Source organism: Acomys minous, assembly GCF_964271855.1.
Source record: "Acomys minous genome assembly, chromosome: 2".
In the NCBI taxonomy this organism is placed as follows: domain Eukaryota; kingdom Metazoa; phylum Chordata; class Mammalia; order Rodentia; family Muridae; genus Acomys; species Acomys minous.
The window spans coordinates 78,126,361-78,267,554 of record NC_140484.1 but is presented as its reverse complement, the minus strand read 5'-3'; the positions used below and the strand labels follow the sequence as shown (position 1 = coordinate 78,267,554).

At 48.3% G+C, this 141,194-nt stretch overlaps 3 protein-coding genes and 1 pseudogene across 10 annotated transcripts in view; all 4 read left to right on the top strand.

The window, feature by feature from the left end:
* The window catches only part of VWA3A (von Willebrand factor A domain containing 3A), a 67,133-nt gene extending 22,808 nt beyond the window's left edge, over positions 1–44,325 (top strand). For 2 of the 3 annotated variants that reach the window (XM_084773195.1, XM_084773196.1), the window contains exons 6-34: positions 1,590–1,644; positions 7,512–7,610; positions 8,458–8,564; positions 10,371–10,496; positions 11,126–11,234; positions 11,407–11,472; positions 13,877–14,002; positions 14,502–14,637; positions 14,764–14,867; positions 17,055–17,135; positions 17,516–17,610; positions 18,783–18,902; positions 22,191–22,265; positions 22,449–22,593; positions 23,833–24,028; positions 26,803–26,873; positions 30,167–30,316; positions 31,760–31,850; positions 32,469–32,579; positions 33,638–33,735; positions 34,289–34,426; positions 35,777–35,885; positions 38,451–38,595; positions 38,855–39,003; positions 39,632–39,779; positions 41,265–41,388; positions 42,833–42,930; positions 43,191–43,257; positions 43,583–44,325. In XM_084773195.1, the coding sequence (XP_084629321.1) occupies positions 1,590–1,644; positions 7,512–7,610; positions 8,458–8,564; positions 10,371–10,496; positions 11,126–11,234; positions 11,407–11,472; positions 13,877–14,002; positions 14,502–14,637; positions 14,764–14,867; positions 17,055–17,135; positions 17,516–17,610; positions 18,783–18,902; positions 22,191–22,265; positions 22,449–22,593; positions 23,833–24,028; positions 26,803–26,873; positions 30,167–30,316; positions 31,760–31,850; positions 32,469–32,579; positions 33,638–33,735; positions 34,289–34,426; positions 35,777–35,885; positions 38,451–38,595; positions 38,855–39,003; positions 39,632–39,779; positions 41,265–41,388; positions 42,833–42,930; positions 43,191–43,215 (3,097 nt within the window). In that variant the 3' untranslated portion in view covers positions 43,216–43,257; positions 43,583–44,325. Of the gene's footprint in view, positions 1–1,589; positions 1,645–7,511; positions 7,611–8,457; positions 8,565–10,370; positions 10,497–11,125; positions 11,235–11,406; positions 11,473–13,876; positions 14,003–14,501; positions 14,638–14,763; positions 14,868–17,054; positions 17,136–17,515; positions 17,611–18,782; positions 18,903–22,190; positions 22,266–22,448; positions 22,594–23,832; positions 24,029–26,802; positions 26,874–30,166; positions 30,317–31,759; positions 31,851–32,468; positions 32,580–33,637; positions 33,736–34,288; positions 34,427–35,776; positions 35,886–38,450; positions 38,596–38,854; positions 39,004–39,631; positions 39,780–40,274; positions 40,590–41,264; positions 41,389–42,832; positions 42,931–43,190; positions 43,258–43,582 lie in introns of those variants that run through there. The other variant, XM_084773197.1, reaches the window with a different exon arrangement.
* Positions 44,326–48,251: 3,926 nt separating this feature from the next.
* On the top strand, positions 48,252–49,108 carry LOC311609711 (translin-associated protein X-like; annotated as a pseudogene). Its single transcript has one exon. The product of its transcript is annotated as a translin-associated protein X-like (transcript).
* A 4,650-nt stretch (positions 49,109–53,758) lies between these two features.
* On the top strand, positions 53,759–72,229 carry SDR42E2 (short chain dehydrogenase/reductase family 42E, member 2; the record flags this gene model as incomplete). 2 transcript variants are annotated; one of them, XM_084773215.1, is made up of 12 exons in its annotated part: positions 53,759–53,813; positions 54,324–54,508; positions 55,654–55,749; positions 58,093–58,150; positions 58,802–58,920; positions 59,448–59,523; positions 61,855–61,937; positions 63,521–63,658; positions 64,497–64,562; positions 67,135–67,198; positions 68,610–68,683; positions 71,893–72,229. In XM_084773215.1, the coding sequence occupies 12 exons, from the start codon at positions 53,759–53,761 to the stop codon at positions 72,136–72,138; spliced, it is 1,260 nt and encodes a 419-aa protein (XP_084629341.1). In that variant the 3' UTR covers positions 72,139–72,229. The 2 variants fall into 2 exon arrangements, with proteins under 2 accessions (XP_084629341.1, XP_084629340.1); XM_084773214.1 differs by having other exon boundaries at positions 53,759–54,508.
* An 8,420-nt stretch (positions 72,230–80,649) lies between these two features.
* Positions 80,650–133,928, top strand: EEF2K (eukaryotic elongation factor 2 kinase). Of its 4 annotated transcripts, none has more exons than XM_084773211.1 (18): positions 80,650–80,722; positions 96,996–97,314; positions 110,848–110,948; positions 113,793–113,853; positions 117,056–117,093; positions 117,606–117,777; positions 119,294–119,443; positions 120,193–120,325; positions 120,602–120,729; positions 121,247–121,448; positions 123,050–123,117; positions 124,246–124,320; positions 125,222–125,284; positions 127,173–127,307; positions 127,449–127,637; positions 128,834–128,958; positions 130,811–130,989; positions 133,695–133,928. In XM_084773211.1, the coding sequence occupies exons 2-18, from the start codon at positions 97,072–97,074 to the stop codon at positions 133,802–133,804; spliced, it is 2,172 nt and encodes a 723-aa protein (XP_084629337.1). In that variant the 5' UTR covers positions 80,650–80,722; positions 96,996–97,071; the 3' UTR covers positions 133,805–133,928. The 4 variants fall into 4 exon arrangements, 3 of the variants coding, with proteins under 3 accessions (XP_084629337.1, XP_084629339.1, XP_084629338.1); XM_084773212.1 differs by lacking the exon at positions 80,650–80,722 and adding an exon at positions 82,991–83,282; XR_014777458.1 differs by lacking the exons at positions 80,650–80,722; positions 128,834–128,958 and adding an exon at positions 82,990–83,282.
* Positions 133,929–141,194: the final 7,266 nt, after the last annotated feature.

Genomic DNA, 141,194 nt, shown 5'->3' with positions numbered 1-141,194 from the left:
AGAGCGCCGTGCTGATCTTTCCATGGAAGATGATGAAGTTCAGGCTCACACAGAAATTCCAAGGGTCACGCGGTCCATGAATGGCAAAGCAAGATGCCAAACACAAGCCTGTCTCAGTGCGAGGCTCAGTGTCTTAGCCCTGTGTTCAAACTCATGCCTGCACCACTGCTGTCCCCTTGTGGGCTTCATTCCCACTGGCCTCCTGGCCTTCCATGTTCGTTTCTCCCAGCTGCTCTCAGTCAGGCCACTCAGTAAGATTCAAGTGACTGAGGCTTCCCATGAGCGCCTGTCACCCGCTGGTGTCCACCCCACCACGGGAGAGTTTGCTTTGTTCCAGGCACAGTGGTCAATATATTCCCTTGGCTACTTTTCAGAAACTTGTTTTTGTTAGTCTACCCAGGAAGCGGCTGCTGACCTACTGATCTACTGCTGTCACAGCTTTGTGCTCAGTCTCTGGGAGACTTTGGACAGTTTCTTCTGTAAAGATTCATCTGATCTGAGAGCATGGAGAGATGGCTCGATAGCTAAGAGCACTGTTAACCTTACAGAGGACCTGAGTTTGACTCCCAGGAATCTCATGAATAACCCTATCCCTAACCGCAGATCCCGGAAATCCAATAGCACCTTCTACTTCCCACTTGCCCGGGCACCAGGAGTGCACATGGAGTGGATACATCCAGGCAAAACACTCAAACACACTAAATAAATAGAGTCTGTTTTTAAAAACAGACTCAGATCTGAGAGAAAGGGTGTCCCCCACCTTCTTCACGAGAACACTGTCCCCATCCTCCCAGCAGCTCACCTATGGTCATCAGCATCTTGGAGAACTGCTGCAGCCAAGCCTTGGTCCCCACACCCCCCACTTCTTGGCCTGCTTCCCTGGAAAAAATATACCTTAGCTCCTCTTTTTTTACATTTGCCTTATATGCTCCACATGGCCATAAAAATTAAAAATTCAGCCAACCAGGTAGCTCATGCCTCTAATTGCAGTATGGGGAAACGAAGGCTAAAAGATTAGGATATAAGGCGGGGTTGGTGAGAGGGTTCCAGGAGATGGTGGGAAGCTGCCTCCTCCTCCTAACGTGATTGTGCCTGAACACAGACATGCACATGTACATACACATATCCACACAGAAACACACACGCACGCACACACACATGCACACACGAACACACGTGCTCTCTCTTTCTTCCTCCTCCTTCATTCTCCTCTCCCCTCCCCCAACACTCATATAGACAAACACAAAGCAATTATTATTTTTTAATTAGAAAACAATAAAAGAGAGAGTCTGAGATAAATCTAGGTTACAGAGTGACACTTTCCCTCAAAAATGTAGAAAAGGCCGCACCTTTAACCCAGCACTGGGGCAGAACTCTGTGAGGTTGAGGCTAACCTGATCTACATACAAGTCAAGCCAGGGCTATATAGTAAAACTGTCTCAAAAAAATAAAAGTAAAAGAGAGAGTTTGAAATTAAAAATTTAGACAACTGAAACTTGTAAAATCATGGCCACCTTCTTCCGTGTGTGACAATGTTCAGTGATGATGATGCTGTCTGTTGGTGACCAGTTTCTCTGGTGTCTCAACAGCACTATTGGACTCTACCAGCAGAGGATTCAGTGGCTCACAGAGAACAGCAAGAAGGTAATGACACGTGTGTGGCTCTCCCCGCTCCCTCAGCCTGGCTGCTTGGTCAGAGCCATCCACTGCAGATGATGGCGCCAAAGGGACCTCACACCATAGTCCCTATGCACATTCCCAAGTTCTAGGGTTGGCTCTCGCTAGACTGCTGTAGCACAGTCATCATATTCAAAGGGTGAAGTATGCCAGTTGACGTGGCCTGAGGCCAGTGCTCACGCCTGGGGAGACACAGAGGTTAGAGGGCAGGGTCAACATGGAGGGCTGGGAGCAGAGCCAGGTCATGGGCTGAGGAGACAGATGGTGACACATGGAAAGGCAGAGTGCTGCTCCCAGAAGGGGAGCCGTGTAGCTGTGTCTGCGGAGAGGCTAAAACAGGATCTCAGGCTGTGCAGGCCACATCAGGTGTGAGACAGGGCTTATTTTGATTCCAGAATTTCAACTAGTTTTCACCTTCATTGTCCAGATTTCATATTTAACTTTTATGCTTGTTCTCTGACTTCTCTTGAAAAGGGAGACTGTCTGGTTTCACTGGGCTCCACTTCCGCCTGGTGCACTTAACAGTTATTTTTATGGGGTAAATCCTACAGTTTTGGTGGTATATTTTCAAACTCTAATGGTAGCTTTTATACATTTAAAAGACTTATTTCTCTGTGTGTGCACATGCACGCACACACACATACACACACGTGCACAGAAGATGCCCCCATAGAACAGAGGGTATTGGATTCCCTGGAGCAGAGTATACAAGCATTGTGATCTGTCCCACCTGATGTGGGTTCTGGGAACTAAACATCAGTCCCCTGCAAGGGCAAAAAGCAGCCTTAGCAACTGAGCCATTTCCTCCAGCCTCTTTTTATACTTTATTTTGTACAGGTTTTAAAAAAATATATTATTTTTATTTTCTGTATATGGACACTTTGTCTGTAAGCATATCTATGTACCACATGTGTGCCTGGTACCCATGGATGCCAGAAGAGGGCATCAGATCCCCTGGAACTGGAAATACAAGCTACCATGTGGGTGCTGGAAATGAAACCCAGATCCTACGGAAGAGCAGCCAGTGCTCTCAGCAACAGAGCCATCTCCCCAGCCCCCCTACCCGCTCCCTTTACATTCTAAAGGGAAGAGAAGGAGCTCTAATTTTTAACCTTGAGGGTTGGCAATGTCCTAGGGAGACTCAACCTTCATTTGGGTCATAAACACAATGAATATTTATGGGATAAATATCAGGTACTGTTCTAGAATAAAGGAAATAAACATGAGGCCTGGCCCTTCTTGAGCTCCTCCATGAAGGAGGAAGACGAAGAAATAAGATGACAACCCGTACTCAAGGCCAGCTAACAGGGAAACAAAGCAAGCGGGAGCAGCAAGTGTGTTAGGAAGAGGACTCTGCACAGGACACTCGGCGAACTACCCTGAGGGGCACTGGAACAGATAGATGACTAGTGAGGCAGCAATCCAGAAAGTTCTCAGTGTCCCAGGCAGAAAGATCAGCAAGCACAAAGGTTCTGAGACCTGTGGCATGTTCCAGAAGCAGCAAGCAGGGCGAGTGTCAGGACAGAAGAAGCAATGCAGAGAACAGACATGAGGTTAGTTGGAAAGGCTCAGATAAAGGAAGCCAAAGGGAGACTTTACACAGCACTGGTGCATAGAACATGCCTCAAAGGACCAGCCTGGCTGCCATCTAGATGGGTAGTTGAGTGCACAGGAGAAGCACAAGACAGGCCAGGTGAGGACTATGGTGACTTAGACTTGAGTACTGCTGTAGATATGATGAAACACATTCAGGAATAGTTGAGCAGGCGGGGTTTGTGGATGGCTTGGACAGGCCAGGCCCAGGGTGCCTAGGCCAGGGCTGAAAGCCATTTACTGAAATGTGAAAGGCTGAGGGAGGAACAGGTTTGTGGGAAAACCAGGAGGCCTTGTCTGGGACCTAAGAAATAGCCAGATGGAGGTGAAGAGCAGTGGTCAACAGCACCTGTCACAAGTCCCAAGAGAGATCTCTTTGGTGAGAGCCCTAGATAACTATGGAAATTCAGATGAGAAATATAATGACTCATGAGCTCAGGAGTTTGGGGATTTGGCTCAGTGGTAGAGTGCTTGCTCAGCAAGCACTACGTCCTGGGTTCAGTCCTCAGGTCTAAAATAAATAAATAAACAAACAAATAAATAAATAAATAGCAAATACCTTATGGAATGAGTGTAGAACAGTGGCTTTCACCTGATGACTTGCTGTCACAGGGGCCATTTGGCAAGACCTGTGGACATTCTTGGTTGTCACAGCTGGCAGATATGGAGTTATTATTGGCGTCTAGTTTAGAGACATCCAGAGGTGCTGTTAAGCACTGAAATGTTCAGATCAGCTTCCCACAGCAGAGAACCATCCAGCCTCAGACATCTACCATGCCAAAGCCCTAGGGCCCTGATACAGACCAAGTTGAAAGTGGATGGTAGCACTCTTACTAGACATTTGTGCATTGCTGTGACTAAAACCTTCCATATCACAGTGCATCAAGGAAGGACTTCAGGGCAGGAACTCAAGGCAGGAACTTGGAGGCAGGAATTGATGAAAAGACCATAGAGGAATGCTGCTTACTGGCTTGCTCCTCATGGTTTTCCATATTTTTATATATATGTATATATATATATATATATATATATATATATATATATATATATATATATACACACTCAAGACTTCTATCCGAGGATGGCAGTACTCATAGTGAACTGGGCCTGTCCACATCAATCACTAATTTTAAAAATGCCCTACAGGCTTGTCTACAGCCAGACCTTAAGGAGGTATTTTCTCAGTTGAGGTGCCCTTATCTCAGAAGACTCTAGCTTATGTCAGGCCGATATAAAAGCCAGCCAACACACCATCTTAAAAATCAGTGTTAGTGTTTTATAACTGTGACAAAAATACTTGGGGAAAAATAATGGAGAACAGATTGGCTTTGGCTTATGAGCTCGGAAGTCTCGGTCCATTGTTAGCTTTTCTTCAGTCCATTGATATTAAGCTGTGAAGGGGCAGATAGTGGGAAGCATGTGACAGAACAAAGGTCACCTTATGGCAGCTGAGGGGAGGGAAAAGAAGAGGAGGAAGGGGGGAAAGAAGACAAAGGAGAGATGATGGGCACAGGACAGAAATATAAACTCAAAAGGAATTCCTGGTAGCCATGTCCCTTTAAGTGGGTCTCCTCTTCAAAACTTTCTGCCACCTCCCAATAATAACCTGAAGTTACAGATCTATTGTAGATTAGGGCCCTGCACTTGTGGTGAATGGATCTGTCACCTGGGAACCAAGCTTAAACACATGAGCCTTTGGGGGGACAAATTTACAGGCAGCCTCTAGAGCAGGACCCAAGAGGTCCTTTTGAGGAAGACAGAGTCTGACTCTGAAGCCTATGCTGGCCTTGAACTCACACAAATCTTCTTGCCTCAGCCTCTCAAATACTGGGCTTATAAAATCGACCATGACTGGGTGAGAGTCTGCACCTCTAATGGGCCCTTAGAGCTGGTCAGGTAGCACGTTCCTGGGACACTACACTAGTTACCATATGAAACAAAGAAGAGAGTCTGCCTAACAAGGAACTAAATGCCATATGCTGACAGGCTTTGTCACTGCTGCCAAACCGCCATTGGCTACTCGGATTTCAAGGAAGTTGAGAATGTAGGTTTGACCTTGAGTTCCGTAAAGGTGGAGGTCACTAATCTCCTTCAGGGGTGCAGCTTCATATGAAGAGAAAGGTGAGAACTGAACTTGAGTCACAGAGGCATGGGAGGTAAGGACATGTAGCTAGCTCTAATTGGAAGCAGAGAAAACAGTACAGAAAGGAGAACTTATGCCTGTTGTAACACAGGCACTAATCTAGCCTGCTGTGTGGTAATGGAGATTACACAGGTGTACACAGGACTATTGAGCTAGGAGAAGGGCCACTGGCAGGGATAAAAGAGTCTATTTGGCCAGAGAAGATACAGTAACTTGAGTCACAAGGTTAGCTTAAAGCAGAAGCCTGTTCCAGAAACAGGTAGCATCTTGGTAGATCCCACATAGGAAGATTTTGTTTTTATCATATAGCCGTTCCACAAAATGGCAGGTCTCACTGTGACCTTTCCCCCCCCCCCCTTTTTGGTTTTTCAAGACAGAGTTTCTCTTGTAGTCCTGGCTGTCCTGGACTCGCTTTGTAGACCAGGCTGGCCTCGAACTCACAGAGACCTGCTTGCCTCTGCCTCCCGACACTATAACATTTTTATTCATATGTCTGTCATTTGCTGAGACTCATACTCCCGTGACCTTTATTACCTTTTATTTCCAGATCTAATTGTCATTTTGGAGACTCACTGCTGAATAGCTGGTCCCTTTCTAGTTCTCTCTGAACTCTGGCTGGCTGGTACAACTCAGCTATCTGGCTCAAACTTCTCTCTAAGTTGACTGGTTGAAACTGGCTTCTCTCAGCTTCTGACTGAATTGCTCTGCTTGGCCCCAAACTAACTCTAGCAATCTGTTCTAATCTTCTGGCTCCTTCTGTCCTCACCTGTGTCTAACTTGCTCTCTCTTCAACTTGTCTTCATAAAACTCTCCCAGTAAAACTGCCTCCTTTTTCTCTACTGTACCCCACCTTCAAACATGGGTGCTTCCTTCTACAAACTAACTTTACCTTTATTGTTTGGGATTAAAGGTGTGTACTAAGGGCATGTCTGCATTACATCCAGAGGGATTAGAGGTGTGTCATTCCAACAGGATCACACAGACCTGGAAGGTCTCTGGATGTGACCCCTTCCCAAAGCAGCCATGTTGGTAGATTAAAATTCCTGTACAACCCTGCCCCTCCCAGTGGTTCCTTTCTTCAGGATCATGTGTATAGTATGTACTCATGTGCATGTGTATGTACAGACATGTATGTACCCAAGCAAGCATGCAAGGAGTCCAAGTGGCTGACATCAGGAATCTTACTCTACCACTTTCCATCTTAGTTTCTGAGACAAGGTCTGTCACTAGGCCTGGAGCTCACCATTCAGGCTACACCAACTATCCAGTGGGCCCCAGGACCCTCCTGCCTCTGACCTACCAGCCTGCAGGGCTACAAGACACGGGCTTCTTGCTCAGCCTTTATGTGGGAGCTGGGGCTACAAACCCAAGTAGATCCTCACACTTGTGCGGTAAGCACGCCAACCCCAGGAAGTTGTTGTTTGTTGTTTATTAGTAAAAGTGGAGGGAGGAAAAAAAATACTCGCTAAGGAAGCTCAGGAAAGGGATGTTGGAGGAATGAGAGAAAATGTCAGATCTTCATTCTTGTCAGAACAGTGACCTTAACAGGGAATGAGGCCTCTACTAAGTCCCTCTACCCCTATAGGGATTATGAGTTCATGTGAGTAAGAGCTGTAGTTCCCACCGATGCTCTCACTGTGGGATAAGCACACATGTGGAATCTGACAGTATTGGCGTGGGGGTAGTAATCACTGTTAGATACTTAACTACAAACTCATAGAAGTACCATGGCCATTCCTGAGTGTCACATACCTGCCTTTCACTGAGAAAACAAAGCAGAAAGAGGGATAGAAAGGCATTACCTGGTGCCATGAGACATCAGGCATCACTTCCACCAACGCACGCTTTCCTATGACCTCTCTGTAACAGTGTGGGTTATTGTATGATGCTGGTCAGTAGCTTCAGGAGGAGCCACCATCCAGGGAAGACAGTGCCAGGAGCCCAGACTGGCAGGATGTGAAGGCTTGTTTTTCTCTTGTAGAATAGGCCTCATGCCTGTCTCTTTCTGTGGCAATGAGAGCGCTAGTCACATCTCTGCCATCCCTTCCATCCTTGCAGGGCAGGGCTATGTCTTTGCACATTTCCTCTTTGATTTTAGGCATTTGGCCTCATCAAGGGCACAAGAGTGGGCCTCCTCATCGATGAATCCCAGAGCAGCAGTGGCCCTCAGAAAGAGGAATTCCAAAATGACCTCACAGTAAGTCTCTAGCATGACATGTACGCCCAGCCTCCTCTTCTCCACCATCCCGGGCCTGCAATACAAACTTGCTTTGTTTATAGCAAATGCAAAACAGGACCATTCACAAAGAACAGTTCTCACTCAATTAGCACCTTTAGGGGAAGAGATGTGTCAGATTCTGTAAAACCTCACCACAGACTCATTTTCACTTACAGTGTGAACTTCTAGTATTGTTCTCACAGCAGAACCTCCCAGCTAGACACCCCCACCCCTGCAAAAGCACAGATTCCCTCAAGACAGAATATGGACTGTAGTCTGTGGGGCTGACTGCAGCGTAGTACAGCTCAGCACTAGGCTCCTGGCCTTTTCCAGATGGTAAAGCTACTCTGGTTTCCTTGGCATTTCCAAAAGAGAAAAGTGGCATCACATCCTAGTTTCTTCTACCCTTTCCAGGCTATGGGCCCCTGGGACCTCCTCTGTAAAGCAAAGGGAGGACAATATGACCACCCCATACAGCTGTCAAACAAGAGGAGTTTATGCAAAGCTCCCTGGAGCTACATCTGGCACAGACAAACATGTGAGGAGATGTGAAAGGATGCCTCTCCATGGAAATGCTTATAGCCTGGCATAAGCACTAGCCTCTCCATGGAAATGCTCATAACCTGGCATAAGCACTAGGCCATGTTAGCAACAGCTTCTATGTCCTGAAGGCTGAACAGAGCTTTGAGTGGCTCCTCATGGGACAGCCATCCTCATTCAGCACTTGTGCCTGTTTAGTACAGCTAAACTCCCCACCCATGCGGGCAGCCTGTACCAGAGGTTGTAGCCAGGTTCCATAGAGCCATTTGTGTCCTTTTGTTCACAGAGTCTTGCTGATGAGCAGCTGAGCCTCAAGGAAAAGCTGTATGTCCTGTCCTTCGGTGCCACCACCAAAGCCCTCTGGCCCAGCCCTGTGGAAGTCAGCACCTCCACGTGAGTGGCTGCCAGGTCCCACCAGGATATTCACTTGTTCTGGTTCAACAGAAAGTGTGTGTGTGTGTGTGTGTGTGTGTGTGTGTGTGTGTGTGTGTGTGTGTTGCACACACACGTGTATTTGAATTAGGGCCTCGGGTAGCCCAAGCTATCCTCAAGTTTGCTATGCAGCTGAGGATGGCCTTAAACTTCTGATCTTCCTGCTTCTACCCCCGTGTGCTGGGGTCACAGGTATGCCTGGTTTATGACTTTGTACATGCCAGGCAAATGATACCCATTGACCTGTGTCCCTAACACTTTAATGAATGTTTAAGACACAAACCCCAAAACCACAGCAGATAGGGGAGCACATAGCAATGACTTACAACAGCAGAAACTTAGTCAGGGAACAGTTGGAAAGATGCCCACCCTCACCAGCTCTTACAAAATAAAGGATAAGACCACCACAAGACAGCTTTGCTTGCCTCTTATTTTTATTTTATCTATTTGCTATTTGTATTTTTGATAATCTGGGGATGAAAACTAGGACCTTGAACATGCTGGCCAAGTGTTTTACCACTGAGCTACATCCCCAACCCCAAACACCATTTTTATGAGCAAATTAGAAATGATAGCTTTATTACTATGAAAATAATATATGCATGTTTTAAATAACCCAAACAGTCTGAATGGATAAATAGCAGTGAATGAATCTCTGTTATAATCACACTTCTCCTCTTACCCCCCAGTAGTAACATTTTATAGCTGTCTCCACAGATGGGCTACACACGTGCATCCATGTTCCATCTGGTTTAGGCAGAAGCAAGATGGCTGGGCCTGATGGTGCATGCCTATAACTCTAGCTAATCAAGATGCTGAGGCAGAAGGATCATAAGTTTAAAGTCACCCTGAACTAGAGTTTCCAGCCTGGTCAACTCAGCTGGACCCCTGTCTCAAATAGAAATGGAGAGCAAAGGAGGACAAAGGGCCTATGTGGTGCTTTTAATCCCAGCATTTGAGATGCTGGAAGATTTCTGTGAGGTGGAGGCCAGCCTGGTCTACATAGAGAGTTCTAGGCCAACCAGGTAGAGAAGGAGTGGGGTGAGAAAGGAGGAGGAGGAGAAAAGAGAGGAGAGAGGAGATAGATGATAGATTGGATCGATGCCTAAAATAAAAATAAGAACATTGCCTACCTTGTCAGAGCTGCTGTGCTTCCAGACAGCCACATAGAAGCCACACAACACGGTTCTGGCACAGTGTGTAATGCTTGATAATGACAGTAAATAGCTGTCTTCTTAGTTGGGTTATCCCTCTGGTCCTAGCAATGGTACCCAGGGGCTCATGCATGCTAGGCTAAACCTCTCCTGACTCAGCTACATCCCCAGCCCCTAGCCTGTGTGTTTGATTAAGGTTTTAGAGAGCACCCTTTCTATTTATAAAAAGGCTTACTGTAAAACAGTGCATGGTGCTATGCTTCATCTTGTATTCACCTCATCTCCCGTATTCCTTTATTGTACCTCATGCTTGCTTCATTCTCCTTTCATTCCATGCATCACAACATGAAGCAATAGGCTGCCCCACATATATACCCCATACTGCCCAGGTATGTGGTAGGCTATACATTTAGGTTTATATAAGAACACTGAGTGATGTCACACAATGGCAGACTCACCCACAGACATTTCTTAGAACATGTCCTAGTCTATAGTTTGAGCATCCTGTCCAAGCATGAGGCCTCAAAGGCCATTGCCAAGTCCAAGGAAACCTTGGAGAACCAGATCATTAAGATGCACATGACTATAGTTAGGTTGCTGTGTCTTCTTCCAGCCTCCAGGAACTCAAGCTCTGGGTAAAGAAACTACAGCCTAAGGGAAGCAGCAATCTACTACAAGCCTTGAAGAAAGTCTTTGCTTACAAGGAATTGGATTCTCTGGTGATCATCCTGAGAAGCTGGTAGGTCTCCTTTCTTACTGAGAACATAATAGACTAAAGAAGGAGTTTGTTGACCCCTAAGCAGTGTCTGAGGAAAAACACATCACCAAGCATGATGTTTCACACACTTGAGAGAATAACTATGTTCATAGGCCACTACCCACACTTGGGCAGAGCAGCCAAGGCTGGCTAGGGCTGCTGAAAAACCCAGCCTGTTTGTCACCCACGTGACACAGGTGATCAGTTAAGAGTAAGTAAAGGGCATAGGAAGGTAACTCAGTAAAGTGCTCACAAGTATGATGACCTAAGTTCAGATCCCCAGCCCCCATGGAAAAAAGCCATTGCATGCCTGTAATCTTAGCGCCGGGGAGGCAGAGACAGGAGTACCTGGTGCTACTGGTCAGCAAGACTAACCAATAGTGAGAGATCCTATCTCAGACAACAATGCAGAGAGTGGTGACGGAATATGACATGGACTGCCGGCCTCTACATGCACACATACATGAATGTACACTCACACACATGAACACACGCACACATATATAAGCACACATGCAACTGGGATGCTCCTTGGAAACTACCATTTTGATCTGGGATGCTCACAGGATAGTTTCAGTAGGAGTAGCCACGCCTCCTCTTCTGCTCCACAGCCCAGATCAACCTTCTGAATTCTTGTCTGACTACATCCAGCAGTCCAGCCTGGGACGTGACCTGTTCATTCATGTCACCACCTACAAATGTGACGACTGTGTGCCCTCTGTGAGTATCTGAACTTGGGCCCACAAGCCATGGACTAGAACACACCTCCTGCACATGCTTCTCCCACTGGTAACCAGGAAAGGTGGAAGGGGCTGAAGGCTCAGCCAAGGGAAGGGTTGTTAGACTATATCGGTGTGGCCTTGCCGGGGCTGACTCTGCCACCATCCCCCAGGCTGTTCTGAAGAACCTCGCAGATGCACTTGGAGGTTACTACCACTGCTACAGCCCAGAATCCGAGGTAAGCCTTGCCGTGTGCTTGCTTTCCCCACTTCATCACGCTTGCCCTCCATGCCCAGCAACTTTGTAAATATAGGGAGAACAGGGATCAGCTGGAGCCATAAGCTCTGTGGGTAACTTGTGAATCTAGAGACAGTCTGAAGCCAGTTTCAGCAGACTCCTCCATCGCTTTTGATGAATATGAACACAGCCCCGCCCCTTGTTTCAACTCCCACCAGAGATCCACATGGAAACATTGACTCCAAATTTCTCCCCCAAATAAGTCCCCACTACTGGGAGAGCCACAGAAGGGCAGAAGACATGCTCCAGTCCATGACAGTCCATTTATTGGTATCCTTGTCCCTGTTAACAGATAAGTGCCACCTACACTGTGTTTTAGAGGAAGTGAGTTAATGCACGGCAGCTCCATCTGCCCGATGGAGGATTCAGTCTGGTGGGGCATGGAGGTTCTTGCCAGTCATGCTGTTGAAGTTGTAGAGAGTCAGGAATATCTCAAGTTCTAGGCCAACTACATAGGGAGACCTTGTCTCAAAACAAAACAAAACAAAAGGAATGTAGCCATCAATTAGCAGCCACACCTGCCAACAGCCGTCCAGGGCCCCGTGTGAAGGAGTGTTTGCCTCCACAAGTTGCCTCCCAGATCTTCCAGCCTCCTTTAGGTGTTACAAAGTCTAGCTTTTCACACTGAGAAATCGAGGACAGGCAACGGCCCATTTTGCTACTTCACTGTCCCAACTTTGACTATAGATGTCACAGAACAGATTATAAGGGCTAGAAAAAAAGAAATGGATGAAAACAGGTGATTGAGGAAAAATTTTATCTTGGCCAGCATGTATGTACCTTTAATCCCAGCACTCACTAGAAGCAAAGACAGGAAGATCTTTGTGAGTTCAAGGCCAGCCTGCTCCAGGACAGCTAGGCCTATATAGAAAGACCCTATCCCAAGAAAGAAAGACGAGAGGAAGGAGAGGGGAGGGAGTGGGGGGGGAGAGGGGAGAGAGAAGGAAGAAGAAGAAGGAGAAGAAGAAGAAGAAGAAGAAGAAGAAGAAGAAGAAGAAGAAGAAGAAGAAGAAGAAGAAGAAGAAAGAAGAAGAAAACTGGCACCTATAATCCCAGGACTCAATAGGTGAAGGCAAGAAGATCAGGAATTCAAGGTTACCCTTGGCTATATTGGGTGCTTGAGGACAGCGCAGGCTACATGAGACCTGGGTCATGGGGGGTGGGGGGAGAAAGAGAAAGGCAGGGAAGATAATTAACAAGGCACTTGCCACCAAGCCTGATGACCTGAATTCCGTCTCCCAGCACTTCTACATAGCGGAAGGAAAGAACTAACTAACTCCCACAGTTTTCCTATGACCTTCACACATGAGCTATCATACATGACAGAGAGAGAGAGAGAGGAGAGAGAGGGGGGAGGGGGAGAGAGAGAGGGAGAGGAGAGAGAGAGAGAGGAGAGAGAGAGAGGGTGGGGGAGGGAGAGAATAAATGTAGATGTAGTTAAAACAAAAACAGGAAGCCTGCATGCATGAGCACTCCCTAGTATCACTTCACCTGACCCCACTCTCTGGCAGCCATCAGTCTCCTTTCTGCCTCTGTGGATTTACGTGCTGTGAGCATTTCCCCTCAATAGAAGCACATGCCTCTCTCACTTAGCATGGCACATCGCAGCCACTGCAATACCTCACTTTTGCGGATGGGTGACATTCCGCTGTCTAGATGTCATTTTGTTTATCCATTCATCTATTGATGGACGTTGAGTTTTGTGCTTTTTGGCTACTGTGAACGTTGCTGCTGAGAAAAGAGTACAGGACACAAGTCCCTGTGTCCAGTTACCTAGTACAGAGCTAAGGGAGAGCTTCTCGGTCTCATGGTAATTCGATATTTGATTTTGTTGCTGACAATGTATTTTTGGGGGGTGTTGTTGTTGTTGTTGTTAGAGTTTTGGAAATAGGTTTATTTATTTACTTATTGGTTTTTGTTTGGTTGCTTTTTGTTTTTGTTTTTGTTTTGAGAACAGGGTCTCTCTGTGTAACAACAGCCTTGGCTGTCCTAGAACTCTCTTTGTTAGACCAGGGTGGCCTCAGACTCACCCTGCCTGCCTCTGCCTCTCAAGTGCTGGAATTAACAGTATGCACCAAACCTGGCTTAAAATGTTCCTTTTTAAAGTTTAAAAAAAAAAAAAACCTTCCAGTTGCTTAGAATCCTGCAGGTCAATACTGTACACATGGGATGAAATAAATTGGTAGGCCCCACATGGTATACAGACCTTGGTTTATTACTATCCCAGTTTTAAATAGACAGCCACTCAGCCTCGAGAATTGACTTGGCTGCTTGCCTTTTCCTACCTTGGCAACTACTGACATCCCGATGACTTCTAGATAGCTCATTGCTTCCATCACTCCCAGCTCTATACCAGCAAGGATGTGGATGAGCTCCTGGCAGAAACCCAAAAGGCTAGACGGCTCCTCAGCCAGGTGCAAGCCCTGTGCTACAGCAGCCCATCTGAAGAGCTGGCCTGCATGATCAAGGAAGTAGGTGGTACTCCATTGTTGATGGCTGGGACTGCCTTTCTGTTGCTGACACACTGTATGAATTAACCTCACAGGGCCTCAGTTTTTCACTTTAAAACCGTATAACAGGAGGCGGGGTAGGCCAAGGCTCCCTCAGTGACTTGGTGTACCGGTCACTAGAGTTTCCAGAAGCCTTGTGATCTAAGCCCATGCTAGATGACTTGTCATCTTGGATCCTGACTGCATGGTGAGTCAGGGTGTGGACAAATGGAAGAGGCTCAGGTTTCTGGAGACTTCTTCCTGTCCCCTGAAAATTCAAATTCAGAAAATCCTCAGAGATTGGAGTGAGGAGGATGTGAATGACACCAGAATTGCCTTCAACCCACTTGCTAATATTTTAAGAAGCTCCACACGGGGGGGGGGGGGGGGGGGAGGGGGCATGAGGGGGGGCAGAGATGGGGAAGAACCTTCCAGTTCTAAAATGTGATTGTGTAACAGGAGTTTTTCAAATTGGATATAGATCTCTACAAAGATTGCCAAAGGGCCGTTCACAAGTCTCTTGCCTAAACCCCCAAAACATGAAGCTCCTCTCACAATCAAGTTCCCAGACTTGGACAAGACTTCTGCAGAATGGCTGAAGGTCTATGGTCTAAAAGGTATTAAATCCCAGAGAGGCCAGGACCCAGGCAGCTGACCAGGCTTTGGCCCTTTGAGGCTTCTTAGGCAAAGCCTCAAAACTAACTTTTTTGTTTTGGGGTTTTGTTTTGTTTTGTTTGTTTCAGCCAAGAAGTTAAACCTTTATCAGATTCTGGCACCCAGTGCTTTCAATCCTGTGGAAGAATTTGTGCCTATTCTCCAGAAAACAGTATCAGCCACTGTCCATGAGGTAACTCAAAGTCAAGCTTCCATCCAGTCCTCTACAGGAGAGCTCCTTTATACTGCTTCCTATCGTGTGTTATATTCAGACAACGGAAGCCACCAAGCATAGCCAGACAAGCATGGCTTAGGGCCTGGGTGGCTTAGGGCCTGGGTGGGATTCAGGCTTTCCCTACAGGGCTCTAGAATGCTTATACAATGTAGTGTAATGAGACAGCAGATGCATCTCAGGGTAGAATATGTTCAACATGCATGAGGCCCTTGGCTCAGTACCCAGCACCAAGGTATAAATAAGCAAATCAACGAGTCTGCCATAACTGCAGGTTTTCAAAGATCTGAAAATGGGAGCTGGAAAAATAGCTCAGTCTATATAGTGTTTGCTTTGCAAGCACAGAAGACCTGAGTTTGATCTTCAGCCCCATGTGAAAATGCCAGAGATGGTAGTACATGCATGCTTTTAATCCCAGCATGGGGTGGAGACATGAGTCTCCCTGGGGCTCCCTGGCAAACCAATCTGTCCTACCTGGTGAGCTCCAGATCCAGGGAGAGACTCAAAAGAGGTGAGTGGGGTTCCTGAGGGAGGTACCAGAGGTTGTCCTTGACACCACGGCCATCTGCTCCATGAGTGTTGTCCTCCACCCCACCCAAACAGAACAGACCTGTTTTCTTGTTGCCTTCTACTGCCTTGTACACACTTGTACAGTGGCTACTATAACACATTCCTGCAGATGGAGTCCTACAACATATGAACCTTTAAACGACTCTCTTGTCTGAATCTATGTCCTCGAGACAGTCAATGAACATTCCCTGGATGCCTGAGTGATGAGCAAATGAAAGGAAAATTGGACCGGAGGAGGAGAATGATATGTATTTGGGTGGATGGAAATGTTGGTGAATACTCATAGAAAAGTGGATGGCTAGGTGGATGAATAGATAAAAGGCTAGATGGGCGGGTGGATAAATGGGTGGGCAAATTGGCAAATAGAAATATTGAATAAATTGAAATGTAGATGGGTGGTTGGATGAATGGATAGATGGATGGATAGCAGAATGAATAGATAAAATGGGTAGATAGATTGGTAGGTGGATGGCTGGATAGATGGATGGATGGATAGATGGATGGATGGGTGGATGGATGGATGGATGGATGGATGGATGGGTAGGTGGGTGGATGGATGGATGGATAGGTGAGTGGATGGATGGATGGATGGATGGATGGATGGATGGATGGATGGATGGGTGGATGGATGGATGTATGAATGCATGGATGGATGGATGGATGGATGGATGGATGGATGGATGGGTGGGTGGATAGGTGGGTGGATGGATGGAAATGTTGATGAATGACTTAATGGAGCATGATCAAATAGGATAACAAGTAGGTATTGAGTATCTATAAGGCCTCTCTAGATTCTCAAATGTAAGAAACCATAGCCTGTGTGTGTGTGTGTGTGTGTGTGTGTGTGTGTGTGTGTGTGTGTATGTGTGTATTGTTTGCTTAAGACAGGGTCTTAACTGTGTAGCCCCGCTAACCTGGAGATTGCTTTGTCTGCCTGCCTCTGCCTCCTGAGTGCTAGGATTAAGGCATGTGTCACCACACCTTGCTGCCATTATATTTTGGTTTTTGGGGTTTTTTTGTTTTGTTTTGTTTTTGGGTTTTTGTTTGTTTGGTTGGTTGGTTGGTTGGTTGCTTGGTTGGTTGGTTTTTTGAAACAGGGTTTCTCTGTGTAGCCTTGGCTTTCCTGGGCTCACTTTGTAGACCAGGCTGGCCTTAAACTCATAGCGATCCACCTGCCTCTGCCTTCCTAACTGCTGGAATTAGGGATGTATGCTGCAGCACCCTGCTTATTTTTCTTTGCTTTAGCATGTTTTAATATCTCTGGTTCTTCTCTGTATTCCACAACCCTCCAACCATGCTTTAATTGCTTTGATGTTCAGAGGAGTTACCCTATCCCCACCCCCACCCCCAAGAAGGTATCATTTGGCTTGCTGTCAGGCATGGCTCATTCAGGGGACCCTGTTCCCAAAGGCTTCAGACAAGGTCAAGTGGATAGGTAAGGAAATCTGACTCCAGATGTGCTGAGGACCCATTTCCTCATATATGTGGGCTGAAGATCCCAGTGCCCAACTTAAGTGTAATACTTCCCATTCATACTACTGCTTTTATGTTCTCTATTCTACCCATGCCTGAATGCAGAAAGCAATGGTACAGTTTGAATGGCATGATGGAACGATGAAGAATATCCATGTGGACCTACCCTTCCTCTATGACTACCAGGTGGGTGATACATCCAATCCATTAGAGTATGGGTTGCAGGATGGTGCTCTGGACTATATAGACAATACGTCATTGACTGAATTCCCTATGCATTCCTTCTATGGGTCCTCCATAGACAGGAAACAATGTCACAAACAAGAGTCTCTGCTCTCTTAGGGTGATATATGCCTTGTCCCACATGTGAAGGAAATACTTAGGCTCTTCTCTTCCTAGTCTTGTGATGTGCTAGCATGATGGACTTGCACCTGACTTAACAAAATGTGTCTACGGCCTGCATGCACCATTTCCAGGAGCTGTCTGGAGTGCTTCTCCTCCTCACAGCCCCAGGCTTTAATTGCCATCCTGGGCACACTCACTCACAGTGTCCCCTGCTTTTACAGAAGCAGCTCGGGAAAGCTGTGGAGATGTATGAGAGTCGGCTCCAGTGGCTCTCCCTAGCCAGCAGAAGAATCTGGGGCATTGTCCGTGAGAGGAGGTACTGATCCTGCAAAGTGCACTCTTGTTCCTTGCTCATCATTCTCCATGGTCAGCCTCAGAGCCATCATCGCCCACATCAGCTCTCATCCTCGTAGCTCGAGGTTCTTTCCGTTAGAAGCAACAGAGAGATGGGCCGGGGGGTGCACACCTCCTGTGATCCCAGCTCCTGGAAGGTTGAGGCAAGGGAGTTAAAAATCTGAGGCTAGCCTGAGTTACATGATTAAGACTCTGTCACACAGAAAAGGGGATAGCTGAAGCTCAGAATAAACAGAGAAGTCTGATGACCAGGCTTGTTAGTTGTGTAGCTGGGTCCTGAGGTTCAGTCTTGTCAAGAATCCCTCCCTCCCTCTCAGTGGGTTCTGTTTTCAAATCCAGTTTTTCCTGCAGGTGGCAATGTAGCCATGGAACCACTTCCTCCAGCTTTGCATTTCCAGGGCTTGAGCATTTGGGGGCCGTCAGGCTGGCCAGGGAGCTGTGAAGTTCTGAATGTGCAAGATCAAATGCCTGCTCCTGATTCGTGGTGGATGCCAGGTCCACAAAATTCACATGAGCCAGCCAGTGCTTTAATCCTAGCACTTGGGAGACAGAGGCAGGTAGAGCTCTGAGTTTGAGGCCAGACTGGTCTGCAGAGCAAGTTCCAGGACAGCCTGGGCTACATAGAGAAATCCTGTCTCAAAAAACAAACAAACAAACAAACAAACAAACAAACAAACAGACAGACACCTCATGTGAACTGATAGAGTGCTGTCTCCCAAGGAGAAATGAGGATGCTGTTGCCAAAAGAAATGGTAGATGCTACATAGGGGTGGGAGAAAGATATCCCAATATGCCTTACTTGATGCATTATAATTGACTATAAGGAATCTTTCTGTAAATACTCCGTCATGACACACAAAAGGAAGAGAGGTTTTGTGAGTTGAAAGTCAGCACATGCGGTCCTCAGTACTTAAATGCCCCCCCCCCACTACAGAAGAAAGACAGAAGGTCCCACAATACCCTTACACTTCTGTTACAAACCTGCTCCTGTCAAGTCTCAAACCACAGAGGTTCTTGGCCATGTATGAGCTTGGCGTGCAAGATCACCCTGGAAAAATCTTTAAATAGTAAAATGGAATGGAACAGACATCTGAGAGATTCGGGTTGCCTCTTGAAGCTTGTGTTTCCCCGTAGGGTGGTTATACTGCTGGACGTCTCGGTGACTAATTCCACGTACATTATTCATATCCAGCACTCCCTGCGACTGCTGCTGGAGGAGCAGATGTCCAACAAAGACCAATTCAACATCATCGCGTGAGTCCCAGAGTCCCCCTGGGGCTCCCGGGAGAGGCTGTGTGTGGATGCCACCACGGGGCTGAGGCTACCACAACCAATAATGTTAGGAGGGTCCAGCGTCCTAAGACTCGCATCAGTTTATCTGGTTCTGGTGATCCCGTTTTGGCTCTTGAATAATTGAGTGGCTGCAGGTCTGTCTCCCATTGGGGCAAAGGTGGTAAGTGGCCCCAGAACACACGCCGTGATCAGCCAGGGTAAGGTAACTCAGTTCATTGCCCCATTTGGCTTTCAAGCTAGTAAACAACAGCAGAGAGAAGGGAGGGACTCTGCCATGCCCTGGCTTTAACCTTAGCCTGGTTCTAGCAAGCATTGCAAGTGCTTGGTACTCCAATTCTAAATTAATTTTTAATTTTAATCTAAATAATAGGTCAGGCCTAATCTTTCCTTAATAAATTCTAATGAAAAATGCTTAGGGCAACATTTCCCTTTTTTATTAGCACCTACTAGTTACACAAAAATGATGGGTTTTGTTATGACATTGTCACGTATGTATATACTCCCCTATTGATGTCTCTTGTCCCTACCTCCCCCCCTCCCTCCTCCCTTCCTTGAAGAAACTTTGTTTTGTTTTGATTTGGTTTAGGTTTGGTTTTTCAAGAAAAAGGTTTCTCTGTGTAGCCTTGGCTGTCCTGGACTCGCTTTGTAGACTAGGCAGGCCTTGAACTCACAGAGACCTGCCTGCCTCTGTATCCCCAAGTGCTTGGATTACAGCACCACACCCAGCTGGAGAAATCTTTTATACAATGTTTTCATCTATTTTTCTACCTATCAACTCAACAGGGTTTCATTAAAAACCTGCTATGTGCAAGGCAGTGTCCTGGCACTGGGGTCCAGAAGCGAATGCACACAGGACCTGTCCTCAAGGAAATTATAGCCTAACATGGAAGGCATGCTAAGAAATAAGCACTGCTGGGTGTTTCCTGATGAATAGGAGGAAGGTTCCTTAGACCGTGAAGGGTGGAAGGCAGGCTTAGCCCGTTTTAGCTGGGTCTAGAAGGTTTATTAACCTTCCTGGAGGAAGGGACTCTTCAGCTGGGTCTTGATGGACAGGTGGGGTTGACCTGCATATAGGGATGGTGTGCAGTAGGGAAGGGCACCCCAGGGAGAAGGAGCATCGTGAGCAGAGGCGTGATGGAACTGTGGGGGGCTATGGAGCAGTCCCATGCAAATATACAGGCAAGAGGCTTAGCCAGATGATGGAGAATCTATGTAGGTCCATGCTCAGGAGTTTCTAAGGTGATAACATGATCAACTTTGCATCTTCAAATGTTGAGGGAGCAGTGCAAATGATAACTGAAGAGATATAGCATCAAAGGGAAAGAGACCTGTAGACTTTTGCTGTCGTCCTCATGTGGCACTTGGGCTAATAGAGAGTGGAAGGGAGTGAAGCAAGAGAGAGCTCTGGGGAGCTGTAAGCTGCAGAGTGAGTAGCAGTTTGGCTGCAGGGAATGCAGGAAGGGCGGTGAGCCAGTGGCCCAGCTACAGCAGAGATGGTTTCAGCCAGACATAGCAACACACCAGCAGTCTCAGTACTCAGGAGGCAAAGGCAAGAAAATCAGTTGGGACAGATAGGTTTTTTGTTTGTTGGTTGGTTAGTTTTTGGGGACAGGGTTTCTCTGTGTAGCCTTGGCTGTCCTGGACTTGCTTTGCAGACCAGGCTGGCCTCAAACTCACAGCGATCCACCTGCCTCTGCCTCCTGAGTGCTGGGATTAAAGGCATGTGCCACCATGCCCGGTGGGAGGGATAGTTTTAAACATGGCAAATTTGAGTGTCTCATGCGTTTGGGGATCTCAGAAGGTTAGCAGTCTCAAAAGATGTCCTGGCAGGGACTTCAGGAAGGAGTCCTAGAAGAGAGGCATGGGTTTGGAGCCACTGATGCCCAGCTAGCTATGTTGTTGAAACAGTCTTTGCCCTGTAGGGAGGAGGAAAGACAGAGCATGGAGGAAGTGCCAGCATTTGGCAAAGGAAGACAGGAAGGGAAGCCAGAGCATAGGATGAACACAGCAGAGAGTGGTGCTGGGAAGGCAAAGGAAGATGTGGTAGAGCGCTTGCTAGCACACTCATCACATGCTCATCACCCTGCCTGCACCACAGCTTATAAAGCATACATGTGGAATAACTCCATTTCTATAAATATATGTACCTAATGCATTTTTAGTGAAAAATAGAGAACCAAGAGTTAAAATTTTAGGAGAGGCAATGAAACATAAAACATTTTGCTTCTTTGTATATTATTGGATTTCTAGCCCAAGTGCCATAAAAGGGTTGTGAACTGACTCCTAGGGACATACCACCACAAGTGGCAGGAAGAAAGCAAGAGAGCCTTCCCTGACAGAAGCATCCAGGGTTGATGGGTTGAAGCAGGAAGGGCAGCTGGGGCAGCCGTGGTCCAGGCTTTTCCAGGGAGCTTGTCCATCATCTTAAAGGAAGAGAGAGAAGCCACTGGGAAATTGAGTAGCTTCCTGAAGCTCTTAAGAATGGAGGGCTCGGGTGATGGGAAAGAGGGGAAGTGTCCACTAAAGACTTTTATGGGATTCTCAGAAGAGTCCGGCACAGAGGAGGCCTGGGTTCAGGAAGAGCCATCCATCTTAACCCAAAGAAGTGTATCTTGTCATCCATAAAGGAGTAAACGCTCCTCTTGGAAATCTTTTTTTTTAATTTTATTAATTTATTCATATTACATCTCAATGGTTATCCCATCCCTTGTATCCTCCCATTCCTCCCTCCCTCCCATTTTCCCCTTACTCCCCTCCCCTATGACTGTGACTCAGGGGGACTTCCTCCCCCTGTATATGCTCATAGAGTATCAAGTCTTTTCTTGGTCCTCTTGGAAATCTTAAATTCTATCTTGTAAAGAAAACGAGATCATGTCTATTTATAGAATAGGACCATAGTTCAGCCTGAGAGGGCAAGTGTGCTGGGAGGGGCGTGAGCTCCAAGAGTCTTAAAGAAACAATGAATTGCTCCCAGCAGGGACAAAGAAGTTCCTGCAGAGATGGGAGAATTCAGATTATCAGGAGGGCAGTGGCCAAGGCTAGCCCTCACTCTGTCTCTGCTTCAGAGTCCTGCTTCCTTCAGTGTGTCAGGACAAACAAGAGAATCTTGTGACCACCCCAGTTCAGCAACATCCCAACATTTTGGGGGTTATTGTCAGAATTTTGTGTACCTTAAGGCCTGTGAAGCCCAAGAAGGGGGACACAGAATGAACATACGTCCTCAAAACAATCCACTTTGTTTCCTCGAAGGTTTGGAAGCACAATTGAGAGCTGGAAGCCCGAGATGGTTCCTGTGAGCCATGACAACTTACAGAGTGCCTGGCGGTAGGTGACGGAGGCAGGGCTTTTCTCTGCCGCTGTGCCTTACAGCTGCCACCCCCTTCATTGCCTTCATGTAGCCCTCTGCCGCCAAGGGCAGACATCAGAAAACAACTTTCTTCTCACTGTTCTTTGGAGCTCAGAGCCTGCTAAGTGGCTCCCCTCAGCCTTATGTCCCTGCCTCCTCAGGTGGGCCCTGGGCCTGCAGTGTCAAGGAAGCAGAAATGTCCTCAGTGCCCTGCGGAAGGCTATAGAAGTGGACTTAAAGGACAAAGTCAAATATGAGTCTCAGGGCATCTATCTCTTCACAGGGGGTGTCCCTGACCAAGACGTGGTGAGTAGCTGCCATCCCAGATTTCTATTGTTTCTTCCTTGTTGAGATAGGGTCTTACTGTGCAGTCATGGCTGACCTGGAACTTGCTTATGTCGACCAGGCTGGCCTCAAGTTTACAGAAGTCCACCTGCCTCCGCCTCCCAAGTGATGGGGTTAAAGGCATGAGCCACCATATCCATTCTTGTCTTTTATTTTCTGCAGTGTTGAGTATGGACTTCAGGACCTTACTTTTGCTAGGCAAGCATTCTGCCGCCTACTTCTCAGACACAAGTACCTAGGGATACTGTCACAACACAGCTCCTGACTCAGCAGGCCTTAGGAGGGGCCTCCCAGGATGTCCAAGCCCCTGCTTACAGACCACAGAAGGCATAACTAGGCTTTCAGGCCCAAATCCCTGCCATTCCCTGTTAAAGCATGGGAAGAATTTATGTCTCATGCTCATGTCTTTCTGTCTGTGTACACAGCACTGGACCAAACACACAGTAGGCCATCAAGAAAGATGATCAGAGGCTAGAGAGATGGCTTAGTGGTTAAAAGCATCTGTACTATTTTTGTAAAAGACCCAAGTGCAATTCCTAGCACCCATGTCAGGCTCACACACTGTCTGCAACTCCGGCTCCAGAAGATCTAATACCCTCTTCTGGCCTCTGTGGTAACCTGTACTCCAGTGCATATACCCACCTCCCCCCAACACACACACACACACACACACACACACACACACACACACACACACACACACAACCTGACACACACAATCAAAAATTTATTTTTTAATGGTTTTTATTTCTTTTTAAAGATTTATTTATTTTTATGTACATGTGTTTTGCTCACATGTACATCTATGAGGTGTCAGATCCACTGGAACTACATTTACAGCCAGGTGTGAGCTGCCATGTGGGTGCTGGGAATTAAACCCTAGTCCTCTAGAAGAGCATCCACTGCTTTTAACCACTGAGCCATCCCTCCAGACCCCTCAAAAGAAAAAATTTTTTAAAGAAAGATGATCAACTGGGTAGTGCTGGTATACACCTTTAATCCCAGCACTCAAGAGGCAGCGGCAGGAGGATCTCTAAGCTGGAGGCCAGCCTGGTCTACAGAGTAAGTTTCAGGAGAGCCAGGCCTAGGAAAAACAAAACATAAAAGAAAAAAGAAAGATGATTTGCTGAGCTGTTGGAAGTGCAGGCCCCGGGCCCTCAGGTGTGGACTTCCTGTCTTCTCTTCTTCTTTTCCCCATAGCACATACTCAGTGCCTATGTGACAGAGGCCTGTGCTGGTTGCGACCTCCAGCTGAGTGTCTGCCTCTTCTACGTGGGCGAACCACAGATGGACACCATGCCCCCTGTCTGCTATGCCAGCCGTGCTGACACTGCTGCTGCCTACAAAAAGATCACCCAGGCTGCCCGTGGTCGCTTCCTCTGGTTTGGAGAAACAGGTACGCTGCCGTTTTCTGATCCTTTGCCTCTTTCTTTCCAGACAGTGTCTCAGCACTGGCATGGTTCCCTTCTGACCTTAAAATAGTCCCAACAAGCAGCATGTAAAAGTCATATTTACTAAATTAGAAGTGCTGGAGAAATGACTCAGATGTTAAAAGCACGGATTGCTCTTCCAGAGGGTCCAGGTTCAGTTCCCAGCACCCACATGATGAGTCACAACCATCTGGAATTCCAGATCCCGGGGATCCAGTACTTTCTTCTGGCCTTTCAGGGCATCTGTCACTAATGTGGTGCACAGACATACATACAAGCAAAACACATATACATGTAAAATAATAAAATACTTTTAAAAATTAAATTTAGAAGGCCAGAGACACGGTTCAATGGGTAAAGGGGCTTGCTACTAAGTCGAAGTTCAACCCCTGGATTATACATGGTGGAAGAAGATGAGAACCAAATCCCACAAATAGTTCTCTGACACATATAGTATGGCATGAACGTGTGTGTGTGTGTGTGTGTGTGTGTGTGTGTGTGTGTGTGTGTGTGTGTGTGTGTGTACATACATATAAATAATGTAAATTAAAACTGGGATATTTAGCATTCATAGGCCCTGGGTTCCATCCTGAGCCCTCAAAAATAAAAATGAATAAAAAGATGTTAAAGTAATGTTCTGGAAGTGGCCCGTGGTGATGGGTTTATGATAGCATGTATGTACTTGGCGCTGCTGAACTATACAGCTAAAGTGACTATAAGCAGAGGGCGCACCTCAGTGGTGGGATTAGTCCTTCGTATGCCCAGGTTCAATACCCAGTCTCCGGAAAGTAAAATGGTCAAGTTTATGTTGGTATTTCTTACTGCAGTTTCTAACAGGTAAAACCTTGAAAGTACTGCAGAAATCGAAACTAAGGGTGACCTCAGTGATAGAATGCTCACCTAGCATGCATAAAACCTTGTGATATATGTGTATCACTAATATGTGTGTATATTACACACACACATACATACACATACACTTTCACTCTTGCTCCCACTCTGTGTGTACATAATTGTTAAAATAATCACATGCTTATTTTAACATTTTAGAAAATGTTTACCTAATTAACTGTAACAACATTTTTCTTTTTAAACGTATTCTTTTAAAAACACAAGAAGTAGCCAGGCAGTGGTGATGCACACCTTTAATCACAGCACTCAGGGAGACAGAGGCCAGCAGTTTGCTATGAGTCCAAGGCCAGCCTGATCTACAAAGTGAGTCTAGGACAGACAAGGCTACATGGAGAAACCCTGTCTCAAACACACACACACACACACACACACACACACACACACACACACACACAAACATACACACACACACACACAAAGTACTAGGTGGTGGTGGGACACACCTTTAATCCCAGCACTTGGGAGGTAGAGACAGGTTTGAGGCTAGCCTGTTCCACAGAGTGAGTTTCAGGACAGCCAGGGCTACACAGAGAAATCCTGTCTCAAAAAAAAAGTAAATAAAATATAAAAACATATGAAATAAGTGATGGCTTAGATGGTATGCATATACAAAAATCATCACAGTAACCTAGGAGGGATTGACCTGGGACACATAGCTTCTTCCAACCTCTGTGACATACAGATGAAGTGACTTCCAGAGGCAGGGGCATGCCTGCGGTCACCACATCAGTGGGGGTAGGAGCTTTTCAGATCTTCCTTGCTATGATTTTGTTGGATGTGCTGATGTCCCTGGCAATGATCACTAATGACAGCAAACACAGAACTGCTAGGAGACCCCAGATACAACTTAAGCATTTTACATATGCTACAACTTGAGCCTCACTGTAACACCGTGACTGTGAAGTAGGGGACTATCTGCCCTGTTCAGCACAGGAGTAGCAGAGGCACAGCCTAAAGGACAGACCTGGAACCCAGGCAGGACAGCATCAGTGGCCAGTGTCCTAGCCAAACACCAGATTCCCACTCAAATGACATTGATATGTTCACTGCAGATAATAGCCAATGTACTGAGATTTTTGGTCTCTTTTTAAAAAAACACAGAAACATTATAGGAATATATTTTCATTTTAATCCCGGGATGGGATATGGGGCTGCTTCACAGCAGGTGACTGTGACTTGCCTTGTGCTCTAGCAAGGATGTGATTATGCCAGCTGCAGATAGTTTTTGTGAGTGTGTAATGTTTGGAATTCTGGGGGCTGTTCAGAGAGTATATAAATGCTAGGGCTGCATTTGTTGCAATTTGTTAAGTAGTCATGTGCAAAGAAGAAATGAGAAGAAATTACCCATCCTGACAGCAAATATCAAACTTGTCCCAACAAGCTTGATGCCCCTAATAAGCAGGAAGTAGTCTAACAGTATTGTCACCCCCTTTCCTCTCTGTCCTTTTTTCTCTCCTATGTAGTGTTAGGGGGTTGGAAGAGAAGGAGAAAGCGGGTAGAAAAGGGTGGAAGAAAGAAGAACTCACAAAGTAGCAAGTGGTGGCTACAAAGGCGCTGTAAATAGTTACCATGTAGGTCTTCCATTCTATAGAATGGCAAGAACCTTTATGCCAAACTTGTCCTTCCAGTGAGTGCCAGGACACTGTCCTGTGGCCAGTTACACTCTTGGTGACAACATATCACTGTATGACATAGGGTTGGGGCTGGTCAGTTCAGCCCACTGCGGTCCCACTTGCCCCTCGGACTTGTCTCTTCCATACGGCCTTCATGCATAGAGATATTGACACTTGCCCATTCCTCTAATGATCAAGATGTGCCTTGTTTTCAGGTATCTACGAGAGTGATGACATCACTGCCATTGTATCTGAAATAGAAAAAGCCCTCAACTACTCCCAAAAGGTATGCCTAGGGCTCAAGTTTAATACATGTACAATTCCTGTGTTTAACTGTCATGGCTGCCGCAACAAAATGCTAGGGCTACACAGAAAAACCCTGTCTCAAAAAACAAAAACAAACAAACAAACAAAAACCCTACTTCCCCAAAGGAGATTTGAAAAGTCCAGGAGAAATTAGAAAGATGAGAAAGGGGGCTAGAGAGATGGCTCAGAGGTTAAGTGCACTGACTGTTCCTCCAGAGGTCCTGAGTTCAATTCCCAGGAACCACATGGCGGCTCACAACCATCTATAATGTGATCTGATGCCCTCTTCTGCCTGCAGGTGTACATGCAGACAGAGCACTGTATACATAATAATAAATAAATATTTTTTTAAAAAAAAAAAGATGAGAAAGGACCAGATCATGCCAGGAGCAATGAGAATGGGAAGAAGAGAGCAGACAGGAGAACATTTAAAGGTGAATTACAGATTTACACCTGATGTAACACACAAGGTGAGGGACAAGAAGCAACCTGAAGAAGTCCCCAAGGTGTTCTCTGGGGCAACTAGTAGACAATAGTGTCACTGACCAACTGAAGGAGCATCTAGGGACAGTCTGTGGTGGGTGCAGAGTCAGTGAGACTGAGAAGGAAGGTAAGCTTGCCTCTGAGATGACAATGAGGAGGCCTGAAGGCAGATGGAAAAAGAAAACGGGTAGAGATAGAGCAGGTCAAGCTTGGGGTGGACAGGAAGTTTGTAGGGCCCATGGTCAAGCCAAGGGAAGGATCTGTGAAGGTCTCACCCTGCATCAAATGTTAGTTCCTGCCACTTATAGAGTGACTCATCACCATACAAGACAGCAGAGCCATGACACATGCTCCTTTCCTCCATGGCTGCTGGGTCAGTGGACTGGTGGCTCCCAGACCTGCCTTAACTCTCTTCCTGAGAAGACTCAGCTGGAGTCTGTAAATTCCTGGTTCTTAGATGCAAACCATCCTACTCTCGCTGCTAACAAACTTACAAGTTATTAGTGGGCCATAATAGCCTCAGCCCTGCCTTCTTTTGGATGCTTGCTTATGTTCAAAAGGTGTTCTCTGCTGTGCTGAGTGTGAAATAGTGGGATAGCCTTCGGGAAGTTGAGAAACATTTAGACAGAAAGAATAATCATTCCACTCCATTTCTGTCATGGTTGGTCTTGGAATGTGGTCAGCTGACCATGTCTGCTCAAGGGTTTACATGCTGGCTTGCCTAGGCATCTGGAGTTGACATGAAGCTTCTCCATTAATGAGTAGTGTGGTATTGGACAGGAACCTTTAGCCAACAGAGCTTTTGTTTTCCCATCAGTAAAGTAGTATCTTGGCTTTTTCATTAGTGTGACAAATATATGAGAAAAACCAAGTAGGAGAGGAAGAATTATTTTTGGCCTCCCATTTCAGAGATTTCAGCCCACAGACAGTTTCTTGACTATTACCTGAGATAAGGCAGAGCATCATGTGGGGACATAGGTGAGGAAGAGCATCATGTGGGGACATAGGTGAGGAAGAGCATCATGTGGGGACATAGGTGAGGAAGAGCATCATGTGGGGACATAGGTGAGGAAGAGCATCATGTGGGGACATAGGTGAGGCTGAGCATCATGTGGGGACATAGGTAAGGAAGAGCATCATGTGGGGACATAGGTGAGGAAGAGCATCATGTGGGGACATAGGTGAGGAAGAGCATCATGTGGGGACATAGGTGAGGAAGAGCATCATGTGAGGACATAGGTAAGGAAGAGCATCATGTGGGGACATAGGTGAGGAAGAGCATCATGTGGGGACATAGGTGAGGCTGAGCATCATGTGGGGACATAGGTGAGGAAGAGCATCATGTGGGGACATAGGTGAGGAAGAGCATCATGTGGGGACATAGGTAAGGAAGAGCATCATGTGAGGACATAGGTGAGGAAGAGCATCATGTGGGGACATAGGTGAGGAAGAGCATCATGTGGGGACATAGGTAAGGAAGAGCATCATGTGGGGACATAGGTGAGGCTGAGCATCATGTGGGGACATAGGTGAGGAAGAGCATCATGTGAGGACATAGGTGAGGAAGAGCATCATGTGGGGACATAGGTGAGGAAGAGCATCATGTGGGGACATAGGTGAGGAAGAGCATCATGTGGGGACATAGGTGAGGCTGAGCATCATGTGGGGACATAGGTGAGGAAGAGCATCATGTGGGGACATAGGTGAGGAAGAGCATCATGTGGGGACATAGGTGAGGCTGAGCATCATGTGAGGACATAGGTGAGGCTGAGCATCATGTGGGGACATAGGTGAGGAAGAGCATCATGTGGGGACATAGGTGAGGCTGAGCATCATGTGAGGACATAGGTGAGGCTGAGCATCAAGTGGGGACATAGGTGAGGAAGAGCATCATGTGGGGACATAGGTGAGGAAGAGCATCATGTGGGGACATAGGTGAGGAAGAGCATCATGTGAGGACATAGGTGAGGCTGAGCATCATGTGGGGACATAGGTGAGGCTGAGCATCATGTGGGGACATAGGTGAGGCTGAGCATCATGTGGGGACATAGGTGAGGCTGAGCATCAAGTGGGGACATAGGTGAGGAAGAGCATCATGTGGGGACATAGGTGAGGAAGAGCATCATGTGGGGACATAGGTGAGGAAGAGCATCATGTGGGGACACAGGTGAGGCTGAGCATCATGTGGGGACATAGGTGAGGCTGAGCATCATGTGGGGACATAGGTGAGGAAGAGCATCATGTGGGGACATAGGTGAGGAAGAGCATCATGTGAGGACATAGGTGAGGCTGAGCATCATGTGGGGACATAGGTGAAGCTGAGCATCATGGTGGGGCATGTGTCTAGAACAGAGCCACTGCTTTCATGGCAGACAGAAAATAGATAGGGCAGAGAAAGTTCCAGTTTCCAAGGATCTGCTCTTGATGACTTCTTTCAGTGAAGTCCCTCTTCCTATAATTTCTAGAGCCTCTCAAAGTAGGTTAGAAGACTAAGCATTTAATACATGAGGCAGCAGGGGGCATTTCACATTCAAGCCGTAATAGCTGGGTATAAAGTGGTATCATTACCTTGTCTTGTTGGCCTGAGGGCTTGTGACCCCACACATTAATTTGCCCAGTGTCCAATATAATTAAGGGGTCCTTATTCTCCATAAGATTATGCCACAGAATGTTCATCCCCAAACTGCACTCTCTGGGACTAAAGCATCAACAGGGTTCCGTCCTGCTGCGCATGCGTGTCTGTCTACTCACAGTAGCCAGTGTGCTCTAACCACCTGGTCACCATTGCAGTGTGCCTTCCTCGTGGCCTCTCTGAAGAACCATTCAGGAAAAGAACAGCAAAGTGCAGCCCTCCAGAAAGACAAGCCAAGGATGCTCAAGCAAAGCCAGCCCAAGAAATTCTGTCCTCCCAAGCCCACAGCCCCTTCAGTGGCCAGAATGGTTTGACTCCCTTCCTTAATAACACACAGAGGATTTGTTTCCAGTTTGTCTCCTTGTTTTTTCTAGATCTCAAAAGAACTGGACCAGGCCCAAGGGCTAGGACTAGCGGGGCCAGGATCTCAGGGAGGGATGTCCCATGGGGGCCACGGGGAGGAGGACCTGCCTCTTAGTTTTGAGTAGACACCTACGGCTCTCCTACTGCCCTGTACTTTTGGTTATGCCTGTCTCAGCTTCATTCCCTAGCCTAGTTCTAGGATCTCCATGCAACTAACTTACCTCCTCTGCATGTGGAAGCTTAACCTGAAGGGTTTGTAACGGAAAAACAAGGTCACTAATAAGACCTTAGCAGGGGCATGATGGGACTCTCAGATCCAACCCAAGTCTGCTGGGGACTGCCTTTGTTCCAGACCATCTAACATGTTCTGCATAAACTGCTCACTCCTCACCTAAGTGGTCAGAGGGACCACTGAAAGCTCTTCTAGAGGGAAAACCATCACAGGCCAGTGCTGTGAACAGAAAAGCCACTGAAACCTGAGGCTGTTCAGCAGATGGCTGACCGAGTCACTAATGACTGCAGCATATTTCAGAATGCAGACGCCTTGTATAGCAGAGCCATGGGCTGCATTTCCAGTGCATTCCCAGGTTTCACTCAAAGAGGCCCAACAGCCTAGGCTCATCCCACCTCTCTCAATATCTCCACTCTAGAAAACCCCAGGATGTCAGGGCCTTCCTCTGGAACCTTCCGTGGTTCTTGAGCTGATCGGTATGAGGAGGTCTAACCTAGAATGATGCCATCCAGGCCCTTTTCACCACAGCTCGATAAGGTTCCTTTGCCAGCCTGTTGCCTCAGCTGAATTTATTAAACTATTTACTCCCTTCTATCTGTGTCCAGTAAGGAATAATTCCTTACTGAGGTGCCCAAGAGGACATAGAAAGGCCAGGCAAAGTGCCATGTGACTTTGATCCCAACACTTAGGTGGCCTAGGCATGTGGGTATCTATGAGTTCAAGGCCAGATTGGTCAATACGGTGAGCTCTAGGCCAGCCAAAGCTATGTAGTGAGACCCTGACTTAAAGCACAAAAATAGAGCATAGACGTTAGCTAAATGACTGTTTGCCATGCTGGAGGCCTAGAAGTTCTAGTCGGGTAGGAAGAAAAGCAGGAAACTAGTGAAAACATTCTGGCAAATGCCCAATGGTCCCTCCAATGCTCTTTCATAGTGCATGCATTAACGCACACATTCTTACATTTTTTTTTCACTCCCAACCCCAGAGTCCCCTATGAAATCTGCCGCAGAAAGTAAACCAAACATGCCTGAAGCTCTAGTTCCCTTAGATCCCTCCCTATAAATGTTCTTGATTGGCAGGTTGAGGTCAGGGTGACTGGGGAACTACCTATCACAGGCATCAGGCCCTCTGATAGGAAAGATGGCCTCTTTTCTAGAACATCAAAGATGACCTGGATAGAACAACAGCTCCCCAGCTGAAATCTCTGAAATGTCATCCGCTCAATGGTGAAGCAAGCATCTCCCCAGGTAACGCATCGCAGTGGGCAGGTGGAGGTGGAGGGTCAGCTCAGGCACCACTGAGGTGAGAATTAATAATGGAAGTGGCATGACGATGGTGATGCTGCCCTGGGTGCCAGCCCATCAGCCAGGATGCTTCTCACAAAGCCTGTGGCCATCAGCTTTCTGCCGTCAGTTCCCTATTGGCTGATTTTTACCAACAGAGGTCAGGCCCCGAGGGTTCATCCAGAGAAGCTACAGCTATTTTTATGAAACTGCTCACTTTCTAAACCTGAGATTATATATCTTCATTTTGAAGAAAAAGATTTATAGCAGGGTGGTTCAGGGTCACAAGGCCATTAGTCTTCACTCTGTCTCTCCTTAGCCTATCTGTAACCCCAGGGACCATGAGGAAACGGCACAAGGCACACTAAGCCCTTAACACTTTGTCCAGGACACATCAGGACCTGGTGACGCTGGCTCCAGCTTTTTCTAGTCCTGACAAGGGCAAGAATCCTGAGATGGGAGCTAGGAGCCTGAGAGTCCCATGTCCAGGGTGGATCTTAGCTAAATTAGGGCAGCCAAGCCACAGAACTTTATCAGTGGCACCTAAAGCATCATCCAACCAGCAACTCAAATGTCTCCCAGATGCATCCCGACCTGGAAAACAAGGGATGGTGGAATGGAGGAGGAAGGCCAAGCCCAGGGCAGAAGAGCCAGCATTCTTTCTGTTCTACACGGAGTCTGGGAATAGTGTGGGTAAGCTAAAGCCAACTTGTGTCTGAAGAGCTCAGGCCCTGGGCAACCCAACAGCCCTACCAACTACATCAGGCCTTAGCCTCTGGACCCAACCTATCCTTAAAGCATTCGCTTCTTCTAGCCAGAAAGATGGATTCTTGCCACTGGCACAAAATGAGAAAATCCAGTGTTGCAGGCGGCTTTCTCGGCCGTCTTAGGTACGCTGGTGCCTTCTGGGAGAGGCAGTTTCCCAAGCCCTCAGGACTATTAAGAGAGGAATAAAGGGGCTGGAGAGATGGCTCAGTGGTTAAGAGCACTGACTGTTCTTCCCTAGGTCCTGAGTTCAATTCCCAGCTACCACATGGTGGCTCACAACCATCTGTAATGTAATCTGATGCCCTCTTCTGGTACATGTAGACAGAACACTGTATATATAATAATAAATAAATCTTTAAAAAAAAAAGAGGTATAAAGATTTCCCTAGGCCTGCCACTGGATCTCTGTGAAATGGTACCTATATTAGCACTTTTCTTCTTTGTGCAACAAAATATAAACAAAAGCAATTAAAGGAAGACTTTATTTGGGCTCACAATTTGATGAGCCACAGTGCATCCTGGTGAGGAAGTTGTGGAGGGAGAAACTCTCAGCTGCAGCATCTGTGTCCACAATCAGGAAACAGAGAAAAAAGGACCCTGGCATTTCTCCCTTTTCCCTTTTATCCTGTCCAGACTCTCATCCAGAGCAATGGGGCTGCCGGCATTCAGAGCAGGGGTTCCTTCCTTAATTAAATCCCTCTGGGAATTCCCTCAAAGATACATGCAGAGGCATATCTTCTAGGTGGTTCTAAATCCAGCCAACTTGACAATGAAGATTAGCCACCACAGGACCCATCCTGGCTGGATTCCTTGCAAAATGGAGAAAGGGGGCCCTCAGCAACCCACCCCTAACCCTCCTCATTTACTTCCTACATTTTTCAGCAAATTATATCTAAATAAGTTGCAATGAATTTGACTTGCAGGGAATGAGAAAAGGAGGGAGGAAGATACATAACCATGGTAACACTGGTGTGCTTCTCCTAGGTTCTGTGTACAAGAGGTACCCTCAGGGAAAGTCTGTTAGAAGGACTAACTCCTTTATCGATCTACCCAGGAAGAACACTGTTTGCTCAAGTCGAGAGGTATTAAGTTGTGCATATCAGCACATGCCCCTTAGTGACCTCTTCTGCCAACCAGGAGGACGGGCATGCTTGGAAGGGAGGGCAACCATATTGAGAATGCCTGCCCTACTGTGGCACATGCAAAATTAGTAAGTTCAGAAACTGAGCCTGCTACCTCCTAACTGGGTGGCCTTGGGAAGTCACATAACTACACGTAGTCTCACTGTGTAAAGTGAAACAAAGCAGGCCTCATGGTGCACATTTTTAATCCCAGCAGAGGGAAGGCAATGGCAGGTGGATCTGTATGGGTTCAAGGCCAGCCTGGTTTACATAGCAAGTTCCATGATAACCAGGGCTACGTAGAGAGACCCTGATTGTCTAAAAAAACTAAACACACACACACACACACACACGAGACAGACAGACAGACAGACAGAGACAGAGAGAGAGAGATAGAGAGACAGAGAGAGAGAGGCACAGAGACAGAGACAGAGACAGAGGAGAGAGGAGAGAGAGGAAGATAAGTCACTCATTTTGGCCTGATAGTCACCTGGGTCACTTTTTTATTTGACAGTGGATAGCCACCTGTGGGCTGAAGAGACTGAAACTAGAACTCTCCAAATGCCTGGGTCCCAACTGTAGACATCAACGGTCAGGCCGGGGATTGGCATCAGCCAAACACTGCAGTCTCTTCCCCAGTGTAGAGATCAACGTAAGTCACAGTGTGGGTTTCCTCGTTCCCCCAGTTTCTTACCTTTTGTCAGCTGCTAGCGGCAGAGAGAAAGTCAGGGGACACTGGCATCTCTTCCTGCTTGTATGGCCTCACTCGCTAAAATAGGACTTCCTTCAGTTGATAGAAAATATAGAATTCTTATAGAAAAAAAATCCAATCCCCAAGGTCCAAGTTCACAGTGTGGAGTAGACAGTAAGACCTGGAAATGGTGTTGACAGTCAGGCAGTGGCTGAAGTAGCCACTCTAAGCACTTGGTACCTGTCGTACCTATTTTTCTGTCACTGTGATAAAAAACCATGAGCAAGGCAATGGTAGAGAAAAGAGTCTATTTAGGGGTCACAGTTTCAGAGGGTTAGCACCCATGACCACTGTGGTGGGAAGCATGGCAGCAGGCAGGCAGGCAGGCACTAGGGTAGTAGCTGAGAGCTCACATCTTGATCCACAGGCACGAGGCAGAGAGAGCACACTGGGAAGGGCGTGGGCTTTTGAAACCTTAAATCCCACCCTACTGACAAACCTTCGCCAACAAGGTCACACCTCCTAACCCTGACCAAACATTTCTCCCAACTGGGGGCCCAGTACACAAACATAAGAGCCTGGGTAGAAGTCATCCTCACTAAAGCCACCAGAGAACCCTGACACTGCCCGGGGTTCTGTTAGGGTGGCAGGAGGGAGCAGGCTCCTTCTTTGTTTTCTGTTCAGGAGGTGTTTTTCTCGGAATGAGGGTGCAGTAAGTGTATTCAGTATGAGATAAAATTTGGCTTATTTCCCTCTTTGCCCTTTGATACCATGTTATCAACATCAAGGGAAACTAAAAATAGCCAAAAAATTATCCACTGAAAGAACTTGGGGTCATTTTCGCTTGCTGACCCCTCTCTGTTTGCGGGCGTCTTTCCATTTGAAATGTGCCTTCTAGCCCTTCATTAAGGATTTTCTATTTTAAAACTTGGGGATGATGTGGTTTTTACTATCCCAGTGACTCCATTTGTCAGGGCACCCTTATCCTACTTCCCTCTCCTTCAAAGAACTATTGAACCTAGTAGTAAATTAAAAGAAAAATAACTTTTCAATTAACAAAACTGGCCCAAACATGGTAGCCTCTACCTGTATTCCCGGGACTCAGGAGGCACAAGGAAGAAGACAGTGAGTTCAAGGCCAACACGAACCACAAAGCAAGAGTCTGTTTCAAAGTTAAACATGCAAACAAACAAATGTATACAGAAAATATGTGTTGAGGGTCCGTAATTACAATGGTATAAACTATCTTAGGGGCTCTGAGACTATGAACCAACACTGATCAGAGATTTAGACCCTGTTTGCCTTCCCCAGGGAGTAGTGAGACACATCCAGTGGACGCTGTGGGAGATGGAGGCATACATCATATGCATGGAGAAGGTGATGAGGTGCTGTGTGCAGAGGCTGCAGTGGCTGCTGTCTGGTGAGTGTGACTACAGCACAGAAATACCCAGGAGGGTTCTGAGAGGGAATGGTAGGTCAATCAGAGACTCGAGGTCGATCTTTCAAGGCCAGCACCTCAAGAACTGTCTTGCCAATGGGTTTAGCCAACCAGTTCTCCTTGTACTGAATGAGCTCTGGGTCCAGAGGTCAGGGTGACAGAAGTGTGACACGGGAACCAGAGAGAGCTTCTGCCTGTCCAGGCTACCTACAAAGCTCTCTCCCTCCTTTGCCTCCCTGGGCCATGGCTTGAGGAGGTCTCAGCTCTGACCATGGCTGTTAGGGTGTAGGAAATAGGGGTTAGGAGAGAATCAAAGTTAATGGGGCCAACTTGAGCCCATTTGTAAAGGTAGAAATGGAAGGGGTTCCAACCCACAAGATATCTTCTCTACTTTTTTTTCCTGGGGTGCCAAGGTTCCTCCAAAAGAGGTGCATGGATAGGGTAGGCTGAGAAGGCCCAGGCTCATATTCCAGAGGAGGTGTGGCTACAACTACAGGTGTAGTGGTCCTTACCTGTAGAGGCCAGAAGGCCAAGAGTCTAGGACAAGCCTTTAGTTGAGACCAAGAGATCAAGACCAAGAGGCCAGGATGATATCTTGAAGTAGACAGGAAATAAAACAGGTAGGAAACAATTTAGCATTGGGGTCTGGAGAATTTCATGCACCAGGAAGAGAGAGCCTTCTGGGCCCTCCAGGCAGGCTGTGCTGCCATGTAGGGTCCTGTGTAAGTTCATTAGGTCTGTAGTATATAGCCACGGTGTAGCCATGACTGCTGCTTTCCAAAGCCTCTCTCCTAAGCTCCAAAGGTGATTGACAGGTCATAGGCTAGGAAAGGACAAAGGGCAAGTAGAGGGAGTGTATCTTTCCTGTTCTCAGCTCACACCAGCCACTTGGAAGAACTGATAACTGAGCGCCATCATTTGTAGCAAGGATCTCAGGTCTCACTCACACACAGGTCCACCCCACCCCCACCCCAAGCACCTGTACTTCAAGTCACCTGAGAACCAGGGATAATAGCTTAGTGGTAGTGTGCTTGCCTAGCATGTACAAAGCCACCCGTTCAGTCCTGAGGGCTCACACACACACAACTCGCCTGGGAGATACTTCATTCTTCTGTTCACCCACTCACTCATTCAGGGAAGAAATGTTGAACTCCCGACAGGTGTGTAGAAGAGGCAAGATGGCAAGTCCCAAGAGGGTCGCTGAGCTCATGGATCATGTAGTCCAGGAGAGAGGTGTTAGCTGGAGAGTCACAAGTCTGCTATGGCAACAGTGGCACATGCAGGGAAAGGAGGGGTGTGGTGCTGTGAGGGGCAGGTGGCTTGGGTGGGAAAGTGTCATCTCTGTGTCACCTCAGAGAAAGCCTCCCTGTATGGATGGGAACCAGACAGGGAAGAAAGACAGGCAGGAGCAGAGGCTTTGGGTGGAAGGGATGACTCTGAGTTCAAAGACTTAAAAAGAAGGTGACAGTGTGGTAAGTAGGAGCCAAGCACAGAGCATTCCAGAGAGACAGACAGACACGCAGCAGGGGCGCTTGTTACCAAAAGCAATGGGAAGCCATTAACAGATTTTTTTTCCCATAAGATAAGTTGGCTTTTGCAGTTGGTCCCTCTGGCTGCTTTGTGGGTGGTAAATTCCTGGGGGATAGAGTCAGACAGGGGTTGCTGAGTCTTACCCTTTTGGGAGATAAAGAGAGCTGGCCAACTAGAGGGGAGTGTGTAAAGATGAAGTAGGCAGAGCATGAGAGGTTTAGGAGGTGAGCACGGCCCATGCTACGTTCCCACCATTGGGTTCTGAATGGGGTGTTTGTGGTTGAGATCCTTGGAGGGCTGACTAGCCGGCTGGCTAGTCTCATAGAACACCCTGCCAGTTTCAGCCTGGCTTTCCTATTATTCTCCTTATGGCAGCTTTGCTTTGGGACACCCAGATGCATCCTGGGAGACCCTGGACAACAAGGCCCAGCAAACTTGGTCCACTTATTGTGGGGAGTGACTAGTTGACATTCCAGCCGCTTGTCCGTTTTCTTCCGCTGTCCCAGTGAGCACCAGAGTTCGTGACAGAGGTCACATCGAACACTTGCTGAGCTCCCCACTGTCATCTCTGTTCAGCCTTGTGTAATCAGAAGACCAAAGTTAGAGGATGCCTGATTAAGTGCGGATTAAGAGACTAAGACAGAACCTAGGCTCTAAGATGTGGGATTCTGGGCAAATTGCTAGCCCTCTGGAATTCCCCTTGAGCTGAGTCCCCGGGCCTTGAACAACTTTTTTTCAAAATCTCTCACCCAATTCTATGGGTATCTCTAGTCCCTCCCTGCCTTTCTCTCCGTGCCCTAGAGCTGAAATCTTGATCTCCCAAGCCTCATATGACTGGCTAGCTCTGCCTTTGGACAGCCACTGCCCCCAACACCACCACAAGGCCATCTCCCGGTGGAGAACTTGTGAGCAATTATCAGGGAGGCAGGAGGTGTTGGAAGAGTTTGTGTTTGTAGCTTCCACGAGGAAAACTAACGTCCCACCCCATCCCTGCCTTTGCCACCTATCTTGGAGTAGGGAGCCGCAGGCTGTTTGGCACCATCTTGGAAAGCAACGTGTGCATCCTGCTGGATATGTCGGGGTCCATGGGCCCCCACTTGCTGCAGATGAAGACAGAGCTTGTTTTGCTGATTTGGGAGCAGCTGAGGAAGCACTGTGACAGGTAGGGACAGGAAGATCAAAGGGCAAGTCCCTAGTTTCCCAGACTGAGCACACTTCTTCTTCACAGTTCCAGAAGCCAGAAATATTCTTTTGAGTAGTTTGTTGAGAAGGAAAGAACACTGTATTTTACTCCAGTGCAGCATTTAGTCTCCCCACATCTGCATCTAGCATTTTCAGGGATACCTTCCCTCCCCGGCACAAACTGGCCGGTTCTAACCAGTCCTTTCTCCTCTCTCTGCCCCTTCTTTCTTCCTCCCCAGTTTTAACCTGCTCAGCTTCGCAAAGGACCTGAAGCCCTGGCAGAACACTCTGGTGGAGAGCACAGACGCGTCATGTCATGAGGCTATGCAATGGGTGGCCCATCTGCAAGCCCAGGGCAGCACTTCAGTCTTAGAAGCTTTAACGGCAAGTGCTGTTGCTGACCTCTGTCATGTAGTGCCGCTCCAAGCCGATAGCCCGCGATGCTTTGGGACCCACAGCATGTCACTCCATTTCATCTTCCTAGCAGCCCAGGGACACAGAGCTCTCACTTTCAGACAAGGACACAGAGGGTTAGGGAAACTGAGTGGCCTGGCTGGGACTAACTAGACAGGAAGTGGGCCATGCTCTACCTGCTGGCCCTCAGCAGCTCCCTTGGTCTATCCTAGGCTGGAAGAGGAATCTCGGTCTTTTTAAAAATTTCTTTTCGTCGTGTGTGTGTGTGTGTGTGTGTGTGTGTGTGTGTGTGTGTGTGTGTGTGTGTGTTGGCGCATGGCACATGTGTGGAAGACAGACAACTTTGTGGGGTCAGTTCTCTCCTTCCAACTTTACATGGGTTCCAAGAATCACATTCAGGTCACCAGGCTTACACAGAAAGCAATTTACACATCGAGCCATCTTGGCAGCCCAGAGTCTCTATCCTAGAGGGCGATGTTGGAGAGCCCTTTCGGACACCTTTTCCTTGGTGACAGAGTGTCCTCTGTGGGGCCACAGTTCCTGCCCTTCCTAGTGAATCTCCCTCCCCGTGTCTGACGACCTCCCTATGCCTTCTCAGAAAGCCTTCAGCTTTCCAGCTGTGCAAGGTCTGTATCTCCTGACCGACGGGAAGCCAGACACAAGCTGCAGCCATATTCTCAACACTGTCCAAAGTTTCCAGAAGAAGAGAGATGTGAAGGTGCATACTATCTCCCTGACCAGCACAGACAGGTGAGCAGCAGCAGGAGTAAGCGAGCTGAGCTCGCTTTTCGCAGAGTGTGGCCCTCCACTGTCCCGGGGCCTCCCTTAGACACGGGAATGAGAAGATATGTTGCTTTTATTCATAGCCTCAACACCAGAAAGCAAAATCCCTCTCCCCATCTTAGACTCACCAAGCCACAAGCCACTTTTAATCTCATTCTGTACCCTTGAGTTAATGCACCCCAGTTCATGAGTCCTGCTATCTTCTCCCTTCTGGCCTCTTTTCTTGGAAAAGCACTTATAAATATTTGGAGGAGCTAGAGAAGAAAATATTGAATACTATTATACTGAATTTTATTTATTCTTTGAAAATTTCATCCACATATACATGGATGACTATACCTAACCCCGACTCCCATGTCCAACTTCTCTTAGCCCCCAATATCGCCCTCTCAGTTTCTTGTTTTTTTTTTAATTATTTTTATTTACTTATTTTATAAGTATGAATATTTTGCCTACATGTAGGTATGCGTACCACATGGATGCCTGATGCTTTCAGAAATCAGAAGAGGGGTTCAGATGGTTGCAAGCCAGGTCCTCTGCAAGAGCAACAAGAGTTCTTAACCACAGAGCCATCTCTCCAGCCCCATCTTTCTTTTTTATTATTATATAATTGAGTCCAGTTTGTGCTGCCTGTATGTACATGGATATGGGGCCATCTCCTGGGGCGGGGCGTGGGCAACATACCAAAAGCCACACAGCCAAAGAAGAGCAACTCTCCCTCCCACCCAGCCTGTGACTGTCAGTACCTCCTTAGCCAGGAGAACTTCTGGGCCCCTCCCCCTCCATGCTGGCAATGTAGCTGGCTTGATCTGTTTGTTTGTTTGTTTATTTTTTGAGACAGGATTTCTCTGTGTAGCCTTGGCTGTCCTAGACTCACTTTGTAGGCCAGGCTGGCCTCAAACTCACAGTGATCCACCTGCCTCTGCCTCCCGAGTGCTGGGATTAAAGACGCGCACTACCACGCCCGGCTTCCGGCTTGATCTTGACAGAACAATTAATATTACAGAATGGCCACTTAGAATAACATGCAGACAAGACGCAGCCCCTTCCCAGAACTCTTTTGCATCAGGGCTAACGGCATGTCTCAGTGGCAGAGTGCATGCTTATGTGCACGAAGCCAAGAGTTCAATCCCCAGTGAAAAATAAACCTTATCAATAAAATTCATTGATTACTTGGGAATACATTGTCCCTCTCTGGTTAAACTATAAGCTCTATAGGAACCATATTTGTGTCCCTTTAAGCTTAGCACACAGTAGGCACTAATGGACATGCATACCCAGCTGAGAGTGTACTTGAAGGTGCTAGCAGTGGTCTTGGTGGGATATGCTGAGGCTTGCTTGCCAGGCTTCTTTCCCTTAAGCCCACAAGGTGTAAGCTCTACTGTGGGCCTGGGGCTCTGCTTGCCCCTCCTGGCCCCTGTGAGTCCCTGAGCCTCTCTGTCCCTCCTCCAGTGCAGCAGTCGAGTTCCTGAGGCATCTGGCTTCCCTCAGCGGAGGACGTTACCACTGCCCTGTTAGCGATGACGCCCTCCGAGGGATTCATGGCTTGCTCACCAGAGGCTTCATCAAGGAAACGGTAGGTCACCAGGCCATAAATGTGAGTCTGCTGAAGAGGCTTGAAGAAACATCCACAGGTAGCGGCTTCCATGTGCCTTCTCTTAACAAGCACGGCCGATCCGAAAGGCGTGTTTCCCACAGCTCTCCCTCCACACCAGCTCCTCCTCATAAAGGAGGAAACAGACTGAGAATGGTACTCTTAGGTCAGACCAGCTTCCACCTGTCTGGCGTTTACAATGTGCAGAAAAATCACTTTACTTGTATAGGCACACTTACATCCTCATCCTCGCATAGGCAAATAGCACAAGAAGTTGAGGTATGTGCCCAGCGTGAGAAAAAGGGTAAAGCCAGACCCTGAGACATGGTTCGGAACCACAGTGCTTTAACTCCTAGGGACTCCTGTCTTCACAGCTCATTCTCTGAAACCAGACATCCAGTTCTTCTGTTAGGCAACATGTAACGAAGTCATCAGGTAGCTACTGTGTATCAAATGCTGAGGAGTCCAAGGTTCTAGGGAGCCCCTTCCCAGTTAGGAAGAAAATGGCGCTCATATTTAACTTTGTTTTTCTATTAGACTTTCTGGGTGTTTTGCTATGTAGCCCAGGCTAGTCTTGAACTCTCAAGCCTCCTGCCTCCTCCACTCCCCCAGTACAGAGATTATAGGTATGTGCCGCCATGCCTGGTTTCACTTTTGTTGCTGTTTTTCAGAAGTGCTGGAAGTTGAACCCAGGGCTTGGCTAAGCATTTTTCCATTGAACTATATCTCCAGAGCCCCAGGCCTTGGTTGTTTGAGAAAGGTCTCATGTAGCCTAGGCTAGCTTCAAATTCATTATGTAATTGAGGCCGGCCTGGAACACCTGATCCTCCGGCTTCTCTCTCTCTAGTGCTAGGATTATAGCTATCCATCGCCACCCTTATTCGAAGGAGTCTGTATGCAGAGTAGGAACAGCTGCTGCCACATTGCTGTGGTAACACACTGCAGGCTGTTTCCTGTCTGCCTCAGAGCTCCGATTAACTGGGAGTCTGTGTTTAGAGTGAGGTTCTGGAGTTTCAGGAATTAATGCTTTCAGAAACATCCCTGTGCAGCCTATTTTACCAAAAGAAATGGAGAGAGGGCTGAAGATAAGCTGCTGACTGTTTAGATAAGGCACACACCGCTTTTGCCTCAGGGGCCCAGGGAAGAGCCAAATTCACTGAAATTGGACACTACCTTGGTCTCTCCCCACCCCCATCCCCACCCCACCCCCACAAAATGACTCCCGAGGATCTAACGTCAAACTATTCCACTCGAGGAGTGGCTGCCTGGGTAGATGGAGATGCACAGCTGACGCCCTACAGGATTTCCTGCCTCCAGTTGGAGGCCACATCTAATTTGCTCTAACCATCTTCTGAGACTTTAGATTTTCAGGTCTCATCTGGTTAGTTTAGTACATTGAATTTGACGTTTGTCTTCCCTTCCCCAGGATCCCATGTTGCCATTGTTTGAAGGTGACGACTTAAAAATACTGGCCCAAGAGGTCACCAAGGCTAGAAACCTCCTCAAGCAAGCCCATGTCTTCAGGTACGATGGTCAGGCCGCCTCTCCTACCTTTTAACCCCCCCCACCCAGGTTGGACACACCTTTAACCCCAGCGCTCAGAAGACAGAGGCAGGTGAGTTCGAGGCCAACCTGGTATACACAGTTCCAGGATAACCTAGCGAGACCTTGTCTGAAAGAAGAATCCACATATGAGAAAAAAACATACAGCATTTGTCTTTCCCCACCCCACCACCTCATTACCCACTCCCAGGAACCATTCTTCTTTGCTTTCTGCCTTCTAGATCCCAGCTTCTGACAAAAAAATAACATGAAACCAAAGGTCACTCTTTGCTAGAGACACACTCCCAGGTAAGAGAAGGAGTGCATGCCATATCTGCCCGGTGCCCACCCAGGACCAGGCACGTGCAGCTTTACACACGAGTGTAACTGTGAGGATGGATCAGATTATTGTGGTACCACTGACATGGAAAGCCATCCCACAGAGACCACCCACTGAGCATCCCTAATGCACATTGCAGACTAACGGAGAGAGCTGGGACCCCCAGATTACCTGTAGGAATTAAAATGTTTGGCAGGCAGTAGGATACTCTGAATGCTGAGGTCAGGAAGCCCTTTTCACCTGTGTTTGGGGCCTCCTGGGCCTGCATCGTTCTCCTGCCCTGTCCCTCCACAGACCACGCACTCTAGCCACTAGACTGCCACATAGGAAGTCCCTCTTGCTACCCTCTGCCTAGTGACTCCTGTTCATCTGTCAAGGCATGGCTCAGATGGCAGCAGCTCCACTGTGAAGATGCCTCTGGGACTTATCAAGGGATCAGGACCTCCAAGCAGATCTAGGTGCTTCTGGCAAACTGTGCCTCTAGTGGCATTCAGCACTTCAGGCCTCGATGCCCTGCTCAACGTCCTAACTCTCCCTGACCATGGTTCCCTGCAAAATGCTGCCATCTTAAGCTTCCATGGATCCCCAGAACCTGCCATATGGCAGCCACTGGGTAAGCACTGAGCAGCCAGCTGCATATGGTACCCCAGCTCTGGATAGCAGCCAGATGAGGCTGCTTCTCCTGGCTGCTCCCTGTCCTGCTTACCACCTGGATCCTTGGCCAAAGCCGGCACCAGCAGCCTAACTTGGGGAAAGACACAGGCAAGAGCCGAGCCCCATCTCCTGCCAACCGGAGGCTGCTATGGACCCAGTCCAGAGTAAATTCTCTGCTCCAGCCTCTGAACGGCAGATTGCAGCCTTGAGCCCAGCTACACCGTGCACAAGTGAATGTGGGCAACATGTGTTAGATCATTGGGGATCATTTCCTAAAGTTTGAAAATTGCTTTTACTAATAGAGTCAAAATTAAATGTTTAAGCACTTCTAAATAAGATTGTGTGTGTGTATGTATGTATAATTTTTAATGAAATAAAATCTTAAGAGCCTCATTCAGATTGTATAGAGGATTTAAGTTCAACAAGAAAGAAAAAAATATAGTTTGTTGTTGTTGTTGTTGTTGTTTTGGTTTTTCAAGACACGGTATTATTACACAGCCCTGGCTGTCCTGGAACTCACTCTGTAGACTAGGCTGACCTTGAACTCAGAGATCCACCTGCCTCTGCTTCCTGAGTGCTGGGATTAAAACTATGACCCACCACTGCCTGGGTACATATGCTTATTTTAAAAAATAAACAGCAATTCAGAGAAACACAAATGGGAAATGCATATGCAAATATGCTTACCCTCTAGAGGTGTGACTCACTTACCCAGCATATCTCTCTCTCTCTCTCTCTCTCTCTCTCACACACACACACACACACACACACACACACACACACACACTGAACCAGGCACTGTAGCACTTACCCGTAATTTCAACACTTGAGAATTGGAGGCAGGAGAACCAGGAGTTCCAGGCCAGGTTAGGCTAAAAATGTAAACCCCTGCTTCTCCTCATAAACAAGCAATGGAAACGAGCTCAACAGCCTCATCTATCATGGAAATACAAATTAAAGTCACAATGGAATCCAGCTACATATGCAATAGAGTGGCTCAACACACACACACACACACACACGCACGCCTGTCAATATCAAGATAATTAGAATGACTAAAGTGATCGTGCTGCTGAAATGGGGGTCAGAGAAAGAAAATGTAAATTTTCACCACTTTGAAAATTTGGCAATTTCTATTAGAGCGAAACACATCTGCTGTGTGGCCAAACAATCCCACTACAAGGAGAATGGGAGCAAGAATGTGTACAATAGCTTGAAACTGGACACAACTCAATGTCCAACCACACTACAATGTGTAAAGAAATCACGGCATATTTATACAGTGGCAAACGATGAAGCAATGGAAAGAGCAGCAACTACGGCTACTCTGTTCACTAAGATGCATCAAACTCATCACCAGTGTAGACAGACAAACCTGACAGACGCTGGAGATGCGTCTCAGCTGGTGGGAAGCTTGCCTTGTACGCACAAACTCCTGTGTTCTCTATATCTTGTCCTGCATGAAAAGGGGGTATGGAGGCAAAGGAATTCAAGGTCATCCTTGGCTACAGCCAGTTCAAGGCTAGTCTGCGCTACACAAGACTCTATTGGGAAAAAAAAAGGAGGAGGAGAAAAAGTAATCAGACCTGAGGGTATGTGCTCACAACTCTATATGAAATTAGGACATAATATTCATTACTGAGCCAGAAATCACAGTGAGAACTGCTGTAGGGAGTGCAGAGTGAGCATCCGGGTTGCTGGGAGCTGGAAAAGTTCTGTCATCAACTGAGTGGTTTTTCACTACAATATTCAAAGATGGGGCTTTGTGTGAGGGGTGGGGGTAGGGGATGGCCAGGGTTAGACAAGGTTCTGAGGCTGCTATGTCTTCCAAAATCGAATCCTGGTGGCTTTACAGGAAGAGGCCAAAAGAGACACCTACACATGCCCTGGCTCTTCCACGTGATGCCCTGTGCCACTCAGGGCTCAGCCAGCAAGGAGGCTCTGAGCAGATGCAGCAGCATCGCAGTTGTGCCCCATGAGAGCTTTGAGCTGGGGCTGGAGATAAAGCTCTGCGGGAACAGCTTTCTGCTGCTTTTCCAGAGAACCTGGGTTTGGTTCCCAGCACATACGGCAGCTCATCATCGTCCTTAACTGCAGTTCCAGGGGAGCTGGCTTCCTCTCTTGGCCTCTGGGACACCAGCACACACTGCATGTGTGCATATTACTCACACATGAAATTAAAATCCTTTTTCAAAACTTTAAGCAAAAACAAATATCTTTATTTATATAGTTACCCCAGCTTCAGGAGGCAGGAGAGCTGCTATCAACTGGAGGCAACCTGGCCTACATAGGGAGTTCAAGACCAGCCTGAAAAATTAACGTAGCAAAGCTCTGTCTTGGAAAAATAACCATTAAATTATTTTAAAGTTTTTAAGATTTATTTTTATTTTATGATTTGAGGGTTTTGTGGACATGTATATATGTATACGTACCATATGCATGTTTGATGGCCAAGGAGGTCATTGGATCTCCTGGAGCTGGAGTTATAGATGGTTAAAAGCCACCATATGTGAGCTGAGAGCCAAACCTAGGTGTTCTGCAAGAGCAATAAGTTAAAAACTTAACTACTGAGTCATCTCTCCAGCCCACAGTGTAAATTTATTATCTCACAATTTCAGAGCCTGGAGATCCAGAATCTAGGTTTTCGCAAAGCTGGCCTCCCTGGAGGCACTGGGAATCAGGCTTCTTGGTTTCCATAGCTCCTGTCCTTTGGCATATATGGATATATATAATATATATACATATATATATGTATAACTCCATTCTCCACCTGATTGTCTCCTGTGGGCATGGCTATGCCCAGATTACACCCTCATTATTTTCACACTGCTTGTACTGGAATGAGAGCCTTCTCCATTCTACTGAACCCCAGCTGAACTAATCCCATGTTCAAGTCCTCACATTCGGAAGTACTAGGGCTTGGGGCTTCAATGTATTGTTCGGGACACAATCTATGACAGTTGTGAGTGATGATGCTCTTTGGCAACCAGCCAACACGGGCAGCTGGCGGGGAATGTGAGTTCTGTGGACCTGCTGGTCTTGCACATGAGGGTTCAGGAGGACGCCAGGCTTGTGACGTGATGATGAGGGAATGGGTTTGAACCCCGCCTTCTCACATAATGGTAAAGGCTGGTGCTGTTGAGCACCAGCTGAGCAGCTCCAGGGTCTAGGGTTTGCATATACTCCTGTCACGACACTCAGAAGCTCACAGTGTCCTCAGGGTAAACCACACCATTTCCAGTGTGTGAGTGAGGAAACTAAGCCTGCAGCAGCCCAAAGAGACACGGCAAGAAAATGGCAACGGGCCGACAAAATAATTCATCAGGCAAAGATGTTTGTCACCAAGGCTGATGATCTAAATTCAGTACCATCAATACCATATGACGGAAGAAAAAAAGCCACCGCCTGCAAGTTGTCTTCTGACTTCCCCATGTGCACTATGGCACACACACACAAGCTCACATACACATAAATCAATGTAACAAAACCAAGATTGAAGGGTCCCAAAGGACTATGCTTACCACCCCTGAGCCTCCTTTCTGAAACTGTTTCTCAACCTCTAAAATGAGGTTGAACAGGGCTCTCTACCACCTGGCGCACGGCAGGAGCAGGCTAAAGTTTGGGATTTGCCTTCTTTAGCAAATGTTCTCAGAGTTTGTTTACACAGCTTTTCCTGTCCCTTCTCTAACCAAAGTGAGCAGCTCGCTCCCTATGCTGAGCTCACTTGCTTCATTGTAGCAGCTGTGTAGGAGGCTGGACACATGTCAGCCCTTCTGCTGCTGTCTCTCATATATGGGTTTTCCAGGGATAGGAAAGCCATTCTGGTCCCCAGCACAGAAGAAAGGCCAACAGTAAAGAAGCATCCATTAAAATAGAATGGGGAAGCCGGGCATGGTGGCGCACACCTATAATCCCAACACTCGGGGAGGCAGAGGCATGCGGACCTCTGTGAGTTCAAGACCAGGCTGATCTACAAAACGAGTCCAAGGCAGCCAAGGCTACACAGAGAAACTCTGTCTGGAAAAACAAATCAACAACAGATAGAATAGGGGAAGCCAAACCTGGAGGTGCTGGCTTAATTCCTGCTCATTGGGAGGCTGAGGCAGGAGGATCACAAATTCAATACCCACTTGGGCTACAGAGGAAGTAAGTAAAAGAGGTGGGGTAAGGGCTCACGACCTCTGGAGGCCAGGACCCTCTGCACTGCTAACCCATGGGCTCTTCCTGTGCTCCTTGGCGTCTGGTGACTGCCTGTTAACTGAGCTGGCCTGGCAGCTGCCTTCTCTGCCCATGCAAGGCACCTGCAGCCATGAGTGGCAAAGAAGGACCAGGAGGGTTGAGGAAGAGGAAGCATGACAAGTGCCCCTATAACCAGAGGAGGGAAGGGAAGGATGCCAGTTCATCTTCGCTGGTGATGTTGGCCTTCAAGTCATTTCATCAGGAACTGGACGCGAGGCACAACAAATATGAGAGATTTGTGAAGCTCAGCTGGGATATTACTGTTGAAAGTAAGAGGATGATTTTTCTTATCCATAGGATTACAAATGCTCCTGATATGGAGGAGATACTGACGGAATCAGAAATTAAACTGGATGATGTCAGACAGAAAATACCACAGGTAGCCCAAGAACTCTCGGGGGAAGGTATGCACCAGATCTATCAGGCTGTCAGGACAGGACTGCAGGAGTACGCGGAGGCTCTCTCTTCAACAGGTCATCAAGACACGTCGGTCCTTAATGAGTATGGAAGAGATTAAGAAGCAGTTGGCATTTACAACAGAAGACAGTGGGAAAGAAAGAAAGACTCCTCCTTTGACAAGACCAGCAGCTTGCTGTGTAGAGGCTGAAAATCACACCTGCTGATTACCTCTGGGAGTGGCTGGCCTTTTTGGAGAATTGATACAGATATATATTAACAGCATGGGGAATGGGGACATTGACACTCCCTGTCAAGTGAGCCAGTTTACTATGGGTTCTCTTTCATTGGCAACACTGGGCCCTATGAGGTTTCTAAGAAGCGGCACACCTTGAAATGGAGCCTGGCCAGAGTAGAGAGCGCTTGCTGTGCCCTTAAAGTCCGGGCTCAGAGACTCCCAAACACATGCTGGCAGACGTGTTTTCAGATAAGACAGAGAGCATTCCCTATGCACCCCACTCTGCTCTGTAAGGAGCTCCTAGGAGACAATTAGCCTGTTCTGAGTGTGCATTCAGCTTTATTGTGGCTTTTGTAGACGTTTCCAGTGGTACCGGCTTGAAGTTGTTTACAGCTGTCACAGGAACGGTTCCTACACTCACGAGCATCTGATTACAGTGTTTGTATATGTGCTTAGTCCCCGTGATTGCTTTACTGTTGTGTGAGTGTGCTTCTGGTTGTGCTCTCTGACCTACCTACTTTAATTTGCTTTGAACTTGAAGTGACAAATTTTCAGTGGAAGGAAGTCTCTTAGTGGGTGATTTCTCTACAGGGAGAGAAAATGCAGTGAAACTTCTGCAGGTGCCTCCTGCTGTGAGAAGTCTGCAGTGAGCCTCCTGCTGTGAGGCATCTGCAGTGAGCCTCCTGCTGTGAGAGGTCTGCAGTGAGCCTCCTGCTGTGAGAGGTCTGCAGTGAGCCTCCTGCTGTGAGAGGTCTGCAGTGAGCCTCCTGCTGTGAGGTCTGCAGTGAGCCTCCTGCTGTGAGGCATCTGCAGTGAGCCTCCTGCTGTGAGAGGTCTGCAGTGAGCCTCCTGCTGTGAGAGGTCTGCAGTGAGCCTCCTGCTGTGAGAGGTCTGCAGTGAGCCTCCTGCTGTGAGAGGTCTGCAGTGAGCCTCCTGCTGTGAGGTCTGCAGTGAGCCTCCTGCTGTGAGCTTCTTGACTGTATCATGGCAAGCCTTTAAAGTAGGTATAGAGTGTGGAACAACAATTTTAAAATATAAGCTATCAGTATTTTTAAGTATAAGTTTTGGTGATATTGTAATGAGAATTCATGTAACATTTTCAAGTTTAGGCCATTTTGAATTTATGTGAAACAACTTTCCAGAAGAATTGATGGATATCCAGGTGTTACTTTCTCCTGTTAGTTTTTACCTTTTTCCAGAGATAGGGAGGATTGGAACTGATGTTGTTTTTCACTGGTGACTCTGAGTAATTGTGCACTTGCCTATAAGCTGTGAGCAGGTGAGCCCTTCATCGTGGTGTTAGGGCTTTCCTAGTCTAGCACCTTGAGGAATCACAGTAGAACAGCTACAAAGGCTGGGATGCTGACAACCCAAACCTTTATATTTGTCCCTTGGTGTTAGCCAGTGATGTTGCCAAAGAAAATGAATTGTGTATAATTTAGCAATGAGGCAATTGCCAACACAGAGGAAGGAGCGTTGGTGGTCACTAGCAGTCAGAGTTTGGGGTTCACCTACCCAGCTAGTCAGAGCTCATCATGAGCTGACAAGCACCACATGCTTTCATACTGGGTTTTATTTTTGGAAAGGGTATCTATTTATAAGGACTGGTTCGTTGAAAGTGTAATTTTCCAAAATTATTACTGAAAGGAGAATGAAATGTAAAACACTTGATAAGTTAGATTTGTTTGGCTTGGTGATGGTGGGCTGTGGTTCCCCTGTTCTCAGATACATTGCTCAGTTACAGTCAGTCCCATTACCTGTTTTGTTTGTTTTTTTTTTCAGCTACTTCAAGTTGAATTTATAATGTTAAAATAATGGATTGAGGAATGTGTTACAGAAATGTAAAACAATTTTTGAATAAAATATTAAAATACAGGGGGGAAAAGAGGTGGCCTGAGGATATAGGTGGGTGGCAGAGCACTTGTCCAGCATGTGTGAGGACCTAGCTTCAAACTGCAGTGCCACAGGGAAGAAAAGGGGGGGTAAAAATGTCTAAGAATAATAGGTGGGTGGGTGGGTGGTAAGAAAAACAGGTATATAAAGTTAAATGGATGATTTAAATTTGTTTGGACAGATGGCAAGATAGGCTGATGGAAGGTCAGATGGATAAGTGAAAGGTAAGAGGTGGAAAAGATGAAGAAAAGATGGATTGATGTATAGGTGAAAGTTGAAAGACAGATATAGAGACAAACTGACAGAAAACTAGATGGGTGAATGAAGGGATATATATGTAATCAGAGAGGGAGAGAGAGACAGAGGCAGAGAGACAGACAGACAGACAGAACCAAAGGATGGTATGAAATAACCATGGCTGGTGAGTAGAACGGATCAGACTGGGCAGCCTCCCAACTCCTCTGTCTCTTTTCTCCAGAAACACAACCCAGTCACTGCCTTGCTTACCCTCCGGTGAGTAGGGCTGACAGGGCTGGACAACCGGGGAGGAGGCAGCAGGTGGGGCGGTCCAGGGCCAGCCCAGCTGCTGTCGCACAGGTGGTGCCTTTCTTGGCGCTGAGACCCAAGAGGCTGCAGAAGCACGCAGCACTGCGGGAGCCTGAGCCAGGTGAGTGCAGGGTGGGATGGAGGGCTGGGTGAGCTGCACCCACATCCATCAGCTGCATGGAGCATGCTCAGTCAGCCACCAGGAGGCCGGAGCTTCCCCCATGGGACCCTGCCCTTACCATGCCCTTACCATCAACCCCAGCTTCCGTGTCTCAGTGGATGGACTGAGTCCTTTATTTCATTTTTGTTAGTTTTAAGTACTATTTATTTTATTATTTATTACTACTATTACTATTACTGTGTGTGTGTGTGTGTGTGTGTGTGTGTGTGTGTGTGTGTGTGTGGTGTGTGATAGGTAGCAGCACACATGCCACAGCACATGTGTGGAGGTCAGAGGATAACTTTCTGAAGTCAACCCTTTCTATTCTCCTCATGCGTCCAACTCATGTAGCCAGATTTGCAGAGATGAGCTATCTGGATGACCATGTTACTTGGTTTTTAAGACTGTATCCCAGGCTGCCCTGGGACTCACTATATAACCCAAGCTGGCCTCAAGCCCAAGCAGTCCTCCTGCTTAGGCCATTGGAATTCTGATATTGCATCACCACAGAATACCTTTTATTATTATTATTCTATCACAATTCCCTGATTTTTCCTTAGCCTCAGTTTCCACTTCTTGGTAAGGGGACCATAGCTTGCACTTGCTGGGATTGCCCAGAGAATTTAGCACTGCTGTATCCAGATTTGGTCCTGGCTTAGCCATATGTCCCCCTAAGGAAGAGGCCCCTGTTTATTCCCCCAGCTCTTAGCCAGGCACTGTTCCAAGCATGGGAGACACCAGTCAGCAAATCCTTCATGCAGCCTACATTGAAATGATGTATGAAGGCTTCGGTATACAGTGCGAAGGCACTGTATAAGGAAAATGATTTGGACCCATTTCACAGCTGTGGATACTGAGGCGCGGTAACGTTTTAAGCATTTTACCCAAGGGCACACCCAGCCTTTGCCACTACAAGCATCCATGTATCCTTCCCCAGAAGAGTCATCTGGACCTTGGGAGAGGAGGCTTCCCTCTAAAGCTGCCTCCTTTCTCCTGGTTGAAGGGTGGGCTGGGGGAATTAGGTACCCTCTATAACAGGTCTAGTTTGGGATGCCCTTCCCCACCACTTATGAAGGACCTGACTGCATTCCTGTCCCAAAACAAACAGGATAAGGACAGGGGACACAGGCTTACAACTGCCAGGGCCCTGTCCTATAACATCATCAGTCAGTGACTCAGCAAACACCTGCTCTTTTGTGCAGCCGTTATGCACCTTGCAGGGCCTGGTGCTCAGAAAGTATACTCCTTGCTTTTATAATGTTAATGATCTGACCCCTGGTTGAGTCCGATGCTCAGGTAGAGATAAAGGTAGGAAAGACCCTTATCTTTCCTCAACCATCTTTGGCAATTGACTAAGCCTGAGTCTGCTATAAATCTAGAAAGAGGAGGACAGGATTCTCAGTGTTGGTCCCTGCCCTGCCCCCACTACTCCCCACACCCCCACCCCATCCCTATTCCCCCAACCCCCACTCCTCCACCTCATCCCCACTCCGCCCAACTGGGAAGGCAAGGCGGCGGGGGGGGGGGGGGGGGGGGGGGGGGGGGGGTGTCAGCCAGCTGCTCCTGGGGCACCTGGTGGCTACAGACCTGGGAGTCACAGACAAGTTTCCAGGATCTGAGCCCTTTAAGACCCACGTGCTCCCTCTTTCCCCCTCCTCATCCTTTTCACTCTTCTCTTTCCCTCCTTCCTCATCCCCCTGCTCCTCCTCTTCTCCCTTCTTCCCTTCCCTCCATCTTCTTCCTCTTCCTCTTCTCCTTCTTCCTCTTCCTCTTCCTCTTCCCCCTCCCCCTCTTCCTCTTCCCCTTCCCCCCCATTTCTTCTCCCTCTACATCTCCTTTCTTTTATTTCCTCTTCCTCTCCCTCCTTCCTCTTGTCCTCTTCTTCCTCTTGCTCTTCTCTCCCTTCTATTTGTTTTCTGTTCCTTTTCTCCTCCTTTCCTCTTCCTCCTCTTTTCTTCTTCCTTACCCTCCCTGTCCTCCTGATTCCTAGCTCAGATCATACCATACCCAGAATGTGAGGCCCCCTCTCGTGCTACATGGGGCTTGTGGGGAAATCAGGGGTGTTTAGTGTCCATCTGAGCTTGACTTCGAACCTCAGTTTCCCCAGCTAGGAAGTCAAAGGTCAAGCTGCCTTCTTTGACTCCCTAAAGGAGCCAGCAGCCATGTGAAGGTTCTTGGGGCTCTGGAAAAATCTGGAGCCCTGAGAGACTTATGAGACTGAAACTTTCCTAAAGTCCCCCTCAGTCCTAGGGACCTGGTAACACGTGCCTTGAGATGAGCCTAGAACATTCTTCTGGTTTTCTCCACAGGTGGACAGCCTCTAGGCTGCATGGCTTCATAGAGAATGAAGACCAACCCTGTGGGTTCCTCGCTAGAAACCTGTCAGGCTGCAGGCCAGGGCGAGAAGGGCTGCCCTGTCTGCCAGGCCTGCAGGGGCGCCTCAGGCCTCGGGTCTGCTTCAGGGTTGGGGTCAGGCCTTGGGCCAGGACCTGGAGTGGTTCTGGGCTCTGGGCTGGCTCCTGGAGCTATTTCAGGCCCTGGGCCTGGGCCTAGTGCTGCTCCAGGGTCTGGGCCAGGACATGGAGCTGTTTCTGGGACTGAGCTGGGAGCTGGTCCTGCTTCAGGACCTACAGCTGCTCTGGGACCTACACTAGGAGCAGGATCATTACCTGGACCAGAAGCTAGGGCTGGACCTAGGCCAGGATCCAAGTCAGTACCTGGGCCCGTGCCTCAGCCAGGAGCTGGGCCGGTGCCTCAGCCAGGAGCTAGGCCGGTGCCTCAGCCAGTAAGTGAGTCAGGACCTAGGCCAGGAGCTACACCATTACCTGGGCTAGGGCTAGGGCCTGGAACCAGACAAGGCTCTGGGACTGGCTCTAACCCCAGTGAATCTGTGAGAACCCCAGTACCAGCTCTACAGCAGAAGACTCAAAACAAACCCGCACAGGCCCCCAGACAGAAGGTTCTGGTGACCGGAGGAGGAGGTTACCTGGGCTTCAGCCTGGGTTCCAGCCTAGCCAAGAGAGGCACTTCTGTCATCCTGCTTGACCTCCGCAGACCCCAATGGCCACTACCCTCAGGGACCGAGTTTATCCAGGTACAAAGTTGGGGGTCGTTGAGGGGACTGCTACTGAAAGTGACGGTGCTGGTGGCAGAGCTCAGAAGGACAGATACAGTGTGAACCAGGAGTCTGAGATCTCAAGCTCTGAAGCCAGATTTAGCTCCAATTCTCCTTTATTTTTAGATTTTTGTTATCGATGTGTATGCATGTGGGTGTGACGTGAGCGTGTGATATATGTGACATGTGTTTGTGCAATGTACATGTAGGTGATGTATCTGTGCACGTGTGTGGGATATGAATGTCTGTGATGTACGTGGATGTAATGTGTGTGTGTGTGTGTGTGTGAAGTGTGTAGTGTGTGTGTGATGTGTGTGTATGTGTGAGTGATGTGTGAATGAATATTTGACAGAAGTGTATGTCCGTGATGTGTGCGATGCATGTATGTGTGCATGTGATGTGTATAAGAGTACAGCCATACATTTGCTAGAGGACAGCTTTGCACAGTCAGTTCTCTTGCTCCACTACAGCGAGTGAGGCTGGCCTCTCTGGCTTCTGCCACCACGCTGCACGCTCCAGTCTGGCTAGCCTAAGAGCTTCCAGGTAATTTTCTAGTCTCCACCTCCCATTTTACCGTAAAAGTGCTGGGATTGCAGGTGCAAGATACCTCATCCAACCTTTTGTGAATTGCAGGAGTCAAACTCTGATCTTCCGGCTTGCTTAGAGAGCACTTTAACCCTCTTAGCAACATTGTCACCCTCAGCTCCAGCTCTATACTCCACAGCTGCAGTTATGCCTTCGTGTGTGTGTGTGTGTGTGTGTGTGTGTGTGTGTGTGGTTTTCGGTTTTTGGTTTTTCAAGACAGGGTCTCTCTGTGTTATCCTTGACTGTCCTAGCCTTGCTTTGTAGACCAGGCTGACCTTGAACTCACAGTGATCCTAGTTATGCCTTCCTGAGCCTTGATTGCTAGGCACAGAAAGAGACAGTCACTTGTATTTTATAAGGGGCTCATAGGGAGTCAGTAAGAGAGCACGTGAAACACCCAGCCCAGCCCTGAGTCCAAGAGCAGAGTCAGTGAGGATAGGACCTGTTGACGGTCTGTGGAGTTAGTAAGTCCTGGTCGACCAGGTGCTGGGCCTGGGTGGGGCTGCTGCGTGGATCTGAAGCTCTCACTTCCGTTTCAGGCTGATGTCCGAGATGAAGAAGCCCTTTACCAAGCCTTCCAGGGCGTGGACTGTGTCTTTCACGTGGCCTCCTATGGCATGTCTGGGGCTGAGAAGGTAAGCCTGTGAGCATGCACACACACACACACACACACACGCGCACACACACACACACACACACACACACACAGTCTGGTTGAATGATGTTCAAGTCCTGTCCCACCCACCACACTGTTGCCTGAGTATTCCTTCCTTTTACTGCCTTCAGGAAGGACTAGGCATCCATGACATCAAACACCAGTTCTGGTCCCTTCCACCTGTGACCAAGGGCAGGAAAGACATCACTGCAATTTATGCCACAAACTTTTTTTTTAATTGGCTTTTCTCGACAAAGGGTTTCTCTGTGTAGCCTTGGATGTCCTGGACTACCTTTGTAGACCAGGCTGGCCTTGAACTCACAGAGATCTGCCTGCCTCTACCTCCACATATGCACTCAGCACATGTCACAAACTCTTTAGAAAACACTGTAGCAGTGTCTACCAAAACATACTCCATTTGACTCAAGTTATTACTTATTTATATATGCATAGCATTGTTTTTAGATGTTGAAATAAGTTGTAGCAGGTATATGGTGAAATTCTACACAGTTATTCGAAAGTATGAGAAGACTCAAGAGTGTTAATACTCAAGCAAGCTCCAAAGTTCAAGATACTGTTTGCTATCACCTACTTACCTTAAACAAGAAAGAAAAGCTAAGAGCCAGCAAGATAGCTCAACTAGTTGCCTTTAAGCCCAGTAGAGGCAAGAATGAATATCTCTTTGAGTTTGAGGCCAGCCTGATCTACATAGCAAGTTCTGGGACAGCCAGGACTAAAATGAGAGACCCTGTCTCAAAATAACAACAACAATAACAATAATAATAACTACTTAGCCAATAAGAGTGCCTACTTCCAAGCCTGATCTCCCAGGACCCACCATGATGGAAGGAGAGAACTGACTCACACAAGCTGTCCTCTGACCCCCACCTATATACCATGGCACCCACACACATGGGCACACACATGCACAGACAAATAAAAACATGACAAAAATGTCAAAGCTAGGATAAATGTTTATTAAATACACATGGACATGTGGTGGTGTTAAGTATAGGTTTTCTGTACAAACATATGAAGCTGTTAGCAGCAATTCCCTCTGGGGAGGACGGAGGACAACTTGGAATCAGGAGCGTGAAGGACTTTCCTCTTCGTTAGATAGTCTTTTTTTTTCAAAGTTTTATGTGCATGGGTGTTTCACCTACATATATGCCTATGCATAACACATGTATCTGGTGCCTGAAGAAGTCAAAAAAGAGCATCAGATCTCCTGGAACTGGGTTTAAAGATAGTTGCAAGCTGCTGTGTGGGTGCTTGGAATTGAACCCAGGACCTCTGGGAGAGCAGCTAGTGCTCCTGACCCAGACTGGGCTGTCTCTGCAGCTCCCAGGCATGTTACTGTTTGAATTATTTTTAATATTGTAACTATTTCCCCATTAAGCAAAAATCAAAAAAAAAAAAAAAAGAAAAGAAAAAAAGAAAGAAAGAAAGAAAATAACAAAACACCACAATAAGAACAAAAGTTAATTTGGCTGGGGATACAGCTCAGGAGGTAGGATGCTTGCTTAGCATGCACCCTGGGTTGGATCCCCAGCATCACATAAACCAAGTATGATGGCACTCGCCTGTAATCCCAGCACTTGGGAGGCAGAGGCAGGAGCATCAGAAGTACAAGTTCAAGAAGTTCTATAGCCGGGCGTGGTGGCGCACACCTATAATCCCAGCACTCGGGAGGCAGAGGCATGTGGATCGCTGTGAGTTCGAGGCCAGCCTGCTCTACAAAGCGGTCCAGGACAGCCAAGGCTACACAGAGAGACCCTGTCTTGAAAAACCAAAAAAAAAAAAAAAAAAAAAAAAGAAGAAGTTCTATTTAGCTTGTTTGAGTCCAGCCTGGACAACATGAGATACACTGTCTCAAAATAAACAAATGGATAGATGATAGATAGATAGATAGATAGATAGATAGATAGATAGATAGATAGAACTTAAAAGTATAGCACATCACCACATCACCTTTCCCACTGGTGTTAAATGAGGTCTGGGTCCTACTGTGTCCTGGGTGCTTGGCCCACAAAGACCTGTCGGTGCAAGCCCATTCTTTGTTTACACTCCAGTGCCCTCTCCAGGCCATGGCCATATCACCATATTAGTCTCAGATAGTGGATGATTGGGGAGGCAGGAAATGATCAGATATGTTTGACGTCACATATCCCCCCCCCTCCCCGCCACCCAAACTCTATGCCAGCCCCTGCACCTGCTCCAACTTCCCTTCAGTGAGAATCCTGCCCACCCTGAGCCCAGTCTGTGGCCTCAGACACAAGGCAGAAGATCGCACGTGACTTCCCGTCTCCCTCTTGTCTTTTAGCTACAAAAACAGCAGATTGAGTCTATAAATGTCGGAGGCACCAAACTAGTGATTAATGGTAGGCCATCAGAGTGGAGTGTGGCCTGCGGTGTGACCCTTCCTCTTCTTTTCTTCTGCCATTGGCCTGGCTATGGGTGGGGGTTGAGGCTGGGGCAACAGAGGCAGGACTCCCCCTGCCCTACCTACCTTGTACCAACTGAGGCCAGTGGGAGGTAGAATATCTTTCCTGTGTGCAGACCTGCTCAGGTCCCTGTAGGGAACACCAGCAGTCTTAGCATGCGTAGGGACTCAGGGTTGCGGACACTGAGGACAGCCACTGAAACATCACATAGAAGATCCCTGTTGGGCCCTCTGGATGTATCCAACTTTGACCTTAACTTTCTTCAGTTCTATAACAATTTTTCTATTTGTCCCACCACCAAGCGAGCCTTGTCTTCTTAACCTACCTCTGCCAGGGTGACCCTGGGGGCCAAAGCCACACCAGAAGGAAAAATAAGAAGCCCTGGTCCCAAGTTGGGGGGATGGGGAGGCTTTTCCCTGCCAGGCAGCTCTGGATTCTGGGAGGTCCCTAATGGTGTGGGGTGGGAGGTAAAGACTGAGTAGAAATGGGTGGGTTTGTGCACAGAGGCCCTTTGGAGCACCTCCTTAGTGGGCTCCTTACTCTGTGTGTGTGTGTGTGTGTGTGTGTGTGTGTGTGTGTGTCCTGCAGTTTGTGTCCGTCGGCGGATTCCAAGGCTTGTGTACACCAGCACAGTCAACGTGGCGTTTGGTGGGAAGCCCATCGAGCAGGGCGATGAGGACTCAGTCCCATACTTCCCCCTGGACAAGGTACCAACTTCTGGGGCAAAGGGGGCAGGGTGGCAGGCCTGAAAGCGACTACCCAAAGCATAGGCATGGATGGAGCCAGGTCCATCCCGCCTGCATCCCAGCAGGATGAACTCCCAAACCAAATGGTACAAGCTCCCTCCTACTTCAGCTTGTCTTTCCCATAGAGGCGTCCATATCTGATAGAGCTGGCCCTGAGCCCCACCTAGCCTGGCACCTTTCACCTCTGTGACAGAATGCAAATTGTCATGTACTCCAAACCTCTGTTTCTTCCTCTAAGTCTGAGAACACGATGGAGGTGGCTTATAAAGAACAGGAAATGAGACTGTGTGCAAAAATGCCACAAGAACGCTAAAGAATGACATATGACTGCATCACCCAACCTACATCCAATATCAGTGTCGCAGACTGGCAAGCTGCCTCCTGGAGTCAGGACTGTGCAGCCATGAGGTAGACCAAGCCCAGCTGGGCCAGCATTGCCAACATCACTGAGCCCCTTTGGTGGCTGTGTTCTCCTTGTCTCCTGGCAGCATATGGACCACTACTCTCGAACCAAAGCCATTGCTGACCAGCTGACTCTCATGGCCAATGGGACACCTCTCCTAGGTAAGTACCATGGGGCCATGCTTATAACAAGTATACCTGCCCAATGCTGCCTCTGTGAAATGTGTGTCTGAGGCCTTATATCTGCCCACGTAACATCTGTCCATGGTCCTTCAATGTGTTCAGAGTACCAGCATGAGCCTCCCCAACCAGGACACAGAGTGGACAGTCACATCCCACACTTGCCGTCTGGTGAGGAAAAGACCTAGACAGCCTGGCACTTGCTTCCTTTGCTGTCTTGTGGGATTTAGTTTTAATAGGCTTCTTTTGCATTACAAGTATGCAAGGAGCTATAGCGCTTTGGAAGGGACCATGCGAGATGCTTTAGCACTTAACCTTCAGTAACTTCCCAGAAAAGCCTGCCTTAGCTGTCTGCCTGCATTTTCTCCTCCCACTGCAGAGAAGCAATAACAGAACAGAAACAATCCACATTTATGCGCATCCTTTATGTCAGACCCCATTTTGCATACTAATTTCATATTAAAAAGGTTCATTGATTCCATATCACTCCTGAGTCAGGGTAAGGGGTTAGGGGTGGGAGGATGGAATTTGGGCCTCCCTGGGCTTGCACACGGGAGCCAAATCCATTCAGTCAATTTGCTTGTCATAAGTCATTGTGAGTGTCTTTCTAAAATTTGGAAGCTAAAGAACCTGCCGACATGGTTTCATCTGTCTTGGCCTGGTGTCAAAGTCCTGTCATACCAGCTGCTCATAAAGTTGAGGCAGGAAGATCACAAGCTCTAGTACCACTGAAAAAGACAAACTTGGGGACCAATCAGGTTTGAAGAACCAAAGAGGCTTGAAATTATAGCCTCCAGTTTACACATAAGGAGATAAAGATGGTTAGCTGGCTAAGCTCAGAGTCACATAGCACCTGCGGCAGAGTTGGACTCCCCAGGGGCATCCCAGCACCAGAATCCAGCCCTGACCCACGGTGCTCCTCCAGAGGCAGCAAGCCAGGTCCCTGTGTGTGGGCTTTTCCCCTATGATAGCCCTGCTTTCGTTACCTAGTCCATCATCCTTGACCTCTGACCCTGGTATGCAAACCCACTGTGTTTCCCCAGAATCTGCTGCTGCTGAATTCCCTTCTCTGCCAGGGCACAGCCCCCTTCACCTACTGCCAGGCCAGACACTTAATCTTCTAGCTGGAATTATTTATACCCACAGCTCCAGCTTTCAATGCTCAGAAGAGTCACAGACACCCTAGGTCTGCCCCTCAGTGACGTGGCTACCCAGTGTCCCTCTGGCCACTATTGGCTGCAACCTGACCTCCCTCTACCATGCCTCCAGGGACCCAGAATTTAAACTTAGCTATAGGCCATGGAGAAGGCTCAGCTGACATCTGCCTTCCAGGAGGCCAGCCGTGGTCACAGAGGTGATGACCACAGCCTGTGATCCAGGCTAGTCCTGAGACGGTCCTCACTTGAGCTGGGTGCCACGGTCCTAATAAGTAGGTCACTGCACCTGGTCAATGTACTGTATCCTCTTGACCTGCTTGTGTTGGTGTCCTGCAACTTCGAGAGCGGCTTAAAACATTCTCTTGCCATCTAAAAGTTGGAGCCTGGAGTCCAGGGGCTAGCAAGTCAACCCCCCCTTGGAAGGCTCTAAAGAAGGAACCATCTTTGTCTCTTCCAGCTTCAGGTGGCCCCTGCAAAACTCCAATCCTTCTACCTTCATGTGGCCTCTTTCCCCCCTGCTGGTCTCCTTAAGACACTTGTAATTGGATTAGCCCCAGCCTAAAACCTACGATGATCTCAACTCACCATTATCCTTAATTACAACCTTGAAGGCCTTTTTCCAAACACAGCCATATTGGCAGGTTCTAGAATGCAGACATATATTTTGGGGACTCATCTATCATCCATGACACCGGGCTTCATTGTAGAATGAGGGGTATTTGGTAAAGATGGAAGGCTCTGGCTCCTGGCTTATTCATGAGGGAAAGGGAACATACAATGGAAGTTTTGGAAAACAGGTTTGTAGAAAATACAGCCACCTGGTTTAGAAAGGACAGGTCATGAATAGCTCAAGAGCTGGTAGGAGCCAATGCCCAGTACCTTCAGGGTTTGTGGTCCTAATTCCCATGATGCTGAGAGTCACTTCCAGGTGAGAACATCCTAAGGACACCGCCTATAATGACCTCGGTGGGGTGGCAGTGGAGGTGGGGTTTCCCCCAAAGAAATCAGGTTATCAGAACAAGGAATTTATACTGCGCCTCTCATACAGTAGCAGGAGGTACAATTGGCTTTGGCCTCCCATCCTCATCGGCTTTGGGCTCCCCACCCCCATGTGCCACTCCTCTGCAGGCCCTGAGCACCCTCTCTTCTGCCCTAGGAGGAGGCACCCTCCGCACCTGTGTGCTCCGTCCCCCAGGGATCTATGGTCCTGAAGAACAGCGGCACCTACCCCGGGTGGCGGTAGGTCCTCCCAGCCTTCCTGGGACTAGAGGCAGAAGGAGTCCTGCTGATGTGGTGTGCATGCCGTCACTGAGTTATCTAGAGGCAGTGTCCCCCAGCCGGAGACTCCCCGTGGTGCCCACCAGCCCACAGTCCCTCAGATCCACCAGGGTCAAAGCTTTCAGTGTGCCGGGATGGCTTCAGTTCAAGTCAGGGAGAAAGAGAGCTACGACACCAGAAAGACTCTTATGTGAGCGCCCCAAGGTCTGGGCAGTTCACCTCAGGCTGCCAGTGAGGGTCCTTCATGCCAGAAAACTCTGGAAAACTCTGGGTATCGAGAATATGGCTGCAGGGGAGCTGTAGGCTTCATGTCCTGACAGCCTGGTCAGAGAGACGGATTGCACAGTCACAGTTTCAACACAGTGAGGGCTGAGGAGAAAGACACAAGAGAAAATGGGCCTGGCAGGAGAGACCCAGGAGGACTTCCTGGAGGAAAGGGTGCCGGTGGTGTTTGGAAGGAGACAACTGGAGGAAGGGAATGCCAAGAAGAGAAGCAGCTTGAGATGTGAGGAAGGCTAGTCAGCAGGAGGTCCCTGTACCTGGAGCTCATAGAGAGTACAAGGCATGGGGAGCTGCTGCAGGTCCTCTGGGAAGCGCTGCTCTGGCCCACTGCTTCAAATATTCCTTTTGCTGAGTTTTCACTGGATACCAGGTCAACTGCAGTGACCTTTTTCCTCCCACTTAAATACTTACTGAACTACTACTGTGCTCTCAGTACTGTTCTGGTTCATGGACAGACCGTCAAACAGAGAAGACAATTCCTGCCCTTGTGTGGCTTCTGTCTCACACCAAGAGACAGATTAAAATAAATATACATGTTGGATTATAAAAAGTGTTCGAAGGTACCCAATACAAAGGAAGAAAAGAAAAAGTGGGTGGAGTGAGAGGAAACTGGGCTGGGGGAGGGGGGAGTTGGGGAAGTCCCTTGGAGAAAGCAAGGTTTTAAACCTCCAAGGCAAGATGGAGCCAAGTGTGTCAAGCAGGCTTTTAGAGAAGAGAGAGCCTCCAGACAGGGAGGGCAACTGTCTGAAAGGCAGGATTGTCCAGGAGTAGGCAGACAGCCCTAGGGTCATGGCAGCACAGGCAGGAGAGGGAGTCAGTAGAGGGGAAGTTGTGGAGTAGCTGGGCCAAGTCTAGAAGGGCTTTTGGGCGCCATCAGCCTTTCAGTGTTCGTCATGACAGCCCATGTGCCTCTGCATCCGTCAGAACAGGAACAGATACAGTGGTACAGAGTGAATAGATGGAGAAGAAGCTGCTATATAGGTCCCAAGGTGAAGATGAGGGTGGCAGTCGGGGAGAATTCTGAACAGATGTAATGTAAGAGGCAGTTGATTTACGGGTGGTTTGAATGTGACGCATGAGAAAAGCTAAGAAGGTCAAAGATGGTCCAAGGTCATCTGTGAGACAAGCAGAGATGTCCTAAGGACTTGGGATGTGGGTGTTGGGAATCTAGCCTGTAACCAGCCCCTCGGAGGCTGTGAGCATGTGTATAGAGTGTAAAGCCACCTAGAGGAGCCTGCTTTGTCACCTCTTCCCCACACCAGAGCCACATCAAGAAGAGATTGTTCATGTTCCGGTTTGGGGACCGCAAGACGCGCATGAACTGGGTCCATGTGCAGAATCTGGTGCAGGCACATATCCTGGCAGCTGAGGCGCTCACCATGGCTAAGGGCTACGTGGCTGTGAGTGTCCTATGACATCCCTGTCCCCACCCCGCTCCGGAGGCTGCAGGCAAGGAGAACCATACCTACAGTAGTCCCAGGGTCACTGGGTTGGGTAGAAGTGCCAGAGATCATAATTAGTTCTGCAGAGTGACCCTGTGACATCACAGCTTCAAACTGAAGTGTGTCACACCTTAATTCTCATCTTACTGAAGACACTGAAGTACAGTCCATCAGAGTCACAGGACTTGTCAGTGTGGTCACCCTGTTACCAAACTCGAGGCCACAATTTGTGCCTTAAGAAGCCAAGTTCAGGCCGGGCGCGGTGGCACACGCCTTTAATCCCAGCACTCGGGAGGCAGAGGCAGGCGGATCGCTGTGAGTTCGAGGCCAGCCTGGGCTACAAAGGGAGTCCAAGACAGCAAAGGCTACACAGAGAAACCCTGTCTCAAAAAACAAAAAACAAAACAAACAAAAAAAAAAGCCAAGTTCAGGCTGGAGAGATAGCTCCGTAGTTAAAAGTGCCGCCTGCTCTCCAGAGGTCCTGAGTTCAATTCCCAGCCACCACATGGTGGCTCATAACCATCTATAATGCGATCTGATACTCTCTTCTGCAGATAAAGCACTCATATGCAATAAATAAAATAAATCTTTAAAAAAATTAAGCCAAGTTCAACCCTTTAGAAGCCAATGAAAAGAGTCAAATTAGCCAGGTGATGGTGGCACACGCCTTTAACCCCAGGACTCAGGAGGCAGAGGCAGGCAGATCTCTGAAACAGCTGCTGGGGGCCATGAGAAAGAGGGGAGTCAGGCAGTGGGCGGACATCTGACTGCATCTCTTCCCTCCTGTCACCCTCAGAGTGGGCAGGCATACTACATTAATGATGGGGAGAGCGTCAACCTCTTTGAGTGGATGGCCCCACTGGTAAGTGTTCTGGACCCCTAGCCCAGAGTGAGATTCTAAAATCCCACCATCTTTTCTACAACCAAACCCCAGGAATTTACATTAGAAAAGCCCAAGCGCCCAGAGGGAGGAGCCTGGTCTCTGGGAACCCTGATCTCTCTCAGCAACCCACAGTCTCCTTTGGACCAGGCCTGTCTGGAAAGCAAGCGCAGAGCCTCAGGCAGAGGGGTTAGCTTGTACTGCTGTGCCAGTGGCAGCGCTGGGTTGCTGCTTTTAATAAAGAGCACTTACTTTCCGGGGCTGGAGAGATGGTTCAGTAGTTATGAGTGCTGGGCGCTCTTCCAGAGGACCTGGCTTAAGCCCCGCTTCGCCACATGGAGGTTAGCAATTGTCTTTAACTCCAGGCCCAGAGGATCCGATGCCCTCTTCTGGCTGCCACAATCACCAGTCAAACATACGAGCAAAACACCCACACATGTAAAGGCTTTATTATTTATTTACTTATTTACTTACTTTTTTAGACTAAAGAGCACTTAGCTGGGCAGTGGTAGTGCACATCTTTAATCTCAGCATTTGGGAGACAGAGGCAGGTGGATTTCTGTGAGTTCCAGGACAGCCAGGGCTAAAACAGAGACACTCTGTCTTGGAAAAACATAAATAAGTAAATAAATAAATAAATAGCACTTTTATTTAAATTTAACTTAAAAGCTACGCAATTCACTTACAGAAAGAGTACAACTCAGTATGGTTTTTTTAAAGCCATATTCAGAATTACACAAGATCACCATAATTAACTTTAAAGCAAGCCTTTAGCTTCAGAAAAGCAAAGCAAGCCTCCACCTGTTAGCAACATGGCCCTGTATCACACTACCTGACTTTACCCCCAAGCCCAACCCATGCCAGGCAACAGGAGTCTTCCTGTGTGCGCTTTTGCCTATTTTGGCTATTTCCTGAGATAAGTGACTCTTTGTGTCTGGCATCTTCCCCCTGAATTTTCAAGGTTGATCTGTGTTGTAACATGTTATCAGGTCAAGACTTCACTTCTTTCTTTTTTTCCTTAATGTAATCATGTATGTCTGCACATGTGTGTTAAGTATACATGCTTGTGTAGGTCAGAGTACTTCTGGTACTTTTCCTTAGGCACTGTCTACTTTTCCTTTGAGACAGTGTCTCTCTGTCCTGTAGCTCACCAAGTAGCCTGGGCTGGCTGGCCTGTGAGCACCCCCCTACCTAACCGTCACTCCCACCCCCGACCCCTGCTGGGATCACAGTATTATGTGCTTGCATGGAGTTTCTGGGTTAAACAGTTACTCCAGGTTTAACTGTATAATGAACTGCCAGACTTTTCCAGAGACTGCAGGGCTCCTTTCTATCTGGCCTGGCAGCCTTTGTTCAGCTCTGACCTGAGGAGGTTTTTATCCAAGTGGGAAGATCCATTCATCCTTTGCTAGCCTGTTTCTTCCTGCTCCCCTTTCTGCCTCCCACACACTTGCTGGATTTTATCTATTTTTCTTTAATAGCACAGTCAACTCTAGGAGGAAAAAAAACATGATTCTACTTAAGAACCTGGGAACATGTTCAGATGTGGGTGGACATAGTAAAAACTAAACGATATGAAAGATTCTAAGTTTAAAATCTTGCCCTATGCCAGGTGGTGGCAGCACACACCTTTAATCTCAGACAGAACTCAGGAGGCAGAGACAGGTAGATCTCTGAGTTTTGGCTAGCTTGGTCTACAGAGTGAGTTCCAAGGCATCCAGGGCTACACAGAAAAACTCTGCCTTATAAAAACAAAATAAATAGATAAAGGATGGCTTAGCAAGCAAAGAGTCCTGTTGCCAAGCTTGACAGCCTGAGTTCAATGCCCAGGACCCACATGGTGGAAAAGAACTAATTCCAGCCTGCCTGTCCTCTGACCTCCATATCTCTATATGCATCATAGCATGTGCATAACACACACACACACACACACACACACACACACACACACACACACACTCACACGAAAGAAAAAGGGTTGTTCTATATTTTCAACTACTTGAGTTATCCTGACCAAGGAGTGGATCTTATTTTAAGACTGGTGTTCAAGATGATGATGATGGGCTGGAGAGATGGCTCAGAGGTTAAGAGCACTGGCTGTTCTTCCAAAGGTCCTGAGTTCAATTCCCAGCAACCACATGGTGGCTCACAACCATCTATATGGAGATATAGTTCCCCCTTCTGGCCTACTGGCTCATATGCAGGCAGAATACTGTATAAATGATAAAAAATCTTAAAATTACAAGATGATGATGATGATGATGACAACGATGATGATAGCAATGCTGCCACCAGGCATAGTATAAGTGCTCTTAATTCCAGAACTCATGGGGTAGAGACAGGCAGATATTTTCGATTTGAGGACATCCTGGTCTACATTGAGAGACCCTGTCTCAAAAAACAACAACAACAACACAAAACCTAGTATGGGTTTGGAGGGTCTCTCTGGGCTGGTGGGATCCCCTGCCACCCAGGAAGTAGGGAGCAGGTGGTCTTTCTTCAGCAGCCACTGCCTAACTATCCCATTCTCACATCAGACCATGTTCCCTTGCAGTTTGAGAAGCTGGGGTACAGTCAGCCCTGGATCCAGGTGCCGGCTTCCTGTGTTTATCTGACAGGTAAGGAACAGCATGGGTACGAAAGCTCCTGTGTGCCATGTATGCACACAACATGTGTGTTTTACATTATTGGAAATCCAGGGCCTGGACTAGGGATGAACCCAGGAGGCACCCGGGGAGTGAGGGTAATGGAATTGAAATAGATTGTGCAGGTGCACCCAGCCTGACTGCACTCAGAGGGCCAAGTGTCCCGACCTAACCATAGCTGTAGGCGTCTACTCATCACAGCCCCGCCCTGATCAACCCTGAGCCTCTTGCAAGGCTGGGATGACTGTATTGTAAAAGAAGAGCCTTGGGCTCTGAGACCTGCCTGAGGTGGTGCAGTGCGAGGGGAAGAGGCAGCTTTGGCACCTAGACCGATGCTGGAAGGCATAACGCCTAGTCAGGCACAGGAAGCCCTGAAGCCTCACCCTTTCCCACCTGTGGAGACTTTGACCTTGGATTCGCCCCCTCCCCAGGCAGGTCAATATCACCCGACCCAGACAGTGTGTCCTACTGCTGCCCTCTGCTGGCCTCCTTCTAGTAAGACAGCAAGTCACAAAGCTCCTGGCACATCAGAGGCTAGACCTGCTCTCTTTAAACGTACTGAGGATGTTTGCTATTGAAATCAAAGAATAGCAAACTCTTTACCGACTTCCACCCAGGTGATGGCAGTTTGGGAGAATTGTATACAAATGTGCAGTTCTCTGTAAGCTGCCTGCAGCTTGGTGCATCTTCACACTGGCTATACACTAGAGTCACATTTGAAACCAGCAAAGTCGTGGCCATACCTCAGAGCAGGATAGGACTGACCAGGAAGCACTTCCAACTCCTCCCTCTCCTACCCACATCAGTAAATCAAAATAGGAGAGATTGCCAGGTGTGGTGGCACACCTGTGACTCCAGCCCTCAGGAGGCTGAGACAGCTGGATCATGAGTTCAAGACCAGCTTGAGTTACAAGAGTTTGAAGCCAGTCTGGCCTTACATAATAAGATCCTGCTTCAAAAGAGAGAGCGTGAAGAGACCAGCAGGATGGTTCGGTGGGTAAAGGTGCAACCACCAAGCCTGGTCCCCTGAGGCCCACATGGTAGAAGGGAAGAATCAACTCCCCCAGGTTGTTCTGTAATTTCCACACATGCACCGTGGCATATATACACCCCCACACAGAAACACATACACAAAATAAGTAAATGAAATGTAATATTTAAAAGCGGTTGAGGGAACAGTCTTCTCAGATTTGTTTGCACCCTTCAGGACTTTACTATTACTCTGGGCCATCTTCTTGTGACCTGTTTCCTAGCTAACAGGTTCCCAGCAAATGCTGCTGACTTAAAGGAATCCGGTGACCTTTGTAAAGGGACCCCCTAGCAAAGCAAACAGTGCCCCCTGTGGATTTGTCTAAGAGCCCCTCCCATTCGACCTCTCCCACAGCTGCAGTTATGGAGTACCTGCACCTGGCAGTGAGGCCCATCTGTACCGTTCCCCCACTACTCACCCGCAGTGAGGTAAGTGGGCTGCTAAGGAGTCGGGGAGCCCCAGCCCTGCACCTTTCTCCTCGCCTCCACATCTCCGCTCCTGCCAAACCTTCCATGTAGGCCCAAAACTAATGCTACCTACCACCTAAGTTTTGATCAGTCTGTGGTATGAACTGAAAAATTGGACCACTCCAAGCTCCCACCTCACAGCTGTCATCCCAGCCATATCGGCTTGTCCTCTAGCCAAACCTGGAGCATCCCAGCCATAGCGGCTTGTCCTCTAGCCAAACCTGGAGCATCCCAGCCATAGCGGCTTGTCCTCTAGCCAAACCTGGAGCTCCCAGCCATAGCGGCTTGTCCTCTAGCCAAACCTGGAGCTCCCAGCCATAGCGGCTTGTCCTCTAGCCAAACCTGGAGCATCCCAGCCATAGCGGCTTGTCCTCTAGCCAAACCTGGAGCATCCCAGCCATAGCGGCTTGTCCTCTAGCCAAACCTGGAGCTCCCAGCGGCAGGTTCCATAGCAGGCACTCTTTTGAACCCCGATTCTGAATACACACATGTGCACACACTCAAATCCCTCATGGCTCTGGCTCCTCACTCATGTTTATTTATTGTCTTCTGTGTGTAGAATAGCAATACCATTCTCACGTTTACAGTGAATAGTCTTGGGGGAGGGGAGGGTTGTTTTGTTTTCTGAGACAGGTCTCACTGTGTAGCTCTGGCTGCCCTGGGCCTCACTGTGCAGAGCAAGCTGGCCTCAAACTCACAGAGATCCACCTCTGCCCCTGCCTCCTGAGTGCTGGGAGGAAATTTGTGCACCACCACTCCCAGCTAATGTGTATATAGTCTTATATTTATTTAGTATGTGCCATTCAAAAAAGAGGACATCTTGGGCCTGGAGAGAGAGCTCATCAGTTGATACCATTCACTGCCCCTCAGAGGACACAAATTTGATTCCAAGTACCCACGTGGTGGCTCACAACCATCCACAGCTCCAGTGCCAAGGGATCTGACACCATCTTCTGGCATGCACATGGTGCACACACATGCATTCAGGCAGGGCATATAAAATAAATGAATCTAAAGTAAATCTTTTTTTTTAAGCCTACCTTACTGTAAATAGTAAGGCAAAAAGTGGTGTTTAGGGTCTCCCTCATTTGATTTCTCCTAGTGCTAAATTAGGAAGGGCAAAAAGGGTTATGTTCTTCATTTCATGAGGAGAAATTGGGCCCTAGAGAAGTCGGTGGCTCATCCAAAAATCACACCACATTGAAATTGGCTGCAGGATGCCCAGTGCAGTGCAGCTTAAGCTGAAAAGAAGTGGGAAGGTGGAGAATATTCCAGAGAAGCTCCTGTCTACAGTTTTTTCCTTTGAGCATCCAGATTGATGGAGAATGTTGACAGGCCTTTTAGTGCCACTTGATATTCCCTGCAGCTGAAAATGATTACCCTGTCCACAGAGGAAGAAATTAGATACATAGCAAAGTTGCCTACCCAGGATCACTCACTTACAAGATACTGACTGGGCAGGGCGTGGTGGTGGTGGGGGCGGTGGCGGCAGCGTACGCCTTTAATCCCAGCACTCAGGAGGCAGAGGCAGGCAGATCTCTGTGAGTTTGATGCCAGCCTGGTCTACAAAGTGAGTCCAAGACAGCCAGGGCTTTTTATTACACAGAGAAACACTGTCTTGAAAACAAAAGAAAAAAGAAAAAGAAAAAACAAAAATATCACCAAGATACTGATGAGATTCGAACCCAGACTCAAAGCTTGTCACTAGCTTGTAAACCACATCAGGAACCCACAAGGCAAAAGAGCTGCCGCCAGGAATGCTGTGGAACTGCAGTACGACAAGAGCTGGGTCGGTCGCCCTTCCTAAAGCGTGGGTTAGTTCGTTGGCTCCAGGACAGAGTCGATCTGAGGCAGCTTGGGAGCTAATGGGTCAGTCGCCCTCTGCTGGCCAGTCTGTGATACATCAGCCCGCTTGAAACACCAGCTGTGTGCTCCAGGCACTGGCACTGAGCACAGGAGGTAACAAGACTTGGTCCTTATCCTAGGAAGTCCACAGTCCAAAGAGGAAGATGTTCCAAAAAAAATGAGGCAACTCACCATGGTGATTAGAGCTACCGTGAGATGTGAGGAGGGATTTCCCAGCATGTAGGAGAGGCACCTACATCCTGAGGCCACAGTTAGGCTTGACCTCTGAGAACACTGTGCGAGGACCAGCTTGCCTAACCCCCAGCTAGGTCTCCTTGCAAGAGGTGCTCAGTCAGCTTTAGGACAGTTACTAACCTGCATTCCACCAAGCCCTGAACTTACTATCTGGAGCAAAAAAAGATAAAAACTGGCCTCTCCTCACTGGGGTCCCAGCCCAGGGCTTGTCCCCATTGGCCTGTCTGTGCCACGTGAGAACCACCACGTGGCTCATGTCCCACTGGAGAAGAACAATCTAGGTGGAAGGGCATCTCCAGACCCCAGCATGACAGAGAATATGGCCTAGAAAGGGGCTCTTGTGTGACCCTTGGCAAATCACTTAACTTCTAGTCTTCAATTTCCAATTATGCAAAGAGGAATTAGTGTCATCTCGGAGGACAAAAGCATACAAAGGGCGCACACCAAGCACAGAGGGGGGTTCTGTAATCAACAGCTGTCATTTATTACCCTAGAAGCAGAGGCCCCAGGCCAGCTGGCAGCAGAGAAAATGCGGCTCAGACTTAAAGGGGAGTGCTTGTTCTTAATTGAATTCCTCTCTTAGGGATACTTTAGTTAACCAGCTGGGAAGGCTGGAAGGCTGCTCTGGAGGCCCTACCCCCTACAATTGGTCTTGGGCTGGCAATAGGAAGCCAACATTCTTCCTTGGAAATGTTTTTTTCTGGAGAGCCGCACCCCACTACAGGCAGGAGGCAGCCGTTCCTGGTATTCAAGGATGTATCTAAGGCGTTCAGGGGTCCAGAAAGACGGCATTAGGCTGGGAAGAGAAGTAAAAGACAGGAATGAAACGGTGAGAATTAAGCAGGGCTGGAGGGTGCGACGCAGAAAGGGGATCAAGGAGACGGCGCCCTCCAAGGAAAAGATCTTAGGAAGATCCCTCCTCATGCCCACTCCCGGAGCCCCAGGAAGGCTTCGCAGCCAGTCTTTTTAAATCCCAATGTGAAGGAAAGGCAGTCTGCCCTCCCCTTATCCGTTCGGTCATCAAGGCCTAGGATGCTCTTCCGGCCCTCTTCTGCTCCACTTCTCCACAGGTGCTCAGCGTGGCCGTGACTCACACCTTCCAGATTGCCAAGGCCCGCACTCAGCTTGGCTACGCGCCGGACAAGTTCAGCTTCGCCGACGCAGTGGAGCGATATGTGCAGGCCACGACCCCTCAGCCCCGTGGCTTCACCGTGCAGTGGCTCCTGCGGCTGCTGCTCCTGCTCCTGCTGCTGCTCGGCCTGGCCCTAGACTTCGTGGGGCTGCAGCCATTGCAAGCCGCAGTGCAGCGTCTCTGATCTTGGAGCCGACACCGACCACGCCCAGGCACCACACTCTAAGCTTGTACCCGGCTTTGACACGCCCCCTCTGCTTTAGGCCAGTCCCTGAGTCCTGACCCCGCCCCGATTCGTGGCCACGCCCCTGCCACGCCCTCTAGGCTTGATTTCATCCTTGTGTTTGGGCTCACTTCCTCTGCTCCGCCCACTGAGCACTTTTCCCCACTTTCCCGCCACTTTTCCCCGCCCTTCGCTCCCTGATTCGACGTCGCACTCTTCTCCCAAGCTAGGCGAGGTGGTTGGTTGATGAAGTTCCAGCCTCCTAGCCGGCTCCCTCCCAGCCATATCCAGTGCTACCCAGTCCAGCCCTCTCCTTCCTATTGCTCCCGATTGTTCCTTCCTCTGGTTTCGCCCCTTTCTGCCTCCGTCCGTATGTTGAAGCCGCAGAGTAGTTGCTTCTTTAGGGACAGGCCTTACTCCTGCTTACTCTTGCTCAGTCCCCTTCCTGCCCCGCCTTCGCGGTTGGTCTAAGTGGATGAGTTCTGGTTGATGGAGTCTGTGGAATTGGTCCCATCATCTGCCGCTGCTTCTGAGGACAGTGGGACCTCCTCCCTGCCGTGGCTTCTTTGAGTTTGTCCTGGTCCTGACACAGATCTATGTGTTGATTAGGTGAGGAAGGGTACCAAAGCCCAACTTGGTAGTTTTCGGTTCTCAGTTAATGGGTGGAGATGACTCTGCACAGTGAAAGGTTTCGGTACCAGAAGGGGCAAAAAACAAAACAAACAAACAAACCAAGTTTGTAGAAGAAAAATTGAATGTCTCATAAAAAGTACCAATATAACAGACAAAAGAAGAGTTTGGCTGATCTGATCGTATTTTATGATTCAGTTTGTGTGCACTTACTGGCATGTGGTATCAGGAGATGTCGTTCCTGCAGATGGTTACCTTATTTTTCCAGACAGCGTCTCTCACTGGTTTTGAGCTTAGAGTGGCTGAGATGGCTAGGAAGCCCAAGGGATCGACCTGTCTCTGACTTCCCAGCTCTGGGATTGCAAGCAAACGCCACCACACCCAGCGTTTTATGTGGGTGCTGGAAATGGAATCCTTAGGTGGCAAGCACTTCACCTACTCAGCCACCTCCCCAGCCTCCACATTCCGTGGCTGAGCATCACTCGGATCTCTTGACGAGTGGTGGTCCTCACTACCATCTCGAAGAGTTTAAGGCCACAGCCCTGCTCGCTACAGAAACTGCACCTCCCTGCCGCCGTGTTTTGGACTGTGGATCCCAAAACAACTGTGTGTAAACAGATCCATGTAGCAGCGCACACGTGCTGTAGGCTGAGCAAACAGCATGGACCTTAGCAGACAGCGAAGTGGCCCCCAGCCTGCGGTGGAGGGAGGAGAAGGCGCTAGGCACCCTTCAATAGATGGTGTCCCTCATAGCGCAGGTCCCTGTCTGGTAAATAAGAAAGATTGCAAAGAAGTTTTAAAATATGCTAGGCAGAATTTTATGTGTGTATACTTTTAAAAATCATTTTCTGTAGTAATCATTTCTGTCCATTTAGCGCCCAACACCAGCAGGAACTTAGATTTGTATAGCCGTACTTCATTATTAGAGCCATTCTTACAGTAGGGTTCGTTCTTGTCAGTTTATAGAGGAGGAATCTGAGGCCATCACTAACTTGAAATATCAGAGTGTAAGAGTAACTGCTCTGTAGCTGACGTCATTTAGAGGCGCGTCCCACGGCCCTGTGGGAAGTGTAGGGCATGGTACTGTCATTTGCAGCCTAACTGTTGCAGGGTTTAGGGTTGAACTCTGGGCTCTTCCTCCCTCTCCCAGACCACAAATCCCAGGCTGCCTGAGGCTGCCCATCATACCTACTTTTCCTGTTGTTATGACAAGATACTCTGACAAGCTGGGCGGTGCTGGTGAACACCTTTAATCCCAGCACCCAGGAGGCAGAAGCAGGCCAGTCTCTAAGTTCGAGGCCAGCCTGGTCTACAGACTGAGTCCAGGACAGCCAGGGCTACACAGAGAAACCCTGTCTTGAAAAAACAAACAAACAAAGCCCTAGCAATAGCCAACTTAAGGAAGGCTTTGTTTTGGCTCATAGTTCACACGTCCACGTGAGGAAAGTCACAGACAGTGTCAGGAACTTGACGCAGCTGGTCACACTGTGTCTGTAATCAGAAAGAAGGGAGGCTGTTGTGCTCGCCCAAGCCCAGGGATGCCACTGCACACAAGATCGGGTCTTCACACCTCAGCCTCATGGACAGACTCATCACAGACGTGCCTAGAGGCTTACCTAACCTGACGTGTGCCACCACACCATCACAGCTGGCAGCTGGACGTCCGTCCCTGGGATCTATCGGCATCATCTAACTCCACCTCCGTTTCCCTTCCTGGGAAATATGTCTTTAGGGCAAGAGAAACAGCCTCACACTTTCATGTTATTGTCTAGCCACGAATCAATTTACTTGTTTTCTGGATTTCTCCATCTCCCCCTCCCCACAAGGCTCTCAAAGCAACAAGACTAAGGCCAGAGCACGAGGCAACATAGATCTCTAGATCCAGACTTGTTCTTTCCTCTCTTTACCACATGGAAAATGATGTGGCACCCCCCCTCCCCCACCCAACACACAAATCAAATCCCTGGAGGATTTAGACAATGCCCCAATTAACCAGCCCCTGTGAGGCTCTGACAGGAAGTGCTGGTTTGTTTAAAGGCTCTAATGGAGGGAGTATGGAATGCTGAAGAAAGACCTCTGTCAGCCAAGTGACACAATTTATCACAATGGTGCAGCCAGTGAGAAAAGTTTATAAGCTTGCTTTTAAAAGCCATTCCCAAGAGTGGACCAGCCAGCTAAGAGCTCCAGGGCCACCTTTACATGTCTTCCCAAGCTGATGAGATGGCTCAGTGGGTAAAGATGCCTTGCTTGCCCGCAAGCCTGATGTCCTGCCTTCAATTCCTGGGACCCATGTTGTAGAAGGAGAGAGCAGGCGGGGGTGTATCTTTAAGGGGAAGGGTGTGTCTCAGTAGTGGTGGAGTGCTTTTCTAGGACTCGTAAGGCTCTGGGTTCTAACTTCAGCACTACCAAAAGGCCTGTATATGGCTTCTACTATTATTCCTATGGCTGCCCCTCTTCCAAGTAAAAATGTGTAGTGAGCTGTCCTCCCTTCTTTTCAGCGCATTTCAACATGGCTTTTTCTGTTGTTGATGATGTTGTTTGTTAAACCAAGGCAGGGTTTCCCTGTGTGGCTCTAGCTGTTCTGGCGTCATGTGTCACTGAGGAACAGATGTTCCTAAGTCCCATGAGTTCAGCATACCTGTTTTCCTCGCTCCTGAAACCTTTCCGTGAGCTGAGTTTCTTTCTGGAGCAAAGTAGGGCTTTCATAAATAGTTGATGGACAAATAAAACACCGGGGAGTCACTAAACCACACCTACACACCATGTGGGAAAACACATAAAGCTAAGACCTTAAGATGAGCATTCTCATTTGAGACTCCACCTGAGCAACCTCAGTCCTCCGCAGTCACCTGACGTCTTTTCCAACAGACTTGATGGGTGTCAGGCAGAACCAAGAAGGGACCCTCTGTAACTCATCTGCCCTTGGCAGTGTGAACTAAGAGCCAGACTGCCTGTTGGAAATTTGCAAGATGTCTGGGACCCCGAAAGTGGGGAGGGGTTTTGTTGTTGTTGTTGTTGTTTTGTTTTTTAGGGAAAAAAATTAGTCGTCATGAAACACTTTTGTGTACAGAGCAATAGAAAGTAAATTCATTTTAGTTTCCTTTTTTTTTTTTTTCCTTTCCACATCTTATGTTTTTAAAATGAGCTTGAGAAAGAAAGAATACACACAAAGAAAACAAAACCTAGGGATCTGGCAGCGGTGGGATTCGAACCCACGCCATCGAAATGACTGGAGCCTAAATCCAGCGCCTTAGACCACTCGGCCACGCTACCTCCCGCTTACTGCAATGGCCATTCAGAGTATATTAGTATGATGACGCAGTGCGCTACTCTTTGCAAGGCCCGCCCCTGGGCGTTTCCGCACGCCCACTATGAACTCAGCCTTCCTGTATGCAATGACCTCCGCGACCAGTTTCCCGAAGCCCCGGTTTCCAGCACGGCTAACAAGCTGAAACGCACCACTAAACGGGAAAGGACAGTCCCCGAGCGTCAACCATCAACACCTGATTGGAGCGTCGGAGAATTTGAGTGTTGCATTTTCCGCAGAGGTGATGCTGCCTGCGGCCACCTGGGGGCAGTGCTGCGCTGCCGCGTCCTCCGGACCCGGCTCGGCTGGGAGGGGCGAGCGCCCCGGAACCCGGTTAGCCCGGAACTCATACCCCAGCCTCCCTCCCGCGCTCCCACTTCAATCTGTAACCTCATGGCCCATGGCCGCGTGGTGTCCGGGGTGGCTTGGAGGGTTGTCAACGGATCTTTTTGTTGGTGTGGGCTTCTTCGCTCTTATATCACATTTTACAGAGTGGGGGAAAGACCAGCCAGTGTGTGCCAGGTACCCCGCCAAGCTAGCGTTCTCCCGCCCCTCAAGTCCCACTCCGATGCAGACAGAATAGGAAAACGCAGTTTTAGGAAAACGCAGTTTAATACAGTACCGTCTAGCAAACCTTCATTTTCTGCCATTCAGAATTTTGAAGATCGCCTTGAAATCCTTAAAAGAAAGATGTAAGTTAAAATTTTTATCTCTTCTGACATTCTCAAGTTTCACACACACACACACACACACACACACACACAGCCATAATTTAGTTTAAGTCAGAGTTTATTCTACACTCGTCTGAGACTCAGCCTCTCTCTAGCATCCTTGTCTCCCGGCTGGCCTACCCCATGCCTGCTGACCATGCTCCTCTGATGATTTATGCCTGTGTGACACAGCAAGGGGCAGATCAAATGCAAAGCCAGCCAGCCACAGCCAGGGAAGGGTGGGGAGGCCACGGAAGCCAGAGCAACCAGGTTGTTTTGTTTCTTGTAGGGAGTTTCTGTTTCTATGTGGAATTTAAAAATAACTGTTGTAAAAGTAAGCAATATTCTTTAGTGAAACTGGAGCAAAGAAAGAAAAAGGACAAGTAGGATAAAGTTATTATTCATGTCCACACGTCATGAATCTCTGCCTCTCCTTCTATATAAGGGCAAGTGGGTTCTGTCTAAGTTTGAATTGCACTGCCAAGCATGATCATAATTTTTAATGCCCAATCCTATGAGTAAGGTTAAAAGAGAAAACCTTCCCTTACCACCGACCGAGGCCCACAACATTAAAAAAAAAAAAAAAATTGGCCTGGGTTCTTCTAGATCTTTTCCTATTCAAATATATAGGCAAATAGGGCTTGAAGCCTCACTCTCAGAACACCCTAAGACAGGGTGAAATGACTCCTCCCCTGTCTTTTTATAAAAACCCCCTCAGGGCTAGAGAGAAGGTTCAGCTGTTAGAAACACTTGTAGCTCTAGCAAAAGACTCAGGCTCAGTTCTCAGCACCCGTGTGGTGGTCCCTAACCATGGAAAAACTCCAGCTCCAAGGGACCAACAACCTCTTCTCAACTCCACAGGCAACATGCAGACAAAACACCCAGGAAGTAAATTACCTTTAAAACAAAATGAAACAAACCTGCTATAGCCACACAGCCCAGGCTGGTCTTAAACTAATAATCCTCCTGCTTCAGCCTTTTAACTTTCAACTTATTTGCTTTTTATGTGTTTGGGTATTTTCTACACAGCGAAATAACCATTTTCATTTATTTTTATTATTATTATTATTATTATTATTAGTAGTAGTAGTAGTAGTAGTAGTAGTATTTTAAATCCAAAATATGTTTACTGGCATGCTTCCCACTCACCCTGACTCAGGGGCTTTCAGAGCTGCCTCCTCCTGAGGAGCATCCTTCTGTCAGCCTTGCTTTGCCGCCCATAGGCTGACAGAGAACAGTGAAGAAGGCAACACGTAAGACTACCGTTTGTGCATGGCTAAAGACCATGGTGACTTTATAGGAGCATCCTGGGCATTTCACACCCATGAAGCAGGAGTCAGGGCTCTGCACCAGGCGCTTTCCTTTGTGTCTCCTCTGGTGGAGAGGGGATGAAGGAGAGTCTTTGTGAGAGGCATTGTTCTCATAGGGAGGTCAGCACCACCCGGGAGGTGATTGATTTATTTATTATTAGGTATACAGTTCTCTGTCTGCATGTACACCTGCAGGCCAGAAGAGGGCGTCAGATCACATTATAGATGGTTGTGAGCACCTTGTGGTTGCTGGGAACTGAACACTGAGGACCTCTGGAGGAGCAGTCAATGCCCTTAACCTCTGAGCCATCTCTCCAGCTCCGGAGACAACCATTTTAAAACTTTTCTTTTTAAGCATATATTTTACTTTATATGTATGTTTTATTTGCATGTATGTCTGTGCACCACAGTGCATGCGTGGTGTCAGCAGAGGCCAGAAGAGGATACCAGGTCCACTGGGACAGAAGTTACAGTTGTCAGCCACTGTGTGGTGGTTGCTGGGAAACTGAGCCTGGATCCTGTGGAGGGGAAGCCAGTGTTTGTAATAGCTGAGTCATCTCTTCAGCTCCCTGCCTTAGCTTCTTGAGTTCTGGAATTACAGGCAAGTGCTGCCACACCCAGCTCTATACATGGTAGAGTTTTTTGTTGTTGGTGGGGTTTTTTTGTTTGTTTGTTTGTTTTTGAGACAGGGTTTATCTGTGTAGCCTTGCCTATCTTGGACTTGCTTTGTAGACCAGGCTGGCCTCGAACTCACAGAGATCTGCCTGACTCTACCTCCCTGAGTGCTGGGATTACAGGCGTGCGCTATCGCTCCCAGATTGTTATTTATTATTATTTTTTAATGTGGGCATCTATTATAATTTCTTTTTAAAATTACAGTAATTTATTTTGTGTATATGCAAGTTATATATAGGTAATGCATGCTACAGTGTACATATTAAGGCCAGATGATATCTTGCAGGAATTACTTATCCCCTACCATGTGAATCCCAGAGACCGACTCAGGCTTGGCAAATGCCTTTACCTCCTGAGCCATCTTGCCAACCCCCCAATTTCTTTTGTGTGGCACATATTATCTTTACCCTTAGGCACGTAACTGAGCGTGGGATAGCTTGGTTCTATAGGCACATACAGATATCTAAGGGTTACAGGAAAACATATTATTACCTGTTTGGAAAGTGGGAATTAAAAATGGAAATCTAGTCTCGAGTCCTGCAGCTTTCCATGCTGCAGGGGCTGATCTTCCAGAAGGGCCAGCCAGATTGGGGCAGAAATCCTGAGTCGTCCTGTTGGGCAGCTCTAGGCGGGAGTGTTTGCCTTTCTGAGTTCATGCAGCAACATGGGATCTTCATCAAGAAAGTCAAACTTGCCTGGGGTTGTGGAGCCTGCCTTTAGTGCCAGCAGTGAGTTCTACGACAGCCAGAGCTCTGTACAGAGACCCTGCCTCAATTTAAAAGGAAGAGGGAAGGAAGGAAGGAAGGAAAGAAGGAAGGAAGGAAGGAAGGAAGGAAAAAAAGAAAGTCAAATTTTTGGTTTTGGTTGTTGGTGGGGTTTTTTTGGTTTTTTGTTTTTGGTTTTTCGAGGCAGTGTTTTTCTGTGTAGCCTTGGCTGTCCTGGACTCGCATTGTAGTCCAGACAAGGATCCACCTGCCTCTGCCTCCCAAGTGCTGAGATTAAAGGTGTGCGCCATCCCCGCCCCGGGAAAGTCAAACTTTTGTAGGGAATGTTCATGCTGTCTACAGCGCTCAGGTCTGAAGAGCTGACTTCCCTGGGAGAACAGGATTTACTGTTCTCAAACACCAAAGAGCCAAGGCTTACAGGACACAAGGGATCTGAATATACCCAGATCTGGCCATACCTTGCCTCTGCCACTCAGGTTTAAGTTTGAAAGAGTCACTTACCTAGTCTCAGTGTTCTGTGCGCAAAGAGGATACATACAGTAGGAAGGTTGTGATGAGACTGAGGAGGAGGGATATTGCCTGTGTGTTATGCCCCGTTCTGTTACCAGTGACACAGCACCACAGACTGACCTAGATAAACACCATGACCAAATGCAACCCGGGAAGGAAAGGGTTCATTTCAGCTTCCATTCCATCGCAAAGGAAGTCAGGACAGGAACCCGGGGGCAGGAACTGAAGCAGAGGCCACACAGGAACAAACATTGCTTACTTGCTTGCTCTGCCTCCTTTCTTTTTCTTTCTTTCTTTCTTTCTTTTTTTTTTTCCCCCGAGATGGTTTCTCTGTGTAGCCTTGGCTGTTCTGGACTCACTCTGTAGACCAGGCCGGCCTCGAACTCACAGAGATCCACCTGCCTCTGCCTCCCGAGTGCTGGGATTACAGGCATGTGCCACCACGCCCAGCTCTGCCTCCTTTCTTATAGCACCCAGGACCCCCTCCCCAACCCCACCCCCAGGGGTGGGACAGCCCACAGTGAACCCCTGCGGCCAGTCTTGGAGGCATTTTCTCAGTTGGGGTTTCCTTTTTCCAGATGACCCAGGCTGTGGTTCTCCTCTTCCCTGGGGGGGCTGAAGGCCACCAGCCCACAGAGGCAAGAGGAACAGGAGCCAAGACGCAGAGCCTGGAAGGCCGTAAGCACAACAAAGATCAGACACTCCAGGAACCACTTCAGGAACTAGTTCAACTTTACTCAGGGAGAAACAAAGGCTAAACAGCCCTTGGGGAGTGGGTGGGTGGGGCTACCAGGATAGGCCTTCATAATTGGTTGAAACCAGGCACTTTTAGGATACTTAATTTTAATTTTTTTATTTAATTAATTTATTCAGATTACATCTTAATTGTTATCCTCTCACTTGTATCCCTCCCTCTTTCACCCTATTCCTCTCCCCTAGGTCTGTGACAGAAGGGGACCTCTTCCCCCAACGTATGGTCACAGGCCTATCTAGTCTCTTCTTGGTAGCCTGCTTATCCTTTCTCTGAGTGCCAGCAGGCCTCCCCACCAAGGGGAAGTGGTCAAATATGGGGCACCAGAGTTCATGTCAGAAGGATACTTATTTTATTTTTGGCAGCACACTCCTATCATATGAACGGGAACACGGTACCTAATTATCCTACAGGAACAGGGAGGAGAGAGCTAGCAGGGAGCTGTGTCAAGGCCATATGTCACATGTGGTTAGGGGCATCTCTGTCTAAAGACACTCTCCAGATGGAGTCAGGCAGAGAGCTGAGGCCCTGCTGGGGAAAGGGGGTCCTGCACCTAATGCTGAGCCCAGAGTGGCTATCTGGACCAGGAGGACTGCAGCCTCAAACAGCAGGGTCCTTCCAACACAGATTTGCCTCAAATTGACAAATCTAAACCATACAGACTGGGTTTGTCAGAATGGCTACTCAGCACACGGAAGCTTATTGCGAAGTAGAGGCCAGCTTGTCTCAAACAACAATAAAACGCGGGGGAGTTGAGAGACAGCTTAGAGCAACAGTTCTCAGCCTTCCTAATGCTACCACCCTTTATGGTAGCTTCCTCATGCTGTGGTGCCCCCGACCATGTGATTATTTTTGTTGCTACTTCATAACTGTAATTTTGCTACTGTTATGGATCATAGTGTAAATATCTGGTGTGCAGGCCCACACAGGGGGCAGGACCCACAGGTTGAGAGTGACTGGCTTTGAGTTAAGAGCCCTGGCTGTGCTTCAGGAAGACTTGGATTTGATTCCCAGCACCCACACAGCAGCTCACAGCTATAACTCCAGTTCCAGAGGATCAGACACTCTTGGACACACAGGCAGACAAAACATCCATACACATAAGTAATTTTTTAAAAAGGTGTATTTTGGGCTCATGGTTCTGGATTCACAAATTAAAGAGGACATATGTGATGGTTTCGCTGGTAGAACTCCAAGGCAATTCGGAACTTTAGGTCTTTAATCTGAAGGCCCAGGCCACATAAGCCTGTGGTAAAATAGATGTTGTGGTGTTTCTCCTGTCAGTCTGTCTATTGCAAGTTGTTCACACACATCATATCCTTTCTGGCTGTGTCCCTGGGCAAGCACACTCCTTATAAGCCTCAGTGCTGTGCTCTGTACAAAAGGGCTAGTGATGCCTGGGTATCCTGTAGAGCCAACACGCAGCTGGACGGACAAAGAGCTCAAAATGCTCAACTGTTTACATTTTTTATTTCTAAAGTACATGGAAGGACATGACAGCAAAGTACACATGGCTGTCACCACTGGTTTTTGTCACCACTGGTTTTCCGTCTTCACATCTTCCCGGCTCTATCTTTCTCCCATTCATTGCACCCATTTTGGTTTTTGAGAAAGGGCTTCACTATGTAGCCCAGGCTTGCCTTGTATTTGTCATTCTTTGTGGATTGCAGGGCTTTGCCACCATGCCCAAGTTCCCAGAGAATAAGCACCTACTATGTGCCATGCCCTGGGCTCAAAATTAGGAGTACTGTAACTCCCTAGCCCCTCAGAACGTCCAGGAAGGCCCGGAGAAGATGGTTATTAAAAATTACACAAATACTTGGAACTTCCAGGACTGTCTAAACTTAAAGAAAAAAAAAGCTTACCACGAATTTGGATTCAGTGTGGCATTTTTCAACAGAACTTTTGTTGTTTCGTCCCTCCTCTTTCATTTCTCTTCCCATTCTTGTGAAGTGTCTTAAGTTTCTTCAGCACAGAAGTCAGAAAACCCAATGTTTTTCTGATTAAAAAGCGTTTTAGGTTATGCTCAGACAAAAGACTCACACAGCAGAGTAACTGGCTTTTAGCTCCAGAAGTTCAAGGAAGCGTTCTACAGGCTGGAGAGCCAGGAGACTAGGCGGTGACTGCAGGGAGGTAGTGGCCTCCCGGGGGCGGCCCTGTGAGCCCAGGCGTGCGCTCCGTGCGTCAGCCCCGCCCCCGCTCCAGCCTCAGGCCCAGCCCCTGCTCCGGTCCCAGCCTCCGGCTCCAACCCCAGCTGCAGCCTTGGCTCCCGCCGGACTCCCAGCTCCACCACGCGCTCGGCTCCTGGGCTGGGACCTCTCCGCACGCCCCACTGTGGCCGTGGGCTTGGCTCTCTGTCGCCTGCGTTCTTGCCCCGAGATCATCCACCTGCCCTGCACCCTGGAGCGCCCGGGCTCGAGCCTCTGCCAGCTCCTCGGGATCCTTGCGGCCGTGGGCAGCGGCTGCCGCGCCTGCCCCCAACGGGAGGTAGGTGACGCTGCGGTGCGGGGCTGGATGGGGAAAGGCGACTGGAGCGCCTCTCTGGTTGCCACGCTCCCCCCCGGGGCTCAGTGTTTATGCCTGTAAAGTAAGGGGTGAATGATGATGGCAAGCGATGGGCGCGGTTCAGGCTGCACCGGCAGCGCGTGCGGGCCTCCAACCCGGGTCTCCTCTAAGTCCCGGCGAACCTAAAGTCCCCTTGCAGCGCCCAAGCAGCATTCCTCTAACAAGGTTCCCTATACCAGAGGCCTGTGCGGGCCTCAGTTCCTGGAACCTCTAGGTCTGTGCAGCATACGCCCTTGCTGCATTGTTGATTGAGGGAGTTGGAGTGTTGGCAGGCGTTGGAGACATATGCGCCAAGGGGCTGAGTATTAATATGCAGTTGGTGGCGCGAAGGCGGGGGACCTCCCGGGTAAGCCCCGGCCAAGATTAGCTTGTGTCTGCTAGGGGAATTGCAGGAAAACCTGCCCAGCTGCGCCCTGAGCATGACCGACCGCGTGTGTTGCGGGGGAGTGAGATCTGATGTGGGGATGCTCCCGGGGGGCGTATTGGTGGTTCCTGCGTCATGGGGCACTCCCTGTCTTGGGACCACTGAACCAGGAAAGCAGATTTTACGGAGGAGAAAGCCGAGGTCCAGAAAGGTCCCCAGACCCACAGAGGCTTGGTAGGGAGTGTAGAGTAAGTAAACAAGGCTTGTGAGTGTAGGAGGTTGAAGTTTTGGGAAGACTCCCCAGAGGGGGTGGTGTTGGAGCTGTGAGGAGAAAGAAGCCAATGGAATGAGAGGGCCCAGGATGCGTTCAGACCTCGACCTTGCACATTGCTCTTCACTCTTCTCTGCGGTGGCCACAGTTCCTGGGAGAGGAAGGAAGGCGGTGGGGCTTCCATTTCCACCGGGGGGAGGGGTGCGGGGGGCGATGGGGGGCGGGGCAGTTCTGTTCCAAAGAACGGGGTTTCACTCAGTTCTTTGGCGGTTCTGAGCGCATTGACTGTGCCTTTTCTGAATGGCTCCTGCCACGCTGTACCACACACAAGATATTTTCAAACCTATCATCCTGCCCTGGTCAGAGGTGCCCCAGGAAGTCTTGGCTGCTGTTAATTCCCACCTGGAAACCGCATAGAGACACCTGGGTGTGCACTGCAGAATCGAGTTGTGGCTCAGGCACCATCGCTTCTCTTAATTCCTATTATGAAGGAGAAAAAAACTTCAGGAACAGGGCAGAGAAACCAAGCAGTAACAGCTGGGCAGACTGATGAAACAAAAAGGCCCCAGGTGGCAGAAGAGGAGGTGTCCCGTGGAGGGAGAGGTGTCCACTCGAGGCAGCTGCAGGAATCAGCTACCCAGGATCCCAGGGTGCCACAAGGTCTACACCTGGCAAGACCCCAGGGTTGAGCCTTAAAGCTTGTTGGAGGAGGGCCTGTGTGGGGGAGGGGAGCAGGGATGACTCAGTGGCGAGAGCGTTTGCCTCTGAAGCGAAAGGGGAAAGAGCTGCTAGGTGCTAACCTATCTGGTGGCTCGCCCATGCCTGTGGCACCATCTTCAGGGGATCCAGTGTCCTCTTCTGGCTTCCACAGGCACCTTCGTGCGCGCGCGCGCGCGCACACACACACAAACACACACACACTACGAGAATTAAATAGAGTCTTTGATTAAATTCTCGCAGCCATGTCCTTTGGGTACAGACTACAAGGCTTTGGAAGAAGAAAAAGGCGAGTACAGTAGTAAAGCTCGGAGAAACATTTCACAGGCTGAAGAGGCAGAGGTTGAGTGTAGCCCGTGACACACTCATTTCAGGGAACATCAGCGCACGCCGCTGCCCCCACCCCCATCCCACCCCATCCCCCACAGGGACTCGCAGGCCCCTGACCCCTGGACCACACTGGTTTTTCATTTAGTAGGTCTGGAGTGAGGCTCTCTATTTGCATTTCTAAGAAATTCCCAGGAAAGGCTGCTAGGTGCTGCTGGATGTCCTGATGGAGGAAATAAATACATTCCTCCTGGGAGCTGAGGCAGCTCTGAAAGAGGGGCTATATCAACAGATGTGAGGAGTGGGTCACTTGGCCGGGAGACACCTTGGAAATAGACTGAATTAGGAGACTAGCTTGGGGCAGGTCAAGGAAGGTGGTGTGTGCTGGAATCAGGTGAGGGAGGGCAGAGAAGACACACAGCAGGTGCTCGGTAAAGACGTGGACGTGACATCCACCTGCTCTGGCCAGGGTGTGGGAGGCGAGCAGCTGAGTTGCACCTACTGCAAAGCTATTTAGGCCACACTTCATTGGCCTAAATGCAGTCACATGGTCTTACCGAGATGCTGGGAAATGTGATCTCTGGCTGGGCCAATCGAGGCAGCTCTCGACAGCACGCAGCTTTTCCATGATGTCCTGAGCACTGAACTCATTTCTAAGTTTCTTTGGAACAAAACAAAACAAACAAAAGCCCAGGACTGAGGATGTAGCCCAACAGAGTCTTTGCCAGGCAGACACAAACCCCTGGGTTTCACCATTAGCACCTCATAAAACCAGGAACTCAGGGGGTAAGAGGCAAGAAAGTCAGAAGTTCAAGGCCATTGCCCCCAGCCTGACCGTGAAAGACCCTGTCTCAAAAGAAAAACAAAACCACAGACAGAGCCATAATTGAAAGCTCAGTGGTGGCCCACGCCACTAACCCAGCACAGGGGATGCAGAGGCAGGCGGATCTATGAGTTTGAGGGGAGCCTGGTCTGCAGCACAAGTTCCAGCCAAGCCAGGGCTGCACAGAGAAACTCTGTCTTGAAAAACAAACAAACAAACAAACAAGTAAATAGGAGGTAGAAGGGAAGAGAAAAGAAGACATGACCCAGGAAGCAGGAACTCTGGACAGAAATATTTAGAGTTTGGGGTCATCTCCTTGTTAGTGGGCTTGCCTGGCACGCACCAGGTTCTGGATTCCATCCTTAACACTGGGAAAAGAGGGGGAGGGGCAGGGAAGAAGGGAGAGGAGGGGGAGGGGCCGGGACAAAGGATGGGAAGGCAAGACAGCAAGCAGGCACAGACACTTGATGACTCCCTGGGCTGCTGGCACTGAAGGAGGAGCCCGTAGAACTTCTGCCTCCAGAACTGTGAGTTTGTGTCATTGCATCAGCAGCAACCAGGAGCTCACATGACTGGAATAGGCTCCAGCCCAGGGCCATTCCTCTCCGTCCTGGCTCATGGCAACATCTGGAGTCAGTTTTAGTTATTCTGACTCAAGTGCAGCTGACAGATAGTAGGTAGAGACCACTGATGCTGCTAAGTGTTTAGCATCCCACAGGACATGCTGCTTTGTAAGTAAGAAGTGTACCAGCTCGGCTGGGCAGTGGTGGCGCATGCCTTTAATCCCAGCAGAGACAGGAGGCAGAGATGAGCAGATCTCTGTGAGTTCAAGGCCAGCCTGGTCTACAGAGTGAGTTCTAGCACAGCTCATTGTCAGTGGCATGGAGGCAGAAAAACCGTGCACAGTGTGGAAAATAGCTTTCTGCGTAAGCTTGGGGACCCAAGTTCAGATCCCAGCACCTTCATGAAAAGCCAAGCATGACAGGTGTGACCAGAGGATTCTTGAGGCTTGCTGGCTATCAGCCTTGCTTCAGCCTCTATGAGAGACCCCATCTCAAAGGAATAGATGACGTATGATAAACCAGGATGCTCAGTGAACCCTGGCCTCCATGCACTACATGTGCGCATGCGCGTGTGTGCGCTCTCTGTCTCTGTGTCTCTCTGTCCCTCCCTCCCCCCTCTTCTTCTCTCTGTCTGTCTGTCTGTCTGTCTGTCTCTGTCTCTCTCTCTCTCTGTGTCTCTCTGTCCCTCTTTCTCTTTGGAAACAAATTTCCATACACTCCACAGGAACAGAAACATCAGCTTCCTGGCTAGCAGGAACAGCAACCTGCTTGGCAGGACAGGGGCTACTAAGTCAATGTTCATTTCTGCTGAAATGCAAGTGCTGCAACCTGGACTCTGTTCCTCCGATCTGTCATTATGCAAGAGTTCTTTGTTTTAAAATCAACAAATGACACTTTAGAGAGAACCAACGCAGAAAAGATTGTCATTATATCTTCAATGAGCAAACCAGCACAAGGGGGCTTTGGATTTTAACGTTTACTCATATCTGCTAGGCACTGGCTTGCTTTTCTGTCCCCAGGACATTGTGTGCTCCTGGCTGGTTGCACCAGGCATACAGCATGCCTGGCTTCTCACGGTGCAGTCTGTGTTTACACAGCCTTCTCTGGCCGGGCTGTGTGAATGTTCACACGAGAGGAAGTGTGCCTCACTCCTGCAGCTACAGCCTGGCACCAACCATCTGTGCAGGTCACAGGCATGAACTACAGAAGGCTGGCCATCTCCGGCTGGCATATGGGACACTGAGGTGTTCTCACCTGGGGACTCAGCGGTCCAGTGGCAAGAGGGAAAACCAAATCGTGAAGAAAGGGAAAAAAATAAAATAAAAAGACTATAACTTGTCCAAACAAGGACTTTGAGAGAAACAGATCTGAGTTCAAGTTCTGGCTCGACCATGGCTGGCTGCACAATGTTGCCAGTTACCGAATTGTGTTCCTCAGTTTCCTGTGAGGTTTATTCCCCTCACAGAGGGAAGCAGAGCACGGTGGGAAAGGAGTGACACGGAAAGGTGGCTAGGGAGAGCCCCTGTGGCCCGGTGGCTCTTGTCATTGTCACACATGTGCCAACGTGCCTCGATCAGCACCTGGCACCCAGCCAGCCCTTTGCAGGTATGGCTGCTCTTCTTTCTGTGAAAGTCCTGTCAGGTTGAGGGCCGTCGGAGCCCAGGTTTTTGCTTCTTTCCCAGCCATCTGCAACATCAAAGCCCCGTTTTCCCTCTGTTGATTCAGGACAGGAGCTCACACTAGGCTTTGAGAAGTGTGCTACCAACTCTGCTGGGCAGAAGCTCTTGCCTGGCTCCTAAAGGATCAGGCAGAGCGACCCAGGGGGTGGAGGACGGAGGGGTGGGGTGGGGCTAAGCCTTGCTTATCACACCAGGAAATTCGTGGTAAAAGATCATAGGACATAGAAGCTGGTGTGCACGTGCAGCCTGTGAGCCCAGCGCTGAGGACCCCGGGAGGCGGAAAGAGCCAGAGTTCGAGAAATGGAGGATATAATAGGAAACAGCAGAGAAGGGAAAGTATATGTTTTTAACTTATGTTGATACCCAAGAGCACCCCTGGGAACAGCCGGAAACGTTACAGTTGCGTCTAAATATGGGAGCTTTGCTGCCTATGCAGTTGCAAAGGTTGTTCACAAGGGCTGAGCGATACGTGATCTGCGTGGCACTGCAAGTGGCCCTGGTAGGAAAGGGGTGTTATTTTTAACCACGTACATTAAGAAATGTCTTTCTTTTTTCCCAGGGCTGGGGATGGAGGCCAGAGCTTTGCATATACTTGGCAAGGGCTGTGTCACAGAGCTGCAACCCCAGCACTCAAACAAGTTCTTTCCCCTGGCCCCTCCTCCACTGGTCTCAAGGCCACACGTACACATCTCCCCAGCTTTGCCTGGTTTTGTTTAGGGTTTTTATTTTATGTGAGTGTGTGTGTGTGTTCATTCTTTGTGTAGCCTTGGCAGTCCTGGACACTCTGTAGACTAGTCTGGCCTTGAATTCACAGAAATCCACCTGCCTCTGCCTCCCTGAGTTCTGGGATTACAGGATTACACCCAACTTACTATTTTTTAATTTTAGTATTTTATGTGTATGAGTTTTTGCCTGCATGTGAGTACCTGGTGCCCTTGGAGGTCAGAAGAGGGTGTCAGATCCCCCAGAACTGGAGTTGTAGAGAGCCCTAGCCCACTGTGTGAGTGTGGGCCTTCTGCAGGAGTGACACGTGCTCTTAATCACTGAGACAGTTCTCCAGCCCAGTTTTATTATTATATTTATTTTGTGATCCTGAGGAGGGAACCCAATACCATGTAAAAGCGAGACAACTTACTTACCACCTAGCTGTACTATGAGCTCCCTAATATTTTGAAATCATATGTAAGTAGGTGCTGGGGCAACAGTCAGGACTTGGGTTCAATCCCTCGTCGCCCACATAAAAGCTGGGCTCAAGCGTTTGATCAGCAATACAAGCACTTGCTACTCTTACGGAAGACCTAGGCTTTGTTCTCAGCACCCATGTTGCAGCCCACAAGCATCTGTAACTCCTGTTCCAGGGTTTTCAACACCATGTTCTGGCTTTTATGGGCAGTGAGCATACACAGTGTGCACAAACACTCCTGCAGGCAAATACTCATATACATATAATTTTAGTTTAGAAAACAGAACTGGATGCAACCGTATTGGCCTATAGTGGAAAAGCTGGGATGTGGAAAATGCAGGGACAAGGATTACCTCTAGGGCCTGCTGCCCCACCAACCTAGCCAGCCAGTGAGCTCCAGGGCCACTGATAATCCTGTCCCCAAAAAAGGCAGAGAGCAGCCGAGGAAGACAATTGTCGTAGCATCTTCTGGCCTCCCCACAAGTCATATAGAAATAATGTTTGTAGCACTGAGTTCTGGAACAGTTTTAGACTACAGGAGACAGAAAGCCTATTTTGCCTCCAAGTGTGTAGCTTGCCTGTACCTCCCCCCCTTCCTCCCCACCCCCATCCCCCACCGCACACACACACCATGTCATCTTGATTGGGTTAATTTTCTCTGCCAGTTAAAGAATTCCAAGGTAGAAGAAATCTCAAACACTGGAGACAGAATCAGCAGTTGGAGAACAGTAGTCATGGGGGATGAGGAGGCACACATGGAAAGTGGACACACAGAAAAACCCAGTCTCTTTTTGAGTGGTGGGGGTTTTCAAGCCTCCTGAATTTAGGGTTGGCCAGTTTGAAGAAAGATAGGATGGGCCTGCAACTGTTGTATGACATGCCCTGGTCTGGCCGAGCACTTGTTGAGCCAGTGCATCTGCAGGGGGCCTGCTGGTGGGAGACAGAAGCCAACAAGGCCTTTGTTTGAGCTGCCGGGCTTTTTGGCAGGAGGGTGAGGCAGAAGCTGACCGTCTTGAGACTTAACCGCCTTTATCAGCCTCCTACCTTCAAGTCACTCAAGTAGAAGCCCCAGGGTTACACAGATTGTGGTGACCTCAGTCACATGACCACCTCTGAGCCAATCACTATGCGCAGGTGCCTGGGCCATAATGGTGCCAACCAAGGATGGTCAATGTTAGGACACAGATGCCTGGGTGTGCTGGGACAGCACCTCAGCTCCTTTAATCACGTGTTTAAGGGTAGAGGCGAGTAGGGCCTGAGAAACATGTGCTCCCTTGTGTCTTCCAGCCTGTGGGCGAGTGCTGCCAGGCATATCCTGTGTGAGCACTAGCTGGCACACGGTACTTTAGCTGTGGCTCTGGGATGCTGCAGCTTTTGCTACCACAGAAAGGCAGCAGCAGGCTCTGAGAGTGAGCCCAGGAGGTCCAGCGGCCATTGTGGTTTGCCCCTTGACCTGTAGACCTTGCTTTGGGCATTCCAAGTGTAGTCTCTTATGTCTACGACTGCCACAGGATCCCAGCATAACAAGACATAGAGAGAGAAAGGTCCTGGCTTCCAGAGAATAGCTATTCCCTGCGGGCGCCTGAGGAAACTTGGCTTTGCCGCTTCCCAGGCATCCAGGTCCCCATCTGGCTGGGACCCAATTTACAAAAATGAAGGTTATGGCTCTGGTGTCTCAGCCTGTACTAGAGTGCTCACTGACGGCTGTGATTCCACATCCCAGGATGATGGAGTGAGAGAGGAAGGGACACAGAACTTGGGCTAGCTGCGGTTCTGGAGAAACGTCTCTCCAGGTGTGGTCCAGCTGGGAGGGGAAAGTTGTAGGTACCTAAGTGAGCAACTTCTGGAAAGTTCTCATGCTTTGTGAGCTGGAGTCGCTTTCCTCCCTTCCTTCCTTGGGTTTGGGAGTATGCAATAGACTGAGTCTGCGAGGAGGCTGGGGCAGGGAGGCTGGGTCGGGGGTCGGGGGTCGGGGTGGGGGTCAAAACTGAAGTCAAGAGCTGAGGTGGGGCCAACGGACTTCCTGAGTATCTGGAGGGATCTGACAGGCTCCAGGTGCCTGTCTTCGTGTGCAGAGTGAGATCAGCCGCTAAGCGACACCTCTGCGTGGTGGCTAGTTTTCCTAGTGTGTCTTCCAAGGCATCTTGTTATATAAAGAGTATGACCTTTTTAAAAAAATTTTTTTTAATTATTAAATTTATTCAGATTACGACTCAATTGCTATCCCCTCGCTTGTATCCTCCCATTTCTCCCTCCCTCCCACTTTCACCCTATTCCCCTCCCCTAGGTCTATGACCCAGGGGGACCCCTCCCACTATATGGCCATAGGCTATCAAGTCTCATCTTGGTAGCCTGCTTATTCTTTCTTTGAGTGCCATATCAGGCCTCCCCACCAAGGGGAGGTGGTCAAATATGGGGTGCCAGAGTTCATGTCAGAGTCAGTCCCTGCTCTCCACATAACTGTGGAGAATGTCCTGTCTATTGGGTAGATCAGAGTAGGGGTTCGATGTTTACTATTGTATTGTCCTTGGTTAGTGCAATAGTTTGAGCAGACCCCCTGGGCCCCATCCACCCGTCATGATGTTGTTCTTGTAGGTTCTTCTTGTAGGACCCTCTGGGTCCTTCTATTTCCCCATCTCCTATATTTCTCTTACCTAGAGTCCCAGTAGGATGTCCTCACATCTATCCCAATCTTTTGGTAAGTGAAGACTTTCGTAGGACATGCCTTTTGGACTAGTGCCCAATTATAAATGATTATATACCATGTGAGTCTCTCTGCTTCTAGGTTAACTCACTCATTATGATAATTTCTAGTCCCATCCATTTGTCGACAAATTTGGGGATTTCCTTGTTTTTAATAGCTGAGTAGTGTTCCATAGTGCAAATGTACCACAGTTTCTTTATCCAGTCTTCAACTGAGGGACATTTAGGCTGTTTCCAGGTTGTGGCTATTATGAATAAGGCTGCTATGAACCTGGTTGAGCATATGTCCTTGTTGTGTGGTGGAGCATTTTCTGGGTATATTCCAAGGCTTCTTGAGGAAACCCTATTCCCAGTTTTCTGAGAAAGCACCAGGATAGATTTCCAATGCTTTGGAAGAGAAAGCATTGCCAGAGCCAGTATAATTAGCAAACTTGAAGGAAGAGAGATAAGAAAAGCACAGCAGATGATCATCTTAGGGGTCTTGATATCAAAGCATGGTGCCCTTGAGTGCATCACTAGGAGGCTAACCCATCACATGAGACCTGTGTGTTGTGCCTCTGCCTGCCTCAGAGTGAGGCTTGTACCTCATGGCCTAACATAGCTGCCTAAACTCCAGCAACCACACCTGCATTCTAGCCAGAAGGAAGGGAACAGAGGACACATCCTCTCCTCTGAAAAAGTTTTCCCTAAGGGGTCAAGGAGAAGGCTCATAAGGCAGAGGCCCCTGCAGCCAAGGCCCCTGCAGCCAAGCCTAGTGAGCTGTGTTCAGTCCCTGGAACTCACATGGTGGAGGAAGACTCCCACTAGTGTCCCTTGACCTCCACGTGCACTTTGTAGAGTGCCCTCGACCCCCAATGTTGCAAATAAATGTTAGAAACAGCAAGAAACCAGCCATTCCGTAACGCCGTACAGGGCCTTTCTGCTTCTACTTTGTGAAGTTCAATTTGGACGAATGGTGTTTGTGAAACCATTTCCACAGAACTGAAACTTCCTCTGTGGAGGGAGAGGCTCAGAAAGCTGCACATCAACCGGGCTCCTGCCGAGGCTATGTAGACGGTGAGCAACTGCCAGGGAACACCACCACAGCAAGCAGAGCAGCCCTCGGGGTAGGCGAAAGCGCAGGGTTGCCGCCTTCCAGGGTCCTCTCCATGCTGGGGCCTTTGGGTCACCTGTGCTCCTGTAAGTAACCCCCACTGGTTGCCAAGCTGGACAAGTGAAGAGATCATTTTTTTTGTCCTGTCATCGCTGCTCTATCGAGGAGTAGATAGGTGTTCACGTCTCCCCAGGAAGTCACACAGCTAGTCTTGCCTAGCTGTAAAGTAATTTGGAAAAATGCAGCCCTTATTTGAAAGACTGTGTACTTAGCTCTGTAGGAGCGAACAGTCTTTGACAGTTGACAAGTGCTGGCCTCAGCGCTCCTAAGAGCAGATTCATGACAATTTGAAACCCACAAGACCGGGTTCTCTCGGTTCTGGATGTGTACCAAGTGCCTGTTGGGTACAAGGCGTAGTGCCATGTAGTCGCAGCTGGTGTCAGCAGCGGCTCCTGGTTCCCAGGGTCAGGAGGGTGTTTATCTGTGGCCTGTCTCAAAGCTTCTGTGAGCTGGCCCTGGAACCGCAGAGAGGCCACTTCCCTACTCCGGCTGCCGCCACGGCCTGGCAGTGGGGGAGGGGCAGTGAAGTAAGGGTTGGGGGAGGAGTATGCCCAGATCACCGAAAACAGAGCCCTGATCTGCTTCAGTGGCCAAGTTCTGCACCTCAACCCTGGTGCCACAGCTGAAGCTGTGGGCATGGCACCATTCGCCCCCACCCCACCTCCTGGAGTCTCTGCTCCCTACCCCCACCCCAGCCACTGACCTGCTTGAGTCTGCTGGTAGATATGGGCAGCACACTGTCCTGGTCTATATGGCTGACAGGGGCAGAGCAGGCTCTGGGGGAGCTGCAAGCCCCAGAACAGATCAGGTGGCTTTGGCTTCTGTCCTAGACTGATGACAGTCCTGCCCTGAGGGTAAAAAAGCAAACTTGGCAGCTACCAGGAAGTTTCAAACTGGGAGTAGAGAAATCAGTGTGTGGCTTTCACATTAAGGAAAGGGATAAAGAGAAACAACAAAAACAACAGGCCCAAGTTAAACAAGATAGCAAGAGTGCATTTTTGCCAAGGAAGGCCAAGGACAGGGTTTTGGGATTTTAATTTTCTTTCTTTTTTTTCAATGATTTATTTATTTATCATTTATTGTATGAGGGTTTTTATCTACAGAAGAGGGCATCAGATCACACTACAGATGGTTATGAGCCACCATGTGGGTGCTGGGAATTGAACTCAGGACCTCCGGAAGAGCAGGAGGTGCTCTAAACCACTGAGCCATCTTTCCAGCCCAGGGATTTTAATTTTCATTTTAGGAGCATGTGCTGAATTAGAGTGTAAATGTGTGCCCGACTCCGAGGATGTCATGAATAACGCCAAAGCCTCAGAAGAGATAGCCAAGCCTGACCACTGGGCCAGGCATAGTGGCACATGCCTTTAATTCTAGCACTCAGGAGGCAGAAGCAGGTGGGTCTCTGAGGCTAGCCTCGTCTACATAGTGAGTTCTAGGACATCTAGGGCTACATACATAGACGGACCTTGTCTCAAAACAAATAAACAACCTGCCAGAAAGAGATGGCTTAGCTGTAGAGACGGCCAGCGGGGTAAGGCATTTACCACAAAGGTTGGCAACTTGAGTTCAGTCATGGGGATTTATATGGTGGAAGAAGAGAGTCAACTCTTGCGGCCTGTCCATTGGCCTCTAAACACTGTGGCAAGTGTGTTCCCCCTTCCACACTAAAGAAATGCACTTTTAAAATGTCTTAGGAAAGGAGAGGGGGAGGGGGAAGAGCGCACGAGCCCTCTGTTCCTAGGCTGGTCCAGTTCTCAGCACCCACATGGTAGCTCGCATTCATAATTCCAGTCCCAGGGGAGCTGACACCCTCTTCTGACCAGACACATGCGCATAAAATAAAAACTAAGTCTTAAGAGACAAAGGATTACAAATGCATGCACTCAGGGGGCAGAGGCAGGTGACTGATCTCGGTGAGTTCCAGGTCAGTCTGGCCTACAGGACAGCCAGGGCTGTTACAAACAGAAACCTTGCACGCACGCGCGCGTGTGTGTGTGTAAAATGAAACTATACTTGAAGTGAAAGACCAAAGACTTCTATGGCCTGACCTAATTTCTGTGAAATACCCAGAAAAAACACAGCCATGGAAGCAGAAGCAGACCAGGGCTTACCTAAGGCCTCAGGGGAGAAGGCTGGGCAGGAGAAACAGGAAAGGCGTACTGATGAAAAGCTTCTAAACTGATTGTTGCATGTCTGTGTTCTGTCACTCTAGTGAGGCCTGCCCACTTGAAAGGAGTGGATTGTAAAATGAATACATTACATTTCGATAACACTACAAGAAAAACTGCGAGAAAGTCCTAAAGGTGCAGGCAGGCAGGTTGATTAGGGTAACCCTACTTCTGTCAAGTGACAAAGGGAAAGGATGCTTGTGTGTGCATTAAAGTTTCCCAATAGGAGGCCGGGTGGTGGTGGTGACGCCTTTAATCCCAGCACCAGGAGGCAGAGGCAGGAGGATCATTGTGAGTTTGAGGTCAGCCTGGTAAGCGACAAGGATTGCTAGGAGCCCCTTAGGGCTCAGGGAGCCCCACCAGAAGGAGTGTAAGAGCCAGAGAGGATGGAGGAGACCAAGGGAACAAGGTCACCTAAATCAACATGATCACAGCTCATGTAAACTCACGGAGACTGCAGCAGCGTGCACAGGGCCCGCACGCATCTGCACCAGGTCCTCTGTATGTATATTACGGCTTCCAGATTAGTGTTTTTATGGGATTCCAGAGTGAGTAAATGAGTGGGTTTCTGATGCTTGTGCCTTCTCTTGGGCTCTTTTCCTTTTGTTTGTTTGTTGTGCTCAACTCTAATGTAATAACTTTGGTTTTATCTTTTATTTTGTTATATTGTATTATTATCCCATAGAAGCCTGTTAATGAGAGACAGAAAGGGAGTGGATCCAAGTGGGAGGGGAGGTGGGGGAGACAGAATGAGAAGAGTAGACGGACGGAAAACAGTAATCAGGATATATTATGTGAAAAAAGATTCTATTTTCCTGTTGTTGTTTGTTTGTTTGTGTTTATTTTTATTTATTTTGCAAGACAGGGTTTCTCTGTGAGGCCTTGGCTGTCCTGAAACTTGCTCTGTAGACCAGGTTGGCCTTGAACTCACTCAAAGCCCTGGGATTAAAGGTGCTCGGCGGCCACAACCACCCAGTAAGAATCTATTTTCAATAAAAGGGAAAAAATAATAAATGTAAGAAAAGAAACTACACAGGACAATTTCAACTCAGGAAAATCGTTGAGATGGTTTTTGACTTGGAAATTTGGAGATTTCTCTTACCTCCATACACCTCAATAGTAAGAAATAACACAGCTCAGAAGGCTGTTCCAGGCACAGAGAACAGCAAATATGAAGGCCTTGTGGTGTGAATGCACTTGATGTGTCCCCCATGGAAGAGCAGCCAAGGCCTGAGGTCTATGGCAGGGGTCCAGGGGCCCCAGCTGGTATAGCCTTAATAAAGCTATCCTCATATGTGGTTAGGGTTAGGGTTAGGGTTAGGGTTAGGGTTAGGGTTAGGGTTAGGGTTAGGGTTAGGGTAGTCCTCATATGAGGGGGTTTCTGCAGGGTGTCAAGCAGGGGAGTGGTTTGATATAGCTATGTGCTTAACCAATAGCTGTGTTTGCTTGGGGGGTGCTTCTGGCTTCCAAGTGCTCAAGAGTTCTCCAAAGTGAAATGACTGAGCCAATAGGCTTGGACATTTGAAATGCCCCCACGTACTTCCAGCTTGTTTCCAACAGCCTATCCAGAAGATAGGGTTTTCATTCTCCCGGGTGGTCATCACCACTGAGATGCAGGTACCCAGACAACCCTCACACCCGGGTGCCGGCACCTACCATGCACTCTCTGCTTCCCTTGCAGGACTGTCCTTGCTGCACATGCGCAGTAACTCTGGCTGCACAGCGGAGTCCTCGCATAACACAGGTGCCCTTGGAACATGGCAGACGAAGACCTCATCTTCCGCCTGGAAGGTGTTGATAGTGGCGGGTCCTCCCGAGCCGGCCAGGATGGCGACTCTGACACAGACAGTGACGATGATGAGGGCTACTTCATCTGCCCCATCACTGATGACCCCATGTCCAACCAGAATGTCAGCTCCAAAGTCCAGAACTACTATAGCAACCTAATTAAAACAGAATGCGGCTCCACAGGGTCACCAGCCAGCTCCTTCCACTTCAAGGTGAGTAGCCACCTGTTTTGCACTTGTGTCCAGCCAACGTGTTATAAGTGATGGCATCTGGGGTCTCTGATTGATGTCTTAATTGTCCCCAAAGCCTAGCAGTACATTCTGCATGGCAGAGTGCTCTTATTAATCTTGAAGGTGACTGTTGGCTTAAGATATATTTTATTGCCACAGAGCAGTGCTTTTCCAATAGACTTAATACCCCTTCGGGCTGGTGAGATGACTCTGCAGGTAAAGGCACCTATGGGTAAGCCTGACAACTCATGTTGGATCCCCAGAAGCCACATAGGTGCCTATAGGTTGTTTTCTGGCCTGTACAATTATGCTGTGGATGCTGTATGCCTCCATGGGATTATACACACACACACACAATAAATTAAATAAGCAAATGTAATGTTTAAAATAGCCATTTAAAAACTTTCTGTGAGTGTTTTTGTTTTTGAGAAATGGAACAAAATAGAATTTAATAGAAAATATTGAAGAGCACTGCAGACCGCAAGCATCTCATTTCTTGGAAATTGGTATATGCATATCCATGTATATAAATTTGATGAGCTTCTTAACTGCATTCAAACATTCAAGAAAGAATGGAAAATATTAAAGAGTATTAAAAAGTATAAGGATCTTATTTCTCTTGGTTTGTTGTTGTTATTGAAGCAGGCTCTCATTAAGTAGGCAAGCTGATCATGAGCTCATGAGCCTCTTGCCTCATCCTTGGGAGTGCTGGGATTACAGGCCTGTGCTCTGCCTCAAGATTATTTATTTACTTTTTAATAAAAATTTATTTTGACCAGCCTGGTCTACAAAGTGAGTCTAGGACAGCCAAGGCTACACAGAGAAAACCCTGTCTTGAAAAAACAAAAAACAAAAAACAAAAAAAAAATTTTTTTTTTTGAGACAGGGTTTCTTTGGTAGGATTGGCTGTCCTAGAATTAGCTCTAGCTCTGTAGACCAGACTAACCGTAAACTCAGAGATCTCCTTGCCATCTGCCATCCCTGAGTGCTGGGATTAAGGTGGACACCACCATTGGCTCTTCTCTCTCTCTCTCTCTCTCTCTCTCTCTCTCTCTCTCTCTCTCTCTCTCTCTCTCTCTCCCCCCCCCCACCCCCCTCTCTATTTTTTTGAGGGAGGGTCTCATGAAGTCTCAGAATCACTGTGTTGCCAAGACTTTGAACTCTTGATTCTTCTGCTTCTGCCCCTCAAGTGCTGAGATTACAGTGAGAACCAGCATCCTTGGCTGATCCGTCTTTATCTCTGCACAGTGTATCCATGAGTACTGCCTGACCCTCTATGTGCTTTTTCTCCCATCCACACATACCTGTGATAAAGGGTTAAGTTGTACATTAGACACATTAAGAGATTAACAGTCAACTGGGCTCGGTGGCGCACACTGTTAATCCCAGCACCGGGGAGGCAAAGGCAGGTAGATCTCTGAGTTCAAGGCCATCCTAGTCTACAAAGTGAGCGGATGGTTATACAGAGAAACTCTGTCTCCAAAAACAAAATAAACGAGAGAGAATGAGAGAGAGAGAGACAGACAGACAGACACTAGCAGTCATTAATAATAAAATAGAACAATTATAACAATATTGTATGATAAAAACTATATCCTAGGTGTGTCGCTCAGTGGTAAGCACTTACTTACCAAGGCTCTGGGCTCCATCTCCAGCATTTCAAAGAACCAAGCCTGAACAAACTATAAAGTTGTAGCCAGGGCTGGAGAGATGGCTCAGCGATTAAGAGCACTGACTGCTCTTCCAGAGGGCCCGGGGTTCAATTCCCGGCACTGACATGGCAGCTCACAACTGTCTGACACCCTCACACAGACAGACATGCGGGCAAAACACCAATGCATACAAAGTAAAGAAATCGTTAACAAAAATTAAAGTTGTGTACATATGGTCTCTCAAGATACCATGTTCATAGTGTGTACACGGAGATACTTCTGTGCTATCTCTCCTTGGACCACACGTAGCTGAAACCATACCCACAGATAAGGGGGACACTGTCCACACCCTTCAGTACGCAACAGTATAGTGACTATTGCTGTTGTGGATGGGCTCCCAGTCAGTTACTCACTAGTTCTCAAAAAGCATGTATTTTTAACTTTCTTTTTGTTCTGGTTTTTGTTGTTGTTGTTTTTGTTTTTGTTTTTTCAAGACAGGATTTCTCTGTGTAACTTTGGCTGTCCTGGACTCGCTTTGTACACCAGGCTGGCCTCAAACTCACAGCGATCCTCCTGTCTCTGTCTCCCTGATGCTGGGATTAAAGGCGTGCGCCACCACTGCCCAGCTATATGTATATTTGTAATTATTATTATTAATTTTTAAATTTACTATTGACGTGGTAACCTGGGCTGTTTAACTAAAATGGCCATCTGGCCTTCCTCCTAAAATCAGGCCCCAGCAGGTACTGGGTGTGTATTGTGTAATGCCAGGTTCTGACCAGGTTCCTCAGAATGCCTTTCAGGAGATATCAGTCTTCCCTCAGAAGAAGTTTACCCTGCATGAGAACAGGCCTCAGTCCCAGAGCTCAGTTTAAGTGCAAAGTGTTGAAATGAAAGGTGGGGGCAGATGGAGGGAGAGGGAAAGAGAGAGGGAAATTTTGAGATTGATTAAGGAAGAGCGTCACCATCAGAGATTGATTGCTTTAGGACATAGGTGAAATGACTTTTTCTACACCTTGGGCAGTTCTACATTTTCTGTTTTGTTTGATTGGTTTAAGTTTGAATACAGAGATTTTTAAAATTTTCTTTAATCTTATGTGCATATTTTTATGTGTATGGGGTGCTAGAGCTCCTGGGACTGGAGTTACAGACAGTTGAGAGCTGCCATGTGGGTGCTGGGCCTTGAACCCTGGTCCTCTGGAAGAACAGCCAGTGCTTTTAACCACTGAGCCATCTCTCCAGCTCCTACTACAAAGTCTTTGAGACTCTCATGGGAAGCTGAGCGTGGTGGCACACGCCTTTACTCCCAGCACTCAGGGAGGCAGAGGCAGGCAGATCTCTGTGAGTTTGAGGCCAACTTGGTCTACAAAGTGAGTCTAAGACAGCCAAGGGTTTCCACAGAGAAACCGTGTCTCAAAAAATAAACACAGACAGACAGACATAATCTCATGCATATCAAGAATTTTAATTATATTTCCTTCTGCTTTCCCTGCTATCTCTTCCCAGATCCATCCTACCACCTCCCCACAGTACAGTAGTTTAGGCTTTTTTTTTTTTTTCAAGGGTGAGGGGTGGGAGTTGAGACAGGGTTTCTCTGTGTAGCCCTGCCTGGCTATCCTGGAACTTGCTAGGTAGACAAAGCTGGCCTTGAACTCAGAATTCACCTCCCTCAGCCTTTCTCTGGTAAGAGTAAAAGTGCATGCTTTTGGGCTTTGTAAGAAACGGTCTTATGTAGCTCAGGGTGGCCTCACACCCTTTCTGTAATGAATGACCTTGAACTCCTGCTCTGACCACCTCCCTAGGCTAGGACTACAAGTGTGTGCCACCACGCTGGGCTCTCAGTGTGTGCCACCACGCTGGACCCTCAGTGTGTGCCACCACGCTGGACCCTCAGTGTGTGCCACCACGCTGGGCTCTCAGTGTGTGCCACCATGCTGGACCCTCAGTGTGTGCCACCATGCTGGACCCTCAGTGTGTGCCACCATGCTGGACCCTCAGTGTGTGCCACCATGCTGGACCCTCAGTGTGTGCCACCATGCTGGACCCTCAGTGTGTGCCACCACGCTGGGCTCTCAGTGTGTGCCACCATGCTGGACCCTCAGTGTGTGCCACCATGCTGGACCCTCAGTGTGTGCCACCATGCTGGACCCTCAGTGTGTGCCACCACGCTGGGCTCTCAGTGTGTGCCACCACGCTGGGCCCCTCCATTTTCCTCTTCCCTCTCCATTACAAATGTTATTTATTTATTTTTATTTTTTACATTTATTTATCTACTCATTACTCTGTGTGTGTGTGTATGTGCGTGCTCTGGCACTTGTGTGGAAATCAGAGGACAGCTTTCTGTGGTGGATTCTCCTCTTCCACCTTCAAGATCCAGGAATCCGGTGGGTTATCAGGCTTGCATGACAAGTGCAACCTTCTTGCCAGCGTCAATTCAGTCTTTTTGAAAGGACTTTTTTCCCCTTGCAAATGCCAGGGGTTGAGACTCAAAGACTGTTACATTCTAGGTCAGTGTACTACTACCATTAAACAGCCCCTTTGAAGAAAATATGAGTGAATTTGTTCCCCCTTACTACAAATAGCATAATAATACATACACACTTTAAATATATGCAGATGTATTCATACTTTTTGTATGTATATAAACATATGTAAATGTTTTTTATATATTGCAAATTCACACATGTAAACTTTGTAAAAATAAATTATTTCATGTGTCTGGGTGTTTTTCCTGCGTATATGTCTGCGCATCACTTTTGTGCCTTGGAGGCTAGAGGAGGGCGTGGGATCCCCTAGAACTGGAGTTAGTTTTGAGCCGACAGGTGCATGCTGGGAATCAAACCTGGGTCCATTGCAAGAACAGCCAGTGCCCTTAACCACAGAGCTGTCTCTGCAGCCCTTATAGACCCAAACTTAAAAAATAATTTTTAATGATATAAATAATCTATACATAATATATGTACAAGGTAAAGCAAATCTAAACTGTGCAAATTAAACAAGTGAAAATGTGCTTCGCATCTCAGCCCAGGTCTGTCGAGTGGACCAGTTTCCACCCTGGTGGCCATCCTCCTATATCCTCTCGGGAGCTGACTTGAGCCCTAACTTCCGTAGCCTGGCTCTGGGCTGGGCTGGGCTGCAGTACGTGCCTTACTCTGCACAGTGCACACAGTGATCCCTATAGCCTCAGACAGTTGGCAGCTGGCCAGATGATAAATTGAAATGAAGTCACATGCTTAGGAGGTTGACAGGATTGTGTACCCTTCATGAAGATCCTGTTTCAGAGTGATGCTGTTAATAACCACAATTTGTACCTTACTATATTTTGTGGGGTTTTTTGTTGTTGTTGTTTTTCCAGTGTTTGTGACCAAACCCAGGGCTCTGTGCATCCAATGTTTCATTTGTTTGTTTGTTGTCTTTAATGGCTGAATTTCACTTCGTTGGAGGCCGGTGTTTCCTTGTACAGACAAAGCCTTTGCCTATGCAGGGATACACTTGCTAGAGAGAGCGTACTTACTAGCAAAAGAGTAGCTTGGGCAGAACCTTGAAGTTAATGGAAATGGCTGATTACACGGCGAACTGTCCCACTGCATGTGTGAGCACCTGCATCCTGCATCCCTCCCATCTTGAGTTGTGTAAGTGCTGATAATGCGCTGAGGGTGACTCTAGCTAAACAAACCAACTAGTCACTCCAGAATGAGACTGCCCAGCCAGGGTGTGATGACTCACTGGGCCCAGGAAGCGTCCCTGCCTAAAGCCTAGGAGGCTCCACCCTGGCAGCCTCAGGCCTCAGACCAGGACCGGAGAAAGTGAGCCAGGGGCAGACTTTGTGCTTTGGGAATGCAGTCTGAAAACAAAGCTGAAGGGCTTGGCCTGTGGCTCAGTGCTCTCCTAGCAAGCCCGGAGGCCCTGGCTTTCAGTCTCTAGGAGCCTAAAATAATAAAAAGAAAGAGACCAAAAAAGCTTTGATCTCCTGCAAGTTGAAAGCCCGCTGGCCAATTGAAAAAAAGAGTCCTAGCATGAGAGAGGAAGCTATCTCTGGTGAGCTGAGGTCTAGCCCACAGGAGGAGATTAAGGAGGTTGGAGCCCTGCTGTAGAGCTCGTATTTATCAAAGAATGTGTTGGAATGCTTTGGTGACCTGTGCAAAGGCATTTATAGGCAAGGGCTCCTCTCCTTTTTTTATTTTCATTTTTTTTTCTAGCAGCTTTATGAAAATATAACCCACATACCATTCAACTTCCCCATTGAAATGTACAATCCAGTAGCTTTCGGTATATATAAAATTATGCGTCCATCGCTATAACTGATTTTTGTCAAGAGCTGTACCTCTTAGGCATCACTCGCATCTCTAGTCTGCCGAGCCCTCATGACCACTAACCTACTTTCTGTCCACAAGTTTGCCTTTTCTAGACTTAAAGTATACGTTTATTTGTTATTTACTTACTTGCCACACTATTCATATAGACGTCAGAGGGCAGCCTGCAGGAACTGGTAGAAGGAGAGGTCCTAAGATCAAACGCAGGTCATCAATGTTGATGGCAAATGCTCTCCCGACTCAGCCATCTTGCTTGGCTCTTAGACACAAAGGTCCTTCTGAGGAGAAGCATAGGTAGGTTTCACAGTACCTGCATTTAACCTCTTTTGCCAGCCAGGGCAAAGCTTCTCGCTGTCTGAGCCTCACATTGCCAAGTTTCCCTTGTTCTCTGACCCTGTAATTCTTCCACCTATCTGTCTATCCTTACAAATTGCCTTGAGATGTGTGTAGAATGCTGTTTGAGCAGGGTCTCCCGAGAGGCCATGGCATTACGTCACCCTAGCGAATGCTATTGCTTTGGTTTGTATTATTTCCATCTTTACCTTTCTTCCCAACCAGGGCTTTGAACTCCAAAAGTTAGTGAGACCTGTTGTAGCTACTCTTTGCAAACAGGAGTTTCTTTTGGATTTTTTTGTTTGTTTGGTTGGTTGGTTGATTTATCTTACGATAGGACCTCACTAATACAGCATTGGCTGGCCATGAGCTGCCTTGTAGACCAAGCAGACCTTAAACTCACAGCCTCTGAGTGCTGGGATTAAAGGCATCTGCCACCATGCCCGCTTATCTTACTTTTAAAAATTATTTATGTAATGTGTGGGGGAGGGCACACACATCCTGGGGCACTTGTATGAGGTCAAAGAATAGCGTGGGCTCAGTTCTTTGCTTCTATCATATGGGTCCCAAGATTCACGCTCACACTCCCCTTGGCAGGCTTGGGCCAAGCACACACAGAAACACAAAGAACGCAGGGGATATAGTTCAGCGGCAGAGTGCTTCCCGAGCATATGGGGAGACACAGGGGAGGCCCTGGGTTCGCCCCCAGTACTGGAAGAAGAAAACAGTGACTTTTATGCTCGGTGGTGGACTGTTGCATGGATGTACTTTAATATTATAGTTTCTTCCGTTTCTTGGGATTTGTGGGGTATGTTGACTGCTTCCAGTATTGCACTGTTGTGTGGAGTGCTGGAGGAATGTGTCCAGCTGCTAAGTGCACATGCTGTGGTGAGAGGCAGCCACACAGCACTGATGGTCTCCCCCATCCTAGCTTGGCTGTGATCCCTCACTTCTTCCTGCTTTTCACATTTTCCCGTGGAGTCTTTTTCCTCTAGGAGGGAGAGTCGGGCTGACTCAGAATTGTAGTTCTTGGAATCTACAGAACATTTATAATGGAACACTTGATCATTGAAGGAGGGCTCAGCCGGTCCCTGGATGCTCCGTAAAAGGCTACAATTGCTGTGATCATGGAAATGATAAGATGTTAAAACGAGGGTTGTAGCTGTAGCTCAGAAGGCAGAGTGCTTGCCTAGCAAGCATGAAGTCAGCCGTGGGTTCAAGCCCTGCATAAACCAGTTGGTGGTACACACACCAGCTCTTGGGGAGGTGGGGGCAGGATGATCAGAAGTTGAAGGTCATCCTGGGCTTTACCAAGTTTGAGGATTGGCGGGAATATAGGAGACCTTGTCTTAAAAACCAAAACAGGAACAAAAAGCCCAGCACCGTTGTCGCTCGTCGTGCCAAGGGCCACACAGACACTTTACAAACTCTTCTAGCGACACCCTGCATCTTCCAGGAAGTGTGTTCCTATAGTTGAGATTCTGTTTATTTACTTCTGGTTTGTACCCTTAGAAGAACCAAAGCACACACTCTCTCTCTCTCTCCCTCCCTCCCCCCTCTTCCTCCCCCCTCCCCCCCGCCCCCGTGTGTGTGTGTGTGTGTGTGTGTGTGTGTGTGTGTGTGTGTGTGTCAGGATTATTTGTGGGGATTCGATTTCCCCTTCTACACTGTGGGTCCCAGGGAATGAGCTCTCACTGCCAGTCTTGGTGTTAGGTACCTTCACCCACTGAACCATCTTACCTCAGCCCTCTATTCCTCACCATCCTTTAAAAAAAAAAAAGATTTATTTTTATTTATGTGTATAGGTGCTTTATCTGTTGTATATCTGTGCACAGTGTTCATGCAGTGCCTGCAGAGGTCAAAAGGGAACATTGGATCTCCTTAGAACTGGAGTTTATAGATGATTGTGACCTACTTTATGTGTGCTGAGAATTGAACCCAGGACCTCTGGAAGAGCAGTGAGCACTCTTAACCACTGCGGCGTTTTGTTCCTTTTTTGAGACAGTGTCTTGCCATGTTGCCACCAGACTTTGAACTCAGAGTCTCCTGCTGGGGGATGAATTTTGTTTGTTGACTTTGGTTTATACTTGCAGGGCTGAGAATATAGTTCAATGGTAGAATGCTTGTCTAGCATGCAGAAGGCCCTAGGTTTAATCCCTGGTACACACACGCATGTCCACACACGCACACACACATGCCTGACTACCGTAGTTTTTGGACCATAAGATGCATTTTCCCCAAAAAATGGGGTTGGGGGCGGAAATTGGGGTGTGCCTTATGGTCCGATTGCTGTTTTTACTGTTTTTCTGCTCTAAAAACTAGTCTTATGGTCCAGGTGTGTCTTATAGTCCAAAAAATGCAGTATACAGGCAGCCCAGGACTATGTTCTCATTGTAATAAATATGCATCACACCAGTGACAGTGAGCTCAGACAGAGTCACCCCGGGGGAGTACCATCTCAGAGAGCCATTTTCTGGTGGGAGTGTCTATCCCAGGTGCAGGGGCCACGGAAAACATTGGGCACCAATCCCCAAAATGTTCATCCTTATTTGTCAACAAAAGTGTGCGGATTCTACAGAGCCAGTGGTGTTGGATCCAGATGTTAGTGCTAGACTTTTTACTTTTTATTTATTTAGTTTTATTTACTTATTTTTGGTTTTTAGAGACTAGGTTTCTCTGTGTAGCTCTGGCCATCCTGGAACTTGCTTTGTAGACCAGGCTGGCTTCAGACTCACAGAAATCCACCTGCCTCTGCCTCTCAAGTGCTGGGATTAAAAGTGTACACCACCACCACTGGACAGACTTTTTAAAAATTGTGTGTGTGTGTGTGTGTCTGTGTGTGCCCAGCATGTATGTGGAGGTGAAAAGACAGTTTGTCATTGTGAGAACCCTGTTTATCTCCTTCTGTGTGGGTCTCACGGGTTGAACTCAGGTTGTCAGAATAGCAATAGGCCTCTTCCCTGCTGAGTGAGCATCACTGTACTAGACTCTTTATACTGGGTTTCTAAAAAGAAAAGTCACTGGCATCTAGGTATGGTAGCAGACACCTGTAATCCCAGCATTTAGGAGGCTGAGGCAGGAGAGTGGAGAACTGCTTTATGTTGTAAGACCCTTCTTAGACACAAGGCAGGTGCATTAGAGCTACCTGTGCCTGTGGTGAGGTTTGGAATGGCTCCCGGGTTTGGAAGACGGTGATGTTTTTTTCCCTTAGCCCCAAATGCCACACACTCACCTGCAAGATAGCTTCTTCCTTGTTCATTGTTTGACTTTGATTTTAGTGACATTGGGGATGGAACTCGGGGCCTCGTGTATGCTGGGCGAGCAGTGTTATGACTAGCCACAACCCTTTCACTGCTGCTTTGGTTGGAGCTGCTGCGTCTAGCCAGGTGACTTCTGTTGATGATCCACCTCCCCTGAGGGGGGCAGCCCTTGCTGCTGGTGGTGTAGACAGTGGTGGAGTCATCATTCAAGACAGTCAGCCAGAGAACATGTCTCCACTGGCATAGACATGCTCCGAAAGCCAGGCAGCCTCCACCTCCCCAGGCACAGATGAGCTTTCCCAGCAGCTAGAATATAAGATGGGACAGTGATGCATCTTTTAAAGTACAGGGATCAGAATTGAGAAACTGCCTTGGATGTCACCATAGCTGCTGGGAGTCATTCATAAGAGGGGAAAATGAGTGCAAGCTTAAAGTCTAACCACGGGGAACCGGTGAGGAGCCATTTCTCTATAATAAACTCACACGTGCATTACTCTATACTGTTGCAAACATGTACAGTTTACATTTTCTTGACATGATCTCCCATTAAAATTTGAGTGTTTACTGATCCTTGGAGTGTAACTTCCAAAGTCTTTTTTGGGGCGGGTGCAGTTTCTAATTCTTTTATTTCACTTCTGAGGACTGAGTTCAGGGCATACGACTTTGCCACACTGACCTGTTTCCCAGGCCCCCAAACTTTAAATCTGGTCCAACCATTACACTGAAAACAAAAAACCCTACTGAGATCTTGCATAAGTATGCACAGTTGTAGAGAGAAAAAAAAATGTTCGAGTCAGCACTGTTTGTACTAGGACGTTCTGGAAGGCATCCAAGTACAATCTCCTGGAGACAAATGTGTAGGGTACACCTCTACAGTTCTGTTTCCCACAGCCCTGGGAGGGTGCCAGGCCAGCCTGCAGTCTGTACCCATGAGCCAGGAGGGCTATCTAAGCTGAATGTTAAATGCAGAAAGGAGATCTCAGAACAGAAGCAAGGCCCTGCGCTTGCTCTTGATGCACATCTTTTAACAAACACAAGGAGGAAACTTACTGAGTGTCTATAGCAAGTGACAGCCGAGGAGGGCCTGCCTGTTGGAGGACTTCCACTTTCTAATTCAGAATTCTGGATGCTTGTGGTTGTCATGCGAAGCAGATGATCTTTTGTAGGAGGACAGTTAGGACTCACTAAATAAAGTATGAAGCCTCAGGAGTCTGCTCCCCCAAAAGGATGTAATTTGTATTTTTTTTTTTTTCTGTGTGATTCCAATCTTATTTTTTTTAAGTGCATAGAACAGAATTCACTGAATGCATGAACAGTTGCTGCTCAGGTAGAGGGACTCTGGTGCACTGGGCTGTTCTATTCTCCATTTGCCAAGTAGTTTTCATTAATCCTAAATTAGCTTCCAGACTGGAAGGGAAAAAAATGATGGGCTTTGCAGAGATTGGAAAGTATGTGTGGGCGCCTCTCTCTCTCTCTCTCTTTCTCTCTCTCTCTCTCTCTCTCTCTCTCTCTCTCTCTCTCTCTCTCTGTGTGTGTGTGTGTGTGTGTGTGTGTGTGTGTGTGTGTGTGTGTGTGTGAAGTCTCAGTCCTTTCCCTGACTTCTATTTTCAGCAGGATCCTCATGAGGGATCCATACTAGGAGGGTGGACACAGTGCAGACCTGCTGAGGCCTGGGAACCTGGACTTCCTCCAGGGATGGCCAGGGTACTGAGGGACATCAGTGGTAGCAAAGCAGTCTGAAATTGCTGTCTCCTGACTGCCCCCTCCCTCTCTCAGAGCTCCTTCTGGCCTGTCTCACCCAGATGATGCCCAAACCCTGCCCGTTGTCCTCCCCATAAGGCAAGTCCACTGGGAGGCCACAGAGCGAAGATTTAAGTTCCTTCGGGGCAACGATTTGAGTCTTAGGCAGAGAGCAGAGGGGTAATGAGGGAAGCACCATGGATTAAGGGTGTTGGTGTGGAAAGGCCAAGGAAGATTCTGTTTTGGTTTCCCTGAAGCAGTAAAATGGACAAAGAAAATTAAAATGGAAAGATATTAAATCTGTTTTCTGTTGCTATAACAAACCGGCCTAGACTGGTTGGTTATGACGAACAGCTGATGGCTGGGTATCTTGGTACACACCATTAATCCCAGCACCTGGGAGGCAGAGGCAGGAAGATCTTTGTGAATCTGAGGCCAGCCTGGTTTAAATAGTGAATCCCAGACTAGCTAGGGGTACACTGTGAAATCTCGACACAAAAAGGAAAAAGTGGAGAGGGGACAATTAATTCAGAATTTATTTTTAAGTACAAGTGTATTTAGTTTATAAGGTTGGATCCTGGGGAATCCTGGCATCTGGAGAGAGCCTTGGCCTGACTTATAACACGACAGAGAGCATCACGTGACCACACACAGTCACTGTACTAACCCTGATCTCCTCCTCTGCTTGTGAAGCCACTGTCATGGGTACTGTCATGGGTCTGGGAGTGGGATCTGTCTCTCTGGCCTCCTCTACTCCTAGTCAACCCCCAAGGTCCCCATCTCTAAATACCATCCACATGGGAGTTCAGGGATTGAGTTTCTGACACATGAGGTTTGGGGGACATAGTCAGATGGTGACACATACCTCAGTGCTATTTAATAGCCTTTTCTTTCTTTCTTTTTTTTTTTTTTTCCAAGACAGGGTTTCTCTGTGTAGCCTTGGCTGTCCTGGACTCGCTTTGTAGACCAGGCTGGCCTCGAACTCACAGTGATCCGCCTGTCTCTGCCTCCCGAGTGCTGGGATTAAAGGCGTGCGCCACCACGCCCGGCTTTTTAATAGCCTTTTCTTCCTTCTCTTTCCTCTCTTCCTCCCTCCTTTATTCATCATCCTCATCCCCCCCTCCCCCTTGTTTTGAGACAGATCTATGTAGCCCCATCCACCCTGGCACTTTCTGTGTAGCCCCAAATCATCCCAAACTCATGGCAATTCACCTCTCTCATCTGCTGGGACTACAGATGTTTACCACTGTGCCTAGCTAGCTCTCTAATTGAAGTAATAAAAACCCGTTTACGCCATCCTTGCCAGAGCACTTGAGTTTGTGTTCATTTTTGCCAGATCACGGAACGTAGCTTGCATTAGTTTGAAAGTGAGCTTGTGTTCGGCTGGAGTTACAGGATGAGGCTCCTGTTGTGTGTCATGTGTCCATCCTGTTCCCCCGCCCCCGGTTCATCTCTTTAGCCGGGTGCCTTAGCTCTGGTTGCAGTGGTGCTGCATCAGGACATCAGTGTCCTGGCAGGCACTCACTAAAGATGCTTAAGCTTGTTCAGATGGGAAGAAAAGAACATTTTCTGGGGGCCAAACCTAGGGTTTCATGCATACGAGGCAAGCACTCTGTCACTGAGCTCCAACCCAATGTCAAACCATATCTTATTTATTAACTTATTTTGAGATAGGGTCTCACTTTGTAGGTCTGGCTGTCCTGCTACTATGATGACCAGGCTGGCCTCAAACTCACACTTACAGAAGTCTGCCTGCCCTGCGTTCATATTTTATTTTTTTAAAGTTTTTTTTATTTGTGTGTGTGTGTGTACATACACATGTACATACATGCACATGAACTTAGGTGCCTGAAGAATCTAGAAGAGGACAACAGATCCATTGGAGCTGAAGTTATGTGGGACATGGCTGCTGGGAACCAAACTCTGCAAGAATAGTACATGCTTAACCACTGAGCCATCTCTCCAGCCCTCAAAAATTCTTATTTTCACTTTCAGCTTTTTGGCAGCAAGCGAAGAATTGTGTAATTAACATGTCAGTGACTTCTGTCCATAGGCTGAGCCCAGGAGAACACACTGGGTCCCCCGGGGACTGTTCTTCATAGGCTAGGGATGGGAATCCTTTCTTTTGGATGCTGTGGTCCTCCCCAGGGCAAGTAACTGGGGAAGAGGCGGCTGGCTGCCCTGGCCTGGGCCTGACGCTCCCTTTGCCTTCTGCAGGAAGCCTGGAAGCATGCAATTGAGAAGGCCAAGCACATGCCTGACCCCTGGGCTGAGTTCCATCTCGAGGACATCGCCACAGAACATGCTACTCGACACAGGTCAGCAGTGTGTCCCAGGGGCTTTGAGGAGTCTCCTTGCTGGGGTTGGGAGGTGGGAAGGCTTGCATCTTGGGTCTTGCTTCTGGTCAAAGAAAATGAACCAATTCAGCATGTGAGGTTGTTAGAATTAGGGAGACCCAAACAGTTGAGTCTGTGTAAACATTCAAAATTGGAAACAATCTGAAACTTGGACTTTTGGTCCTAAGTGTTTTGGATTGAGGGGATGGTTTGTGCACCGAGGGTCCATTTATCCTCCATTTGAAGTTGGTTGAGAGTTGAGCAGCTCAGGGATCCAGGTCCCTTCTGGTTCATGATGCCATCATCCCAACACTTGTCCTTGCAAACAGCAGTAGAGGCAGACAGTATGAGGACAGCTCAGCAGGTTTTGATGCCTGGTCCCTGAAGTGCCATCATTTTCCCTTGGCCAGTACACTGTCTTCTCCACTTTGCTCCCATCCTAAAAGGAGATGGCTGTAGAGCGCCCATGTGCCTCCCTCCTCTCCTCTGCTGGAGGCCCACCTCCCAGTGTGGGGGCAGGATAGGTGGGGACCCCACATGTGAGCCTTCTGCCTGGGACAGCACTGGGGTAGCACCAGGGAAAGAGGGCTCTGTGCTGGCCTGGCTCTGGGCCTGGAAGCCCAGCAGGGATAGGAGGCCAGCCCGAACTGTTTATTTCCTAATTAAATGGCTGAATTTATGCTGCCCAGACTTCCAGTGAGAGTAATCCAAGTGTGGCTGTCTGGAACATTCTGAAACTTCTAAACCAGAAGCTTCCTTCTCTGGCTGTAGCTCTTTTGAGCTGGCCCTTTGTTTAGGGTAGGTTTCTGTCCCTGTGCGCTGTTTCCAGGGTGGTTGAGAGCTAGATTCGGCTTTTAAACATGTCTGGATTTTGAATCCTGACGCTCAGACAGGAGACGACCTCACCTCTGGGCCAGTTTCTGTAAAACAGGCTCAATAATTGTGGGAATCTCGGGGTCTCTGCAAAGATTAAATGAAACAATCTGTTTGAGAACCAGACATAACTCGGGAGGCAGAGGCAGGTGGATCTCTGTGAGTTTGAGGCCAGCCTGATCTACAAAGTGAATCCAGGACAGCCAAGGCTACACAGAGAAGTCCTGTCTCTAAAAACCAAACCCCCCCCCCAAAAAAAAGAAAGAAAAAGGAAAAGAACCCAACATAGCCACACAAAGAAACCCTGTCTGTAAAAAAAATAAAAACAAAATAAAAAATAAAAACAAAAAATAATGTAAAAAAAAAAATCCAGCATACAGTAATGTTCTGTGAACTTTAGACAATAAACATTTCGTTTATTAAGTTACTGGGTATCAAACCTAGGGCTTCCTCTATACTGGACAAGTGTTCTTTCCACCTGAGCTACATTCCCAGCCTTTATTTCATTTGTTTTAAGATACAGTCCCCATAAGTTGCCTAGGCTGACTTTGAACTTACGATGTAGCCCAGACAGACCTCAAACACCTCACCTTTTAAAGCAGCTGGAGTTACAGGTCTGTTTTTACCAGTCCTGCCCGATCTTGCCTTTATGATGTTAGGTTCGTGAGCAGCAAGCAAGACCCTGACCACCTTCCCCAGTGTCTGGGTGCCTCTCCGAGTAGAGGCAAGGGCGTGGTGCATCTGTGGCCTCCGTCTCTTTATAGTCCTGTGTAGAACATAGTTGTTGCCTCCCACTGGCTGCAAGCAGACTGACAGCCTAGCGGAGGCCTCCTCCTCCTCTGAGCCTGGGGTAACCTGCCAGGCTTCTCTTCCTCTCTGCACAGGTTTCCAGCTCTGAAAACCTGTTTCCCAGGTCTGGGTCTTGTGAGTCAGGAGCCACTGGCCAGAGATAAGGGTTGGACCCTGCTGAGCTCGGGAGCCTGGCCAGGCAAACCTGTTTGAGGCCCTCTAGGCCTGGGGCTGCCAGACGTGCTCTGAGAAAAAGGGGGAGCCTGGGAGTGGGGAATGGGAACATTCTGGAACCACCCTTCCCTCCTCTGCTTCATCATCTTTCTCTTCTTTCTCCATCTCCCTCTCTCCTGCCACCTGTCTCCCCTCTCCTCTCTCCCCATCTTTCCACATCTCACTCTACCCTTCTCAACACTCTGAAACTCAGGCCCTCCCTCCCCGACTCTCTCATCTCTGTCTCTACCACTTCATGTTTCCTGTATACTCTTTCATAGCTTCTTTCTTATCTTGCCTCAGCGGCAAGTCCTTCCCCGTCCCCTACAGGCCCTGAGACAGTCCTGCCCTCTTGGGAGATAGACCTACCTACCTGTGTGGGCTGCGCCTGGCCCAGGCGTTTGGCAAAGTTGAGAGACTGCTGCCTCCCTCCCTCTGGGACCTGCTGTTTGTGACTGTTATGCCCATGTATCCAGAGCTCCTGCAGTCCGGCTTTGAGCTCATTTCTGGATATAGGGACTGCTTGAGACCTAACAGTCATATAGACAAGTTATAAGGATATTTATATCTCCAACCATCCATCTAGCATGTGTTTACTAAACATCTACACACTCTAGGCCCAGTGGTGAGCAAGGCAGACATGGCCTATTTTGTGGAGTTGCAGCCTAATGATAGACCAGAGCAAGTCGGACAGGAGCCCAGCTGGGAGTGCTGGTCTTGGTAAAATAGCGACACCAGGCAGAAGGAATAAGTGTGTTTGGGGGTAGGCAAGTCCCCTTTAAGGAGGAAGAAAGGAAAGGAGAGAGGTGTCCGCACCCCACCCCAAGGGTCAGCAAGCCTGGGGCCCAGGCACAGAGCAGGCTGGGTCCTGAGGCCCACAGAGAACCCAGGAGAGTTTGGGCTAGTAAGGGACAGGACCAGGATGCTCTAGGTGGGCTCTGATCTCTGTAGGTACAACGCTGTCACCGGGGAATGGCTGAAAGACGAGGTTCTGATCAAGATGGCGTCTCAGGTAAGCAGAAGCCTGAGCTGGGAGGGGACAGGGCCTAGGAAGAGCATCCCCAAGACATTTCTAGTGCCCTCCTTTTACTCCTGCTTTATTTAATTTTGTTATATTTATTTATTTAGTGTCTGTGTGTGAGACAGGCAGATGGACAGACAGACAGACAGACAGACAGACAAGACAAAGAAGCAGGGTCTTGCTTTGTAGGCCAGGCTGGCCAGCCTCACACTCATGATGCACTGGAGACTGGCCTCCAGCTTGTGACCTTCCTACCTCTGCCTCCTGCATGCATGCTGTAACCCACTTTCATTTTTTTAATATGACAGTGCCAGCCGTGGTGACCCACGCTTTTATTTTTTAATTTAATTTATTTTTTTTTTTTCCTTTTTTAAGACAGGGTTTCTCTGTGTAGCCTTGGCTGCCTTGGACTTGCTTTGTAGACCAGGCTGGCCTCAAATTCAAAGCAATTTGCCTGCCTCTGCCTCCCGAGTGCTGGGATTATAGGCCTGTGCCACTGTGCCTGGCCTTTTATTTTATTTATTTTATTTTTTATGTGTATTGGTGTGAGGGTATGAGATACGCTGGAATTGGAGTTACAGACAGTTGTGAGCTGTCATGTGGGTGCTGGGAATTGAACCCAAGTCTTCTGGAAGAACAGACAGTGCTCTTAACTGCTGAGCCACCTCTCCAGCCCCAGCTTTAATTTTATCTTTGGAGTTTTTCTATGTTATCATTTACATATTATGTTTAATTGTATTTTTATTTAGTGTGTGTGTGTGTAGGGGTGTGTGTGTGTGTGTGTGTGTGTGTGTGTGTGTGTGTGTGTATGTTTGTGGAGGTCAACAACTTGCTTCTCTGTTTTCTCCATTTGGATCCCAAGGATCAAATTCATGTTGTCAGGCTAGGTGCCATACACTCTGACTTGCTGAGCCATCCACTGGCCCTATATCGTGTTTTATTATTGTTATTATTACTATTATTGCATTTATTTATTTGTGTCTGAAGGCACATGTACTGCAGTGCACAGGTGGAGGTCAGAGGACAGCTGTGACAGTTGGTGTTCTTTTCTTTCTTTGTGTGTATATATGTGTGTTTTAACACAGGGTGGTTTTTCTATGTTGCCCGGCTGTCCTGGAACTCACTCTGTAGACCAGACTGGCGTCAAATTCAGACATCTGCTTGCCTCTACCTCCCGCGTGCTGAGATAAAAGGCGTGTACCACCACACTCCATCCTTCCCCCCACCTCCCCTACACCCTTGGTTCTCTTTTTGTCATGTGGGTCCTGCATGCTCAGACTGCCAGGCTTGGGTACAAGCAAGTTTACTCATTGAACCATCTCACCAGCCCATATTATGGGTCTTTAAATACTATTTTATTAACATGTATCTCACATACCGTATGCATTGCCCACTTAATTTATACAGTTCAGGTTTGCGATGTAGGTCAGTGGTAGCATGCTTGCCCGGCATGCCCAAGGTCTTGGTATCCATGCCCAGCACTGCAGGAAGGAAGGAAGGACAAAGAAGTATATAATTTTGGTTGCTTAACAATCACACTCTACTCTAGAACTTTCCCCCCTGTTTTAAAATGTATTGTTTTAGAATTTAACATGTGCACATAAAGTGTTCCAATCAAACCTCCCCCTACCATTCCCCCATGTCCTCACCTCCCCACACACCCACACAACTTTATATACTCTGTTTAAACCCACAGAGCCCACTCGTATGTTCTTGGAGCCACACACTGGAGTGTGGACCCCCTACCAGGGGTCTTTTCTCTGAGACATACTGACACTCTCACATGGCCTGCACAAGAAAAAAGAAAGCAGGACCGAAAAAAGAGCTCCTCTTGCAGAGTGAGGGCACCTACACAATGTCACACACCAGCAGAAAAGCACACAGTAGTAGAGCTGCAGCTGTTCCTCACTGCTATGTATGTAGGTCCTCAACATGTGGGAGGCGCTAAGTTCCATCCTCACACCAAGAAGCAAGCAAAGCATGCACCTTGACGAGTCTTCCAAAGGTGGACACGCTGGCACAACACTCAGAGAAGGAGAGTGGAGCGAGTGCCCCACACAGGCTGCTCCCATCACGACTCACCTACCGAGAGTCAACACTGTCCCAAACCCTCTCGTCCCAGCTCAGTCCTAAGACTTTGATTCTTGCGTCATTGCGTCTTCTGAGTGTGGCTTCTTTTACTCAGCATTTTCCCTTTTTTCTTTGCTGTATAATACTTCATGGAATGAATAAGCCTAGTGGGTTTGTGTGGCATGGACATGTAAGTTACCTGCCTCTCTCCTCCCTTCCCTCTGTTTCTACTGTTTTCCTTCCTTATTTTTAAGTGTGAGCCTGCATGGGTACTTGTATAGGGGTGTGTGTGTGTGTGTGTGTGTGTGTGTGTGTGTGTGTGTGTGTGTGTGTAGGCATGTGCACATGGGTACGGTGCCCGCAGAGGCTAGAAGGAGGCCCTGAGTTCAAATTACAAGTGATTGGGAGCTGCTGACATGGATGCTGGGGAACGAACTCAGGTCCTCTGTAAGGCAGAAAGTGTTCTTAACTGCTGAGCCGTTTTTCTAGCCTCCTTCCTTCTGTTTTGAGACAGTATTCTCGAGCTTCTCATACCAGCGACACAATTCCCTACACAGTCATATTTCTGTTCTCTTTTGGCTTGGTTTTTTGTTTGTTTGAGACAGAGACCCTCTATGTAGTCCTGGCTGTCCTGGAACTAGCTATGCAGACCAGGCTGGCCTTGAACTCACAGAGATCCTCCTGCCTCTGCCTCCGAGTGCTGGGGTTAAAGGCATGCATCACTACGCCGAGCTTACATAACCATTTTAAAGAGAAAAGGTCCAGAACTTTCCACTCATAGTCTATTGACGTTGTTGCTTTGGGCCTGTGTAAACGCCATTCATCCCGGCTGGAGTATGCGGCAGAGGCGGCCTGTTCACCCAGTGCTGTCCAGAAAGCAAAGAGTATGAAAGCAGCCTTTGCCATGCACTGCGCCTCCCCAGCATCTTGGCCCGTGCTGTGGGTTCTTCCATTGGGCTGAGATGGTTTATCAGGATTCCTAATCCCAGGCAAGGCATTTCTGGCTTTGGTACTGAGGCACAGGGTTATTGGAGTTGAGGTAAAGTACAGGACACCTACTGGACAGGCAGTGACAAAGGGGCTGGTTGGGTGTGGGCACTGATGACTCCATCCTGTCTTTCAGCCCTTTGGCCGTGGAGCAATGAGAGAGTGCTTCAGGACGTAAGTGACTGACCAGGAAATTCCACCAAGACTCACAAACTAAGACTTCAGGGTATTTCCAATCAAAGGCTGGAGACAAGTGGCCTAAGCCTCTTTGTAACCCATCCGGTGTCTGTTGGACCCCACACTGGCCCAGTTGTAGGGCTCCAGAAGGAAAGGGAGTGGCCACTCCCCTGCTTGGGTATTTAGAGGCACAGAGAGTAGGATGCAAGGCCACAGACACTGGTCCTTAGCCCTTCTGGCTCTGGAGGAGGAGTGGCGATGTTGTTCTTCCTGATGTTGCTCTTCCTGTGCCTTCTATACTCCATTCTTTCCTTCAGTCAGCTGGGTGACACAGGGTCTGCCTATGCTGACATCCTGGAGCTGGGTCCTCAGTGAACCTGCCCTCCCTGCCCCCCAGCTCTAGGCAGCCCCGCCCCTTTGTCATGAACCCCTGAGCTCTAGGCAGCCCCGCCCCTTGTCGTGAACCCCTTAGCTCTAGGCAGCCCCGCCCCCCTTGTCTTTCTCCCCAGGAAGAAACTCTCCAACTTCCTGCACGCCCAGCAATGGAAGGGTGCCTCTAACTACGTGGCCAAGCGCTACATCGAGCCAGTGGATAGGAGCGTGTACTTTGAGGATGTGCAGCTCCAGATGGAGGCAAAGCTCTGGGGGGAGGAGTACAATCGGCACAAGCCCCCCAAGCAGGTGTGTGAGCCCCGCTTCGAGGTTGGTGCAGCCCCCCCTCCCGCAGCGCCCCCCCCCCTGCACCCTGCAGAAAATGGGCCACCATGGAGATAGGACTCTTCCGGTGAACTGTCTACCCTCCCTCTCCGGTTGGTTCAGTTGTCTTTGCTAAGGGTTTCAGTTGTCACCTCTGGGCTCAGGTTGCTTCTACAGCTGTTGCCTGCCTGTCTGAAGGGTCATTTCTTTTGAAGCCTGGTTCTTCCACGTTGTGGATGGTACTGAGAGTGATAGGTGCGAGGCAGAGTCCTCAGTGATTAGAAGTCACAGGTCAGGCCTGGAGAGGTGGCTCAGTGGTTAAGAGCACTAGCTGCTTTCCCAAAAGACAGGGATTTAATTCCCAGCACCCACATGGCAGCTCACAACTGTCTATAACTCCAGTTCCAGGGGATCCAGCATCCTCATACAGAGAGACATACACGCAAGCAAAACACCAATGCACAGGAAATAAAAGTCAGGGGTCTCTTTTACTCCTCTTTACAGCCCATACATAGTATATACATTAGCAACTGTGCATAACATTCAACACATACTTTGTAAAAGTTCAGCAAGGCATAGTGGCGCCCGCCTTTAAACCCAGCACTCGGGAGGCAGAGGCAGGCGGATCTCTGTGAATTTGAGGTCAGCCTGGTCTACATAGGGAGTTCAAGGACAGCCAGAGCTACACAGTGAGTCCCTATCTTGAAATCCTCCCACCAAAATAAATCAATTAAAAAGTAAAATTTAAATTTAAAAATGTTGGTTTTTCTTGTAATTCCCCATTGCAAAGAAAATAAACCCACTTTTCTTGTTTTTGGGAAAGGTTAATTTTAGCTCCCAGATGGTAGGAATGTCCTGTCAGCAGGACATGAGGCAGATGGTCACGCAGACAGGAAGTGGGGCTGGGCTGTAAAGCCCCGAGGGCCGCCCAGTGGCCCACTTCCCTTGGTGAAACTTCACTTCCTAAAGGTTCTATAATACCACCAGTTTGGGCCTCTGCCTAACAATGACTTAAATAACAATAGCATGAAAAATGATCTTTTTGGACTTCCATAAATTTAATCTTTGTGCCAAATCTGATATCCCCCCCCACCTGCACTCAAGAAAACTAAAGCACAGCCAGGTAATGGTGACAGCACATGACTTTAATTCCAGCACTCAGGAGGCAGAGGCAGGCAGATCTCTGAGTTTGAGGCCAACCGGCCTACAGAGCTGTGGGATTGCTAGTGCTCATTCCCAGCTGGCTAGGTGTGGTCACGTGGTCATACCTAGCTGCAAGAGAGGCTGGCTAAGCAATGCGACTCCCTCTGTGATCTTGACTGTGCACCCTGCTAAAATCCAGAGGCGGTGATCTTCATACCTAAAGGAGATGAGGAGGGTGGCTTCTGGGTACATACAGTTAGCAGTTCTCGCAAGAGTGAGTGATGAGAGCAGGATCTGTGCCCAGCTGAGCGCCTAGCCAGCCCCTTCCACCTGACCGTGCTCCCTGCTCCTCCACCAGGTGGATATCATGCAGATGTGCATCATTGAGCTGAAGGACAGGCAAGGCCAGCCCCTCTTCCACCTGGAGCACTACATCGAGGGCAATTACATCAAGTATAATTCCAACTCAGGCTTTGTCCGTGATGACAACATCCGACTAACACCACAGGTGAGGCCTTGGGCGGGCTCAGCACCAGCTGGGGAGATCCCTGCGGGTGGAGCCTTACATCCTTAAAGGCTTCTCACCCCCATTGGAGCATGTGTGATCCCAGTGCCCCAACATGCTGGCTAGGCACATGCCCTACCACAGAACAGTATTTCCAGCTCCTAAAGATGACTCACCTTTTTCAATTGTCCTGTGTATGTCAGCGGCGTGCAAGTATGTGTGTGTGTGCGTGTGCGTGCATGCGCACACCTACATGATATTGGTCATCCCACCTTCTTTGAGGCAGGGTCTCTCAACCAAGCCCAGAGCTCACTAATACAGCTGGACTTCCTAGTCAGCTCACTCTGACATTCCCATCCCCACTTTCTAAGGCTGGACTTAGAGGGGGGCCTCCTAGTGAACCCAGCATTTACATGGGTTCAAGGATCCAAGCTCTGGTCCTCATGTCTGCATGACCAATGCCTTAACCACCACGCCGTCTCCCAAGATTTTTTTTTTTAAACTATACCCCTGCCACCCTGTGCTGTTTTCTTTCAACAGTCCCAAGCTGGCCATAAGTCTAAAATCCCTGAGGTGTCTGCAGAGTTAAACAGATGTCCTTTTGTCTTTTACTCTATAAAACTCTTCTTGCCACGAGCACCCTCAACAGGGCACACCTGATTATTACAGCCTCCGGCACAGCAGCTGGCCAGCACCTGCCCAGGCCACAGTCGGGTCTGTTACAACTCCCTTCTCTTCCTGCCCTTGCACAGGCCTTCAGCCATTTCACGTTTGAGCGTTCTGGTCATCAGCTGATTGTGGTGGACATCCAGGGTGTGGGTGACCTTTATACCGACCCACAGATCCACACTGAGAAAGGCACTGACTTTGGGGATGGTAACCTTGGTAAGTGGGGGCATCAGCCCATGTCTGCAGAGACCATGTCCTCTAGAAGCTGCTAGTGCTTTCTATATCCAAGGAAGTTCACTGAGACACTGTTAGACCTTTCCTGAGATCATGGGAATCAGACTTAGCTTGATTGATCCACCACCCCTCCAGTTCAGCGGGTTGACTTTTGTTTTGTTGTTGTTGTTTTTGCCTGTCATGGCCGCATTTTGAGTGTCCCTACTGCCTTTGTCATTGAGCAAAAATAAGACACCAGACACCCTGTTCTTCCTGCAGGTGTCCGTGGAATGGCTCTCTTCTTCTATTCCCACGCCTGCAATCGTATTTGCAAGAGCATGGGCCTGGCACCCTTTGACCTCTCACCAAGGGAGCAGGATGCAGTGAACCAGAGCACCAAGCTATTGGTGAGTACTCAGTAGCAATCTGCTCAGCTGGCCAGCCCTTCTGTCACCAAGAAGGCAGACCTTGCTTCCTGTGGGATGGCATTAGCTTGCTTTTGGCCTATTTGTGACTTGCATTGCGTTCCTGCATATATGGGGGGGGTGGCGTGCGTGTATGCGTGCGCACACTAACAAATGGGTGACTAGACCTGGCCCTCTGGCCTGCCAAGAGTGTACAGTGGGACCACTCACCCATCTTACTCTTCTTACAAGAACCAATTCAGGAGACTGTTGGCAAAAACAAGTTTTGGCCTTTGGGTGTACATAGGGCTATGCGTCCACCTTAATCCTATGGAGCATAGCCAGGTTTTAGGAAACACAGGTTAGTAGCCCCTGTGAGCTCCAACCATGTGCCCCTTCTTGGATACCATAGAGTTGGTTAATCCTGAACTGATTTTTTTCAAGATCCCCTACTATGCATGTATAAAGGTTTTGGATGTGTTCTTGCATGATGTGAGTATATCCCCATTAATGTCCCCAGCAATCAGCCAAGACCATCTTGAGGGGGACAGAGGAAAAGTGTGGGAGTCCCTGCATAAGGACGCTCTCTGGCAGCAGGCCCCCCTTGCTCCTTCGCCTCTCAGAGAACTCTGGGGATGAGAACATGAGCGATGTGACCTTTGACTCTCTGCCTTCCTCTCCATCTTCAGCCACACCACACAGCCAGAAACTGGACCACCTCCGTAAGTTGTGGATAATGTGATCGCAGGGAGCAGGGAGCAGGTAGAACAGAGCTAAACTGCTTTTGTTCCTGGTAGGAAATAAGACAGGTTAGCCCAGATGGCTGCACTGGCAAGTTCATAGGACAGACTTTCAAGACGCAGCCGTCCAGTGTATGGAAACAGACAGCCCCTGTGGTAGACAGCCCACCTCAGGGTGGTGAATGAACTAACAAAGCCAGCATCTGGCAGAGCACAGAAGAGAACATTCTGTCTAATGTCCTATGTGCACAGCATACAGACTGAATAAACCAGTCGTTGTGGTCCGTGACAAAGGCAGTGGCAGGGAAATCTCTATGAGTTTGAGGCCAGCCTGATTTACATAGCAAGTTCCAGGCCAGCCATGGCTCCATTGTTAGACTCTTTTTCTTTTTGTTTTGTTTTGTTTGTTTTTTCAAGACAGGGTTTCTCTGTGTAGCACTGGCTGTCCTGGAACTCATTTTGTAGACCAGGCTGGCCTCGAACTTACAGAGATCTGCCTGCCTCTACTTCCCAAGTGCTGGGATTAGAGGCATGTGCCACCATGCCTAGCTAGACTCTTTTTCAAAGAAACAAAAGTAAAGACAAAAAAGAAACAACCCCACCCTCCAAAAAAAATCTTAAAAAAAAAAAGTACTAATGAATAAAGAATATAGCCATTTTAATCAGATCTGAGAACTGTTCTGCATTAAGAAACCTTTTAATATCGTATCAATAAGTCAAAAGAGCAAAGCTAAGGCAGGCAAGATGGCTTGCTAGATAGAGGCACTTGCCATAAAATATTTTTTTTAATTTAAAAACTATTTACAAATTTAAAAGCCATTTGTGTGTGTGTGGATTGTATGTACATGGGTATGTGCTGGGGGTTGGGAACAGGCCTCCCCCCCCCTTATTCTCTAACATTGAGCTCACCCCCAGCCTGCAGACTTAATAAAAAATGGTCAATCGCTGGGTGTGGTAGCCTGTCATCCCAGCACTTGGGAGACTAAGGCAGGTATGGACCTCTGTGAGTTCAAGACCAGCTTGGTCTACATAGTGAGTTCCACAGCAACCAGAGATAGTGAGATCCTGTCTCAAAGACCAAACAGTAGCAGCAACAACAACAACTGGTCAGCCAGACAGGTAGGCTGCCACTTGCTTAGGACAGGAGACAGAGAACGGTGACTACCAGGAGATAGGTGGCTCGACAGCCATGTGCGACCCACACTTTGGGCCCCACGTCGACAGGTGTCTTCTCTTCCATCATATCTACGCTTTCTTCAGCGCCGATGTGCCGTTCAGCGCATCACACGCACAGCTGTGCACACGGCAGAGGCACAGATCCCATGGCCGTCAAGTGGTAAACTTAGAAAGAATGGAGGGAGAACTGTAGTTCTTCAGGGTGACAGTTCCCTTTCCCCCATGCTGCGCTTCTCTTTAAAAAGCAAAATTAAACTGCTGGTCATGGTGGTGCATACCTGTGACCCCAGCACTTGGTAGGCTGAGACAGGAGGATTGCCAGGAGTCAGGCTACATATTGAAGTTTGGTGCAGGTGCCGTGCAGCTCTTGGGCAGGTCCTACATCACCTTTGCTTGTCCCTGCTCAGATTGGCCAGTGTTTGGTGACCTCGATAACACGGGCCCTAGAGACCATGACCGCGTGGACAATCACCGGGTGAGTGGGGGACAGGGGGATGCCGGCTGCCATCCCAGGGTGGTCTAGAAGAGGGCTTTAGGGTAAGAGAGGCAGTCCAGCCCAGGTCTGCTTTGGGCATCTCGCAGATTGCACCACAGGCTCAGCTTCATTTTGGGCTTCTGTTTGGACCCACCGCCTTGATCAGATGGGGTTTTAAAGGGCTCTGATTTTTCACTTGATTCTCAGAGTGTATGAGGTAGATTTTTTTTTTTCTTATTCTTGTTACTACTGGATTTTGTTCTAGAATTAGGTGGGGGCTGGGGATGTGCTCGACTGATAGAGTGCTTGCCTAACATGGAGGAAGCCCTGAGTTCAATCCCCAGAACCACAGAAACTGGGTATAGCGATATACACCTGTAATCCCAACACTTGTGGAGGCAAGAGGATTACAAGTTGAAGGTCATCCTTGGTGACATAGTAAGTTTGAGGCCAGCCTGGGCTATACGAGCCAGCCTCTGACTCAAGACAAAAACAGAAAGTACCGAAATACAGGAGGAAAGACTTAACACTCACTGTTTGCTAGGTTTCCGCCCTGTGTTATTTGGCTTCTGTGTGATGACACAGAACACAGCGGCAGAAGTTGCTCACCTCCTAGTGGCCAGGAAACAAAGGGGGTGCAGCAAAGAGACCAGAAGGTGTGCTTCAGTAACCCGCTTCCCCCTGCAAGACCCCATGCCCCAAAACCACATTCAGCAATGAACTCATCACTGGGTCACCCCATTGAGGAGGCTAGCACGCTCATGATCCATTCACTTCTTAGTAACAGAACTAGCGGGGGACTTCTGGGGCATAACAGCCCTTCAGTAAAGGTTCTAGATTGAATTCTATAGCCAAGGAGACAGAAACTCAGAGAAATCCAGCAGTTGCCCAGGTCGTGGCTGGCGAGTAGCAAAGTCAGGGGTCGTGTCCGGGCATCGGGTCCCAGGGCCTAAGTTCTTCTGTACAACCCTTTACTGCTCTCTGGTCTCCTGACCAGCCAGAGGCAGGAGGAAGACTGTGTTGAATGAGGAAGCAAAGGAGAGGAAACAGGTGACTACGATGTCCAAGCGTCCTGGACATCCAGGTACTGAGAACACCACTCAGACCCAGGATGTCTTCTCTCCGCAGGACTCAGAGAACAGCGGGGACAGCGGGTATCCAAGCGAGAGGCAAAGTGACCTGGATGACCCTGAGCACCCCCACGTAAGCACCCCCAGACTCTGAGTCCTGAGATCTTTGTTGCCTCACCTGTTTTATCCGTGAAGATAAAAAGCTAACAGGAATGAGAGTTGGTCCTGAGAAGAAGAAAAATTAAAACAGCAAACCAGATTTCAGACAGAGGCATATGCAGGGAGGAAGAGGAAGTGGGGTGACAAGGATGAGGAAGGAAGAGGAAGTTATGGATATAAGATTGAAAATAACAAGCACGTGACACACCTGAGAGGGTTATAGTCAGGGCCAGACTGCACTAAGGGTACCCCATCTCAAAAAGAACAACAACCATAAAACAAACAAAGAAAAACCAAAGGCAAGACAACAGCAGAGGAATCTCTGAAGCTGGAACCTTTACTTGCTGAGCAGAGAGGATGCTGGGTAATGGCCTTCACTGGTGCTGGTGTAACTGGGAGGGTGTGGCTCCGGGGCACAGCACTGGCGGTGCTGAGGAAGAGGGGCAGGTCATCGCGCCTCCTTCCTCAGTCTCCCTCCCAGCAGTCTCTGGAAATGACTTCTTCAATACTCAGCCCTTCAGAGACCTCACCATGCACCAAAATGGAACCTGTAGAGTAGGGTCTGTTACACGGAAGGCCTTGGTCTCAGTTATATAATTATGAACGTAAAGCATGCAGGAGGAGACTTGGCCCGAGGAAGAATTAACCACCATTTTCCCAGGGGCTTCATGCTGGCACTGGTACCCTGGGGTCAGTTCAGTCTGTTCATACAGAGACAGGGACAGGAAGACTATGAGCTCATCACTCTGCCGATGAAGGTGCCAGCTTCATCTGGGAAGCCGAGGACCAGTGTCCCTAGAGGAGGGACCTTGGGGGCGCTGGTCCTGTTCCCCAGGAACTGGCTTCTACAATCACTCAACTCTGCTCCCTTGCAGGGCCACTCCAACGGCAACCGAAGGCTTGAATCCGACGAGGATAGCCTGGGCAGCTCTGGACGGGTATGCACTCATAGCAACAGGCCTGCCTCTTCTGGTGCTTGCCGTGCCCTGCCATCCTCCTGGCACGCTGCCTGCCCTTTGGTACCTTGTGCAAGGTGCCAAAAGATTCCTGGGGAGGGGGAAAGAGGATGGCCCTGGAAGACAGTAATGAGGACAGCCTAGATGTCAGAGAGCTCCTTGCCACCCACCACCCAGGGAGATTTGCTGAGTGGTTCATCACATCTTTTATATGAGAAAACTAGAGTTCTGGGTGACTTTCCTCAGTTACTTGAAATGCTTGAGCTCAGACATGTTTTGTATTTTAGATTAGTTTTTCATTTTTCATGTATGTGCATTTGTGGTGTGTATGTGTGTTATGGAGGCTTTTGTGTGGGTACATGTGTGTGGGCATGCAGACTGATATTGGGAGTCGTGTGTGTGTGTGTGTGTGTGTGTGTGTGTGTGTGTGTGTGTGTGTGTGTTATGGGGGCTTTTGCGTGTGTGGGTACATGTGTGTGGGCATGCAGGTTGATAGTGGGAGTCATCCTTTATATCTTATTCTCCATGGCAGGGTCTCTCAATCAAACCCAGAGCTCACTAATCTGGTTAGTCTTACTAGTCATGGTACCCTGGGGATCGCCTCTCTGCCTTCTAAAGGGGCGGTGGTTACAGCCAGGCTGCCACTCCTACCAGGCTTCTGGGGAGGAACTTTGCTCCTCATACTTGTACAGCAAATGCTTTAACCACTGAGCCATCTTCCCAATCTCAGATTTTAGACGGAGGGAAAAAAAAAAACCAAATAGGGATACTTGCATATACACAATTAGACCACCTGAAAGGGGCCCAAAGTCTATGAGATTCATTGTGTGTGTTTCATACACTCTTAAAACATGAAGGCCAAGGGTAATTTTACACACTCCTCTTAGTGCATTTGTCTTTTGCCTGTGCATATGACAAGTGTCTCAGTAATGGCTCCAGTCATCAGAAAGACCAGCCTTACTGCTCTTGTTAGTCTCTGCTTCTCAGACATGTTGTGAGCCTCACACCTCTCCATGTTTACTGAGAGCCCCTCCTACCTACAGAATCCTTTCACCCCTAAAGCCTGATCTCTCATCTGGCTCTCAGAGGTACCTTCTAACCCTGACCCCCCCACCCCCAACCCCATCCCCAGCGGCTGGATTCTTCTTCCTTTGCTGATGGCCACAGGAAGCCACTTCAGCCTGAAGTAGGACTGGGTTGCTCAGCTGAGTCGCTGTTGGCAGCCTGGGTCCGGTCCTTCTTGCTTCGGGGCTGCGGGCCATTTAGCTGCCTGTGTTCCGTGACATGCCTCATCGGTGTTGCCCGCCCACCTCATCATGGTTGACTTGGGTTTGTGGGAGTCAGACGTTCCTAGTGCCTGGTGTGGGGAAAGCTTAGAAGGCTCAGCACGAACCGTGGCTGCAGCCCTGGGCTCATAAATGATGGGGAAGTATTTCTCAGGGCCCCTGGGGTCTGCTCTGCTGGTCACTGTATCCTGTTGCTGCCTCCTGTCGACGCCCGTGAGCTGGTGGCAATTGAATAACTACAATTGGAGCCCTACGGGGCGGGGTGGGGGGGCGCTTACGTGTAATCCCAGCACTTGAGAGGCTGAGAAAGGAAGCTCCTGAGTGCAAGACCAGCCAAGGCTGCATTGTGAGCCCAAGGTCCATCCGGACGACATAGCAAGACTCTTGTTTGAATTGTCAGAAGCAAACCCAAAGGAATTGGAGCCACACCTGTCTGATAAAGTTTGATGCTGGTAGAGGCTCCTGCCACTCCCTCACCAGCCAGCTTCTGTTGCTATGGCTGCTTACAGCTGCGTCAGCACATCCAATCCCAGCCCCTCACTTCTCTGGCCTTTAAATTCCACCCACCCGGTCTCTCCCGTCAGGTCTGTGTGGAGACGTGGAACCTGCTCAATCCCTCCCGCCTGCACCTGCCCAGGCCCTCGGCTGTGGCCCTGGAAGTGCAAAGGCTAAATGCTCTGGACCTTGAAAGGAAAATCGGGAAGTCTGTTTTGGGGAAGGTATGGGCGGTGCCCACTCCTAAGCCCAGGGCTCACCCCCTCCACTAACTGCTTCCTCCTGCAGGCTGGCTGGGATGCGCTGGGACGTGGCTTTGGCCTCCCAGGCAGCCAGACCAACACTGACGTCTGTCTATGTGGCAGGTCCATCTGGCCATGGTACGTTACCACGAGGGTGGCCGCTTCTGCGAGAAGGATGAGGAGTGGGACCGGGAGTCAGCCATCTTCCACCTGGAGCATGCGGCTGACCTGGGAGAACTGGAGGCCATCGTGGGCCTGGGCCTCATGTACTCTCAGCTGCCCCACCACATCCTGGCTGATGTGTCTCTGAAGGTAAGGGCATGTGTGGACCCACCCTAAAGCGAAGGGCTCAGCCACTCCCTCACTTCCGGCCCCCATCCTCGTGGTCACCTGCTGGAGGATTTGTTTTGTTTTGTTTGTTTTTCAGAACAGGGCCTGGCAGTGTAGTTCTAACTGTCCTGGAACTCACTGTGTAGACCAGGCAGGCCCAAAACTCACACAGAGATTTGCCTGCCTCTGCCTCCTGAGTGCTGGGAGTATAGGTGCGTGCTGCTATGCCAAGCTTCAGCTGGAGGCTTTTTGTGGGCAGACAGACTTGGTGGTTCACACTTGTAATCCCAGCACCCAGGGGTCTAAAACAGGAAGATCATGAGTTTGGGGCCAGGCTGGGCTACATGTATGACAGTCTCCGTGATGGCTGACATCGGTATGTGTAGGAAAGGCCAGCACTGTGACACATGCAAGCTATTTCATGGTAAATAAGTAAACATAATAGAAATTTAGGGGATTGGTTGACTGATTGATTGATTGGGACAGGGTGTCTTTGTATAGCCTTGGCTGTCCTGGAACTGTCACTGTAGACCAGACTGCTCTCAAACTCAGAGATCTCCTGCTTCTGCCTCCCGAGTGGTAGGTTTAAAGGTGAAAGCCAGTATACCTAGCAAATTGTTATTTGTTTGTCTGACTGATTGTTTAGGTTCTTTGAGACAGGATTTCTCTGCCTTGGCTGTCCTGGAACTCACTCTGTAGACCAGGCTGGCCTCAAACTCAGAGATCCGCCTGCCTGCTGAGATTAAAAGGCATGTACCACTATCACTGGCTAAAATTTAGTTTCTTTTTCTTTCTTTTTTTTTAAAATAATTTATTTACTTTTATTGTATGTGCATTGGTGGTTTTGCCTGCATATATGTCTGTGTGAGGGTATCAGATCTTAGGGTTACAGACAGTTGTCAGCTGCCATGTGGGTGCTGGGACTTGAACCCGGGTCCTTTGGAAGAGCAGTCAGTGCTCTTAACTGCTGAGCCATCTCTCCAGCCCCAAAAACTTAGTTTCTTAACTTGATGGTAGGGATAGCTGAACCTGTCCATCAACATACTAACAGCCATGGACACGCTCTATGGCGGTCCCAGCCCAGAACTCTCACAACTAAAGGAACTAGAGACTGACAGGAAGTCCTTGCAGTCTCACACACACACTCATTTGCTGTCTGTGCCCTTGCTCTTTGGCAGGAGACAGAAGAGAACAAGACAAAAGGCTTTGATTATTTACTGAAGGCGGCAGAAGCTGGTGACAGGCACTCCATGATCCTAGTGGCCCGAGCTTTTGACACGGGCCTGAACCTCAGCCCAGACAGGTACTGTGGCTGTCACCTAGGTAATGTTGGGGTGATCTGGGCCACATGGGATGCTTTTCCTTTTCATTCAGGACAGACCCCCGGGTTCTAGCCTTGGCTCTGCCTGTTTACCAATAGAGTGACCTTCAACAAGTGGCTTTACCTCCCTGGCCATAGTTTCTTCATTTGTTAAATTAGGACTAATGATAACATCTGTCTCTAGTCATGGTCCTGTGAAGATTAAATATCTTCCGCACACACAGTGCTGGAAGCAGAAAGCAGGCTATAGATGGCAGCCTTTTTGCCAGCACCTGTAAAGATTTGCTTAGGGGAAAAAAAAATCAGAAAGATTATGTAGTTCAATATGATTGTCTGTAGAGAATATAATTTGGGGTTTTTTTTAACTGCCCTGTCCTGCTCTTGTTTTGATTGTTTTCGGATGATGCAGTATTGAAGAGTGGAAGGTGGAGGAAGCCAAGACCAGGCAGTCAGGACTAAAGTCTCCTAGAACTGCTGTTGTCAGCATGCTTCAGGACGCCCTGAGCCCTTCTGTCAGACTTTTTCTCGCTCTTTAGCAATAGACTGTGAATAATCCCTCAGATCAGTGACACCCAGAGAGAAGCAGCCAGCTGCTCTGTGGTTTGTGTTGCGAAACTTTGGCTGGGACCCAGGTGGCCCCTTGGCAGTTTGGCCTATGTGAGTGAGGGAGCTGGTGATCCAGGCTGAGAGATAGTCTCTGTGTGCAGTGGACTGCAGGGCTGGCTGTCACGGGCACAGCCTGAGGGGGCTGACTGTGGTGGCCTGTAGTTCTTGGTCCCTGGGGTGCTGAGGCAGAAGCATGAGCCATCATAAGCAAGACTAGCTTACGTAGACCTGTTACTAGAGAAAGAAATGGGGGTCTGGCCTACCACTGTTAGTTCAGATGGTCCTCAATTCTTGGGGTCAAACAACCCTTTCACAGGGGTCATCCAAGACCATCAGAAAACTTAGATATTTACATTCCAATTCATAGCAGTAGCAAAATTACAATTATAAAATAACAATGAAAATAAGTTTATGGCTGGGGTCACCACAACATGAGGAACGGTATTAAAGGGTATTAGGAAGGCTGAGAACCACTGTTCCAGAGGCTTCTGCAGCATCTCTCACCTCTCCTCTTTCTGCTACTCAGGTAAAGGGCAACACAGCAGGGACATCGGCCCCACAGCGTCTAGCTCCACATTAGGTGCTTTCCTAGATGATTGTGACCCTTCCCCAAGGTGTTCTCCTTCCATTGGTGAAAGAGTTGTCATACTGTACCAATTTTGTTAAGGAAAGATCCCTTTAAAAATTAGAAACTGAAGCTGGGCACAGTGGCGCACGCCTGTAATCCCAGCGTGTGGGAGGCAGAGGCAGGTGGATCTCTGTGAGTTCGAGGCAAATTTGGTTCACAGCACCCACAACAAGAAACTCACAGCCACGTGTAACTCTAGCTTCAGGCTTTTGGCCGCCATGTACAGCCACGTATACACTCAGGGACACATAAATCTGAATTAAAAAGCAAAACAAAACATAAGCCAGGCATGAGGGTGCACGCCTTTAATCCCAGCACTTGGGAGGCAGAGGCAGGCGGATCACTGTGAGTTCGAGGACAGCCAAGGCTACACAGAAAAACCCTGTCTTGGAAAAACAAACAAACAAAGGAAAAAAAACCCATAAAAAGTCTACAATATGAAAATGTCCCTTAGATGTTGTAGCCTTCGGTATTGTAGTTTATGGATCAGAGGTGGTGGTCCGGGAGGGACCCCAGGCTTGCCCTCGTCCACAGTGGTCCTCTGCCTTCCCACCCCGTTGCCAGGGTGATAGCCCTCTCCCCTCTGTGTCTCCTGGCAAGGTGTCAAGACTGGTCGGAAGCCTTACGCTGGTACAACACAGCCCTGGAGACAACTGACTGTGATGAAGGCGGAGAGTACGATGGGATACAGGACGAGCCTCAGTATGCACTGCTGGCCAGGGGGGCTGAAATGCTGCTCACTGGGGGATTTGGGCTGGACAAGAACCCCCAAAGATCAGGTGAGGCCCATGATTTTCCATGGGCTAAGGGCTGGTGAAGGTCTCTCGTTCTCATCCCAGAGGAACTAGGACAAGTTACCAGATGAGTCCCTTTCTGCAGTAGGGGGCTTTGTGGAGCCAGTATGCAGATGAACATTTTAATTTTACTTTATCATATCTTATTTTATATGTATGAGTATTTACCTACATGTGTGTCCCACCTGTGCACCTGGTACCCTTCAGAGGCCAGAGGAGAGTTGGATCCTCTGGAACTGGAGTTAATAGGCAGTTGTGAGCTGCCATGTGGGTGCTGGGAATCGAACCTGGGTCCTTTGCAAGAACAGCAGATACTCTTAGCTGCTGAGCTTTTTTTTTTTTTTTAAGATGCTCTGACTGTGTAGGCTTGGCTGGCCTGTAGCTCATCATATAGATCAGGCTGGCCTTGAACTCACATTGAGCTACCTGCCTCCGGAGTGCAGATCTGAGGTATGCGCCACTATGCCCAGCAAGATTTACTTAATTTTTTTAGGGGCGTGTGTATGTGTAGGGGAGATAGGGAGGAACTTGAGGAGGCCAGAAGAGCATGTCTGGTACCCTGCAGCTGGAATTATAGGTGATTGGCAGCTGCCTAACATGAGTGTTGGGAACTCAACGCTGGCCTTTTACTGTTAACTCCTGAACCACTTTCCCAGTCCTCAACCTTTTCGTTTTCATCTTATTTATTTATTTGAGGCAGAATCTCATGTAGGCCAGGTGGGCCTTGAACTGTGTGGCTAAGAATGGCCTTGAATTTCTGATCCTTTTGTCTCCACCTCCCACATGCTAACATCATGCAAGAGCTCAAGCATAGCAACCTGAATTTGGACCCCAACACCCAAGTAAACATCAAGATGTCGGCCAGGAGGTGGTTGGTGCGCACGCTTTTAATCCCAGCACCCGGAGGCAAAGACAGGCAGATCTCTGTGAGCTCCAGGCCAGCCTGGTCTACAAGGCGAGCCTAGGACAGCCAAGGCTACACAGAGAAACCCTACCTCGAAGCAAACAAACAAATGTGTATATAAATTAAGGAAGAATAGTTGTCCCTCCCAATTCACAAGCTCTGCATCCATAGACAAGGAGATTTACTATCGTTACTTATGTTGTGTGTTTGTGTATGCATGTATATTCCACAGGACAGTGTAGGGGAGTCCCTTTCTTACTACCACGTCAGTCCCAGCTCAAGGTCAAGTTGTCAGGCTTGTGAACCATCTCACCAGCCTCCCCGAAAGATACACTTTTTAAAGTTGCACATGTAAAGCTTGTTGTGATGGTGCACACCTGTAACCCCGCCACTGAGGAGGCTGATGAAAGGTTCAGGCCAGTCTGGGCTGCATAGACCCTGTCTCAAAAAAAAAAAGCAAAAATAACTTGCATCTGTAACTGATGATACATAGACTTTTATTGCTATGCTTCTCCATATTTGTTACTTTTCCATTGCTCTGATATACTACCCTGAAAAAACAACGTAAGGATGAAAAGACTCACTTTGGTTTACTCATCCAGAGGGGATTTTGCTTGCAGTCCCTTGTGGTGGGAAAGTGCGGCATCAAGAGCCAGAGACCCCATTTCACCCACGCAGGAAGCAGAGAGGGAAACGAGGAAGTGGGGCAGGCTATAAAACCTCAAAGCTGACGTACTTCCTCCCATAAGGCTCTACCTCCCAAGTAGCAACACCAGCTGAGGACCAATGTTCAAGCCCATGAGCCTGTGGGAGATAATTTCATTCAAGCCACAACATTCCCTAAGCAGCACATCGCTGTATGTGGCACACCTGCATTGGGTTTGGCATTCCAAGTAATCCAGAGATGGTCGGAGCAAATGGGTGAAGATGCATAGGCCATATGTAAGCATGACACACTATGACTTTTTTTGCTATCCTTGGTGGCTCCTGGAACCAACCCCCTCCTCACAAGGGACAACTATATATTAGGATTTATGGGCAGGTTTAAAAATGAAGCCGAGCCGGTTGTGGTGGCGCACACTGGTAGGATTTGCTGAAGGAGGCAGAGGCAGGAGGATCACGAGTTCGAGGCCAGCCTGGACTACACATAAAACAAAAAAACAAAATAATAAAAATGAAGCTGAGATCTTCATACCACTTCATCTCCCCTCACTATTATCTCACCTCACACATCCGCACGCCCTAAAGGGAGGCCTGTACTAGTTAGCAGTCACCTCCACACCCTCTCACCCTTCTCAGCAATCAAGAAGCTACTCTCGGTCTCTGAGGATTGGCCTGTTCAGTTTACGAGTACAATACGTGGCCTTTTGTGTCTGGCTTCCTTTATGGTAAATTTTCAGGGTAGAATTTATAGTCTCTCATCCCAGCTTTCTGTTTTGAGACAAGGTCTTGTGTAAGCCAGCTGCTTACGAATATGTCTCAGCTGACACGGTGAGTGCGGGCATGCGCTACCTCACCTGGCTCATTCCCTTTATGAAAGTATTTTTATCATCTGTGTGGAGATCAGAGGACAGCCTTTGGGGCTTCATTCTCTCCTTCTGCCATGTTGGTCTTAGGGATGGAACGCAGGACATCGGGCTGGCAGCACAGGTCTTTGCACACGTGACTTGGATCACACAGGTTGGGCTGCTATAGAAACCTCAGATCTCTCTTGGATGAGATGAGTGTGCTAGCTTGACGAAGATAAGTGGCTCACTTCTTTGTGCCCCGCTTCGTTCTCTTTCAGGTGACCTGTACACCCAGGCAGCTGAGGCAGCGATGGAAGCCATGAAGGGCCGGCTAGCCAACCAGTACTATGAGAAGGCAGAAGAGGCGTGGGCGCAAATGGAGGAATAACAGTCCCATAAGATCACTGCCAGCCAGTCCCGAGGAGAAGGGCTGGGGTTGGGGGAATGGGACTGGTTTCTTCTGGGAGAGGAAAAGTCATTTTACTATGCTATAAATTCACTTTTGTATTTCATTTGACTCTTGACAAAGTCTTTGCAACTGGCAGAGACACTATAACTGCCCTTTAGAAGTGGTATTTTGGAGGAGTGGGGTTTAAAGATGCAACCTACTGAATCACCTTTTTTTTTTTTTGAGGTCCATTTTTCTTTTCTTTTCTTTTCTTTTTTTTTTTTTTGTTCTGAGATGTAAGAAAGTGTCTTTCTGTTTGAATGAGCAGACAATATCAGGGCCTATCTTGCCAGCCTTTGCCGGCTGGCCTCACATCTCAGGGTCTCCAGGCCAGGCAGCTGGAGAGTGGAGAGCTTTCTAGTAACTTTCTTTTGTTTTTGGTTTTTTGAGACAGGCTTTCTCTGTGTTATCTTGGCTGTTCTGGACTCGATTTGTAGACCAGGCTGGCCTTGTACACACAGTGATCCACCTGCCTCTGCCTCCCAAGTGCTGGGATTTAAGGCATGCGCCACCACGCCAGGTCTCTATTAACTTTCTATAGGGTCTTCCTTTAAGTTTTGAGACATGTGTGTGGTGTTTTCCCCCCCAGTGGATGTGAGATTGTTCAATACCCAGGCTCCTTCATACCCTGGGGAAATTATTGCATAAGTTTTTAACTTAATGTCCTCCCACTGTGCACCTGACTTCATGGCATCCAGCCAAATTCCATTTTTAAAAGCATGTTTCCTACTGTAGATTTTATAAAACAGGTTTGGTCTTTATACACATGTTTTTACTACCTCTGAGTCCTGCATCACTGGATTTGGAAGCAGATATACCTCAAAGCTTTCACAGTAAGACCATGGCTTACGAGCTGGGCAAGCTTCCTCCAAACAGAAGTGCTGTCTACACTCCATGGCCACACCCACTGTGGGACTGTAGCATCCCTGTGCAAAATTCCATGGTTGTTTCTTAGTGTGATGTTTTGTAGATTCTGTGCTCTGCCTGCTGTCCTTGGCATTTTCTGCTTGAAGCCAGATTTTACTTGTCTTCAGCAAGTGGCTTTCAGCTGCAGCCCCTTAGGATTCATCTACAATGTTTGAGATTGAGGGGACAAAAGTGTAAACACTTCGTGGTTCTGGGCATTTCCCCAGGGCCAGGCTGAGGCTTTAGTGAGCTTTCTCTTTAAAAGAAGTTCAGATTTGCCAGACAGTGGTGGCCTATGCCTTTAATCCCAGCCCTCAGGAGTCAGAGGCAGGCAGGGTCTCTGTGAGTTCCAGGCCAGCCTGGTTTACAGCCATGGCAACACAGAGAAACCCTGTCTTGAAAAACACAAACAAATTCAGATTTACTGGGAGTGTGGTTTCAGGTGGTGTCCCAAATAGCCAAGGAAATGGCCCACTTTGGTCTTCCATGGATCTTAGAGCATCCTCTATCTTTGTTTTAAAAACAGAGAAAAACAGAGTGCAACCAAGAAGCCATTCTTACCTGCTCATTAAAACGGGCCTTTTTAGGATTTCACTGTGGAATCTGCCCAGTCAGCAACTTGTAGAAGCATTAGATTCTAGAGTCTAGAGTGTAGGTCCCCTGAGGAAAAAAATCAAGAGTCAACAGAATCTTGGGGCCTGGGAGCCATGGTGCACACCTGTAATCCGAGCATCCAGGTAGTAGAAGCAGAAGGATCCAAGTTTGAGGCCAGCCTGGGCCATATAATAAGACTCTGACCCAAAAACAAGCAAGCAAACAACAAAAAGAACTGGCAAGATGGCTCAGTGGGTATAGCACCTACCGAGCCGAGCCCAACAATCTGCTCTGTCCCTGGGACCCGCGTGTGGAAGGAAGGAACAGACTCCTGCAAATTGCCCTCTGATCTTCACCTGTGTGGCGTGTCTCAGGTGACCCCCTACACACACATGCACACACATGCACAAATAATAAAGCTTTAAGAGAAATGAAAAATGACTCCTTTCATCCACCCACAAGTTACAAGATTCTGGGAGTTATATTTGAAGCTAACGCAGCTGGTATTCTCTGAGAGGTTGGCTGGGATAGCTTGGTGCACAGCTAAGCAAATGCTGCTTTAAGAACCCTTGCAAACGAAAACGGAGCTTTGAGAGCTTGCTGTGTGATATTGGCCCTTGGAGGCTGAGGCTGAGGATCCTGGGATGAGAGCATTTAACTGTAATATGATGGCTCATTCCATTTTGCTACATGTGACAGAGAAACTTAATGAGATGGGGTTAAGGGTGAGTTTGAAGCCAGCCTGGATGATGTACTAAGACTCCATAAAGCAGAAAGCCCTGGTGGTCTGAAGAGATGCTCAGGTTTAGAGTACTGGCTATTCCTCCAGGGAACCCAGGGTCAGTTCCCAGCACCCACATGGCAGCTCTCCCTGTCTGTAACTCCAGTTCTAGGGGATCAAACTTGCAGGCACAAAGCACCAATGCACATAATACAAGACTAAACCATTTTTTTCTAAAGGCGGTTCAAAGCTGTAATCAGAACAGCACTTGGGATGATGCTGAGGTGGCGGGGTTGCCATAAGTTTCATGCCAGGCCAATAATGACTTCATGTCACAGCTGAGTTACAGAATGAGAGTGTCTTGGTAAAAAAAAAAAAAAAATATATATATATATATATATATATATATATATATATATATATATAATATATATATGATGTATATATTTATAGCTCAACTTGCAAGATATTGAGGTTTTCCTTCAGAAATGCCATTTCTCCTAAACACCTTCAAGGAGCTGCTCAGGACATATCCTTGTTCCACATATGCTGGGCATGACAAAACCAGCTACGCCAGGTGTGCTGGTGGCATGCACCTTTAATTCCAACACTTGGGAATGCAGAGGCAGGTGGATCTCTGTGAATTTGAGTCCAGCCTGGTCTACAGAGTGAGTTCCAGGACAGTCAGGTCTATACACAGAGAAAACGTCTCAAAACAAAACAAAAAATAAACCAACCAGATCTAGCTCAGGGAGGGAGATACCAGTGCCTGGCATTTGTTATCAGTTCTGTCTTCCAGTGCTTGAAGCAGGTAATAGCCATTAGATTAGTGGGTGTGATTGACATGTGGTACCTTCATCTCAAAGACAAAGTCAGGAAGAGAGGACTCCAGTGGGAGAGCTGCTGTTTCCTGAGGATCCTGGGAATAAAAAGTGTTTTTAACTGTAATGCGATGGCCCATTCCATTTTGCTACAGGTGACAGAGAACTGAAATAGGGTTAGTGGTGAGCATGTGCCTACCATACAGCCAGAGTTCTGGGTTTGGGCCCCAGTCCTGGCTTTATGGGTGCAAGGGAGAAAAAAAACATCCTTAGACTCACTGCTTTATAGTAATCCTGCTCTATGCATGCGGGACCAGCCGGCCAGGTGAACTAACTGCCTTCGTTGCCTAGTGATTCCCCCATCCATCCTTGTTGTCCCTCATGCCAGCACCTCTGTGTCACCAAGTGTGGTTTGCAAATTCACAAATGTACACAGGGACGTGCAGCTTGAGGTGGATGTGAGACAGGGAAGTGAGGGACAAGTATGCCCCTCCCCCTGCTTGGGCTCATGCCTCTTCATTTCATCGCTTACCTCAGGTCAACTGGCTGGAATTACGGGGGCAGTTTGTGTAAGTATCAGATTCCAGCTCATCTTCCCCAATAGAGTTTTTCTTTCTGTACTGTCTCAAACCCACTTATCTCCCTCCTTATGAGAATGTGTGTGTGTGTGTGTGTGTGTGTGTGTGTGTGTGTAGCCAGAAGTAAGCCCCAGGGCTAATGGATCAAAGGCCAGCCATGCCCACCTTCAACATGAGTTCCATTGCCTGGAGTGTGGGCCCAACATGGCTCCATGCCAGCTTTTCACACATAGCAGAAAAACCTAATGTGATGTCTCTTGATTTTTAACATTTGTAATAAATTCCAATAAAGAAAGCTTTCCAAACCTGGCCCTTATGCTGTCAGTTTGCTTTAGATAAAATATGGGAACGCAGGGGCTGGAGAGATGGCTCAGCAGTTAAGAGCACTGGCTGCTTTCCCAGAGGACCCAGGTTCAATTCCCAGCAACCACATAACAGCTCACAACTGTCTATAACTCCACTTCCAGAGGACCCAACATCCTCACACAGACTTGCAAGCAAAACATCAATGCACATAGGATAAAAAATATTTTTAAAAGTGAATGCTTTTGATTGTCCATCTATAACAGGACACTCATTGCCTCTGCAGACAGATTTCTCATCAGCTTCTGAGAAAGTTGTGTGCATTTGGTGGTGGTTGTTTGTTTTTGTTTTTTTGTTTTGTCTTGTTTTTTGGAGAGCTTAAAGGGTGTCTGGTATGATCATTTGGATTCAAGATAACGGGTTTTTTTGGTTTTAAGAAATTTGAGCTTTAACTGCATAACTAGATCATGCACATTTAAATCACTATCCCCAATGATAGAGGACTTTTTAAGATTATATTTTGGGGACAAGCTCATTAAGGACAAAGGTGTGAACAACAGAATTCTGGAGACTGGAAAATGCATGAGCTGCCACCCAATCACCAGATCCAGAAAGGCTGGATCCAAAATCCACAGGCTGTGCATGGGGGTTCATGTATGTAACCCCAACACTTGAGAATCCAGAGCAGGGGATTCTGAGTTTAAGGCCAACCTCAACTACACAGTGAGATCTTGTCTTGAAAACAACACAAAAAACCTTTAACGACTACTTTTAAGTTTAAAGCAGTGGACCAGTAGAAAGAACATTGAAACGTCGATCAGATCTGTTTGCCTGTAGCCTTTGTGTTGGCGCCAGCATCCTGCAACCTGGAACACACAGACCTAGCAAAGTGAAGGTCCTTTGCTGTGAGGAGTGACTAGAAATTTCCAGAGTCAGTATTCCTGTGTCCTAGGCATTGTCTGTCTAACTTTACGCTTAAGGGCAGAAGTGTAGGAACCCCTAAGGGAATCTGATGAACTGAAATTTACTTACCAAGGACTTGATCCCCAGTAGAACCCCACAGATAAGGTCACAGCTACCAATCCTCCCCACTCACAGAACTTCCCAGACAACTTAGAGCTCCATTCTCACCCTGAGCAGACAGCCCAAGGCTAGCACGTGAAGGTCACATTGAGGAGTGGACAGTAGCTTCTCACCTGTTGCTTTTGCAGAGGACCAGGTTCAGTTCCCAGCACCCACGTAGTAGCCCACAACCATCTATATAGCTCAGAAAGTGTTTCCAACACAAGTTCCTTAGACATACAGACAACACCGTCCCCTCAGTATGTGCATCATACAGCATTTTTCTGCAGCATTTTTATTACGTTTTTGTGATTATATATATGTATATATTTTTTTAAGGGAGGGAGGGAGAGGGAGGGAGGGAGGAGGGGGCGGAGGGAGAGATCCCCAGCACCACATAAAACATCCAGGTGGAGTGGTGCACACCTTTAATCCCAACACCAGCACTCGGAGACAGAGGCAGGGGGATTCTGTGAGTTCAAGGACAGCCTGGGCTACATAGAACCTATCTCAACCACCCTTCACAAAAGAAAACAAGTGTGGGAGGATCAGGTCAAAGTCATTCTCAGCTACATATGGAGTTCAAAGCCAGCCTGGGAACAACAATTCACCATACAAGCATATGCCATATTGAGTGTTCAGGATGTGTGTGTGTGTGTGTGTGTGTGTGTGTGTGTGTGTGTGTGTGTGTGTGTGTGCACGCGCGCAAATATTTCAAAATCCAAAAACTGAAACACTTAGCCATCCTCAAGTCTCCTTTCTAGTTACTGAGATTGATTCCAGCTGAACTCAAATGAACAAATCAACCACTGATGATGCCTTAATTCAGATCCTCATAAGAGAAGTAGTGTTGGGAGGATGTTTAGAACAAAGTTGCCACCAAGGACCCTTTTTGAGGTCTGGACACAGAGTCCCACAGGTGTCCTACACTGGGGACACAGTTCCCTTCTGAAGGCCAGGTTACAGCTCACAAACAGTCCTTCCTGGCCATGAACTATCCTGGCAGACGGAGGTATCTGTTGATCTCAGGGCCATTCAGCCCCGGACTCCTGACCCGTTTCTTCACTAGATGCTTGCCTTATTTTTTTTTAAAAAAAGATATACTTATTATGTATATAGTATGCATCAGATCACGTTATGAGTGGTTGTGAGGCACCCTGTGGTTGCTGGGAACGGAACTCATGACCTCTGAAAGAACAATCAGTGTCCCTAAACCGCTGAGCCATCTCTCCAGTCCAATTGCCTTATTTTTTAAAAGCAACAAACTCTTCCAGAACCACAAAATCTTTGTGCAGCTTGTTAAAGGCGGAAGGATGTAAAACAAACAAACAAAGACAAACAAGACAAGAACACACACACACACACACACACACACACACACACACACACACCCAACCCCGTGGGACGAAAGAGGATTTAGGAGAAGAAAACTATGAAATGTTCAAATGTCAGGATTGTACCAACCCCAAATGAGGTTTGTGTGGCTTGGTAGGGCATGGCTAGAAACGTGAGCAGAGCCGCCCAGGGTTACCGTGCTGAGCCGAGCCTGCGGAAGGACGTGTAAGTAGGTGTAAATAGAAGAGTGCGACACATGCTAGTGAGTAATGAAAGACAGCAGCAAATGTGAAAAGCCAAGTGAATGGCTTTGTTTCCCCCCAGACTTTGACATACCAAAATTGACTCAGTGATAGTAACCTGCAGGGTGCTTTTAATCACAGCGCCTGGGAGGAGGCAGAGGCAGGCGGGCATCTCACTGAGTTCCAGGCCAACATGGTCTACATAGCGGATTCCAGGACAGCCAGAGTTGCTTAGAGAGACCCTGCCTCGACCCCGTCATCCACCTCCAGCCAAGAAAATGTACATATGATTCAGTAATTTTATTTCTGGTAGAAAACATGGAAGAATGTCCCTGGGTAGACTAGAAGCCACATACAGGGATATTTCCTACTATATTGTCCAGGAAACTTAGAAATGAATATTGGTTATTTATAGCATGGGATGAGTTAGCATAATAGTCTTAAAAACATAATAATGGACCGAGAAAAGCTTAAGCATGGCATTGGTATCCTGTGATAACACCGAAAAGCAGGTTGTATATTGCTTACAGATTTACACAGATAAAGATGAGAGATGTTGGGGGCTGGAGAGATGGCTCAGAGGTTAAGAGCACTGATTGCTCTTCCAAAGGTCATGAGTTCAATTCCCAGCAGCCACATGGTGGCTCACAACCATCTATAATGAGATCTGGTGCCCTCTTCTGGCTTGTAGGCAGGATAATGTATACATAATAAATAAAGAAATCTTACAAAAAAAAAAAAAGATTAGAGATGTTATTGGAAGGAAAT

Excerpts from the sequence above, each read along its gene's own strand:
- EEF2K (XM_084773211.1), top strand. The coding sequence starts at position 97,072 with ATGGCAGACGAAGACCTCATCTTCCGCCTGGAAGGTGTTGATAGTGGC. Across the intron at positions 120,326-120,601 it reads CTTTGGGGATGGTAACCTTG|GTGTCCGTGGAATGGCTCTC; the intron begins GTAAGTGGGGGC and ends TTCTTCCTGCAG. Across the intron at positions 124,321-125,221 it reads ATGACCCTGAGCACCCCCAC|GGCCACTCCAACGGCAACCG; the intron begins GTAAGCACCCCC and ends GCTCCCTTGCAG.